At 43.4% G+C, this 143,167-nt stretch overlaps 7 protein-coding genes and 1 long non-coding RNA gene across 23 annotated transcripts; 4 read left to right on the top strand and 4 right to left on the bottom strand.

Moving 5' to 3' along the window:
- Positions 1-11,138: 11,138 nt before the first annotated feature.
- On the bottom strand, positions 11,139-13,217 carry kcna4 (potassium voltage-gated channel, shaker-related subfamily, member 4). 2 transcript variants are annotated; one of them, XM_034561276.1, is made up of 2 exons: positions 12,714-13,217; positions 11,139-12,674 (listed from the first exon to the last, which is right to left on the bottom strand). In XM_034561276.1, the coding sequence occupies exons 1-2, from the start codon at positions 13,215-13,217 to the stop codon at positions 11,139-11,141; spliced, it is 2,040 nt and encodes a 679-aa protein (XP_034417167.1). The 2 variants fall into 2 exon arrangements, with proteins under 2 accessions (XP_034417167.1, XP_034417176.1); XM_034561285.1 differs by having other exon boundaries at positions 11,139-12,677; positions 12,732-13,217.
- Positions 13,218-22,960: 9,743 nt separating this feature from the next.
- On the top strand, positions 22,961-27,647 carry LOC117725258 (gonadotropin subunit beta-1-like). Its single transcript, XM_034525323.1, has 3 exons — positions 22,961-23,055; positions 27,151-27,341; positions 27,441-27,647. The coding sequence occupies exons 2-3, from the start codon at positions 27,177-27,179 to the stop codon at positions 27,645-27,647; spliced, it is 372 nt and encodes a 123-aa protein (XP_034381214.1). The 5' UTR covers positions 22,961-23,055; positions 27,151-27,176.
- Positions 27,648-31,749: 4,102 nt separating this feature from the next.
- On the bottom strand, positions 31,750-37,494 carry arl14ep (ADP-ribosylation factor-like 14 effector protein). Its single transcript, XM_034556911.1, has 5 exons — positions 36,215-37,494; positions 35,013-35,208; positions 34,809-34,937; positions 33,896-33,936; positions 31,750-32,965 (listed from the first exon to the last, which is right to left on the bottom strand). The coding sequence occupies exons 1-5, from the start codon at positions 36,283-36,285 to the stop codon at positions 32,737-32,739; spliced, it is 666 nt and encodes a 221-aa protein (XP_034412802.1). The 5' UTR covers positions 36,286-37,494; the 3' UTR covers positions 31,750-32,736.
- Positions 37,495-37,857: 363 nt separating this feature from the next.
- nr1h3 (nuclear receptor subfamily 1, group H, member 3) lies at positions 37,858-50,397 on the top strand. Of its 7 annotated transcripts, none has more exons than XM_034556887.1 (12): positions 37,859-38,031; positions 39,674-39,703; positions 40,180-40,401; positions 41,629-41,712; positions 42,968-43,195; positions 44,526-44,792; positions 44,908-45,113; positions 46,084-46,263; positions 46,350-46,449; positions 46,679-46,792; positions 46,922-47,016; positions 47,225-50,397. In XM_034556887.1, the coding sequence occupies exons 4-12, from the start codon at positions 41,670-41,672 to the stop codon at positions 47,369-47,371; spliced, it is 1,380 nt and encodes a 459-aa protein (XP_034412778.1). In that variant the 5' UTR covers positions 37,859-38,031; positions 39,674-39,703; positions 40,180-40,401; positions 41,629-41,669; the 3' UTR covers positions 47,372-50,397. The 7 variants fall into 7 exon arrangements, with proteins under 7 accessions (XP_034412786.1, XP_034412778.1, XP_034412770.1 ...); XM_034556879.1 differs by having other exon boundaries at positions 39,674-39,877; XM_034556870.1 differs by having other exon boundaries at positions 37,859-38,109.
- An 843-nt stretch (positions 50,398-51,240) lies between these two features.
- On the top strand, positions 51,241-98,161 carry madd (MAP-kinase activating death domain). Of its 6 annotated transcripts, XM_034558270.1 has the most exons (35): positions 51,241-51,629; positions 58,182-58,370; positions 59,255-59,890; positions 62,434-62,737; positions 63,518-63,649; positions 65,303-65,416; positions 65,521-65,601; positions 65,998-66,006; positions 67,964-68,020; positions 68,804-68,976; positions 69,358-69,593; positions 69,670-69,826; positions 70,336-70,439; positions 70,529-70,722; positions 71,013-71,266; positions 71,521-71,660; positions 73,493-73,591; positions 81,083-81,191; positions 81,286-81,472; positions 82,074-82,224; positions 82,521-82,724; positions 85,611-85,732; positions 85,849-85,932; positions 87,103-87,261; positions 87,831-87,957; positions 89,687-89,807; positions 89,902-90,007; positions 90,093-90,203; positions 90,290-90,397; positions 90,476-90,640; positions 90,750-90,822; positions 91,188-91,294; positions 93,122-93,191; positions 94,912-94,958; positions 96,415-98,161. In XM_034558270.1, exons 2-35 carry the CDS (start codon positions 58,312-58,314, stop codon positions 96,526-96,528), a joined length of 4,914 nt encoding a protein of 1,637 aa, XP_034414161.1. In that variant the 5' UTR covers positions 51,241-51,629; positions 58,182-58,311; the 3' UTR covers positions 96,529-98,161. The 6 variants fall into 6 exon arrangements, with proteins under 6 accessions (XP_034414161.1, XP_034414171.1, XP_034414180.1 ...); XM_034558280.1 differs by lacking the exon at positions 65,998-66,006; XM_034558289.1 differs by lacking the exon at positions 67,964-68,020.
- LOC117748524 lies at positions 85,946-86,814 on the top strand. The gene is made up of 2 exons (XR_004611610.1): positions 85,946-86,440; positions 86,574-86,814. It is a non-coding gene; the product is annotated as an uncharacterized LOC117748524 (long non-coding RNA).
- Positions 98,162-98,259: 98 nt separating the features above from the next.
- bbox1 (butyrobetaine (gamma), 2-oxoglutarate dioxygenase (gamma-butyrobetaine hydroxylase) 1) lies at positions 98,260-112,195 on the bottom strand. Of its 4 annotated transcripts, none has more exons than XM_034558351.1 (8): positions 112,071-112,195; positions 110,687-111,132; positions 109,345-109,459; positions 101,550-101,748; positions 100,841-100,946; positions 100,514-100,710; positions 99,811-99,977; positions 98,260-99,456 (listed from the first exon to the last, which is right to left on the bottom strand). In XM_034558351.1, the coding sequence occupies exons 2-8, from the start codon at positions 111,089-111,091 to the stop codon at positions 99,296-99,298; spliced, it is 1,350 nt and encodes a 449-aa protein (XP_034414242.1). In that variant the 5' UTR covers positions 111,092-111,132; positions 112,071-112,195; the 3' UTR covers positions 98,260-99,295. The 4 variants fall into 4 exon arrangements, with proteins under 4 accessions (XP_034414242.1, XP_034414233.1, XP_034414224.1 ...); XM_034558342.1 differs by having other exon boundaries at positions 110,687-111,161; positions 111,998-112,166; XM_034558333.1 differs by having other exon boundaries at positions 111,998-112,166.
- Positions 112,196-113,905: 1,710 nt separating this feature from the next.
- Positions 113,906-116,316, bottom strand: fibinb (fin bud initiation factor b). The gene has a single exon (XM_034526813.1). It carries the CDS (start codon positions 115,919-115,921, stop codon positions 115,298-115,300), a length of 624 nt encoding a protein of 207 aa, XP_034382704.1. The 5' UTR covers positions 115,922-116,316; the 3' UTR covers positions 113,906-115,297.
- Positions 116,317-143,167: the final 26,851 nt, after the last annotated feature.

Here is a 143,167-nt window from a genome sequence, read left to right as displayed (position 1 = left end):
TCTCACTCTGCTCATTTCTGAGGGGATGTTTCGAACCTCGCATCCCTTTGAAGAGGCGAGGGAGAGATGTTGGTGTTTTTGAATCATGCTTGAACAAAGTCAAAGTCAAAAGAGTCAAAGCGGCGAAGCTTTGTATCTCCCAGCATGCACCTCAACATCCTCTCTATGATTTCTGCGTGGCGACACGTATCTCTTCCTCTTCTCCAAATTGAACACAATCCAGGCGTCAATCATCCGGAAGAACAAATAAAATAGTAAAGGGAAAAAGATAATGCGTGTATGAATTCATGATTTATGATTCACCCGCCGGCCAGCTGCTGCTTTGAATTACTTTTCCTTTTTTTAAAATATATATATATATAATAATAATGCTCTCCCTTCCCCTCGGCTCCTTATTTCTGTGTTACAGTAACAACACCCTAAAGGGATGAAGGACTTTTTTTTTATGGAGCTACTTTAACCGCCGCTAACCAGAGAACAATTTATCTTATTTAAGGACACATCTAAAGTAAATATTGTTGTGGGGGTTGTTTTACATTGAGAGATGTTTTGAGTTAATGATATCAGCGTTTTTCTTAATTCTGATACCGTCAATTACGTCGTCTAAATTGATCATAAAAAGCAACTTCGGACTCGGGTTTCTCGTAGAAATCCGAATTGTGTGAATGGAATTAACCCTAAAATCTTTTTCTTTACAGCGTGTGACTGTGTGCATGTTCATTTCAGCTGTTTTTATGATGAAGCGTGATGCGCGCGTGTACGTGCGAGCGTGTGTGTGCATGTGTGTGTGTGCGTGCGTGTGTGTGCGTGTGTGTGTGTGTGCGTGTGTGTGTGGGTGGAGGGGATCTCAGTCTTTGCAGACCACGAAACTGACTCATCTTCATGTAAGCGAGTCAAGGCCCCGGCATGCCGATTGGTTGCACACACACACACACACACACACACACACACACACACTCACACGCGCACGCACAAACGCACACACACGGAGATACACCCCGGGCCTCTTCAGAGCGAGAGCATTAGTCACTCCGATGCAGGAGAGCAGAGCGAGTGGGAGACGAGGGTTCTCTGCAGGGGTCTGGTCGCGGCAGCCATTTTTTATTTTGTCCCCCCCCCCCCCCACCGCTGCTGCACGTACAATCGATGCCCGGTCAGGAAAAAGCCTGAACGTCGGAGAGCCGGGCTCAAGTTTACATAACGGCAATCGATGCGGTGGAGGAGACGCGCCCCCCCCCCCCACCCCCTCTGATCCAGGGCTCATCTAGGATTTGTGTGTTCCACGTCCACGGCGGCCTCCACCGAGCACCGGGGTGAAAGTTGAGGTCGTCTGAGTCTAATACGGGTCGACTGCTCGCGCAGGGGGGGGGGGGGGGGGGGGGGGGGGGCGTTGCGTAACCGGATATTACCTATCGGCACTTAACGTTAACTGGAAAAAAATTGCGTGCGGTTGAATACGTAGCGGCGAATCGTTTTAACAGCACCGAGAGTCACGGCGGCGTCGTGTGAGATGTGATCATCGAGCTGCTGCTGCTGCTGCTGCTATCTTGACAGAGAGAGGAAGAAATGAGATAAAGAAAATAAATAAAAGGGTTTTGGAGCAGCAGCAACAACAACAACAACAACAACAACAAAAAGATAAGCAAGCAGAAGAGGGAGATTGTTGCTCTAGTTGTAGATAACAGCGACATGTGGCGGGCCATGGAGAGTCTGCAAAATATAAATATATATATTTATATTTTAAATATATATATATATATTTATATTTTATATAAATATATTTATATTTTATATATATATTTTATATATATATATATACAAATATAAATATATATAAAATATATATACATATATTTAAATTAAATAGAAAATGTAAATATATATATGTATATGTTGTATATATATATAAAAATATATATTTCTATATATATATATATATATAAAATATAAATATATTTATATAATATATATGTGTAGCCTGTGGATCCAAAACAATGACCGAGGCTGGAGAAGCTCTACAGAGATTCTGGTAATAATTGGTAATAATGATGTGAATCAAACATTCATTAAACGGACCTTTTAATTTGAGTTAGCAATGTTCCTCTTCATTAAATGTTACCGTGGAAGGTCCAGTAGAGTATGTTGTACCGTTGCTAAACGTTAAGGCTGCATGAGACGTACGTATTGCTGTGGCCTAATATAGAAGGGCCGCATTAATAATGTAACATGACTCATCATTAGTCAGGGCCTCTCTAAAGCCGACTCATGTTATTTGGGCTACATTATTCAGCAGTTGATTGAAAAAAAGAAAAGAAAAAAGATCCACGGTTATCGACCTACAAGATCTTTTTTTTTGTGAAATGCAAAAGCTGCCACATGGCAGATGGCGGCAATGGCGGCACATCAGCGTGACCCCCCCCCCCCCCCCCGTTGTCGTGAGGTCGTCCTCGACGAGTCCTTTGTGCTCTGGAGGAACAGGATCATTGTGTCTGTCGTCTAATCTCATCACCAGGTATTTTTAGACAAACTGTTTTAACGGCACACGGTGGACCGGACCCAAAGGTCTGATGGCCACCGAGAGATTATGGAAAACAAAAAATCTAATGAGTCGACGATTGGGTTGATTCTTTTTGACGGGCAAAGACGTCGGGCCCTAAATTAGATAAGTGCTAAACAAAAAGTCACAACACAAACATTTGCACATGTTGGGTTATTTTTTTACGCCGCAAACTAATTTCAGCTTTGACAAAAACCAACGGTATACGTCTCTCATCCCACGTCCCGGGAGCCAAAACCAACCGGAGGTGACCGCGTCACAAAAACGGAGAGTTTGTGAACCCACAAACGTCCACGTGGTGCTTTTCGGGGTCTTCGACTCGCTTCAAAATATGAGTGATGTGCTGCTGTGCGTAGATCAAATAAACCTCATGCTAATTTAGAAAGTTTTTTTTGGGGGGGGGGGGGGGACAATAAGAGATAACTCACATCCAGACGTTTCATTGTTTTCATCAACAGTTGCACAGTGTGCTTGTATGTGTCAAGGGCTTTTATTGTGAAAGGTAAGAACCTTTTATTGAGATTCAAAAGGAGGAATAAAGTTTGCTGCGTCTCGGATCGGAAACGACAGGGTGGACGCGACGCCATCACTTCTTCTTGTTTACGGGTCAAAATGATGAAATGCATGCTAATATATATATATATATTATATATATATACGGGGGGGGGGGGAGCTCTGCTCATCCTCACAGGGAGAGGGAATAAACTTATTTATTGTTCAGCAGCTGCTCCATTTAAATCAAATCTCAAGCTTGTTCATAAAAAAAATATATATATATATATATATATATATATATATATAAAAAAATGTTTTAAAAAGCCGCAGCCTGAACTTGATATGACAAATCTTTGAAACGCTTACCTTTCCCAACGCCGTGACACGTCTCTAATCCTCCGCTGCCCCAGATCGTCGGTGTGACGGCGAGAACTTAATCGACATTGTGACCTCGGAGTCGTGGACATTGATCTATATTTAATTTTACATATGCACTCTTTCAAACACGCAGCAACAGCCGCTGTTTTTATAGCGTGATGCATACAGGATGTTTTTTGTTTTTTTATCTCTGTGGGTGGAGAAACCCAACACACGTGTAATTAGCAATACAATATCTACACGTTCTGTAATGAAGGAACGTAGTAAAGCCCGTCAGGCGGAGGGGAGGGGGGGGGGAGGGGTTTAAACGTAACACAGAGGCTTTTTATCCCCGAGTGTGTTTTATTAACCATCCTTGAAAGCTCACGGGTCCCCAACGAGGAACTAGGAGTTTTCCTTGACTCGTCCTCCTAGGCCCTTGGTCCAGACTTGGTCTCTGGCTCATTCAAGTGAAAAAGGAAACATTTAGCCCCGTGTGATTTAATTGAGGGATATTCAAGCGTTCGTATCGGGAAATTAATTTCCCTTTCAAAAAGAAATGATCCGCTGGTTTAAAAGACGTCTCTTTCTCAATGTCTTTTTGGGCCCTAGTGGCACCAAGTTGTAATTACAAAGGTTTGACTACGACATCAAAGTCTGGCTCTCTTCCTCGAGGTTTGGTGAAAACTCTTTCAGTTAAAAAAAATAAATAAAAAATGGGAATCTTGAAAGAACCACCGTTCTGTAATTGCAGTGTAGAGATGTTTGGTCTGAGCGTCATGAGTACGTCATGAGTACGGCAACGTCCAAACGTGAGATGTGAGTTATTTAACTCTAACATGTTTGGGCTACTTACCTTACATATTTAGATATAATATATATATATATATTATTGTATTTTCCAGCAGGCTACGTTTTCCACATTTATTGAAATAGTAAAAGCAGAGAGAAGGTGACCGAAAAAAAAGATTTCTGAAAATAAAAGCGCCGGCTTTTTTACAGTTCTGCCGTCAATTGTCGTGAAAAAGTCAAATGTTATTATGTAGGAAAAAAAGTCTGTTTTTCTCACCCTGGTAAAGGTTGTACTGGGATGAACTGGGATGAACTGGGACGAACTATTGTGCAGGTAAAACTGGATTTGTTGCTAATTCATGTTTAAATGGATGTTTGAACTTAACGACTGGTCTAAAAGTAAAAAAAAAAAAAAGAAAGAAGAAACAACTGAGCAACATTTAATCTATAACATTGTACGGGAAAAAAATATATTGAGTGTAGTTTAAGAGCCATTTGAATATCGTTAATCGCATTTTTCATTAACAGAATCCTATTTAAATGCCAATGAATGTTTACACGTGAATTGTTTACACAAGGAAACAAACAGAGGTCTCCTGGGTGAAAGTCCTGTGTTTGTTTTGACGCATCTCCGATCAACGTCTGCTATTGTGACAGTTTCTGTCTTTTCTCTTAATAATTGTTTTCATTTGGTCTGTTTACTCGTGTCCTTCCAGATCCTGCTTCACACCTGATCACCTCTCAGCCCCGTCACCTGGGCACGTCCCACCTGCAGCCCGTCCCCTCGTTAGTCCCCTCGTTAGTCCCCTCGTTCGTCCCCTCGTTAGTCCCCTCGTTCGTCCCCTCGTTAGTCCCCTTGTTAGTCCCCTCGTTAGTCCCCTCGTTAGTCCCCTTGTTAGTCCCCTCGTTAGTCCCCTCGTTCGTCCCCTCGTTCGTCCCCTTGTTAGTCCCCTCGTTAGTCCCCTCGTTAGTCCCCTCGTTAGTCCCCTTGTTAGTCCCCTCGTTAGTCCCCTCGTTAGTCCCCTCATTAGTCCCCTCGTTAGTCCCCTCGTTAGTCCCCTTGTTAGTCCCCTCGTTAGTCCCTCACCAGATCGGCTTGTGTTCTCCAGCGTTTAGCGGTTTGTTTCTCAGGTTCCTGTATGTTCTGTCAAAGCCAAGTAAAGGATTATTACTTGCTACCTCTGTTTTTTGTCCCCGGTCTTCGCTCCGTGACAGTTATTTAACCGGTTGTTTAATTTATTCCCAACGTTCATGGTTTTGGAAAAAAAGCACCGATATCCAAACCCTCTAAATTTCCCACTTCAGGCCTATGATTGCTTGTTAAAGGTTGCTGAGCTGCGATTGGATAATCTTTTGGGGGTTTTTTTGGGTGGGGGGGAGGGGCGATCAATTATCGTAAACACTCACGATTGTGTGTGTGTGTGTGTGTCTGTGTGTGTGTGTGTGTGTGTGTGGGGAGCTGACAGGCCCTTTATCAGGCCTGATTAATGGATTAGCCCGACAGATGAATGGAGAGACGTTTCAGCCTCGTGGAATTCCACTCTGTTTTCTGTTGTTGTTTTCTTTTCCCCTCCGTTGCTCCGGTTACTTCCAAGGGAAAATATTTCATGATCAGTGAGGTATGACGGCTCATCCACGGATACATTATGTACAATGATCACTGGAAAACGGTTGCATTCTTTACTCAAAAACTAACGGTCGTTATTTTTTCACTTTTTTTATGAAAGAAAAAAATAAATAAATAAAATACTGGCTGCATCGGTGGGAAAAAGAAATAAGAGGAGGAAGAATGTGCAATGTGTGCCTACACACACACACACACACACACACACACACACACACACACACACCTCGGTGATTTCTCTTATCTGGACTGATTAAATCTGTCCTCGGGACTGTGTGAGGACATTCACGGTACACACAGTTTGATTGACATCTCTCTCTCTCTCGTAGGATGGCACAAGTTACACCTTTATAATACGGTTAAGAATTAAAGAAGACACACTGTGAATGTGCGTCCACACGGAAAACACACGTCCTCAAGCGTACTTAAAGGAACGGCGTCACGTTAATGTGTTTTAAATCGCCCTGAAAATAAACAAGTGTTGCTGTATTTTTCTTACTTGAGAATGAGCCGCTTATACATCTTCTTAAAGGAGCCGGACGACATGTTTTTTTTCTACGGTGGCCCAGAGGGGTCAAATCAGCATCAACAAAAGCCAGCGTCAGAGTCTGAAGGCTCAACACGGGACTTTCAACCAGGAGACCGGCGTTCGTGTTATGTTGTCGTTTTTTCTTCCAAAAGATAACACAAGTGGTTTTGTTTTTAATTCACAATGTAAATGACGAAAGCGTCCGTCATCTTAACCCCGAAAACCCGTCGACGCGCTCGGCTCGCTCGGCACGCCAGTGACACAATGCACATTCCTGGCCACGGTTTCGGGTTACACTATTCACGCTATTCACGCTAATCACGCTAATCACGCTATTCACGCTATTCACGCTAATCACGCTATTCACGCTATTCACGCTATTCACGCTAATCACGCTATTCACGCTAATCACGCTATTCACGCTATTCACGCTGATTGACGGGGGGGTTGATGTTGCTTGTTTTGTTTTTTTTCAAAAGGAAGAACATTTTTAATCTAATCAACCGTAATAACTGTACAAGAAATGTGTCAAATATGTTCCTTGTAAATATAGAAATATTAAATAATATGATAGGTTCCTTGTACATGTAGAAAATACATATTGTACTTTTAAGAATTCAAAATTGAGAAGTACAATATAAAAGATGATGCATTATTATTACAGCAACAACCTGCCAATTAATTTCACCGTCAATTCTCACATCTGGAAACAGAAAAGTACTTTCAACCACCTTAGACCCCCCCCCCCCCCCCACACACACACACACACACACACACACACACACACACACCCAATTATCAGTTAGAAGTCATGCAACAATATCTCACACAACGCCAATGCAGAATTGTATAGATTTGGGATATTTACTGTATGAATACAATGAGCTCGGATTGTTCAGTTATTTGCTGAATCTGCTTTAATGTTGGTTATTTCGGAGGCCTATTTGTGGTGCATTGTGTTATAATACTTACTGTGGCCTGCCTCAAATGATATAAATATAACTCTCAGACTAACACGACACATGTCAATCAGGTCCCTAATCAATTCCATCCTTCAAAATAAAGTTTATCCAAAATGATTACTGTTTTCCTTCAGCTTGAATTAAACCCGCTTTGCACCGTTGAGATCAATGACCAGCAGACATAATACAAAGAGAAACCGTATAACCTTCATGAAGGTTTGATTGATGATCTGAGGTTGATGTCATAGCCGTCGTCGTTATACTTCAAGGTCGCCATTTGTCGTCGAGTATCATCTCGAGTCACATTAATTGGAGACCTTTATTTCCCTCCAGGGGTGAAAAAGAGAGTAAAAACGTGTTTGTCCGTCTTTGCTTTTGGCTCCATAAAGAAACCGGAGAGCCCGGTGACGACTTCCAGCACGCCGCTGACCCCAGAGCGGCGTTCCGCAGCTGCAGAGAACTTGGCGGCAGGTAGGGAGTCGTTAGGGATGCTTTTTACCAAACAAAAGCGTAATTATTTAAAGTATAACAATTGTAATTGGCCCTTAGGGGCAAGTTGCCCATTTTCCCCGACTGGTAGTCCGGCTTCGGTTCTGTGTCGTACGAATGTGCCTCTGAACCCAAGAGTTCCCTGAATCTGTCGTTTGCGTCGTGTATAGTACGGAGTGTTGTAAACAACAACAGAAGCCTTCATGTCATATTGACTCAAACCGTTGATTGATTATCAAAAAAAGAACGTGCGACACTCTTTCCCCCGACTCCCTTGTGGCATTGTTACGCAACATTATGTACCGCACACTCCCGTTGTCTTTCCACCTCTCCTCTCCGTCCTCTGACGGGCGCGGAATACCTTTTAGAGAAACGACCATAAATAACCTCCAGCCCCCCCCCCCCCCCCCGTGTGCCGCTCGGCTCCGTCCGCCGGGCTCGAGGCCGACGATTTGCGGCTGTTTTTCACAGTCGGCTCAAAGCGACTACAGGCCTAAGAATACGCCTGACCCACGCACTTTGCTCGGGGGGGGGGGGGAGAGATCCACATGGCTCTCGCCATAAGCCACATTATGTAAGCGCTAAGTGTGAGGTATCCGGAGGAGCTGGCGCCTCGCCCACCGCCGCGGTGTTTGCGTTTGTGTGTGTGATTGGTTGTGTGGGCAGGTGTTGAAAATATCTTGGTGTGAAGAGTTCCTCTGAGTGTGTAAACACACACAGCGCAATGACTTATACGCTGATGCGGCGATAATATGCCGAGGAGCCCCGGCGGAGGGAACTACGAGTCTCTATTTACTGACGGAAGGATACAAAGTGTCTTTTTTGGTGCATTTCATCAAAAAACACTGCGGAGCAACATTTTGCAGATTGCGTGGCGGAAAAAAATGGCCTCCACGAATACAATGAGAGTACTAAAGAAGATATTATGGGGAAAATATGAAAGGTGACAAGAATCATCGCGTGTGAAAAAAAGATCCTTATCCCTATTATTTCTGCTTTGTTAGTGAGTGAAACCGAGAAGGGTTGTCCGAAGTAATGGGGTGGGAGCTTGGCTCCGTTGAGGGTCTATTTTTTGGGGGTTTCTTGTGTAAGTTTCATATCTTTTCGTGATCCCATCTGTACTTTAACATCCCTCCACACTTGTGTTAGGCCATAAAAATGCTCCGCTAGTCGACGATTTGTCTCTAATATAATTTTTCGGCACGCTGAAGGTCAGTTATCCCTAAAGGGACGTCTCCTCCTTCCTCCCTCGGAAATCGATCGTCTATAAGCGTGCACACGTTTTACAATTTCAAGAGTTGAATATATATTTCTCCTTCTATTCCAGGTACAAGTCCACTCCTCTGTGCTTTTGGCCACACGTGGACCGCGATTGGCTAAAAAAAAGAAAGAAAAGAAAACCATACACGTGACGTCACGAATCCAGCTCGCGTGCTGAGATTCAAATGTAAGCGCAGAAGAAGAAGAAGAAGAAGAAGAAGAAGACCCCCCCCCCCCCCCCCCCCCCCGTTTTAATCACACGCCTCACTCTTCAGGGTGAAGCGGGAACATCCAAGTCGAAGCGTTGGAATAGTTATTACATATGTTATGACATATGTTATGACATATGTTATTACATGTGTTATTACATAGGTTTTTACATATGTTATGACTTGCTTGGCCGCGTGACCATCGGGAGAACGACGTGTGAAAGTCACCGTGGCAACAGAGACAAAACAAGCCAATCATCTTCTGATCCGAGTGCATTAGAGACTGCCTTATCAATGAAGTGTGAACTCTGCAGCACAACAACAACAACAACAATGTCCTAATCTTCCAAAACCTTTTGGCATGGAGTCCTCTGCAGCAGGTTGACTCCTGATGTCTCTTTAGAATAACACCTATAAATATGAATGAGGATGTGTCAGTGATGAGACCCAGTGAAGCATAAACATTGACTCATCCTCGTCTATCACAGTATTTTACGCACGCGGCACCATTTTTTTCATCCGGGCTATAGGGAGAGGGGGGGGGGGGGCAACATAATGCGCTGGTTGCGCAGAGTGTGCACGCGAGGAGCGGTTACCCGCTGCCTCCCAGCTGTTCTCACCCTCACTGTCACACACACACACACACATGTCCCGGGCTACATACCTTGAAGAGGTCCGCGTCCCGGAGGTCCTCTGAGCTCGAAGGTAATTACATAAGTCCTCTTGAGTGGAAAAGAAAACAACAACAAAAACTTTGTGCACGAAGTCCAAGCGGACGGGAGAAGGAAGTGCCCCCCCCCCCCCCCCCTTCATCCAATGAGTTTCCACAACAGGCGTTTTTTGCTATAGCTTTCCATCCGCGTCCGTGTAAAGGGATACTGTCATTGTTGAGGTGGTTTAAATGAAGCAGGGGGGGGTGGAGGGGGCGGAGGGGGTACTCAAAGCTCCAAGCCTGTCCGTACAAAAAAAAAAAAATATCCAGCCATATATATATTTTTTTAAATAAAACTCTGATGTTTCCTGTGCTTATAGCTCTCATATTACTGGGTCATCCACACAAGGCGTTTGTGTGTGTGTGTGTGTGTGTGTGTGTGCTTGTGCGTGTGTGTGTTCGTGTGTGTGTGTGTGTGTGTGCGTGTGCTTGTGCGTGTGTGTGCGTAGAGGTCACATAAATAATTCTAGCCCTGCTTTTTATCTGATGTCTTTGTCAATGAGTTGGATCAGTTATCTGTCTCGGGCCTTTTTCTCCTTTATTGGAGTCCAAACGTCGCATTGGCAACGCATGAGAGAGGTTATTAATATCCTTAGTTTGCTCTCTGAGGAAGTTACTCTAACAGTCTTCCACTAAAACTCTAGAGGATAACTAAAGTATTGCCTACAGTTTCTGTCTCTGAAATAATAATAATAATAATAATAATAATAATAATACAAACCCAGCGCAAAACTCTACATTATAGTGCAAAACAAGTATTAGACTTTAACGTTATTGCATAACAGCAAAAACCAAACAACAAAAAACTAGACCATCCCTCTACTCCTCCCTGTGATTGACAGATGGAACTCATAAAGTGCGAATGCATGTCTTTTTGTCCGATAGTTAGTCGACTATAATCGATCAACCCGTCATGGCGATTATGGATCATAATTGTCGGAGGGAGAACATCATTCTGAGAGAATGAAACAAGCCAATCGGTGACCCCCGTGAGTGTGTGCGTTTGTGCGTGTGTGCGTAAAACGTGTGTTTTGGACCACCTGCTGTTGGGCATACGGTATCTTTATAGGGCGTTTTCTTTCTTTTTTTCTTTTTAAGAAAAAATAAATAAAAACAAAAAAAAAAAGGTGGGGACGAAACTGTACTTTGTAATCACACGTCAGTCTGAATGGATTTGGAGTTCGTGCTGTTTTTCCTGCCTATGTCTGTGCCGTTTCCTTTACTGGGGCTCTTGTCCAGCCCGCACAGCGACTCCGTCACCCCCTCCTCCATCTCCATGTACTCCGCCTTGTCGCCCATGGAGGAGCCCGAGGGCGAGCCTCTAAACTTCCGTAAAAAGTCGGGGAAATACGGGCACCCCGGCGGCATGCTCTCCACCGGCGCCGGCGCCGCCGCCTGGTCGTCGTTGTCGGTCTCCCGGTGGTAGAAGTAGTTGAAGTTGGACACGATGACCGGCACCGGGAGCGCGATGGTCAACACGCCGGCGATGGCGCACAGGGAGCCCACGATCTTCCCTCCGACGGTGATGGGCTTCATGTCCCCGTAGCCCACCGTGGTCATGGTCACCACGGCCCACCAGAAGGCGTCCGGGATGCTCGTGAACTGCGAGCTGGGCTCGTCCGCCTCGGCGAAGTACACCGCGCTGGAGAACAGGATGACGCCGATGACGAGGAAGAAGATGAGGAGGGCCAGCTCCCGCATGCTGGCGCGCAAGGTGTGACCCAGGATCTGCAGCCCCTTGGAGTGTCGCGACAGCTTGAAGATGCGGAACACGCGCACCAGGCGGATGATTCTCAGGATGGCGAAGCTCATCGCCTGCTGCCCGTTGTCTTGGTGCTCCGCCAGGTCCGTGCCCAGGGTTATGAAATAAGGCAAAATGGATACAACGTCTATTGAGTTCATAATGTTTTTAAAGAAAACCGTCTTGCTGGGACACGCGAAGAAGCGGACCACGAACTCGAAGGAGAACCAGATGATGCAGACCGTCTCCACGATGAAGAACGGGTCGTTGAACGGGGTGAACCCGTGGTCCGGCTCCGTGGAGTTGACCCGCGGCTGCAGGTACTCCTTCTCGTCCCTGAACTCCGGCAGCGTCTCCATGCAGAAGATGACGATGGAGATCACGATGACCAGCACGGACACCACCGCGATCCCCCTGGCGGGGCTCGAGCTCTCCGGGTACTCGAAGAGCAGCCAGATCTGGCGCTTGAACTCGTCCTCCGGCAGAGGCTTCTCCTCCTCCTTCACGAAGCCCTCGTCCTCCCGGAACTTGAGGATCGCCTCGTCCCCGAGCTCGTAGAACTTCACCTCCTCGGAGAAGATGTCGAACGGCACGTTGGCCGGTCTTTTCAACCGCCCGCCCGACTGGTAGTAGTAGAGTATGGCGTCGAAGCTCGGCCGGTTCCGGTCGAAGAAGTATTCGTTCCTCAGCGGGTCGAAGTACCTGATCCGCCGGTCCGGGTCCCCCAGGAGGGTGTCCGGGAACTGCGCGAGAGTCTTGAACTGAGTTTCAAACTTCAGACCCGACACGTTGATGACGACCCTCTCGCAGCAGCCGCACTCGCTGTACGCGTTCTCGTATCCGGAGTGCGGGCGCCTGTCCGTGAGCGAGACGGTCTCCTCCTCATCATCCATGTTACACAGAAAACTCGACCTCTTGCTTCCCCGGTCCTCCTCCTCCTCCTCCCCCTCCTCCGCCTCCTCCTCTTCCTCCTCCTCCTCTGCCGCCTCCTCCTCTTCCTCGGCTCCCTCGGCCTCCTCCTCTATCATCATGTCCTCCTCGGATCCGAGCAGCGCCAGCTCCGAGTGGCGCAGGTCCCCACCGAGAGTCGTGCGGCTGCGTCTCCAGCGTCCGACGCCGCGCTGCTTTTTCCGCTCTCTGAGAACTCTGTGCTGCTGCTGCTCGGGCTCCTGCTGGTGCTGCGAGGAGGAGGAGGAGGAGGAGGAGGAGGAGGAGGCGGTGCCGCTGCTGCTGCTGATGTTGGCGTTCGCGGAGGAGGAGGCGGCGGCGCGAGACTGATGCTGGCGGTTGTTAAGGAGATGAGCGCTCGAGGAGGTGCAGGTGGAAGCCGCTACACCGCCTCCGCCGCCTCCTTCCGCACCGGGCTCACCTTCGGCCGCCGCTCGCGACTGGGCGGCCTGGTGCTCCCTCTCCCGTGCGCGAGCTTGGGCATACCCGAAAGGCAGGTGGCTGTTGCACCCGCCGTCCGCACCCACGATGGCAAACTCCATTTTTATTTTAGGCAGTCAATGAGCGCGACGGGGAACTGGCGCGTGCACGCGCGGGGGTCCAGATGTTACAAGTTGCGGCGCGCAGAGGAGAGAAAATGAGGCATGAACCCGGTTCGACCAATCACGTGTGAATGCGAGGAAGTGTCAGAACAACAAACACGCGTCAATTAGGTCCACGCCGAGAGCGGTCCACGTGGCGACCTGCACGTGACATGGGAGAGACATCGATCAGCCTTTTGTCTCCCCCCCGTTTAGGCACGCGGGCCTCCCAATATTTCATGACGTCATTACCAAAAACAAAACACACACAGCAAAAAAAAAAAAAAAAACTTCCACTGCCGGTGGCATGTAGCCCGTTACGCAGGCGCGGTGTGCGAAAGGTGCAGCGCCTCCTTTCTATTTGTTGAGCGTCATAAATCATAAATCACTCCAAGTCAACAACACCGAGGACCGAGCCGGTCTGTGTGCTCGCGTGCTCCGGAGCCCATCAGGTGGTTCACCGCTTCGCCAACGGCCGCGGCGGATTGCGCCCGAATGCGTCTCTTGATCCTCCGTGGTCACTCCGTGGATGCCATTTTATGTCATGACATTTTTTTTAAAAGAAGAAGAAGAAAAATCCCACAACTGGATCCGTGCTGTTATATTATGGAGCTCCGATGAATCCAGAAATACTTTATTCCCGATGCCGCTCTTCTGCGAGAGAAAAGACAACAGCAGCATGTTGAGGCAGCAAAGAAAACACACACACACACACATATATATATATATATATATATATATATATATATATATATACATATTCATATTTATGTCCGAATGCGCATCTTTTGCAATACAATTAATTTGCATATTATTATTATTATTATTGAGTGAACGTGGGGGGTATAAAAGGCTCGGAAATCAAAACGCATGGCAGACATTTATGTTTAGAACATTAGACATTACGCATGAAATCCCCCCCCCCCCCCCTTCATTCTGACATTCATATACTTACATGTGAAAAGGGGCCAAACGGAATCGCCTCAGCCCCCCCTACAAACAAATCTGCTCCAGGAGGAGGAGGAGGAGGAGGGCAGCTAGGCTAGGTGAGGATGCAGTTCTTCGCTCCTGCCCAAATTCCCGTCTTGATTTCGGGGAGGGGTGTGTGTGTGTGTGTGTGTGTGTGTGAGAGGGGGGGGGGAGGTAATATCGCAAATCCCTTGTCGTATCCAACCAGCGGACACATCATCCACTATATCCATCCGTGCTCTGACGCACTCCCGAGAAGGACACTTTTTCTTCTTTTCTTTTTAATTTTTTTTTTTAAGGGGGCTGCGGTCTCGACGTCTCGCCTCCAATTCAACAGGATCTCTATCTCCACTTCGGCCCCCGCTCCTGCTGCATCGCTCCCGGTTCGCTGGCAGCAATTACCGTTGAAGAAGAAGAAGAAGAAGAAGAAGAAGAAGAAAAAGAAGAAGAAAAAGAAGAAGAAGAAGAAGAGGAAGCAGGTGTGCGAGCGGCGGGTCTACAGGGGCGACAACGACGCGGTCACGGCGAAGAGACGCGACGCGGCGGTAAAAGTTTCGCCTCACGCGGGCGAGGGGCATCGGCCCCGCGGTGGAGTCTGAGCATCGCGCATCCGTCTGTCCGCCTGTGTGTGTGCGCGCGTGGGCGTGCGCGGGTGTGTGTGTGTGTGATGGTGATGGTGGTGGTAGTGATGATGATGATGATGATGATGATGGAGAGCATCGGTGAGAAAGTCGTTCCGTGTACCGCAGCGCACGCAAGCGGTGCTCGGTCCTCCCCCAGTGGACGCAGCCGGTCACTGCGCGCACCGTGACTGCAGTCTCACACCCGAGCCCTGCCTCTGCCCTTCATCATCACTGCTGGGTGGCAACCGGTGTCCCGCCCCCCCCCCACCCCTGCGCCCCCCCCCCCCCCCCCCCCCCCCACACACACACACACACACACACTGCTGCACTTTTCAGTTGCAGTCTTTGTTTTACCTTTTAGAAATCATTCAAGAAGATGCCCGACATATTTATTGAGCACCTTTTTGGTCTCATCTGTGTAACCCACACAAACCAAACAACACAATTTCACCTGAAGCTGCCCCCCCCCCCCCCCCCCAAACAAATTACATGTTTAGTTGTGTGTTAAAGACATTCAAACATCTCCTCACATATGTAGGAAACATGGACCACTAGGCACAATGCGCGTCTTTTCTTTCTCTTTCTCTCTTGATGTTTGAACGAATAAACAGAGCACGTAAAATAAAACGTGTACGCCAACCATTTTATGAGGGAGTTCATTTATTCGTCTGTTATCTTTTTACTGCGTCCCAGAAGGGTTTAGTCAATGCAACCCATGAAGGAAAAAACCTGCTGCTCAGACACGTGTGATGAGCTCTTACACCAGTCTGCTACGTTATGAGGAGACCGAGCAACACGAACATTCAGGCTCCCTCTTGTGGCTTAAAGGTGTATTGCGGACTTAAAAACCGACAGATAAAAAGACAAAGAAACAGCAGCGCACTTTACTCCCTGAGCTCATTATCTTTCACTCAACGGAGGCCTGAACTAATTTGACTCTTTGAGAGTTTGAAGACAGTCAAACAAACAACTAATCAGTCAAACAATGCGCTACTATTGAAAAAGCAAAGATTTGTGCGTTACTGTCTGTGAGTAGTGAGACAAGTCACTGGATTGGATATCGTGGTGGTCATGGATGTGGCCACTTGTTTATGTTCGTTCCTCCGTCTCCTGGGAATAATGACACTTAACAAAAGTGAAGGTTGTTTTTACTGCATGCAATAAGCAGTATGATGATTACATTACATTACATTACATCACATGTCATTTAGCTGACGCTTCTATCCAAAGCGACTTAAAATAAGTGCATTAAACCATGAGTCCAAACTCAGAACAACAAGAATCAAGCAAGTACAATTTCTTCAATAGCGTCAAACTACAAAGTGCCATCAGTAAGAGACATTTAAGTGCTACTAAAGTGTTAAACTACAAAGTGCTATAAGTAAGAGACATTTAAGTGCTACTAAAGTGTTAAACTACAAAGTGCTATAAGTAAGAGACATTTAAGTGCTACTAAAGTGTTAAACTACAAAGTGCCATCAGTAAGAGACATTTAAGTGCTACTAAAGTGTTAAACTACAAAGTGCTATAAGTAAGAGACATTTAAGTGCTACTAAAGTGTTAAACTACAAAGTGCTATAAGTAAGAGACATTTAAGTGCTACTAAAGTGTTAAACTACAAAGTGCTATCAGTAAGAGACATTTAAGTGCTACTAAAGTGCTACTTGGCAAGCCAATCGGCTTGTGTTGAAGCAATCACAGACAAGTGAAGCAGAGATGTGCGGCAGTTTAAAACGGCAAAATATTACCATATATTGTCCTGTAATATGACATTTGCTTCATCGTTTTTCTTTTTTTTAAGCTTGAAAAGTAAAAGCAAGTATTCATGAAGGAGAAATGATGTGAACAGTGTTATTATAACAGAGAGGTAAGAGAAATATTCTCAGAACGCTGAATGACAGCATGGTGGAGTTAACTAGCCAGCATGGTGTAGTTAACTAGTCAGCGTGGGGGAGTTAACTAGTCAGCATGGTGGAGTTAACTAGTCAGCATGGTGGAGTTAACTAGTCAGCATGGTGGAGTTAACTAGCCAGCGTGGTGGAGTTAACTAGTCAGCGTGGTGGAGTTAACTAGTCAGCGTGGTGGAGTTAACTAGTCAGCGTGGTGGAGTTAACTAGTCAGCGTGGTGGAGTTAACTAGTCAGCGTGGTGGAGTTAACTAGTCAGCGTGGTGGAGTTAACTAGTCAGCGTGGTGGAGTTAACTAGCCAGCGTGGTGGAGTTAACTAGTCAGCGTGGGGGAGTTAACTAGCCAGCGTGGTGTAGTTAACTAGCCAGCGTGGTGGAGTTAACTAGTCAGCGTGGTGGAGTTCGCTAGCTAACTAGCCCGCCGTCTACTAGCTAGCTAGCTTGTTGATTCTACCACGCTGTCATGCTACGCTAAATGAGGGCGTTGCTACGCGGTGACGAGAGTGTGTGGATGGCGCATCAGGTTGTTAACCTCACCACACCTCAGTTGCTGTAAGTCGGTTTCGTGGCAGGAAGTGGCAGAAAATGGCCGCCACTCTGACCGCCACTCAGGACGGGAGCGTCGTTCCTCTGACCTGAATCTCTCTTGAGTTTGAACGTTTTTGCCAGAAAATGTTTCGGCTAATTCAGGAGCTCCTCTGAGAGCGCTCTTAAGATGGTTGTGAATACGCCTCCAGATGTTTGTGCTGCTGGTCTTTCCCTGAGCATCCATTTCTTTTAACTTACATTTACATTTCAGCACCTGGCGAGGTGACTGTCGGGTCACCGCTCTTTTGCCACCTCAGATTTATTTGGATTGCTTTTTCGCACCGCGGAACACTTAAACTCTTATTCATTGCGCCTTTTAAAACCACCCAGCTTTAATTTGACTGTGCAGATCATTGTTTTTTTTCTTCTTTTCTCTCTGCAGGTAATGCCAACGCGGGGCCGAGATACACACAGAGATCTGCAGCGAAGCCCAATTCAGTCCAAAAGCTCTAATTAGGACGAGAACAGCCTGCTACGCTGTCGCGGCGCAGATAGCTGATGCAACATCATCCCTCTAAGGAATCCTCATCGTTCCCTCCGGCGCATCGGAAGTCTCTCGTTGTGACATTCCTGTCGGGATATTTCTGGTTCGCCTGTGCAAAGTCTCCTCGTAGTCTGGACCACTGGGCTTCTTTTTCATAAACCTGTGAAATAAACAGCCTACTGCTGACAAGTGCAAGTAACACCCACTGATTTCTTTCTTTCTTTTTTAATTAAAGAGCACATCTTCTCTCTGTACTTTACAGTCAACGTTAGCGGAGCTCTTGTGTTTTTCCCCGTCACGCACGACATGCACACGTCACGCACGACATGCACACGTCACGCACGACATGCACACGTCACGTCACATGACATGCACACGTCACGCACGACACGCACACGTCACGCACGACATGCACACGTCACGTCACATGACATGCACACGTCACGCACGACACGCACACGTCACGCACGACATGCACACGTCGTGCGCCACTTGCACTTCACCGAGCACCAGGGGGAGCCGTGAGGTCGGTGCACGGTGAGAGGTGGCGGAGTGAGGACGGAGGGACGCACACAGGTTTGGATGCACTGTGAACTGATGCCAGAGCTGCAACACGTGCACGCAACAAATTAAAGAAGCGTATAGGGACATGCGTTTGTTTAGAATCAACTTTTAACCCCTCCCCCCCCCCACCCACCCAAACAAAAAAAGAGTGTTTTTCCTTTGTGTCCTTTGTACAAGATCGTCATTCAAAACGGATGAAGTAGAGAAACAAATATGACTTTTGACACTTAAATGCAAGAGGTGATGATGCAATCATGACCTTGTATCACAGTGTGATGGGAAGTCAAGTTGGACATGCGGGAACATTTTTTTAATTAGTCTCTTTGAGATTCCCGGCAATGAGTTGCGTAACACATGACAACAGTAATGTGTCCTCATACAACATGTGGGCAAATATAAAACCCACCCTCATTTAAAGACTCAAGTGTCTCACCTGGTTGGGGTGGTCTACAGGTGTACTCCAGGACACCGTGACGTCCATGTGGGGGGGGGGGGGGGGGGGGGGGGGGGGGGGCGTGGTCACACAACTCTGGTGCCTGAGAAATGACTAAACGGGCTTTCTTCATTACGTTTTGTAGGGACACGGTTGAAGGTTGCGGTTCTTAAACCACGTGGTTGTAAATTGAAAACAAATGAATCACAAAACTACTTGTTATGTTTTAGTAAAAAAGAAGGTTTTTAAATAAGTCGACTTTTCATTTTACACGGGACACAAACAGCGGTCGCCTGGGTGAGAGTCCTGTGTTTGAACTCATCCACCCGAAATTCAGATTTTATTAAGAAGTAACACATTTTAGTGGACGGGGTTGTGCTGTTCAAATCAGTACTTTGTTTTTAAATCCTGGCTACTGACACAGTTAAAAAGAGCATAGCAAAAAGGTAAAGAAAAAAAGAATAGTCCTTTGATTACTCACATTAAGACGATTATTGATTTTATTACCAATGTATGTTTACATATGCAAATTATGCATTATCTAATGGAGGAATTTAGGGGTAATCTACATGAATAAACACCCAAGTGTGTATTTTGGATGTTTTCTTGCAAAATAATCTCAAAATGCATCATTGCATGGTGAACAATGTGTTTGCCTGTATCTCCCTTTAAGGAGTCCTCACGGTCCACCTTCCACCAAACGTCCGCGCGGACGCATCCGGCGCGTCCTCGGAGGCTGTTTTGTTTACACCTGCTGGGAGGAGGGCGGGGCCTCGCGCTCAGGGCCGCGGAGGGCGCCTCCTTGCACAGGTGGAAGGGAGGCGGGGCCCTGCAGAGACGTGAGCGAGGTGTGACTGTGAGTGGGGGTTGTGGATGAGGTGCGCCCTGTTATTGCAGTGTGTACAGTGTGTGGAGAGGAAATCAAATTATATATAAAAAGCTCAAAATCAATGACCCCGTGACTCAAAATTGTACACGATGGACGCCTTTATGTGCGGCTTCACATAAAGCTTGTTTGAGCTCTTACGCCCAAATGAGGTTCTTTTCTTTTTACAGCAGAGCTTTAGAGTTATGAAGCAGAAAATGAGCCTTGGCACAGAGGCCTTCGCCTCGTCCATCACTCTTTACGTTGACTCCCAGTGGACATTAATGTGACCTCAACGCTCAGGACCAGCTCCTTCAATGCCTCCTTCCTGCTGCTAGATGCTGGATGCCGGATGCCGGATGCCGGATGCCGGATGCTAGATGCTAGATGCTGGATGCTGGATGCTGGATGCTGGATGCTGGATGCTGGATGCTGGATACCGGATGCTGGATGCCGGATGCTAGATGCTGGATGCTGGATGCTAGATGCCAGATGCTAGATGCTGGATGCTGGATGCTAGATGCTGGATGCCGGATGCTAGATGCTGGATGCTGGATGCTGGATGCTGGATGCCGGATGCTAGATGCCGGATGCTGGATGCCGAATGCTGGATGCCGGATACCGGATGCTGGATGCCGGATGCTAGATGCTGGATGCTGGATGCTGGATGCTGGATGCTGGATGCTGGATGCCGGATGCCGGATGCCGGATGCCGGATGCTAGATGCCGGATGCTAGATGCCGGATACCGGATGCTGGATGCCGGATGCTAGATGCTGGATGCTGGATGCTGGATGCTGGATGCTGGATGCCGGATGCTAGATGCCGGATGCCGGATGCTAGATGCTAGATGCTGGATGCTGGATGCTGGATGCTGGATGCTGGATGCTGGATGCTGGATGTTGGATGCTAAATGCCAGATGCCGGATGCTGGATGCTCGATGCTGGATGTCAGATGCTGGATGCTGGATGTTGGATGCTAGATGCCAGATGCCGGATGCTGGATGCTGGATGCCGGATGCCGGATGCTAGATGCTGGATGCTGGATGCCGGATGCCGGATGCTGGATGCTGGATGCCGGATGCCGGATGCTAGATGCCGGATACCGGATGCTGGATGCTGGATGCCGGATGCCGGATGCTGGATGCTGGATGCCGGATGCCGGATGCTGGATGCTGGATGCCGGATGCCGGATGCTAGATGCCGGATACCGGATGCTGGATGCCGGATGCTAGATGCTGGATGCTGGATACTGGATGCCGGATGCTAGATGCTAGATGCTGGATGCCGGATGCCGGATGCTGGATGCTGGATGCTGGATGCCGGATGCTAGATGCTGGATGCTGGATGCCGGATGCTGGATGCTGGATGCCGGATGCTAGATGCTAGATGCTGGATGCCGGATGCCGGATGCTGGATGCTGGATGCTGGATGCCGGATGCTAGATGCTGGATGCTGGATGCCGGATGCCGGATGCTGGATGCTGGATGCCGGATGCTAGATGCTGGATGCTGGATGCTGGATGCCGGATGCTAGATGCTGGATGCTGGATGCCGGATGCTGGATGCTGGATGCTGGATGCCGGATGCTAGATGCTGGATGCTGGATGCCGGATGCTGGATGCTGGATGCTGGATGCCGGATGCTAGATGCTAGATGCTGGATGCCGGATGCCGGATGCCGGATGCCGGATGCTGGAGGCTGGAGGCTGGAGGCTGGAGGCTGGAGGCTGGAGGCTGGATGCTGGATGCTGGATGCTGGATGCCAGATGCTGGATGCCCGATGCTGGATGCTGGATGCCGGATGCTAGATGCTTGATGCCGGATGGCGGATGCCGGACGCTGGATGCCGTGCCGGAGGCCGGATGCTGGATGCTAGATGCTGGATGCTGGACGCTGGATGCTGGACGCTGGATGCTGGACGCTGGGTGCCGGATGCTGGGGAGAGTCCCCGGTGGCCAAAAAGGGCAGAAGGAGCGGCAGTCGGATGAACCGTGGCCGCCGCCCAAGTCCTTCCATTGTCCTGTCGCCGCAGAGCGTCCAGCTCGTGGTGCAGAGCTTAACTCTTCACTGAATGCAGCAGAGTACAGAAATCCCCAGTCGATAGCCGGTTTGGAGGCTGATTCAGCAGTTTTGAAACACACAAAAAAATAAGTGCATTGACTCCACGACTGCACTTGTACACACAGTACTTGTACTTTAACAGTACTTGTACTTTACTGGAGTAGCTCTATTTGTACAGTACTTTATATATTATATTATATTTAAAATATTTTCGGTTAAACTGCCCGACAGTATCGACCTACACTTCAACCAACATTAAAATGCATTAGTGATAATGATCCGGTGAAGTATATGACAATATAATACTCTATAAGGTACTTCAATCCTTTAAGTACACTTTTGCTGATTACTTGTACTTTAATGCAGAGCTTTAACTAAATGTTAATAATGATTCAGCACAGAATTGCTACTTTTTCGTAAATGTTATTCATATCCACCACTGGATCATCGATCATCGATAACAAAGTTTTGGGGACATTTTAGAAGTTGTAGATTTAATATAGATTGAGAGTGCCGAAAAAAATCTTAAAGCCACTGCGGGGAACTTCTTTTAAGCTTTCGCGTTCTATATACACTGTATACACTTTCATTTTCATTTATTTATTTATTTCCTTTATTATTTAATATGTTATTATTTAATACCTGCTATTTTATTTTATTAGTTTTATTGTATTGTATATATTGTAAACATGTTTGCTTTCCCTCCTGGGGATGAATAAAGACACATATCTCATCTAATCTCATCTATAGTGATGGGACAAGCAAAAAGCAATGACAGAATGATTTGAAACCATTGATTGAATATCGTATTTAGGTGCTTTGAGGAATAAAAGTCCCTTCATCCTCAAAGGCCGTCAACACGGTGGACATTGTGAAGATGGAGCGAGTGACTCACTGACGCTGCTTATCGGTGTTTTTCCATCTCACCGTGGGGGCAGATTTATTTTAGATATATATATTTTTTTTCCTGCAGTCCATCTAATCCTTTCACTCGTGTAATCCAAACAAGATGTCTGCAGATAGCGACTCACGCCCTCCATTGCGTGGAATGGAAAAGGCCTTGGGAACTGTTGGGGTGTGGGGGCGGGGGGGGGGGGGGGGGGGGGATGCGCGCTTAAGTCCGAACAGGTGGGCGAAAGAGCACCGAGCCCAAGGTCGGATAGATTAAAGGGATTTATGAGCGGCGCTATTTAAGAGGCGGAGAGGACGGCCACGTTGACAGCTGCTACAGATGTGGAGAGAGTAGAAGAAGCAGGACAAGGTACGAAGCAACAACGGAGCTCTACAGGTACGACTAGCTCTACAGGTACGTCTAGCTCTACAGGTACGACTAGCTCTACAGGTGCATCTAACTCTACAGGTACTAGCTCTACAGGTGCGTCTAGCTCTACAGGTACGTCTAGCTCTACAGGTACTAGCTCTACAGGTGCGTCTAACTCTACAGGTACTAGCTCTACAGGTACGTCTAGCTCTACAAGTACTAGCGCTACAGGTACTAGCTCTACAGGTACGTCTAGCTCTACAGGTACTAGCTCTACAGGTACTAGCTCTACAGGTACGTCTAGCTCTACAGGTACGTCTAGCTAGCTCTACAGGTACTAGCTCTACAGGTATGTCTAGCTCTACAGGTACGTCTAGCTCTACAGGTACTAGCTCTACAGGTACTAGCGCTACAGGTACTAGCTCTACAGGTACTAGCTCTACAGGTACTAGCTCTACAGGTACTAGCGCTACAGGTACTAGCTCTACAGGTACGTCTAGCTCTACAGGTACTAGCTCTACAGGTACTAGCTCTACAGGTACGTCTAGCTCTACAGGTACTAGCTCTACAGGTACTTCTAGCTCTACAAGTACTAGCGCTACAGGTACTTAGCTCTACAGGTACGTCTAGCTCTACAAGTATTAGCTCTACAGGTACTAGCTCTACAGGTACGTCTAGCTCTACAGGTACTAGCTCTACAGGTACGTCTAGCTAGCTCTACAGGTACTAGCTCTACAGGTGCGTCTAGCTCTACAGGTACGTCTAGCTCTACAGTTGCGTCTAGCTCTACAGGTGCGTCTAGCTCTACAGGTGCGTCTAGCTCTACAGGTACGTCTAGCTCTACAGGTGCGTCTAGCTCTACAGGTACGTCTAGCTCTACAGGTACGTCTACATTACATTACATTACATGTCATTTAGCTGACGCTTTTATCCAAAGCGACTTACAATAAGTGCATAAAACCATGAGTCCAAACTCAGAACAACAAGTATCAAGCAAGTACAATTTCTTCAATAACGTTAAACTACAAAGTGCTATCAGTAAGAGACATTTAAGTGCTACTAAAGTGTTAAACTACAAAGTGCTATCAGTAAGAGACATTTAAGTGCTACTACGGCTCTACCTTCCCTATTCAAGGTATAGTCGAAAAAAATGTGTTTTTAGTTTGCGACGGAAGATGTAGAGACTTTCTGCTGTCCTGATGTCAATGGGGAGCTCGTTCCACCAATGAGGAGCCAGCACAGCAAACAGTCGTGATTTTGTTGAGTGTTTAGCTCGAAGTGACGGAGCTACAAGCCGATTGGCAGAAGCCGAGCGAAGTGAACGGGCTGGGGTGTACGGTTAGACCATGTCCTGGATGTAGACCGGACCCGATCTGTTCGCAGCACGGTATGCAAGTACCAATGTTTTGAAGCAGATGCGGGCGGCCACCGGTAACTAGTGAAGGTCGCGGAGTAGTGTGGGTACATTTCAGGAGGTTGAAGACCAGTCGAGCAGCTGCATTCTGGATGAGCTGTAGAGGTCGAATGGCATTAGCAGGTAGACCTGCCAGGAGGGAGTTGCAATAGTCTAGCCGTGAGATGACCAGAGCCTGGACCAGAACTTGTGCCGCCTTCTGAGAGAGAAGAGGTCGTATTCTCCTGATGTTGTACAGCATGTACCTACAGGAGCGTGTTATTGCAGTAATGTTGGCAGTCAGGGAGAGTTGACTGTCGAGCGTCACACCGAGGTTCCTGGCAGTCGGAGTCGGGGACAGCACTGAGTTGTTGAAGGTAATAGTCAGGTCGTGGGTGGGAGAGCCTTTTCCTGGAAGGAGGAGAAGTTCAGTCTTGTCCGGGTTAATTTTCCACTGAGAGATGTCGGTCAGACAGGCAGAGATTCGTGCTGCTACCCGTGTTTCAGATTGTGGAAACGAGAGGATCAGTTGGGTGTCGCCAGCATAGCTGTGGTAGGTGAAGCCATGCGAGCGAATGACAGAGCCGAGAGAGTTGGTGTACAGAGAGAAGAGAAGAGGACCAAGGACTGAGCCCTGAGGGACCCCAGTAGTCAGAGGACAAGGCTCAGACACAGATCCTCTCCAGGTTACCCGGTAAGAGCGGTCGGTGAGGTAGGATGAGAAGAGTGAGAGCGCGGTGCCTGAGATACCCAGGTCCTGGAGGGAGGACATGAGGATCTGGAGGTTCACTGTGTCAAAGGCAGCGGAAAGGTCTAGAAGGATGAGGACAAAGGAGAGAGAGGCTGCTCTAGCAGTGTGAAGCTGCTCAGAGACAGCAAGGAGGGCAGTCTCTGTTGAGCCTGCCTTGAATCCAGACTGGTGGGTCATAAGAGGACAGAGAGAATCAAGAGAGGAAGACAGAGTAGAGAGGAGAGTGTCAGTGGCAAAGTTAGGCTGCATGAGTGAGAAGGAGTCAGTTGGAGGGAACAGAACAGACGAGGCCAGAGAGGAGGGTGAGAGGGTGAGAGGGTGCAGATATTGCGACGGACATGTGCAGAGTCCGTTGTGGGAGGGTACGTCTAGCTCTACAGGTACTAGCTCTACAGGTGCGTCTAGCTCTACAGGTACGTCTAGCTCTACAGGTACGTTTAGCTCTACAGGTATTAGCTCTACAGGTACGTCTAGCTCTACAGGTGCGTCTAGCTCTACAGGTACGTCTAGCTCTACAGGTACGTCTAGCTCTACAGGTGCGTCTAGCTCTACAGGTACGTCTAGCTCTACAGGTACGTCTAGCTCTACACGTACGTCTAGCTCTACAGGTACGTCTAGCTCTACAGGTATTAGCTCTACAGGTACGTCTAGCTCTACAGGTACTAGCTCTACAGGTACGTCTAGCTCTACAGGTACTAGCTCTACAGGTACTAGCTCTACAGGTACGTCTAGCTCTACAGGTACTATCTCTACAGGTATGTCTAGCTCTACAGGTATTAGCTCTACAGGTACGTCTAGCTCTACAGGTACTAGCTCTACAGGTACTAGCTCTACAGGTACTAGTTCTACAGGTACGTCTAGCTCTACAGGTACTAGCTCTGCAGGTACGTCTAGCTCTACAGGTACTAGCTCTACAGGTACTAGTTCTACAGGTACGTCTAGCTCTACAGGTACGTCCAGCTCTATAGGTACGTCTAGCTCTACAGGTACGTGTAGCTCTACAGGTACATCGTTCTGTGGAGGTTTCGTGCAGGTTACGTGCAGACTGGTCTCGTTCTCTCTCGTTTTTGTATTATAATGAGTTTTGAAACAGATTTTGAAGTTTTAATAGACTTTGAGCTTTTGCTTTCAGCACCAAATCAGTATTGGGTTAGTATCAGATATTTATTATTATTTATTATTTAATCACCTTCACAAATGAAAGCAGATGTATCTATATATATATATATATATATATATCAATATATATATATATATATATATATGTGTGTGTATACATGTATATGTGTCTATACGTATTATATGTATGTGTATATATTTCTATATATGTGTATATTTATGTGTATATGTCTATATGTATATATATTTGTAAATCTATGCGTATTTATGTACGCATTTATGGTATGTGTATTTCTATATGTGTGTATGTATATATATATATATATATATATATATATATGTATTTCTATATATCTATTTGCATTTATGTATGTATATATGTAGTTATATATTTATATGTATTTATATATGTACTGTATGTGTATATATGTATATATATATGTACTGTGTATATATATGTGTATATATGTCTATATGTATACATATTTGTATATATAAGCGTATTTATGTATGCATACTGTGTGTGTGTATATATATATATATATATGTATTTCTATATGAACATATGTGTTTCTATATTTCTATGTATTTATGTATGTGTATTTATATATGTATCTATATATATGTATATATATATATATATATATATATATATATATATATATATATATATATATATATATATATATATATATATATATATATATATATATATGTATGTATGTATGTACTGTATGTGTATCTATTATTATATATATTTACAAACAGTTTTAAACAATGATTTTAAAAGCCTAGCTGTTCCACATGGTGTTGGATATTAACCAGAGATGATGTCCGAGCGTCCTTGTGACTGCGGCCCGTTCACCTCCTCCGGCAGGCGTCTGCGTTGCAAACCGGCAGAGGATGCAGCTGGTTGTCATGGCAGCGGTACTGGCGCTGGCGGGGGCGGGGGCGGGGCAGGGCTGCTGCTTCGAATGTGGCCTGACCTACGTCAACCTCACCGTGGAGAGCTGTGGCCGAACCGGGTCCATCCTCACCACCATATGTGCAGGGCAGTGTGAAAACAAGGTATTTAATTTAAAAGGTTTTTTTTCTTCTTTTAATTGTTTTTTTAAAAAGAAGCTAAATCACGTGTGTTTTGAAAACCCCCCTCTGCTGTCGTGACAGGACTCGGTCTACATCAGCGACGTCCAAACGTACGAACAGGAAACGTGCCTCGGGGTCTGGGTCTACGAGGTGAAACACATCGACGGGTGTCCGGAGGGCGTCACCTACCCCGTGGCCAAAAACTGCACTTGCGGAGTGTGCGACCCGAATAAAAACACGGACTGCACGAGGTTCACCGGAGACGCGTCCAGCTGCCTCTCCATTTAAAAGAAACCATGTCGTCTGTCCTGCTTTGTTTTGACTTCTTTGCGACTTAAATAAACAGGTGTCGCTTTCTGGGGTGTTTTTTAGTTTTTTGTTTCCATCTGCTCCGTCCCGCAGCCGTTAACACCTCCAAAAACTGTTTGCCGACGGGGGAGGAAATGTCACGACGGTCGGTGCAGAATACATTGTCTGTAGATGTGGCCGGCGAGATAGCAAGAGGGCCTTTAAGGTCGTGGAGGCCGATTGAGAGATTAAATGTCCCTCTGACCCCTAAAATTCAATAGTCCCGTTTGTCCTCTCGTTAAAAAAACAGCTTAGTCGGCAAAATCCTACACATTTGTATCTACACATTATTGCAACAGGTCCTTTTTGTGTGATGTTGCTGCCACTTTTTAGTTTAAAGGAAGTGTTTATCCGATTTGTACAGCCTAATGTCAGATGATAGGATCTATATGCGAAGGATACGAGATCGGGAGCATTTTTTTTTTAATTGCCTCTCAACGGCTCTCAACATGGCGGCTCGCTGACGTCGCAAAACGGTGCTGACACAAAGAGGGAAAAGCACCTTCGTTACTCCACGCTAACCTTCCATGGACAATCGTTGTTTGCTGCTGTATTAATGCTCTGAATCCCTTACGTTGCACCTTTAAATATTAAGCTACAGCCAGGTAATGGTTAGCGTAGCTTAGCGTAAAGGCTTGAAACGGGGAAACAGCTGTAGTTCACCTCGTGACCCTTTACAACCGCTTTCGAGGCGCAGTTAGTTTTGACCTTTTAGTAAGGCTAGCTGTTTCCAGTCTTTATGCTAAGCTACGCTAGGCTAGGCTAAGGGCCCCCGAGCTGTAGGTTCATCTTTCGTACATTACGTGTCTTTTCACACGATGTTACCTCCATACTTTCGTTCCTCATTAGCAGTTTTTTTCCATAATTATGTATGATTGGCCCCCGTGACACAGGCCGTAAACAACAGGGCCTACTAGCAGCCTTTATTGTGTGCTTTGGCTTGAAGAAGAAGACGCCATACAAGTACTCAACAATTATATTGTTGCAAAAATAATTAAACATACACAGAAAATGTCAAAATAGTTCAATAAAAGCATGCAGTGCAAAATAAAACCGGCAAACAAACACAAATAAAGCTCAGGAAACTGAGGAGTTTACAGGAAAATACAGGAAACTAAAATCCCAAAAAAAGATCTTTGCAGATATATGAGAATAATAATATGTCAGCTCGCCCAGCCGGCAGACTGCCACAGTGTCCGTGACACGGTCTGGAAAATAATCTAATTCAGGTGTAATGTGGTGTCAGCATGAGTGGGTTTAAAGGAACTTCTATGAGAAAATAATCGTGTTGTGATTTACCCTCAGTGTTTTGTTACCAGGCGTAAAAGTGACTACCGGGTAGTTGTTTCTTTTCTATATGAAAAGTACGAGAGAGAGAGAAAAAAAAAAGCAACGCGTGCTTGTTTTATTTGCTTTTAAAAATAAGAATATTAAAGCTACAATATGGGGATGAAAGGGAGAGAAGCTTGAAACCACACATACATGTGGGATTGTACGTCTGTGATAGCGACAGCCACCTGTCAATCACAGTAAGCCCCGCCCTAAAGCATACACTGCTTTATGGTCTGTTTGACTCTAAATGACCATAATTTACTAAATGAACATCACGCTGTATTGAAGAAGACTTGAAACTCATGTTTACAATGTTTACTGAGGGAATAAATCAAAAGAAGTAGAGTCATTTATATAGACTTCTATACAACCAGAGGAGTCGCCCCCTGGTGGTCAGGAGAGAATGCAGCTTTAACACATGAAGCATAGACTTCTATACAACCAGAGGAGTCGCCCCCTGGTGGTCAGGAGAGAATGCAGTTTTAACACATGAAGCATAGACTTCTATACAACCAGAGGAGTCGCCCCCTGGTGGTCAGGAGAGAGAATGCAGTTTTAACACATGAAGCATAGACTTCTATACAACCAGAGGAGTCGCCCCCTGGTGGTCAGGAGAGAGAATGCAGCTTTAACACATGAAGCATAGACTTCTATACAACCAGAGGAGTCGCCCCCTGGTGGTCAGGAGAGAGAATGCAGCTTTAACACATTAAGCATAGACTTCTATACAACCAGAGGAGTCGCCCCCTGGTGGTCAGGAGAGAGAATGCAGCTTTAACACATTAAGCATAGACTTCTATACAACCAGAGTGATTTTGAATGTGTACAACCGGAGAAAAACTCGTATTTAAAGGGTGTCGACATTTCAGCCTGCCAGTCGTGCAAGGGGTCAAAGCCAAAGTGAGACAATCAATGAAATGATTAATGACGGAACATGAAGGAACAGAGCGATCAACGGCAGAACATGAAAGAGGTTGTGAAAGAAACACGATGCGAGTAGATTACTGAGTATTGTTCTGCTTTCATAAGACAGCAGCGTACTGAACACGAGGTCAGAGAAATAAAATGTAGCTGAACTGTCTCTAAGACGGCCACGTTTTCAGATTTCTGTTTGGAGGCGAAGCGGCCGAGTCTTAGCAACACATCCATATTATATTTTATTTATTTAATTTCACAAGCACCCTGAGGTGCCCAGCCAGCAGAGGGGGTGCACGACAGATGAAGCGGTACAGTTCCTCTCCAGAAACACCGGCAAATAAAAAGGGGACGAGGAGAGCAGAAATACATCCACCGGTAATCAATAATTATCCCCAAAGACATAATTTAAAGCTTTGGTGAAATTAAATTAATAGATCAGGATAAATTCAAATTTGTTCTTAACTTAATTTATTTAAATTAGGAGATCAGATTTGACTGACAGTCCAAAACCCAAAGATATTAGTTGAACAATGATATTTAAACAAAAAGATTTAATAATATTTGACATTTTTAGCTCTTGGCTGTGTTGATTTGTTTGTCCACAACGTTTGGTTCCAAACTGAAATACCTCGACAACTATGGGATGGATTGGCGTGACATTTTGGACAGATATTCACGTCCCCCTACAGAATTAATTTTAATAAACTTTTTAATGCAGAGCCATTGTCAGGTCAAAATGGAAAGTTGACGTTTATGAATATAAGATAAGATAAGATAAGATAATCCTTTATTAGTCCCTCAGTGGGGAAATTACAGGATTACAGCAGCATTGCTCACAGTAATAAGTAAAACAAGTAGTATAACAGAATTAAGATAAAAGAGTAAAAAAACAAGAAGAATATTATATATATAGACGGAGTAGAAATAGAATAAAGTGGATAAAGTGTATAAAATATATATATATATATTTTTTAAATGTATTATATTTTGATAATACATAAATAATATATGTATAATTATTTTATATATATATATAGAAAAGAAAATAATTATATATATAGAAAAGAAAAGAATTATATAAATATTAATATTTAAATATATATATATATTTATAATTATATATATACAAAATAAATATATATTTATGTACACACATATGATGAAGTCTTCCTCGAGTTGAATTTCATAAAAACTCAGAACATAGTTTATTTTTGAGGAGGTCACACACAGGGCTTCAGTATAGTTGTTTCTTTATGTTTTCAATGTGTTTTTTCTGCTGTTTTCTGGTTTGGCAGCTTGAATTTAATTATGACATTATCAAGACATTTTTTTGGCGAAAATGTTACAATAAACTTTGGTGAATAGAAAACATCACGAAAGGGGTTAAAGTTGTGAGAAACAAAAACATAAGACAGCTCCCGGACTGGATAACGTCGTGGTAGCGACCTGTCAATCACAGTAAGCCCCGCCCAAAAATATACCCTGCATTATGTTCTATTCATCTCTAAATGGACCATAAAAATGGTTTATTAATAATGTTAAGTCTGCATGACACTTGACCTACAGCTGAGCTCAAGGACAGAAGGGTGTGTATGAACGAGACATTACGTGATGAACCGCTGTGTCTACTGCCTTCGGCCAGTGTGTGTGTGTGTGTGTGTGTGTGTGTGTGTGTGTGTGTATGTGAGGGAGTAAGGTCCTCCTGTGTGTCCAGTCTGTGATAAACGGGCAAAAGATAATGACCCGATGGAAGTAGAAATGAATTATTCTTTTAAAAAGGATGACCGTACCGTCCCTTTAATTAAGGTCTTTATTAAAAGGTGGTGCTTTATTATGACACACATAATGGGATGAAGGGTACACTGCATTTAGATCTAATTAATCTCGTTAACCAATCAGGGGCCTGAAGGACCGCCCTCATCCAAGTGTACTTTAACTGGCGATCCCTCACAAGCAGAACAATGCGTTCCTAAAGCCATTTTCCTTTTCTTGGATGAAGATGGTAGCCGTCTATTAACGTTCCCTGCTGCGCCCCCATGTGGTCGGCCGTGGTACTGGAGAATTCGTATGCTAATTGTGACAATTTTCCAAAAAAAAGGATCAGATGATGAAGTGAGGACATTTGGGAGAGACGTTCAAGTGCGATTCTAGTTTTAAACTAAATAAATAAAATTCGTATTTACTCCACAAGTCACATGTGCAGATGTGTTGTATTGATATCGAAGCTTGAACGCTACAAATATGTTTAAAAAAAACATTGAGGATTTAATGAATTTTTCAGTTATTGTTTTAAACGAAATGATACATTGAACATATGCCTCCTTTCCTAATTCATAAATGTCACATGAGTAAAGCAACAGAACTACAGATTACATAGTTTTGTGAACCTCTTTCGGGGTCCAGATTTCATAATTATTCAAATAAAAAAAGAAATAAAAAATCTTCTGGTGATAATTAAAAAGTAGAAAAGAAAACAATTAAAGAACACAAAACAATTCAGGGACTCGGCGAGTGAATCACCCTCTTATGATAATATAATATGAATAAAATAGCATATAGACTGGTAAATGGAGACAGATGTTCTGCAACATGTTTTACCTGGAAAAAAATAAATAATAATAATAAAAAAATACCCCCCAAACTTTTTTTAAAAAAAGGAAAGAGAAACATTTATTTACATTCAGCAGAACACTGACATCGTTTTCTACCACAGGTAGTAAAAATCACAGTTTTTAAAATGGTAGCTGAAAGAGAAGCCCCGCCCCCGCCCCCGCCCCCCCTAAACGGCAAACTTGTTCCGGATGATCTCTCCGCCCTCCACCTCCACCTGCTCGTAGAGCCACTTCCTGTCGCAGCGGCACTCCACGCCGCACTTGCGCGAGCCGCACTCGAGGCACGGGTAGAAGCAGCCCATGCAGTCCACGTCCAGGCAGTCGCACATGTCCTTGTTGTTGGAGAGCAGGCGGCCCTTGTTGTCGTACACTCGGCTCTTGGCCCCCGGGGCCGGTCTGCAGGGGGAGGGGGAGGGGGGGGGGGGGGGGGGGGGGCACAAGACCAAACACACCTCCGTTAACTCTCACTACTCAGAAAGTAGGACACACACTCATTTCCTTGGGAGACGACGGAGGTCCGACTATACAGTCTAACTCGACGTCTTCTCTACTGCGCCCCCTGAGGCCGGATGTGGTACTGAACAGACAAGCAGGAAGGGCCAGAGGAGTTTTTACAACGTAGAAGTCAATCATTACCTGCTGCTGCTTACGCAATTCATTCAAGATTGACACTCTTTAGGAGACAAGAGAGTAGAAGCTGTGTATTAAAAAAAATAAACAAGTGGTTTTAATGTTTCTGTTTGACTTCTTTCTGCCGTCTGAGTTCATTCTCGGTGCGTCGAAGCCGCAAAACGGCAAAAAAAAAAACTCACGCTGAGAATCAAACGCGCGGCTGCATTTTAGAAGCGGACGCAACTGTGGATTTTTAAATTGGTCGCCGCCGACCTTCGGCGACTCCATTCTTCCACCTCGTACACGAGCTGAAAAAACGTCTCCCCGCGTCAGAAAGAAAGGGACGTGAACGACTTTTCTTTTTCTGCGTTTTTCAAAAGAAAGTCGAGCGTCGGCCACGTTTACAAAGAAGAAGAAGAAGAAGCACATTCACCACTTGTGCTCAATAATCAAGGACACGCATTCACTGAATAGCAGAGAAGGAATGCTTCTATCGTACAATTCAGTAGAGTTAGAACGAAGACACACACACACACACACACACACACACACACACACACACACACACACACACACACACACACACACACACACACACACACACACACACACACACACACACACACACACACACACACACACACACACACACACACACACACACACACACACACACACACACACACACACACACACACACACACACACACACACCTGTCGGTCGGTTGTTTTCCTCCGCGGCCTCCTCGTCCACCCTGTGACAGAACAAACGAAAAGTACATTTTTAGAACCAACGCAAATTATCCCAAAACAATAGTTTCTGCGTTTTTTTATCGTAGAAGAAGAACACAATTAAAATGCAGATTGTGTTTTAATGCCGGCGAGACATTTAATGATCCAGTTCAACCAGTGGATGCTGGTGTGTGTGACTGACTCCAGTGATGCCTCTGGCAATGAAATGTTTTATATGTGCCTATTAAATTATTACAAATTAGGCTCCACCTAATAATCACTGCATCTATACATTTATATTTTACTCTTATATCAAAAATAATATACCCATGTTATAATATATATATATATATATATATATATATATATATATATATATATATATATATACACACACACACAAGTCTATGTGCGACGTATATTGAGCTATTCACATTTGTACAACCTCTGCTTACAGCCTCTCCTCTCTCCTTTCCTCTCCTCTCTCTTCTCCTTTCCTCTCCTCTCCTCTCTCCTCCTCTCTCCTCTCTCTCTCCTCTCTCTCCTTTCCTCTCTCTCTCTCCTTTCCTCTCTCCTCTCTCCTTTCCTCTCCTCTCATCTCTCCTTTCCTCTCTTTGTGTGAAAATATCACAATATTAAGCTTAGTTTCGGCTGCTTTCTCTCTCTCAAGGACCCTCGGAAAGACAGAAATATGACAATTAATCGAATGAGCACGAGTTTTCACAGCTTCTGGCTGCAATGAACGTGCAGTTTTGGCGATTGTTTAAAAGAAAACATGCTTTTTCGACCCCCCCGTGGCGTGTTTTTTGGGGTTCAGAGAATGAAAAAACATTTGTATGTAACGCAAGGCAGAAAACAACTCGTCCCGATACTGTAAAAAAAAGGTAAAACTCACCCTCATCCCTCCTCTTTTTTCTCTGCGCAGGTTGACGGCCTCTCTCGCTCGGTCTTTGTCCGCCTGTGTTCCGATTGGACTCACGGCGACCGCCTCCTTCGGTATCACGCCTCTTTTACGGAGTTCAATCTGGGGAACGTTCAGATATCGGAGTCACTTGAGAACCCAACCAGCTGTTAGAAAAAGGAGCCGTTCATGTCACACCTTGGATGAATCCTGCCCCTGGTTGAATATGGTGGGCACCGCGTCCTCCCTCAGAAACTGTTTGCCGTTGTAGTCCCTGAAGCAGTCGGCCCGGAAGTGCTCCGAGCAGAGGCAGGTGTTGGCGGTCGGGACGAAGTCCTTCATCCCCAGGCTGTTCACCCATTTGCCGGCGAGTTGAGGCTTGCTGAGCGGGAACCTGGTGCACAGACGAGAAGAGGTGGAGGCGGGTTTCTAACCGGGCGGCGGGGAGGCGGGACTTCAAATCCACGTCACCCGTCAACATGGCGGCGAAACAGCCCGACGGGAAACCGTCCGCCAAAGAAGACGATAGATATTACATCATGAACGCTGCGTCAAGAGACGGCCGCGGGAACCGCGTTTTATCATATATATACGGACGCTGCGTTTACAAGGAATGTGGCTTGGTGATTAGTGCGTGACAGTAAACACAGTGCACATCATTTAAAAATAGAAAATATGAAAATTTTACAATAAACAAACCAATTAAGAGTATATTCAAACAAGTATATACACACACACGTTTATACATATATATATATATATATATATATATATATATATATATATATGTATGTATATATATGTATAAACATGTGTGTATACATACATATAAATATATATATATATAAACACACATACATATACATATATATATATATATATATATATATATATATATATATATATATATATATATATATATATATGTGTGTGTTCTGGTCTTCCTGTGTGTTTTTCTGAAGCACATCGTTTTTCATCTTTTTGGCTAAATTGAGCCTGAATGCAACGTTTAGTTATAATATTCCTATGCAAATATATATATATATATATATATATATATATATATATATATACACACACACACATATATATATATAAAAGAGGTAATTAATTGCACGACGTGGTATTGTGTAGTAATAGACGGTAATACCGTATATATATATATATATATATATATATATATATTATAGGAACCTTACCAGGACTAGCTTCTACGCACGTGCTTCAAGTTAAACAACCGAGGGGCGACTTGTTTTAACGTTGCCTTAAAGAGGAGATTCCGTATCTTAAAGTAAACGTAAACACAGAGTAAATAAGATCGGTTTCTCCCTTGTACTTTTTACGTGAAGCTCACGGTTGTAAACCGGTTGGTTCCTCCCGTTGAACCGGTGAAAACGTACCTGTAAAATCGGATTTCCGACCCTTTGATGAACTTGTTGTTGCAGCCTATCGCCGCGCAGATGACGGGCATGGCGTCGGTCACCTAGCGGTTTATTTATTTATTTTAAAACAACAATGCAGGAAAAAATGAACAGACTGCAGGCGGCTTGTTATTGTTTTTTTTTTTCTTCTCCAACTTCTTCCTCCTTTCATTTAAAAAAAGAAAGAAAAAGGAAGTAGATCCGCTTCAACTTCCGGTGCTGTACAGGAAGCGTCTGCCCTCTAGCGGCGGCTGAAGATATAGAGGTGCGGCTGTGAGGAACTGAGCTTTTTATTCCAGGTCCTACATGCAAAACATTAGATAATTTATATGTTTGATACATCAGATGTACAGATGATAATAATCCAATAATATAATATGTAAGAATAATGGAAGGGACCATTCTTTTATTAGAAATATTACTTTTTTTGAGTGCATTTTGATGATAATATCATAGGTAACACACTTTGGGATCAATAAAGGATACATTATTATTATTTATTGTATTTTAACGGTTCCATAAGGGGCATTGCTGCATTTACATGTATAATTTGATGATACCAATGTGTGTGTATTTGCTCCATCATTTGTCAGATAGATGTGTCTCACAGATCAAATAGGGAGTTTTAATGTGTTCCCCTTAATTGAGTCCCACAGCAGATTTCCAATGTTCGGCACTGGGTTTTGGATAGATGTATACAAACATTTAAAAAAGAAGTTATTCAGGCGTTACATTCAACAGCTAAATCTCAGCAAATAGACTTTTATAAAAATGTGATCCTATTTAAACTCACCATAGTGCTACTCCGGGACTTTTCCCCCGAGTCAGACCTGTAAGGAGCTCTATAATAGTACTATAATTCCTTCTCTGTGAAGAGTGTCCCATGTCAACATTTAGCCTGTATTATTTTAGTATATATTGTGCTCATATGGGGAACATTCTTAAATAAATCCCCACAACTGACACACATTGAACCTGGGGCCTGGTAACAGTATGTAACCATTGGAGTACTTTTAGTTGGAGGTCAACACGGACCCAACAGCATTTATCTTTTGTGTCTTGTTTTGTTTTTTGTAATTTTTTGTCAGATCATATTACCTACATTTTCTTTTACTTATACATGAACATTACCACTTGATTGGGGCAGTTTGCTGGTACTTTTACACACTCCAGCCTACACACTAGACCTTTATGTTATAGTAGAATTATACTTGCATAAAAGTTACTTAAAGTAGAAAAAGTAACAGTACTAATTATGTAAAGTGGCCCATTTCAGAATAATATATATATCATTTCAATCAATTATTGTGTACATCACTTACATGTTGCAGAAGTTGATTTGAATTACTTATATATATATATATAGATAGGTGAAAAGCTTAAATCTTTTGTTTTAAAAGCTGTCTGAAACACGAAGCCTCCAATATAAAGAGGAGTAGAAGTATAAAGTACCATGAAATAAAAAACAATAGTCCAGTAGTAGTAGTAGTAGTAGTAGTAGTAGTACAGGTACCTCAAAATTGCACTTAAGTATAATAAAGTTAATTCCTCCACTGCCAGCTGCCTGCGAGACCAAACACTGGGCCTCTTAACCCTCTGAATATTGTAATCCGCTTCCTGCTGCGCGCGCCGCTTTCTTCGGAGCCGCCGAATCACATGACATAACTACGCTGGTTTGGCTCGCGAGCTAACATGCTAGCTCTCCGGTCAGAGCCGCTGTCAACAGCCGAAAACGGACGGAGCAGCGTCCCCCCCGACTAACAAGCAGGGCCGGTTGCAAACTCGCCAAGTCTCCGGTAAAAGTGAACCGATTCCCCCCCCTTCCTCTTGTTTAACCGTGTTTCGCCGTGAAGCCGTTATGTGACGTTAGCTCGGTGAGTTGAGCCTGTTTTAAAAGGGTGTTTGCTGTCGAGTTGCGGAGGTGTTTTTAAAAGCGACCGATATTATTGGCCTCGTTTCGGGATTTGACTTTGAAGCTAATCTCCACGTTCAACCGCCACCTGTACGGGGTCGGTTGAAGGAGGGGCCGAGCGAGCCAACGTTCACGGTGCGTTTGAACGGTCGTTTTCGTCGGTTAACTGTCGGGTCGGCTAACGGTAGCACCGAGTCTGTGGCCTAAACGAGAGGCGAACATCGGCGATGCGAAACTTGCCAAGTTGCGACATGTCGCTTATGGTTGTTTTTAAACGCAACGCGATTACGCAATAAACGGTCGTTTGGCCTGTCACGGCCGCGTTTTAACATGTCCACATCCGCGTTTTTTGTTGTTGTCTAAAGTAGTCCTCTCTACTTGGGGGTGTAACTTACCCACGTGACATTTTTTAAATGTATTTATTTAGTTGTGCGGTTACTTCCCCAGCAGAGCTCCCCCCCCCCCCCCCCCCCCCCCCCCCCCCCAGCATTAAACCGGAGTGTCCAGTCAGGAGAAGTGAAATCATCTGGGTGGGCCCTGAAGAACGAGTCCACTTCTTCTTCCTCCTCCATCACTGTTTGTGTGGGAACCTTTGACTCGTTCCCAGAACCCTGTGACTCCTGAAAGCACCGACTCTTTGCTTTCACGCCCAAGTTGTCGCTGAGTAAGGGAGTCCACTCTTGTGACATCCCGTGGCCCCCTTTTTTGAGGACAATTGAAAAGGGACGTCAGTCACACTGATGCTTGTGGTTTTTTTAAAAATTATTATTATTTTCGGTGTTTATGAACTGCAACCTGTCAACGTGGCCGCTGACATTGCTGCAATTTATTCGGGCTTTTTGGACGATGGACTCGGCAAAGTGTCGGTAGAACTGCAGGATAGTTTCTTGGGTTTTTTTGGTCAGGAAATTGGGGGGGGGGGGGGGGAATGGCCTGTGTGATATCTCAGCGTCAACATGTTAAAGTTGCTTATTTATTTAGATCCGGAGTCCCAAAACTCAAAGGTGATTGGTGAAAACTCCTAGAAGACTTGGGTTTAGAAAACCTTCAAGCCTTCTCATTCGGGGAGCTAAAACCATTTTTTTTTTAAAATGACTAATCGTGTAATTGGTTGTCTAACTTGTGCCAATTCATTTGCTGTGAATTGAGTAATCGTTTCAGCCATGGTTGCTAAATAATCTGAAATCCGTCATCATATTTACCTTTTTTTTCTTGTGCGATACGTTATCTATTTTTTTGGGGGGGCGTCAGCAAGATACGGCAGCAAGATACGGTGGTGGCACATAAATGTAGTTGGATTCTAAAAAGCGATTGAGCCAAACTTAAGGTTTGGCTCGATGCTAAAAAAAAAAAAAACCCGTAATATTGACTGTAAAAGATTATCATGACTAAACCTGTTTTCTGTAACGTACTGTGAGAGTAGAACCGTCTACTGTACAGAACAAGAAGAAGGACAAAAAAAAAAAAAAGACACTTTCGCTGTCATTCAGTGCTTTATTGATCCGGTTGGTTCGTTTCATTTGCAGCTCTACAGGAAAACACGCTCATGGACAAAGGTGACTGGCTGATAAGATGCAGAGGGGGGACATTGGACTTGTGCAGAGAGATCAGCGTGAGGATGACGTCAGAGTAGAAACCGCTTCAATTGGTCCAATACGACCCGTTGTGTCTGTAAGACGGACTGCAGAGCTCGCTTGGACTTAACTCGCTATGCCGACATGACATTTGACGTATGGATTTGTGGTTTTCTCAATGTCTAGCTGAATGTTATATATCGTTTTATTACGTAAAAGAGGGCTCCGAATGGATTCTGGGATTTAATTTTTGAAGCGACCGGAGCGAAGATGGGGGGGTCATCCCGAGGAGGCTGTTTGAGTAAAATGGGCTGCTAAAATGTTCAAAGGGGGGGGAAAGAAAGTGTGGCGCACCACAGCCCTGTGGGGAATTAAGAGCACCGCAAATGACCAATAGTAACCTCTTGTGTTCCCTCTCCCTCCCCTCTCTGTTTTCCCCTCCCATTGGGCTTTTGCAGAAAGGGACTCGTCCTCTTCCCCGGCTCACTGTCTTCAAGATATCGAGCCGTTGCTCTTCCGCCCGATAAGTCACAGGTTTTTTTTTTTTTTTTTTTGGCATCCTCCTCCGGGGGGGGGGGGAAGCAAGTCCCTCCGTCAGCGCCGGGGTGCATCGACAGGCGCAGGTCGTGGACTCTCCTGGGCGGGATGGACGGACGGTGAATAAGACATCCGCTTCAGAGGTCAGCACATTCGTTTTGAGCTTTAATGAGGCTCGGTATCAACATGTTGTTCCTAGTTTGTATGGTTTCCAGGGCAACGAGGCTCGTAAAACAGACTTGTTGTTTTAAAAGACGAACACGGTTAGCGATGCACTGATTTGCCTCCTTTTTTAATCCTGATGCCTTTTGGTATTGGCCAATAAGAGCATCGATCCGATACCAGTGTTTTAATCAATAAGCTGTTTGCCTCCCTGTGGAAGGCAACATTGGGCTGGACGTGTTCCTCACTTTGTAAAACAAATACTAAATCTTATGCCAGAAACTTGGATAAAAATAAGAAATTGCGTTCCAAGTTTAAACCAACATTTTTTTTTATTCAGCAACAAATTATAATTCCAATATTTAATATATGAATATACACAATCATATACTAATATATATGGGTGCATTGATGAACATAGTTTTATTACATGTGTGAAAGCTTTTATCTTGGACAAGCACTTTATTGTTGTTTTTAGGTGTCACCTCAATCATGGCTTATTTATGAGTTTAGTTTTTATTGCAGGTAATAGAGACAGTTCTATGTAATCAGTTATTTTATTTCCTTTTATCTGTCTAGTGTTGAGCTCGACCTTCATTCACGTTGTTTGTTGTTGTTGTTGTTGTTGTTGTTGGTGTCTGACCCGAGTAAACTCATCGGCAACTTTTTGATCCAATACTTTAACTTTCATTACTTTTATTATACCTGTGTTTCAAATTCATGAGCAGCACTGTTTTATGGTAATAGTGTAGGATATTTATACCAATGCATCACCTTTTTAATTTGTCGGGTATTTCGCAAACGTATGCGTGTGAGAAACACTCCGAAATTTAACGTAACATCGTTCAAAAGCATCTCCAACTTCTGCCCAAAATTGGAATCTGAACACCTGTTTTCAGTTGACGTGACACGATAAACTGGCAGTTGTCTGTCTGTCTGTCTGTCTGTCTGTCTGTCTGTCTGTCTGTCTGTCTGTCTGTCTGTCTGAAATGCCCCCGTACGTTGCACATGACACACTTCCATTTCTGCTTTTGCAGCCAGTCGGTCGTTCTCACTCATTTTCATGTCCTGTGATCGTGGTGCGTTTCAAGCCGGCGTCACAGGGATCTTCCGCCCACTGAAGTGATCTAAGCACGCGGCGGTTCGGTTCTGGACTCGTGACCGAGTACGAGTGTTTCATTTTATATATTTTTTTGTGTGTCGCGCAGGTGCACGTTGATTTTCGTAATGACAAGCTGCTGTGCAGAAGATGTCCACGCTGTCTGTGACTGATATCCCAGATGTTGGTCATGGTAAGTCCAGTATGAGGTCGAACCAGATGTGTTGAGTCCGCTCAGTCACGCTTGGTTCTTTTCCTGTTGTACGCTCCAGAGCTCTGGTTCTCAACCTTTCTGTAGTACCCTGAAGTACCCCCTAACCAGCGCAAAGCATTTTGTGTGTCGAAAAGAATATGTAACACTCTTTATCATACATCGAATATATTCAATTCTGTTTATGAACTTATATTTATTAAAAAATAATTCTTAAATTTATTTTCTATTTATGCTAATTTTAAATATATATATATATATATATATATATATATATATATATATATATATATATATTATATTTCACGTACCCCCTGGAGTGCCTTCACGTACCCCGATTTCTAGCGAAGGCATTACAACCTGGTCTTTTTTCTTCTTTCATCTATTATGTTGTCCATATCAAATATTTAAAATACAATCAACACTATGCACCGGTTTTCTAAATCCACATGTTTGAAGATATTCTTCCCTTTTTTCCCTATTTAAGGTTTTTTTTGTTTCTATAACTACTGTACTCCATCTTAGAGGTAGATATTGTACTTCTAAGATGTAGTACAGTAGTTAGTACAATATGTACCTCTGAGATGTCAGGTAAAAGGTACATATTGTACTTTATACTGTCCATCTCAGAGGTACATTATGTACTTTATACTGTACTACGTCTCAGAGGTACATATAATACTTTATACTGTCCATCTCAGAGGTACATTATGTACTTTATACTGTCCATCTCAGAGGTACATTATGTACTTTATACTGTCCATCTCAGAGGTACATTATGTACTTTATACTGTACTACGTCTCAGAGGTACATATATACTTTATACTGTACTACATCTCAGAGGTACATTATGTACTTTATACTGTACTACGTCTCAGAGGTACATATATACTTTATACTGTACTACATCTCAGAGGTACATATATACTTTATACTGTACTACATCTCAGAGGTACATATTGTACTTTATACTGTCCATCTCAGAGGTACATTATGTACTTTATACTGTACTACGTCTCAGAGGTACATATAATACTTTTTACTGTACTAATCTCTGAGGTACATATTGTACTAACTACTGTACTGCATCTTCGAGGTACATCGATGTACTTTTCATCCCGTGAGTACTACATTATGTGTACCAGCTTCCTCTCTCGTTAAAGACGAGGCGGCCGGCGGTTTGTTTCTGCGTTTGTTTGTTTGAGTTTGTTTGTTGTGTTTTCTGTCCTCCGTCAGATGAGAGGAAGGTGTTTGTCGGGGCCTCTGAGCTGCAGCTGGACTGCATGGTTGAGGAGCGCGGCGGAAGCACCGCAATGAAGCACGAAGGCCTGCTGTCGCTGGCTGACCTCTCCCAGCCAGATGACCTCCCCGCCCCCTCCCACAACGGCCTGCCGCCGGCCGACATGAGAAGAAGGAGCCCCCTGCTGGTGGAGCCGAGCGACATCAAGCCGGATCCGTCTGCAGGTGAGAGAACGGCTCCACGACCGACGTTATATGTGGAATATTTAATAAACTGAATAACCACAGCGTATATGTTAACCCGCTGAACCCCTTTAACCCGCCGGCCGGATTGAAAAGCATGTTTTTCTTCAGGCGATCACCCAAAACAAAACAAAAAACACGTCATTTTCGTCAGAGTTTCATCTTTTACGACAGTCCTTGAACGCATCACGTTTGACAAACGCTTCCATCAGAAAAAGCAAGCCAAACTGAATTTAAAAAATTTGATATTTTCATCAATAACCTTTTTTAATTCTACATAAATGATCCGAATAAACCGTTTGAAGTCACGTGACAAACATTCAGTAATATTTGCAAAAAATGTGAGTAGCTGTATATACATAACGCATGGAGCCGCCATGTCTTTTCCAACGTTGGCAACGCGTGTAGACTCTTACCAAAATGTTCTATAGATTCCAGCGCTTTCCAATTTTTGTCAAATGAATTTGCAAAGAAATTAAACTGTGTCACGCAACACAAAAGACATGTTTGAGTTCTCACACTCCACCGTTTCCATAGCGACGCAGTGAAAATCAAGGCCACGGAGAGAGGAAAAAAAATGTGATGGGAGCAGGGGAAAGAGAAAAAAAAACGCCCCGAAACTGCGTTTATGGGGTGTGGAGGGTCAACTAAAATAGCGCACATCCTTTTTTTTGGTGGGAGTTTCCAGTTTCATATCTGGAAAAAAAACCGGTAGTCGCCACCAATAATCATAATTTAAGGACAGCTGGACATCTCTGGGTGTGTCATCGTTCTGAAAGTGAAAACTTGAGGAGACATTTGAGTCCTAAATATTGGTTTGAATGGTGAGCAGAACATTTTATTGGCGTGTGTTTTTCAGCACATTTGATATCTTCAGGCTCTGGTGTGTTTCTGCCAGAGTGTAATTGTAACTTCCACAGACCAGAAGAACCGGTATTATTTACCTTTTTTGTCTCTTAATCTCAGACATGACTTGCCCATATATATTTTATTTTTTTGTAACGCTACACGTCATTTTCCATTTAATTACATTTCTTTTTAAATCTCTTTTCAAAGAATCTTTATTAGACGTATACATTAATTTAACATCGTTTTAATCAATCAGTTAAAGATTTTATCCGACGCACCTTTTTTCTTTAAGTAGATTAGAATCAGATTGTCGGAGAGAGTCGAATACATTTGTAGCTCAAGTTTCATGAAATAATTTGGATACTATGAACTCTGGAACGCTATTTATTTTAATTGAGAAACTAAATGGCTTATTTGAATGTGTCAATCTGTCATTACGCAACATTTCTCTTAACGCGTCTAGATGGTCAGCCGGTGAAGAGGAAGAAGGGCCCCGCCCCCAAGATGCTGGGCAACGAGGTGTGCAGCGTGTGCGGCGACAAGGCCTCCGGTTTCCACTACAACGTGCTGAGCTGCGAGGGCTGCAAGGGCTTCTTCCGCCGCAGCGTCATCAAAAGCGCCCAGTACAACTGCAAGAACAATGGCCGCTGCGAGATGGACATGTACATGCGGCGCAAGTGCCAGCAGTGCCGCCTGCGCAAGTGTCGGGAGGCGGGCATGCTGGAGCAGTGTGAGTGTCCGGAAAAAATAAGCCAAAGACGGAGAATATTTAAGTCGACATCCGGATGAGGTTGAGCTGAGCGCCGTCTTCCTCATTTTACTCTTTTCTTTTTTTGACCCCGCAGGCGTGCTCTCCGAGGAACAAATCCGGCTGAAGAAGATGAAGAAGCAGCACGAGGACGAGTCGTCCCGCGCGTCCGCCGTGGTCACGCCCACGCCGCCGCAGGAGATGGCCTCGCTGGACCCGCAGCAGCAGGACATGATCGAGAAGCTGGTGGCCATGCAGAAGCAGTGCAACAAGAGGTCGTTCCTGGACCGGCCCAAAGTCACCGTGAGTGAACGTCTGACGTGGCCAAAGACGTCAAACATGGGGTGGGGAAACCTCCAAAATGAAGGTTGCAGCCTGAAAGTCGACGAGTTGGATCATCCGCGGTCGACTTGACATTCATTAAGTCTGCCAATATCTTTTCTAGAGTTGGTAATCTTGAGAAACTAGCAAGAGCACGCTGGATTTTAAATATCATCTGACGGGAACGCCCAGTGTTGCTAACTCTTGTCTAACCAGATCGGCTCGTAGCTTCAGCTCTAAAAGTTGCTAAATGTAGCATGAAAGTTGCCGAATCGGCATAACTGGCAGATAACTGGCAGATAACTGGCTTTTAACTCTAATTTAATTTAATCATAAACGGTTAAGTTGTGTAGATGTGATTATGAACGGCAACGACGCGGCCCAAAAAAAAACAGGACGAGTGTGTTTCAAGGCGGGTTCGTGTTTGTGGTGGCTGGGTGTGGTTAGGCTCAGCTGCAGAGGGGAGTGGGGGGAGTACGCTCAGGGAACGGTACCAGGTGGAGGCCTAACTGGCCTCACCTGGGTCTAATGATGATTGCTCCCATTATAAGTGTGCAGGTGGACAAAGGAGCGCGGTGCTGGGATTCGGCAGAACGCCGGACCTACGCTGCTGTCCACAGGAGCAGATCAGCGGAACGCACTACGGAGACCGCGTCCGCCTGCAATTAATAAAAACACCGAACTAGTGCCGGTCTCTATTGTCTCTGCGCTTGTTACAGTGTTCAATAAAATGATCTGACAAGCTGCTTTTTTTAAAGCTGTTTGTGTAAAGGGAAAATAAAGCTGCTATTGAGACACAATGCTGTTACTGTGTGACTGCTACTTCCCTAATCAATACTCTTTTATTGGTTCGGACGGAGCAGACTAGAAGGCCAACAGACGTATTGATAAAGTATCTTTTACTTTGAGGTTTTGGGCCTCCTGTTTATTTATTTGTTGTGACTCCCAACAGCCGTGGCCACAGAGTCAGGACCTCCAGAACCGGGAAGTGCGTCAGCAGCGCTTCGCCCACTTCACCGAGCTCGCCATCATGTCGGTCCAGGAGATCGTGGACTTCGCCAAGCAGCTTCCTGGTTTCCTGGAGCTCACGAGGGAGGACCAGATAGCTCTCCTGAAGACGTCCACCATCGAGGTTCGTCCACGCCACCCGGGACCATTTACATATCCGTTTTGTCTCATTTAGTCCGTGTATTAATATTCCATGTTCGTCTTCCTCAGATCATGCTGCTGGAGACGTCTCGGAGGTACAACCCGACTATAGATAGCATCACGTTCCTGAAGGACTTCAGCTATAACAAGGAGGATTTCGCCAAAGCAGGTGCATTTAGTCTGATGTTTGTTTGAATATGATAACCTGGCATCACTTGATTGCCTGTTTTTCACCTGTCTTGCCTGCTGTGTGAGCAGAGGCAGCCACCATCAGATATAAAATACAACATATAGGTGTAGTTTTGACCATAATATATGTTTAATCTAGAAAAAGAAACTCATGTTCTTCTTTTTAAAGTGTCTTTCCCCCCCCCCTCATGTCCCTCTCGCCTCCTCAGGGCTTCAGCTGGAGTTCATCAACCCCATCTTTGAGTTCTCCAAAGGAATGAACGACCTGCATCTGGACGAGGAGGAATACGCTCTGCTCATCGCCATCAACATCTTTTCTGCAGGTCAGAAATTCCCTAAATGTCCATAAACTACAATGCAGTGACTCCTCAAAGTGAGAATGAGGCTGCTGTGTTCACCGCTTGACCCAAAACGTAATAAAGTATGTGTGTGTGTGTTCAAACTGTGTCCAGATCGGCCAAACGTGCAGGACCACGATCTGGTGGAGCGGCTGCAGCAACCCTACGTGGACGCGCTGCGCTCCTACATCATGATAAAGAGACCCAATGTGAGTTTACGTGACCCTCTTGCGTAAGGGGAGGGGGCGGGGCTTGAAGTGTTAAGACATTACCAGTTTTTTTTGGATAAACGGATCTATTGTAATGCAGTGTTACTTTTGCACACTACACCGAAAACAGAGCTGCAGGGCAGGAAGTCTCCTCTGCTGGAAGTATTGTTTATTCATTCAACATGGTTTCCATGGTTTCCCCCCTCAGGATCACCTGATGTTTCCCCGCATGCTGATGAAGCTGGTGAGCCTCCGTACGCTCAGCAGCGTCCACTCGGAGCAGGTCTTTGCCCTCCGCCTCCAGGACAAGAAGCTTCCCCCGCTGCTCTCCGAAATCTGGGACGTCAACGAGTGACGGCGCACCGCGACGTCTTTTTGGAGCCGCGGCCAGCAGGAACACTGACTCCTCTCTGCCCCGTGTGGTCGGATCGGATATAGCAATGAGATTGATTTTTTTTTTTTGGGCGGGTGGGCGGGGGAGAGGAAGAGGAAGAGGAGGAGAGCATCGTCGCCCCTTTGCTCTCAAACGGACTGCGAACAAGACCCATGAACACTCGGTTGTCTTTGAGCCCTTTTTTTTTGTTGTCTTTACGTTTTTGTTGTAGTTGCCGACGTGATTATGGGGATTATTAAATACCAGCGTAACAATTACTCCGTAGCCAGTTTTCTGTTCGATTTGGTATTTGTTGATTTCTAGTGCAGTTCTATACACACACAGTCTAACAATTATAATCTGAGTGGGTCTCGGCTAGTCGGGATCACGTTCAGTTGAAATAGCGATATCTCTTTTTGTTTGTTTGTTTGCAGTCGTGCAATAGTTGAGCACACAGACGCGCGCACACGGTGCGGTTCACTTTATTGACGTCGGGTTAATAGTGGGAGGCCGACCGGTTGGCATTGTGGGTCGTGATCAGGCAACAAGTAGTCCCCGTCGGAGTAAGTGCAGGAATCACAAGCGGCCGGTGTCGTCGCTCAGGTAACGTAATGTGAAGTAGGCCTCCTTTTGGTTCCCGGGAGAAGACTTTTGGTTTCCTTTCCGAGTGCATAAAAGGGCCCTTTTTGGTCATCCGTAGACGCCCATTGACTTTCATGTAAATTGTATATTTATTTTCACAAGGAAAAAAAAAAAAGCTCACACACACACATACAGATTGTACAATCGCATACTTGACGCACAACAAAGTACAACTCATTAAGAGGAAGCTAAGTCTTTTATTTTACACAGCGCTGGAGGTACTGACGAGTCTTCGAAATTCCATGTAAAGATTTCAAAGAAACTAAACAGGAAGTCGAGCTGCCGTCTCTTGTGACCCTCCGTCCAAATAAATGAGAGAACCATCTGGACAAAGATGCGTTTTTATAAATCAAAAGTAGAAGGAATCAAATTCACCTATTTACCTGTATGCGGGATGTACTTTTTAATTCATTAAATTACAAAGCAGTTTATATTTTAGATGTTTTGTTGTTGTTTTTAAGCGGTGTGAGAAATGTGTAAGCGACATTCATGTAGCTCGAACGGGACGTAGAGGATGTGACGGCCTTTTTATTTTTGATAATATTACTGTGTGAATGACGCCCGAGGGCGAATGTACCGCTGGATGTCAGGTGGTGGAACTTCTCTCCATCTACAGCAGCTTTTAAAACTGGTCAGATTTAGGAAAAGAACCGCATTGTACCAAAATCTCTTATTAATAAAGTGGAGCCGGAGAACCGTCGAGTGGAAACGCGACACTTTTGAGTTCTAATAAACTTCATAGCTACAGAGAACGAGGTGTCTGTGCTCGTGCTGTGTTTCCGATGCTTCCCTCCTGCGCAGGTGTGAACTTTGAAATGCAAAGTTTTATTTTATTTTTAGGGTTTGAAAACCAGAGTGTGTGTGTGTGTGTGTGCGTGTGCGTGTGTGTGTGTGTGGTCGTTAGAGCTGCTTCACCATTTTAAAGTGTCCGAACACCGCGAGTTTAACTTTAAAATTGAGTGTTGTACTGGATTATTTTTATTATTTTTTGTAGCTACAATTTATTTTTTAATATAAATATAAGCACGACTCCCCCAGCAACGGGCTACCAGTGATGTCCTTCTCAATTACACAGCCGGGCCTCGTTTTTGATTTGATCCAAATTAATTGTGTGTTTTGATCATTTTGAATCTCTCTCTTTCTCTTTCTCTCTCTCTCTCTCTCTCTCTCTCTCTCTCTCTCTCTCTCTCTCTCTCTCTCTCTCTCTCTCTCTCTCTCCATCCAAGAATGTCTCTATTAAAACATCATTTTTGTTTTTTTATTTACCTTTTTTGCGGTCAATATTTTATTGCCTTCATTTTTCCACAGCAGACATTTTAAACGTCTTTAACGGATCGTGGGAATAAATTGTCGAGTCAGCAGTAACTGCCCTGGTTGCGGTTTGCAACAATATATGAAATATAGATTTGTGACTTTTCTTTAATTCTTGCTCCTTCCGTTCTGCATCAAAGTCTCTGTTCTCTGGCAAAACGCGGTGAGCGCCACCTGTTGGTTGGTTGGTTGGTTGAACACAAACAAGTGGGTGTTGCTCTTCCTCATTCTTTGTTTTAATAACAGTGATCACAGAAACAGTTAAACTTCCTGTTTCTCAACAACAAAAATGCTTTACAAAAGGATTTTTTTTTGGGGTTTCTTCCTGCTTCCCAACTGGAAGGGATTTTATTTTTTTAAGGGGCAACATGAGGAAATTGAAAGTCAAACTTGATACTGGTAATCTAAAAATATTATGCTGAATAGTTTCCCCAGTCTGGACGGACTAAAAGACGTTTTCTGACCATGTTTTGTATCGAGACACTTTTTTGCTTAGAGATGTCTTTTTTTTGTCTTCTTCTTGACGCTCAATAAATGATTTCTTATTGATATTCTTAAATCCCTCAAACCCTTGAATGATGTATTTGTTGTTTTTTCTTTTTTGACGGGTCAATCAATATCAAAGAAGCAGAATAATCGGTGTGCATAATTTTCAGATGCTACTTTTTTTTTTTTATGAAATGCGTTTGGTTTTTTTCCGCTTGCAGTTTATCTCTAACCATTAAAATGTAAAAAGTAGGTTCTGTATTTGGGGGAATTTTCCAACGAGCCCCGTCTGAATCCCAGGTCTCGCAGTCATCAAACAAGCAAAAACACCACTTTTTTTTTTCTTTCTCGAGTGTACATGTCATGTTAAAGCTGTCGGTATCAAAGGTTAATTGTTCTGTATATACTGTAACGGTCGTCTCAGATCTCATTTGCTTCCCGTCTTCAAAGGGTGACACTGTAAAACATTGATGTATAGAAATGCAAAAACCTATTTTAATACTCGTAACTCATGAAGACCTTTTCTTGTTTTGTATGTACAGTATAAATTAAAGCGATGCTGTAGTGCTGATGTGTTTGGAATCGCAATATCTCGACATTTTACATCAGTGACTGGCCACAGATACACAGATTTATTTGGTATTTAAATGGGACACCACTCTGTTTTTCTTTCTTTCTTATTTTATTTGGCCATAATTTAAGAATTGATATGCTAATTTGAGATTGTGATGTCGCTAGATGACATTTGGGGTTATAGGGGCCCTATTTTAATATAATTATTTGGAATTATAATGTATTTTTTGTGGATGCTGTACAAAATGAGTGTACCAGTGTCTCAAAAACTAGTACTAGTATAACTGTAGCTAGCAAAAAAAAAAAGTAATTATCTCCAAATATTGTCAACAGCTCAGGGCCCCAAAAAAGGCTTCTGTTTGTCTGGATTATTGAGGAAAAACAGACATATTAGTCCCCATAGTCTGCATTTAATTTGGGGTTAGGTTTGTTTTCTTCTTCACCAAAACATTACCATAGTTCCCATTTTAGGGTTTTGTGCTACTATAGAAAGAATTGGGAGAGAAATGTTGATGTATTTTAGGATCACGAAAACATTTGTATGGTCCCTTTTCCAGATGAATGTACCACTTTTAAATTTATACAGATTAAACCATATTGGCATTGCACATTATAAATACAAGTGGAAGATGCAGTTTAGCATCAAACCAGAAGTGCAATATTAGTGGTAATATAAATAACATTAAGGGGACATAGTAGTATGAAAAAAGTTGTATTAATTTAGTTATTAATTATAGTTTGTGGGGGTGGCTCTTTTAGGGCACCAATAAGGGCTTCACCCGGCCCTGCGAGGCGACCAAACCCCGTAAAACACGACTGTCCAGACGGACCATTCAGTGAACCACCGCCGCCGCCACACGACGCTTCGTCCCCGCGGACAGAGCGCTTTACGTGGGTTTCGTCGGGCTTGTTGTTCGCTTCCGTTAGGTCTCGATATGCGGAACTCCCTGCGGAGCGACGATGATGATGAGGAGGAGGATGTTGTGAAGGCTAGGTCTGTGGCTGACTGAGCGGAGAGAGAGGCGGACACACTCTGACACCTTTTTTTTTTTCCGCATCATCGAAACGTATTTATGCAACGAGCCCGTTAAGAGGAAGTCGCCACCTCGTTTCAACCGACACATTTCCAACGTTACGCCGATGGTACAGAGAGAAGAGGAGGCTGCACGGACATCTCTTTGACCGCAGGAGGGGTTCCCATCCCACCCGGGCCTGACTTGAGTAGGAGGTAGGGCTGTTCTCGCTCTACGTCTCTGCTATTTAGACACATTTAATGCATATGTGGCCACTGCTTTCTGATACCACTGTTGTTGTTGTTGTTGGTTGTTGTTTTTACATTTGACAGGCATTTATTTTACGAGATAAGTCGCTCGAGCTACTGTTAGCAGCTAACGCCAGTTAGTTGGTTACCGTTAGTTGACGTTAGCTAGCTAGCTAACCAACTAGCTAGCTACTAATAGTAGCTCGAGCGACTTATCTAGTCAGTTGACGCTAATTGGTTACCGTCCGTTGGCGTTAGCTAGTTTGACGTTAGCTGCTAACCAGTAGCTCGAGCGACACATCTAGGTAACGTTAGTTAACGTTGCCTCAGTAACCAACTGACGTTAGCTGCTAACAGTAGCTCGAGCGACTTATCTAGTTAGTTAGTTAGTCAGTTGACGCTAATTGGTTACCGTCCGTTGGCGTTAGCTAGTTTGACGTTAGCTGCTAACCAGTAGCTCGAGCGACACATCTAGGTAACGTTAGTTAACGTTGCCTCAGTAACTAACTGACGTTAGCTGCTAACAGTAGCTCGAGCGACTTATCTAGTTAGTTAGTTAGTCAGTTGACGCTAATTGGTTACCGTCCGTTGGCGTTAGCTAGTTTGACGTTAGCTGTTAACCAGTAGCTCGAGCGACACATCTAGGTAACGTTAGTTAACGTTGCCTCAGTAACCAACTGACGTTAGCTGCTAACAGTAGCTCGAGCGATTTAGCTATAGATAAATCGTGACGTAGAACACCGTTAAGCTAGCTAGCCGAGTGAGAGGAAGCATCTTTTTAGGGGTGAACGTGTAGGACGAGCTGAGGGGGCCCCGGCAGCTTGTCATGAACACAAGCTAGCTCTCCTGGAGCGACCAGGGGAGGCGTTGACATCACGTTATCTCTGTTATCTCCATTCCCGTCTTACATCTCCCCCCTAATCTCCACACCTAACAGCTAGTTGGGTTGTAAAACACACACGCCTCGTAGCCGACGTGTAGCTGTAACTGACACCCTTTGCCGTGTCGAAAACCGTGTCGCTCTGCAGCTATGTTGTTTTTCACGATGTCACATACATATATTTATTCATTTTATTCTGTATTTTAACAGGTAACTGGTCGCCTAACTAAATGAGTGGGACCTGTGTAAAAAAATATATAATGCAAAGTGAAATATAATGTAACTCCTTTTTTTTCTATATGTATGCTGCGTAGTATTTGTGTGAACAAGAGGCACAACATATATATATATATATATATATATATATATATATATATATATATATATATATATATATATATATATATATATATATATATATATATATATATATATATATATATATATATATATATATATATATATATATATATGGTGCACTGGTGGGTGACAAATGTGTCCTCTGTGATTTACATATTGAGTCAAGAGACCTTCAGGTTTTGGGAGAAGCATGCAAACGCAATATCACAACAATCAAGCCACATCATAAGCAAAACCTTCCTTGTGCATTCTGAATGTTAACATGCATTCAGGTCAAAGATATGAGAGGTCTATTTTTAGTACCAAAGACTCGGTTTAAGCAGCCATAGATGTTGGATACTAGCTTTTATATTTGTTGACTTGAGACAAGATAATATCTGCTTCATTGATCCTGATGTAACATTTGACAACAAAAACAACTTGGTTCATTCGGAATGATGCAATAAAAAGTAGGAAAGGGTGCAACATATAGAGTGCAAATAAAACGCAATACAAACCATTAAAATGATTTAGAAACGTGCAAAAAACAAATGTACACTATGCTAGAAATGTAAACGTGTTTTTAAAACGGGTTAACAGTAAGGTGAAATAAAAAAAATATGAATGCGCCAAAAAGTCAGCAGACAATAGACTGGATTGACAATAAAACAATGACAAATACAACATCTCTAACAATCAGATTAAGTCGTGGGAAGACACCACGTTTTGGTGTATTACCAATACTGAAAAAGTGAAAGCTTGCCATCCTCACTTTCATGTGACAGCCTGCACGATAGCACACAACTTAAATATGAACACGTACTATTGTTTACCTACGTGCTTCAGGTTTTGGGATGAAAAATGGGGTTCACAAACCAGACAAAAGTTGAAAAACGTCCTTTTTATGCATTTTCTTTTTAGAAATTGATGTGTAAATAAGAGAGCCGAGTATGCTACTTTAGTCAGAGGGCCTGGAGAGATCCAGACTCATTTTGTGCTCACCAGTTTTATTGACCAGATGGTTCTCCTCTCTGTTCAATCAGCTGTGGAACATTCTACGATTGGATCAATAAGGAAAGCATTGTAATCTAAAAGGCAGAACGAAGAGGATCAATACTTTTCTTAATCCACACTTCATCTCTCCCTCGTTTGCGTGTCCTCTCCATCTCTCCATACTGCCCATTTAAGTGCGCCCGTTGATGCTCAAGGCCCGTGAATCATATCTATTTCCTCTCTGAGCTTACATAAGCAGCGATGCCTCCCGCGGACCACATTCATCTGTCGTGTTCAACAACATCGTTATCTTTCCTTTTTTTGAAGATCACGTTTTTTAAATTTTTTTATTAGAAGGGAGAAACGAAGGTTGAATACCGAGCTCGTTCGGTGGAGTGGCGTAGTCCATCCACCCTCGTCTTAAAAAAAAAAAATAATGCTGCGGTGCTGGATGAGTCTGCTTCCTGCTCGGCTGCCTCATAAAATAACCATTTTGGCTTTTGACCAGGACGCGTTTGTGTTGCCAGACCCGCACGTTGATTCATTGTCCTGATGGGTTTTTGAAAGATGAAGAGGATTAGATCTGTATTCTGCACAGGCCTGGCCCTCACTTTCTATATCTAGATAGATGGATTGATGTATATCTCTAACTAAAAGAAATTGTGCGTTTTCCTACGAAATCCAGCAACACTCGTCAATTTCCACTCGTTACATGCATTGCCGTCTTTTCCTAATAATAAACATCTGTTCTTCAGATATCTTCCTCACATTTAAGCAACAAAGCTACTTTAGGTTAGGTAGAGGAACATATTGTGAAATTCTTAGTTGGTTTTAGGCAACAGAACCACTGAAGATCTGGGGGAAATATCGTCGTTTAGAGTGTTAACAATTCAGTAAATTCACATTTATTTCTTCTATTCTTGTTGTGCGTTAGGAGACGCATTGTTTAAGTGACGCCCGGTGTTTCCTTACACCTAAAAGGATGATCCCACAGTGAGGCGAACGGCTTATCAATTAAACACTGGCGTCTGATCGGTGTCGGCCGACACCTAAAGCCCGGGTTCCTGTATCAGGACTTGGAAAAAGTTGTCGCGGTGCGTCGCTGCTCTCCAACAGGCTCAAGATAAACAGATGGAACAAGTGTCTCAGTCTCTCTGAGCAGCTCTACTCATTCATGTCAAGTTTACTTTGGTCGTCGTGTTCGTTTACATGCTAATTGCAGAAGGCGTCACGTGAATATTTATACTAAATGTGACGCGAGCTGACATTAAGCTGACTTACTGGGACATATTTTCTGCTCTCCAAGTTGTCTTTTTAACTAATGTGTTGGTGGTGACGATGGCGCAAGCGATGGCTTATTTTTTTCTGGGATCTATTAAGTAATTAAGTAACATTTTGACAATGTTACCTTCGTGCTCCATTGGGAGTCCAGTTCACGTCTGTATTGTGTCCCTCTATGAATGGCTCTCCTACTGAAGGGGAGCTATTAGACATAATTAGACCAATAATGCATCTGGGGCCCTGTGTTATAAAGTCATTCCTAATGGACACAGCTGCGTCACACGCTGGCTGCCGGGGTTAATGACGAGGACAGAGGACACGTGTCCAACTTATTCCGTACATAATAAAATATATATATATATATATGTGTGTGTGTATATTATATTGTTTAATATTATACTATCAATAGGCCTATTTATCTTTATGTATTTGTTATTCAAATTTCTTTTTTTTTATAAATAAAGGTGAACAATTGCATAAAACAAATTTAAATCTATTTTATAACGTATAGACGAACCAGTGGGTGTTCATGAGGCTTTCTAGTTTTAGTTGTAAATTATCTCCGAAAGACATCAGGCTCTCTATTGAGGGAAAAATATATATTAACAAGTCAGTAACGCACACAAGTTACCCTTCTTTTTTTGTTTTATTCCATAAGTATGAACCCTTAAGTCTTCCTAGTAATTTGAATGAATTCTCAAATAAGTAAACAAAATGATGCTTGCAGGGCAGTCATTTTTCTTCTTGGGTTTTAAATGGCAAAGTGTATGAACCGCTGGTTAAATTATGCATCCATTCTCTTATCAGTGCGGGGACGACGACCTTTTAAGAGACGGGGAAAAGCGGCTCCGGGGACGGTGTTTGCATTTCAGGGTGGAGCTTTCTGAACGTGGTCGTTTGTTGGCGTTGGATGAAAGTGGTATCCTGTCACTCATCGCACATGTGGGCGTATCCCTGCTGTCAGGTTACGTTTCGACACTCCCATTGTCCCCGCTTCATAACGTGATAATGAACATACACTTTTTTTCTTTTTTTTTTCTTCTTTTCACCAGATTTTGGTGCTCGTCCCTCAGAGTGACGGAGCGAGGGCTTTTCTTTTTGTAGAGAGCCGCCATTTTAAAGTTTAACAATCACACCGGGAGAGACGGACTGACGGGAGTCTCAATAAGCCCGACTTCACCGCACACACAAAGTGGGTTCTATTGTCATGAAAATGCACATTGTTCTGCTCTTTCGATGCTGTGGATGCAAACCACATTGGTAGTTAACGACTTATGTGTAAATGAAGCGGTTTGATCCTGGCCTCCTCGTTTAGGGGGAGGGGGGGCGTGGCAACTACCTTCTGCATTTTTTTTTTTTTAGTAAGGCGTCAACATCATTGCAACCGATAACATTGCATGGAAAAAGTGTTTCTGTAAATAGTTTTAGTAACCGGTCTGGAGCCGAGCATATCCTTTGTGCTTTCTCATCACGCACATTCGGAGCGCTGAGCCGATCAAAGCACCAGAGGAGTCGGCCGTGACTTTGTTTGACTAAAGCACAGCTGTGATCATGCGCCGTCAACGAAGCGCCAACAATGTTGTTGTTCGTTGGCGTTGTACCGTTGGCAGAGGAACCTGTTTTTTTTGTTGTTTTTAAAGGTCACGCACTTTAAAAAAACATACATGTAGAAAAATTACATGAAACTCAATTCCCTTTTTTTTTAATATATATATATTTTTTAAAATAAAATCCAATCGTCTTGTCTTCCTGTAAATTAAAATGTCCGCTAGCACCGACCAGTTTCAACAAAGATGTCATGTGCGGTGTTTCTCCTCGCGGCAAACCGGCGTTCTCAAAAGTTCTTCAAGGTTTGCCAGGTTCTCCGCCCCCGTCCTCGTCGGTAATCATTTTTTGCCTGTCTCTGAAACAATTAATTTAAGTTTCATGCACCTGACAAACTGAATTGTTTGTACATAGTCCAATCCGGCTGACTTAACCTGTGACCCCCCCCCCCCCCCCAGAAAAAAAAACCCATCCAGTGGACTGAAAATTAATTTGTATTTGCAATATCGATTGTTACATCACAAAAGATCAATATATATATATACAATATTGTTATCCTATGCTGCGTCGTGGTCCCCCTCCTACTCCTAGTAGAGATGCTCTAACTTCTGTTTCACTGAGACTCAAATGTTAAACTCTTAATGTCGTAAACTTTCCGTCCTGTTTCTACCAATGTGAGGATTAGTTTCTTGTGACGGTGGACTGTTGCTCCACGGTGGTGAGTAGCCATCTGTTGAGGTGCCGGTGATACAGGGATTTAAGAGCCGTAATTCAAGCTCTGGAGGGGGATTATTCCACCAAGGCCCCTCGGCTGCTTATCAAGTCACTGAGCCTCGATTTAAAAAAAAGTCCTCATCCTCTGACAAAAAAAACCCCAACGGCTTCATAAAAAAAACCTTGCTATAAAACACCTGCAACACCTATCAACGTCTTCATAGGAAAGTACCTTCTATTCCGCTCTGTTTTTAGGGACGCTTTAAGAGCCTTTTTATTATCTTCGGTTATCATCTTTTTGTGCATCTCTGCCGTGTGCAGATGATCCCCCTGTAGAAGGACAATGCATCTTCCAATATCAGGCAGGCTTTTTATTCCGAGACTGAAGGAGTTTTGATGGGATTTGTGTTTTAGTTCCTTCACGGGCAGAAGCCTCAATCAACCAGAATGCAATGTAGTTACATTTTGCGTCTTCTTACGATCCGTCATCGGTAGTTTTGGTAGACGTGAACCCACTCCCCTTTCGTTTTGAACAACTGGAGACGGCACAACAAAACACCGCTCTCGTGTTTTATGACTGATTTAAAATAAAAACGTCTATATCATTTATCTGGGAAAGGCGTCATCAGTCCTCTGGAGACGTACCTGCATTTAAACCATCAACCGTCATTTGGAGTTGGAAAGTAGTATTAGTACAGGGAAAGTAGAATGATAAGGGACACTACTTCTTTTATAGTCCTTGATGTAGTCTTTTTCTTGTGTTACAGGTTTCTCACAATGATGATCAAGGAGCTGCATTTCAACTTTACACCTGAACTCTCCCAGTTGTGATGGGAAGGCACCACTGACCTCAAGAGGGACCGTAAATCCTGGATGCCGTGACGTGGTCAGTCCAAGATGGAGAAAAAGAAACCGTGCCCTCGCCTTCTGGACTACCTGGTGGTGGTCGGCGCAAGGTAGGAACCTACTCCATAGTCTAGGAGGGTTTAAAGGACACACAATCGCATAAATACCGTGTGCGAAAGAAAGCTTGAACCTTGGCTTTGTGCCAGTAAACTGTTTACCTTTTTTATAAGTATCGAGACGGAGCAGGAGATTACGGTTTCCCCACGATTAACTGCCCAGAGTCGTACAAACCAGGTTCACAGGATTTGTAACCCGCTTTGTGGCGTCTTAGCGTACGCTAAGCAGACAAACTGGACTTCCTGGTAGTTAAATCATCTCCTACCTGCAGGAGCTCATTAACATTTCATACCTTTTGTGCATTGTTTTGTGGCAAATGTTTTGTGGAAAACACCAGTTTAATCTAACTTCTGTCAATTGACCAAATTCTTTGGTTCCTCTCCTTATTAAATGCTTAATGACCATGACATGAGGGGTAATGGATTGGCAGATGCATTGGCCAATCGTAGCGCGGCATTAGCCAGCTCTGACCAGGGTCTCGCAACTATCCGTCCGTGCTCCATAGACTCTCATCAATAGTTTCATATTTTCTTAATTTTCTGGCTGGTTTAGGAGCTCGACATGATAACATTATGTAATAGTGATACTCTGAGATATATACGTTTCAAAGGACCTAAACATAGTAAGCTACGCTAGCTAATGAAGCTATACTAGACAGGATCTATTGTTTTCTAATTATGCTAATGGTCGAGGTCACTGAAATGGCTTTTTTTTGTTTTGTTTCATTAGAGAGTGCAGTTAGTGACCGTGTGGGCTCCACTGTTGCTTTGACAGCTTGAGTGGCAGCGAGGGGCGGAGCTTAGCGTAGGGTCAATTAGCCCACATGACGCTAATGACGGGTGCAGTGCTAACAAATGTTTCTCTTTCTCCCCTCCAGGCAACCGAGTAGTGACAATGTGGCCCAGACGCCTCAGCTCCTCCGCCGCTACCCGCTGGAGGACCACCACGACTTCCCGCTGCCGCCAGACGTGGTGTTTTTCTGCCAACCCGAGGGCTGCCTGAGTATACGCCAGCGGCGGGTCAGCCTCCGCGACGACTCCTCATTCGTTTTCACGCTGACGGACAAGGACTCGGGAATCACCCGCTACGGAATCTGCGTCAACTTCTACCGCTCTTTCCAGCGGGGGCACCACCGCGCTCGCGGGGACAAAAGCGGCCACGCGGCGGCGCAGGCGGCGGAGACCGCCAGCGACGGGTCCGACGGCAGCGGGGGAGGCCCCGCCTCCGCGTTATCGCCGCCTGACAACGCCGACTCGGAGACGGCGCCCGCCTCCGGAGAGGAGAGCGGACAGCCGGGTGGCGGGCCGAACGCCGGCAAGTCCCCACAGCGGAAGCGGAGCGCCGCCAGAATGGCGGCCAGGAACCGCAACAGCACGCTCACCTCGCTGTGCATAATCAGCCACTACCCCTTCTTCTCCACCTTTAGGGAATGCTTGTACATCCTTAAGAGGCTTGTGGACTGCTGCAGTCAGAGGCTAACGCAACGAGCCGGGCTCCCTCGCACCACCCAGAGGTGAGGCTTGAGACGGCATCGCCTCTCCTACATGCTTTGTGGTTTATTGGGGTGTACCATTTCACCTTTTGGTGCACATTAAAACATACATGTATTTATGTATTTTAGATGCCCCTGCTTACAGATATTTTGGTTCTAGCAAAAAAAGTAGCAAAATCTGATCAAACACTGACCACATTAATGCTTGTCAGCGTGTTGCTTTTGTCACTCCAAATGTCAACTCATTATTGGACAGATTGCCACATTACCGAGGGCATTTAATGAAACTATGGCATTTACTTTCTCACCGACGGTTTAGTTGAATTTGACTCCTCGACCGTACGTGTTGTGGACTGTAATTAACTTTACAGCCTTGAGCGGGCTTGCTCAAAGAAATGTAGCCCTGAATCTGTGCATGTATGCTCATCTTTACATAAAAAAAAAAAAGAATAATTAGCATGCTTAAAAACGTTTTTTAAAAAAAAGCAGGTAAATGCGGCTCATGCGTGATGATCTGTCTTCATCTGTACGATGTTGAATCGTCGCGTCATTGCGTTCGTGCTGACGTGGCATCACATGCCAATAATTGACTTAATCCGGTCACTCCAAATCACTTTTCACCGTTTCAAAGCTAGAAACCTTCTCCAAAAGATTTGTTGCTTCTACAGTGATCCCGCTGATGTTTACACCCCCCCCCCCCCCCCCCCCCCCTCATTGTCCACCTGTTAGCTGTATGTTTGTGTTGCACAATTAATACCAGGACTTTTTGTCTGTGGCTTCATGCAGTTCTGCCGGCCATCTGCAGCTCGTGTCGTGTTTTCACAGTACGCTTCTATGCCATCACACTCCACCTCCACGATGAATACGTGTGCACGGTGCATTTTGAAAGGTTTTATATTCCAGACAATAATATTTCATCCAGTGCTGAGCCACGGAGACAGTTTCTAAGAATAAACTTTTAGCTCAGCTTGATATACAGAATTTCTGTTGATACTTGAGCTGCTTTTTTTTTTAGTGGTGTATCCATTCTATAAAAAGGGGATGAGTTAAAATAAAGAGAAAGCTGATGTTTTGTGCCACTTTAGAGGAAGAAACAGCATTCAGCAGTGTTTTGCTTATTAGACTGGAGAACCCAATAGTTTCCTTAATTAAACGGCGGTGTTGATTTGATTCTTATTTGGTTCGTGCTGCAGAAAACTCCCACAGCCGTACACTGTGTGTGGTTGTGATGGGATGGCGCGCTCTTGGTTATCCAGGGTGACGCAATGTTGGAGTGACAACGTGTTAATTAGGCTGTCACTTCACCCTGGCTCAGGCCCAGTGTGATGGTTGGTCACCCAGAGTGTTTTCCCCACAGCCCTCTTATTTATTTATTTAGAGCTGTATAACTAGCTAATTTCATACCTTGTCTTTTTTTTTTCTTTTGTCTTTCCTCTGATAAAAATGCTGCAGCCGATTTATCATTAATATCGTATTTCTCTGACGGCCTCGAAAAGAAAAAAAAGGCTATTAAAGCCGCAGGCCGAAGTGGTTGGTTGAAAAGTGTCGTGGCGATGACGGACAAGCAGGAGCGCCGCGTTGCATAATGGCTGCGAGCGCGTTCTGCTCTGACAGATCGAGGTCTCTGGCTGCCTTCGGGGAGCAGCTGCAGTTGGTGGGAGGGCTCCGAAGGACTAATGATTTAACACACACACACACACACACACACACACACACACACACACACACACACACACACAGTGTCATTAAACCCTCTAGAGTGTATATTCTCTCTGTGTGTAGACTGGAGGGTCTAGTGCACATCAATATTTCGCTGATTGCTTAAGAGCCTCTCGTGTTTAAAATCTCATTTGCTCATTTTAGGAGTGATTTCGATTTAGTTTGCTGCAGTTTTTAAATGAGCAAATCGTTTAGTTTGATCTATTTTTAATAAAAAATCTGTCCACAATACAATTGTTATTTGTTAAGCTTAACATATTTATTAGCATGTTGGTGAAATTATTTTGATTAGGCTGTGTATTGGCATTAATTTGGCAATATGATGCGTGTCAAACAGGGGTTTGGATTTAATATGTTGCAATACTGTTGGCAGGGGATTTTTTTATAATATATATATATATATATATATATATATAGTACACTAGATTCAAATAATATCGCAATACTCGCTTGTATTGATATCGTTCCCATACCGGTTCAAACTGCCACTATAATAGAGCCAGATTATGTTTCTAACCACTTTCAAGCTATTTCTTAAAACATTAGTCCTAAAGTTCATCAAACAAATAAACGCCATAGGTTATTATTCTAGCTTCTCGGATGTGATGATATTTTACTTCTCTCTGTTTTATGTCATTATACATTTAATATCTTCTTGTTTTGGATTGGCGGTCTGACAAAGCGAGACTCTTGAAGGTGTCATGTGGTCACATGATTCCTTTTTTGAATTGCTTGAATTCCAATTTGAATTCCATAAATTGGGATTAGGATACTTGTTCGAATCGTAAATAACATGAATGCAAAGGCATCCCTCTGAATCAACGCTGTGTCTTCAACTTTCCCAGAGACACCATGTGGCGGGTGTTCACCGGGGTGCTGTCGGTGGAAGAGAAAGGCAGCCAGCTGCTGGCGGACCTGCGGGAGATCGAATCCTGGGTGTACAGGTTGCTCCGCTCGCCGGTGCCGGTGGCCGGTCAGAGGCGCGTGGACGTGGAGGTCCTGCCCCACGAACTCAAACGGGCGCTCACCTTCGCCCTGCCGGACAACTCTCGCTTCTCCATGGTCGACTTCCCCTTGCACCTGCCCTTGGAGCTGCTGGGCGTGGACGCCTGTCTTCAGGTCCTCAGCTGTGTCCTGCTAGAGCACAAGGTAAGGGACAGCGAGGGATGCTGCAGCCAACACACCTGTGGGACTTTATTAGAGACTGACCCGATTGGTTCAAGGAGAAAGGGCGCGCAAAGCTATATTTAGTGTGTTGTGATTGGTCACTGGTTTCTTTTCGAGAGCAGCATCGTGTCCACAATTACACTTGTTCAGCATTAGCAGTGTCGTGTTCTGTTGTTGATTTACTGTGACATTGATGCAACTATTCCAACTCTAAACCTAAAGCGTTGCAGCTTCAGTCACCGATTTTTAAAAGACCAAACTGACGGTTCAATCCTGGACAATTTCTTCCTTTTCTTTGTCAGTGTTTCTCAAATACAGAATGTATCTGGGCCACCTACCTAAAATAAACGTTCCTAAAATTCAGATTGATCGAAATCGTCTTTCCTGAATGGGGTCGACCACCGTGAATACGTTCTCCAGCCGTATGAAACGCTGCCATCTTGTATTCATCCATTCAGGCTTTTTTTTTTTTTTTCTTTTAAGGTGATTTCAATGCATTCATTAAATACAGTCGGGCTGAACTAAAGTGCTGCCTGGAAGCTTTTAGAGTGAATTCCTTTTCAAGTACTTTGTGCTGCCAAATTAATTTTTCATAAAAGCTCAGTTTATGTGAATTCAAGGCAAAATTGGCATTATTTTTTTATTTTTTTTTAAGCGTACAGATCAAAAGAGGAAATATAGATATATCTCCGGAGAAATAAGACGACAAGGTAGCTGCTTGTCTGTTTTTTTAAATACGTGTTTTCTCTTTTACTTCCTCAGGTCATCCTTCAGTCCAGAGATTACAACGCTTTGTCCATGAGCGTCATGGCCTTCGTCGCCATGATCTACCCTCTGGAATACATGTTCCCCGTCATCCCCTTACTACCAACCTGCATGGCCTCTGCCGAGCAGGTACAGCTTATGAGCTACGTCACCATGGAGCCCATACGGTCACTAACTGCACTTCCTGTATACATATTATCACATTTTCTGATAACATTTTAAAAAGCGTTTTAAGACTGAAATGGAAAAAAGATATGCGTTTGAAGGAAATACCCAGGATGTTAAACTGAGTTATCAGTGATAAAGGTACAAGCTAACGTGTTAAAGTGAACTACAACATGTGGAGTATGTCTAGATTCAGTATAACTTCTGTAGTGAGCATAGCATCGAGGTGATTCAGTATAACTTCTGTAGTGAGCATAGCATCGAGGTGATTCAGTATAACTTCTGTAGTGAGCATAGCATCGAGGTGATTCAGTATACCTTCTGTAGTGAGCATAGCATAGAGGTGATTCAGTGTACCTTCTGTAGTGAGCATAGCATAGAGGTGATTCAGTATACCTTCTGTAGCTAGCATAGCATCGAGGTGATTCAATATACCTTCTGTAGCTAGCAAAGCATAGAGGTGATTCAGTATACCTTCTGTAGTTAGCATAACATAGAGGTGATTCAATATACCTTCTGTAGCTTGCAAAGCATAGAGGTGATTCAGTATACCTTCTGTAGTTAGCATAACATAGAGGTGATTCAATATACCTTCTGTAGCTTGCAAAGCATAGAGGTGATTCAGTATACCTTCTGTAGCTAACATAACATAGAAGTGATTCAGTATACCTTCTGTAGCTAGCATAGCATAGATGCGATTCAGTGTACCTTCTGTAGCTAGCATGGCATCGAGGTGATTCAGTATACCTTCTGTAGCTAGCATAGCATTGAGGTGATTCAGTGTACCTTCTGTAGCTAGCATAGAGGTGACTCAGTATACCTTCTGTAGCTAGCATAGCATTGAGGTGATTCAGTGTACCTTCTGTAGCTAGCATAGCATAGAGGTGATTCAGTGTACCTTCTGTAGCTAGCATAACTGAGGCGATTCAGTGTACCTTCTGTAGCTAGCATAGCATAGAGGTGATTCAGTGTACCTTCTGTAGCTAGCATAACAGAGGCGATTCAGTGTACCTTCTATAGCTAGCATAGCATAGAGGTGATTCAGTGTACCTTCTGTAGCTAGCATAACAGAGGCGATTCAGTGTACCTTCTGTAGCTAGCATAACAGAGGCGATTCAGTGTACCTTCTGTAGCTAGCATAACTGAGGCGATTCAGTGTACCTTCTGTAGCTAGCATGGCATTGAGGTGATTCTGTATACCTTCTGTAGCTAGCATAACAGAGGTGATTCAGTATACCTTCTGTAGCTAGCATAACAGAGGTGATTCAGTGTACCTTCTGTAGCTAGCATGGCATCGAGGTGATTCTGTATACCTTCTGTAGCTAGCATAGCATATAGGTGCTAATGTTAGTTAATGTTGTGTTACGAGTATCACTATTAAACAACCTTTAACCATTACGACCTCTGAATCCACTAAACCAGCCTGAACATAAAGAACTTCTTGAAACCATAAAACTAGCCGACTGGTTGTCAGAACCTCGGTCCGAGCTGATGCTAAGCTATGTTTGGCCAGTCTGCGTTCGGGGGCCAGGACTTGGGAGAAGGGTCAATTGCAAAAAATGCTCTCGGGCGCGGTGACATCACGCTGTGACGGACCGCTGTGTTTTCTCCCCACAGCTGCTTCTCGCCCCCACTCCCTACATCATAGGCGTACCCGCCAGCTTCTTCCTCTACAAAGCCGATTTCAAAATGCCCGACGATCTGTGGCTGGTCGACCTCGATAGCAGCAAGGTCGGTGCATCGACACATCTTGTTGTGTCCTTTTTTTTTTTTTTTATGCTTTTTTGTTGTTTTGTTTTACAACTTTGTTTATTTTGTATTTCTTTCCTCTCCAGGTTATCGCGCCAACCAATGCAGAGATTCTACCACCTCTTCCAGAGCCTGAAGCAGGCGAGCTTAAGAAACATCTGAAGCAGGTACCGCGTGGCATTTGTGTCCGTCCTCTTGAATTGCTATATATATATATATATATATATATATATATATATATATATATATATATATATATATATATATTGATTCTGCTGCTCTGTGGCACACAACCAGTGTGTCTACTTGCACACGAGCAACCCCACGAACCCAGGTGCTGCCCTGGAGCCCACCTTTTCAATGCTGTTAACTGATTGCTTGTGTAAATGTAACACTTCTCTTTTCAGCAGTGTGAAGAGTAGGGGGCTTCCTTCTTCACCACAGTTGTATGTATTGTAGATGAGTGTGAGAGCATTTTAAATTGGGACTTGTGGTGCACTAACATAAACAAATGTTTTTCTTTTCTTTTTTTTCTTTTTTCCCGTTTTCTTTGCATGCTCTAGCTCTTGGAGGTAAATGATCAGATCCTAGGACCCTGCTACTACCCGAGCTAAACCTTTTTAGTAATGCTGCTAGTAACTAACTTACCCCTCTGACCCGATAATCTAACACATCAGAACCTGGATCTGATTCATGGGAACACCTCACAACACGCACAACAACGCAAGTATTAAAACCACTGACACGACGAGTCGGTCCAAGAACAGCCATTAAAAACCTGGATGTATAAGAAGTTAATTCCCGTTACTTGTAGTTTTCCAGCTATGTAAAACATGTTGATTTGATTATCAAGGACGGAAAGATGGAACACAAACCTTAAACCTTAATAGTTCAGTTTTAAATTCATGACGAATTTAATGGATTCTCAACTGCCGCACTAATTTGCCTTCTGCGGTTTCCTGTTCAGATCATAGTGACTCCAGTTGGTGTCGTCATCCAGAAATAAATGAATAAAAACGCGCATGACCTTCGGTGGATAACATAATAAATTTCTTAAAACTTCACATTTTTTTTAATCATATTTAAATTACACCGGGACAAAACTATTTTTTTATTTTTTATTGAGTGGTTGCAAGTTTTTTTTGTAATTTTATTTAATTAAATTTTTGTAGGCAACCGAGCTCAAAGCTTCACGAGCTACAAAGTGAATATGAACTCTGAAGCTGTTGAAGGGACACATGTTTTTTGTATGATGCAGTTTGTATAAACGGTTCTCCTCAAAGACACAAGACTCCATTGACGGAAACATTAAAGTTACATCGCAGAACGCTGGAGCTGCTGGTGCACTTAGTCGCTTGGTTTGTTTGTGTTTTTTATTGTGTGAATTTGGGGATGCCAAACTAATTCTGTTAAAACTCTGGACTGTTGATCACGTAAAAAAACAAACTGTTTTTTATTTGACACCTTCAGTGAATACAACCAACGTGGTCCTTTCCTCAACCATCCTCACACACACACACATTTAGATTTATACGCCTTGAATCAGAGCCGGTTCGTTAGCGCTGTGTGTGTCTGTCTGTCTGTCTGTCTGTCTGTGTGAGATTAGCAGCTCTTTCTCCCATGTGTGCGGATGTGTGACAGAGAAGCTGGTGTGTGTGTGTGTGTGTGTGTGTGTGTGTGTAGGAGTGTGCAAAGCCTCAGTTTAGCAGTTGTACGGTATATTTGGAAACGAGAAGCATACTACAACAACAACAACAACAACGATAATATCTGCGATTGGAGAAAATGTCTCTGAAGATTGTTTAAGTGCTTATCGGAAGACCTTGATGCCAAAAGCAGAATGTTGCTTGTGTGAGAGTCACTAAAAAAAAAAAATACTTGCACTAAACACTAAAATAAATTGGTCCTGAACGAGGCGACTAATTTATTTTTTACTTTGACAAAAAATAGTGGTTGTGTTATTTCAACTTTTTTGAATTTTTTTTAATTTATTTTGCAAACGGTGCTTTATCGTGCAAGTATTTTATATTTGTTTCTGAAAAGATCTGCTGTTGTCGTATCTGTCATCACCACTTCCATCGTGACCACTGGCTCGTCCCAGCTGGTCACCATGGACGGCCTCATGCGTCTTCTCCTTCTGGAGGTGAAGGCGTCTGGTTGTTGGTCACATGTGTGCTTGTCTGTGTTCCTCACCGACTTTCATGTTAAGCATTTAAAAACTAAAACAAACCATCTCCTCCTCTTTCTCTCGGTCTTCCTCTTTTATCTCTTCACTCGCACTCAAATGTATCTTTTCTTATCTCCTTTCTTCAGTAAATTGTCAAATATGAAATGAATAAAAAAAAAAATATATATATATATATATTGTTTCAAATTGGGGGCTGCTGAAAGGAGACTTAAGAAAAGAAAGAGAACAGGCCGTGGTTGTGACCCTTCCGTCATGTGCTGTTCCAGTGTCAGTTCCAAGTCGTCATCTCAGGCCTTTCATGTGACTCTCCTCGCATCTCTCTTATCCCCCCCTGTTCCTAGTGTCTGGTTAGGTTGACCGTGATCACCCAAAAGCAGATCTTCTCCTCTGAAAATAAGGTTACTCATTTCTCCTCCTGTGGAATGTGTAATGCCCCTGCACGGAAACCTCTCTCTCTCTCTCTCTCTCTCTCTCTCTCTCTCTCTCGCTCTCCCCCTCTCTCACACACACATTGTTTTGCTTGCGACTACAACTCGTCTCCCGCCTCTCGTGAGATTTGGATAAACTGCATAATCACAGGAATGTTGCGGGACCGGTTTTATATATATTTTAACACACTGCTTTAGCTCTGGCTTGAGCATGACCTGAATGTGCGTGCATCTATCTTGGCATCAGTGAGTGTTCTTCGTGGAAAAAAAAAAAAAACCAACTAAACAAGATATGATGAAGCTAACCACATAGTTTTTTTTAACATTCATCCAGACCCGGCAACTAAATGTTCCATAATGCTAAGCTAAACATTTGACTCTTGAGTCTGCAGCAGTTTCCCCTGTTTAAAGCAAACCATGCATATTGACTCCCTTCCTCTCAGAAGTGACACACCCACCAGAGGCATCAACATGCACAACAAGATGCGGTTTGTAACGAGGGTAAAAATTGTGAAAAGAATAAGGGGAGTGGGGGGGGTACTATTTCATTGGGTCATCCCATAAACCAGATTTTCCATGTTAATTTCTCATCACTCACTCAAAAGCGAGGGGAAATATTTATATTCTGTCCCCTTGATATTTTAACTAAAATGTTGATGCCAATCGTGGGAGTGGTCAATCACCGCGATGTGTTTTTAAAAAAAAAATTTCCACTGCTGTTTTTTTAACGGGTGTCCATGTCACCCGTTCTAGGCCTTGGCCAGTATGAGTCTGAACACCCAACCCATCCTGAACCTGGAGAAGTTCCAGGAAGGTCACGAGATGCCTCTGATCCCGCCGGGACGAGATAAAGCCTCGCCGTCCTCCACGGAGTTCAACCCGCTGATCTACGGCAACGACGTGGACTCCGTGGACGTGGCCACCAGGCAAGATATGAACGTTTCCATCGGTCACGGTTCTCTCTCTGTCCGTTTAAGGTGGAGGGTCACTAACTTATTATATTTATGGATGCACCGATATGGAATTTCAGTGCCTTGTTTGTATAAACTGTCTATTACTGTTTTTTACATTTAGCCTAATTACGTGTTCAGTCGCTGTCATGGATGCAGACGTCATCCTACAGTTTAATTCGGGCTCCGCATTATGGGACGTAATAATCGGCTTATGTTCTATTATCGTAAACAATAATTATCGTATTTTCTTACTTATCAGTCAGTATATCGTGCGATCCTAATTTATATATATTTTTTTCAATTTTACGATGACAATGAAATAAGGTATTAAGCCAAATGAACTTTCTTTTACAGGGTCGCCATGGTTCGCTTCTTCAACTCCCCAAATGTTCTCCAGGGGTTCCAGATGCACACTCGCACCTTGCGCCTCTTCCCTCGGCCCGTGGTGGCCTTCCAGTGCACCTCGTTTCTGGCGTCTCGGCCGCGGCGCTCCTGCTTCGCGGATAAACTGTCTCACACCCAGGCGGTGGAGTTCTACGGCGAGTGGGCTCTGAACCCCTCCAACCTGGCCTTCCAGAGGATACACAACAGTAAGGCTCATCCCTGACGATGGAGGTCTGTACCTTGTTCAATTAAAGCTTCATACGCTCCTCGCTTCCGTTTCAGATGTGTTCGACCCCTCCTTAATCGGAGACAAGCCCAAGTGGTACGCGCACCAGTTGCAGCCGGTGGTCTACAGAGTGTACGATGGAAGCTCCCAGCTGGTGGAAGCCATGGCCGGTCCCTTGGAGGATGAGGGCAACGAGTCCGACCCCACGGACAGGTAAAGGACCATAATGCAACAGGGGGTGTTTAAACAGAATGTACAAACCTCCACAATGTTGATATTTATGGACTATTTTATGGCCTTTTTTTATACTAGCACCAAAGTAGTCGAGCATTAAATGCATCATAAAGAGACAAATGGTTGAATGTCCTTCACGCAATATTGTTTTCCTGCAAAAATATTTACTCGATTTTTAAGACCATTAGGAAACAAATTGGCCTTCTTTGTAAAAATCCTCCAACATGTAAATATTGCTTCTTTTTTTTTTTTTATTATCAGTAAACGATTTATGAATCACGTCTGAAAAAAGGTTCACGGCCAAGTAGCTCAACGACTTGCAGAGTCTGTGCGTCGGCCGAGTGTGAGCTACCCTGAAGAAACCGCCAGATGCTTTCTAATGAAAACATGTTGATCTGTTTAGTTGAGTTAATTATTCGCTGTATTTTCAGTGGGGCAGCTGGTATATTTTAAGATGGAGATTATAGATGCATTTTTATGTGTTGCAGCGGCAGCGACAGCGAGGGGTACGACGACTCCAGCTCGTCCTATTCCTCACTCGGAGACCTTGTGAGTGAGATGATTCAAGGCGACATCCAGGGAGACACGCCGAGTGAGTTGTTGTTTTGGCTCAAGTGTACGACTTAAACGTTGTCGTGCCTTTTTAAAAAAAAATAAAAATGTTTGACCTTGATGTCTCAGGCTTGGACCCGCCTACCCACGCTGCACTGGGAGACGCTAGTGAGGTCGAGTTTCAAGACCTCCACGAATTCAGGGACGGCCAGGGCTCCGAGGGTCCCCCGAGCGGGGAGGCACCGGCTGAACAACCTCTTCGCTCCAGCTCAACCACAACCACAAGCTCCAGTCCCAGCATGGTCATCCAGGGAGTCAACAGAGTGGGTGATCCGTCCAATATATATATTTTTTAATAAATATATATATTTTTTATTATAATATATATATATATATATATATATATATATATATATATATATATATTCATATTCATATTCATTCATTCATTCGGAAAGGGCTTTATTTATTTTAAAAAGAGCTGTACATGTTACAAGAGTGGATATGACCAAACTAGAGGAATGCAGAGTTGATCTTACGTGTATTAAAATGCAGGTGAGCCATGTATTAAATTGTCCATAATTGACATTAATATGTGCGTGTTCTTTTCCAGGAGCAAAAGGAAGTACCTGAAATTGAGGCATCAGCAGGTGCCGCTTTACAGAACCCAGTCTCCGGACTGGCCGCTCCGCCGTTCCTCAAAACCCCGGTCGATGCCGGCCTGGCGGACTCCGCCAACAGAAAGCAAGAGTACGACAACCCGTACTTTGAGCCTCAGTATGGCTTCCCCTCAGAGGATGACCCTGATGCAGAGGAGCAAGTGGAGTCATACACCCCTCGATTCAACCAGAACCTCAATGGCAACAAGTGTGTTAAGCTTGTTCATCACTTGAATGAATGCACTATCATCATTCAAATGGGCTCTCTGACCGACCATGCAATGTTCTCCTATCGGAACCTCGGCATGTCAAAACTACGTCCTCCATTCATGGTGGTCTTTGAATCTGTGGCGGTGTGGTGTGTGTGTGTGTGAATGCTTGAGACTTTCCCCATAACGTGTGCTTTTCTGAGCGTCCCGGTGTTCTTTGGCATGCGGTAACGTCTTTCGGTTGTTCCTCCAGGGCTCAGCGTCCTCTGCGTCCCTGTAGCCTGAGGCTGCCGGGAGAGTCCGACGGGGAGGGAGACTCCCGCAACAGCTCGCCGAACTCCACCATCTCCAACAGCAGCAATGACGGCTTTGGAGGACTCATGTCGTTTGCCAGTAAGAACGTTTGAAATCTAATGTTTTCTTTTCTTTTTCAGCCAAGTATCAGCTGGGGACACCTGGAAGGGGCGGTTGGGGGAGGGAGGGGTCTGATTTCTGCGGGCGGTGATGAAATTGAGCGGCCGAACCGATTGCACCCATCAGACCCAGTTTCTTAAAGTCCAAGTGTGACGCATTTCACGGTGAAACCGAACGATTGAGTGGCGTACGGCTCAGAGTTTAGTGCGACACAGAAGACCGGCTACTCACCTGTTGTTGCATCAGGAAGAGGAAGAGGACGTTCGTGTGTGTGCGGCAATGTTTCCCTTAAACAAATTATATCTCAGCCACATTGATTTGGAAATGAAAACCCACATCTTGCCCACATCTCTTCCTGTCTCCCTCCATGTTGCTCTGTTTTCATAAAGAGCGGTGGGGCTGGTTAGTCGTCCAAAGTCTCGCAGGACGAGTCCTCAAACATGTGAAAAATAAGATTTCTCATACAACAGGAGATAAATAAACGAAGCGCAGGCACACGGGATTAAAAACTGTGAACATATATTTTTCATTTCACTGAGTCTTTAAAGATCAAACACCGAGCTTGAGCTTGAACTAGTTTATCAATACAGCGAAGTTTATCAAATTTGGCACAATCGTCCACTTTAAGGATGAACCAATTAGAATGCGGAGGTCAAAGCTCATTGTGACCTCACAAAACACTTTAATCCATAACTCAAGAATTTATAATCCAATTATGACAATGTCACACAAACGTCTAATAGGATGAAGTGATGACCTTTAGGTAAGACTTGGAGGACCTTTAGGAAAGACTTGGATGACCTTTAGGTAAGACTTGGAGGACCTTTAGGAAAGACATGGATGACCTTTAGGAAAGACTTGGAGGACCTTTAGGAAAGACATGGATGACCTTTAGGTAAGACTTGGAGGACCTTTAGGAAAGACATGGATGACCTTTAGGAAAGACTTGGAGGACCTTTAGGAAAGACTTGGAGGACCTTTAGGAAAGACATGGATGACCTTTAGGAAAGACTTGGAGGACCTTTAGGTAAGACTTGGAGGACCTTTAGGAAAGACATGGAGGACCTTTAGGAAAGACATGGATGACCTTTAGGAAAGACTTGGAGGACCTTTAGGAAAGACTTGAATGACCTTTAGGAAAGACATGGATGACCTTTAGGAAAGTCTTGGAGGACCTTTAGGAAAGTCTTGGAGGACCTTTAGGAAAGACATGGATGACCTTTAGGAAAGACTTGTAGGACCTTTAGGAAAGACATGGATGACCTTTAGGAAAGACTTGGATGACCTTTAGGAAAGACTTGGATGACCTTTAGGAAAGACTTGTAGGACCTTTAGGAAAGTCTTGGAGGACCTTTAGGAAAGACTTGGATGACCTTTAGGAAAGACTTGGATGACCTTTAGGAAAGACTTGTAGGACCTTTAGGAAAGTCTTGGAGGACCTTTAGGAAAGACTTGGATGACCTTTAGGAAAGACATGGATGACCTTTAGGAAAGACATGGAGGACCTTTAGGAAAGACTTGGAGGACCTTTAGGAAAGACTTGGAGGACCTTTAGGAAAGACTTGGAGGACCTTTAGGAAAGACTTGGATGACCTTTAGGAAAGACATGGCTGTGAACAGACTGGTTGGTTGAGGTATAGAATCGTCATTCATAGTGTGTTTATAGATCTGTGCATTTAAATATTTACTCTTTATGCCGAAAATCAGGGTGAACGAATTCTCTGTGAAGAGTAAATAATGTCGATTCTAATCCTTTTGGCATTGCGGTCCTCTTTTCTCACACTATTTTTCTTTTAACTCTCCCTCTCCAGGCAATCTGTACAAGAACCACGGCACCAGCTTCAGTCTGTCCAATCTGGCTCTTCCCAACAAGGCCGCCAGGGAGAAAACGCCGTTCCCCAGTTTAAAAGGTAGGAGAACACGGAGAACACGGGGAACCCGACCGCTTTGACATCTGTGCAAGATCCTCTTCTTATTCAGTGTGATCTTTAAAAAGAAAACCTCATGTTTGCAGTCATTTACCTATTAATGTTTACCTATTTTTAACCATTGAAACTTTTTCAGTATTTTTCAATTAAATTCTTAACTTTAAGTATTTATATTTAATTAATTAATTTATTGTCTGTCCTTCTGTCTTTTTTGTTTTCAATTGTTTTTCTGAATTGCTTTTGTTGGGTAAAAGAATATTTCAGTTTTGATATTGAGGAGGAAATGGACCAAGCAGGTTTGTAGCTCTGTTTTTTATTTTATTTTTTTAATAGCTTGACTTCCTTCCCGCTGGATTGCCAAACGGATATGGCGCTATTTTAAAAAGGAGAATATTGACGACGTATCAAACTACGTTTTTCTCTCAAGATTAATGTGGAAAATCCACTCGAAAGCAGACTTGACGTTTTGTTCTCGATTTGAAGACATGAACAACTATTTCTCATGTGCAGTTTTGTCTCATCAATTTGACGTTTTTAAATTTTTTTTTCTTTCTCCTTCACCGTTAGCTGAGAGTGTAGAATGTGTTCACGCTTCGGTACCATTGGAAGCGAACTGGCACTCAGATGTTGACAGTTATGCATGAACATAACAAAATATATCCAATTGCGGTCGCGGCCTTTTTCTCAAATGGAGAAATCGGTCACGCTTTGCTAAAAGTTAGAGGGGACTGAAAATTGCACTTGGGAACAGAGTAATTTAACTTGTTAATATATATGATTTTTATTTTTTGGGGGTGATGCTAATAGAAATTCTGTTCAGGCTGGATTTTCCCTTTTTTTTTTTTTTTTTTTTTTTTTTAAATGAGAGAGAAACCAGGTGAAGCATGGCAATCTGACTCAATAGCTCCACTCCAAGTGGAATAGCTGCCATAGAAAATGTTCTGCCTCCCTTTTTTTTTGATTATGATGTGTTTTGTCTTTGTCGTTCAGATGACCCTGAAAGCCCGGGTACGTCATGTCTGGTGTGATATGTATATTTTAGCCCCCTGACTAGGCATCTCTTGACCCTTGAAGTGACCTCTACCTATCTTACACCCTGTTTCTCAGCATAGGACTAAGATAGAAGACCTTTTCATGTCTTCCCCTTCCGTTCCCATTCTGCTCCGTGTGACTGTGGGAGTCTTTTTGATGCACACGCACACACCGTCAACAGACATAGCGGCGTGTTACCTGCACATCCTTACTACTACAAGAAGGATGCTCAGTCCATTTTTAACTGCATTAACCTAATTAATGTTTCTGTAGTGTCGGTTGTGACCTTCACACATTGGACTCGTGTGTTTTACCTCGCTTGCTTGAGTGTTTCCTCCCCCCCTTTTTTGAGATCACGCACTAATTTCACAAAAAAACTGATCTCAGAATATCTCGGGTTTTCTAATCTGTGTATCATGATTTTTATCTTGTGTTTTTATGCTTAAAAACAAGATTCCTGCCTGGCAACATGCACACATTTGACTTCCATTGCTCTAGATGTACATGTTCGATGAGCATTATTCACACGGTTCAGGCCACTGAGCTACACACGGCTCTTACTTGCTGTAAATGTTGAATGTGTTGCCCATAAACATAGAATAAGGAGAACGGATATTTAATTGTTTTCTGTGGTCATTTTGATTCGTAAAAAAAGAACATTATTAGTTTTCATGGTGACAACACACGTCGGTTTAATAAAGTGTTATTGCAGCACCGGTTTGAAACTTTGAAGCTACACCGGTTTGAAACTTTGAAGCTACACCGGTTTGAAACTTTGAAGCTACACCGGTTTGAAGCTCCACCGGTTTGAAACTTTGAAGCTACACCGGTTTGAAGCGGTTAAGTTTATACGGAGGTTAGCCCGCGACAACAGTCTTAATAGTAACGGTGCACATAAAAATGGCCGCCACTCTGTCCTGCTACGTTGATTTGAACACATTATTCATCTTATCAAACACGTTCAGGGTTGATACCATCATCAGCATATATTGATACCATCATCAGCACATATTGATACCATCATCAGCACATATTGATACCATCATCATATTGATACCATCATCAGCACATATTGATACCATCATCATATTGATACCATCATCATATTGATACCATCATCAGTACATATTGATACCATCATCAGCACATATTGATACCATCATCATATTGATACCATCATCAGCACATATTGATACCATCATCAGTACATATTGATACCATCATCATATTGATACCATCATCAGTACATATTGATACCATCATCAGCACATATTGATACCATCATCATATTGATACCATCATCATATTGATACCATCATCATATTGATACCATCATCAGTACATATTGATACCATCATCATATTGATACCATCATCAGCACATATTGATACCATCATCATATTGATACCATCATCATATTGATACCATCATCATATTGATACCATCATCAGCACATATTGATACCATCATCATATTGATACCATCATCAGCACATATTGATACCATCATCATATTGATACCATCATCAGTACATATTGATACCATCATCATATTGATACCATCATCAGCACATATTGATACCATCATCATATTGATACCATCATCAGTACATATTGATACCATCATCATATTGATACCATCATCATATTGATACCATCATCAGTACATATTGATACCATCATCATATTGATACCATCATCATATTGATACCATCATCAGTACATATTGATACCATCATCATATTGATACCATCATCATATTGATACCATCATCAGCACATATTGATACCATCATCATATTGATGCCATCATCAGCACATATTGATACCATCATCATATTGATGCCATCATCAGCACATATTGATACCATCATCATATTGATACCATCATCAGCACATATTGATACCATCATCATATTGATGCCATCATCAGCACATATTGTCGTTTTTCTCTTTTCTATCCCTTCGAGTTTTATTTGTTTTCGTTGTCTTGGCGCCATGTTGCGTGTGCACGTCTGTTGTGTTATGGGTTGTTCAGGCTGGTTGGGTCTGGGCCCGGTGTCCCTTTTCTCTGTCCACCTTTTTTTCATTCTTTCGTGGCACTAATTCTGGATTTTGTGTGCAGTATTTGGGCTAAATTCTCTAATGGAGATAATTACAGAGGCTGGCCCGGGGAGCGGAGAAGGTGGGTTCTGCCCTTTTTCATGGAGTGAGCTGCATGCTACTCCAAGCCAGTCAACTACATCTCCCAGCATCCCCCTCTGTCCACCCCCATTCATGTCATATAAGATCCAGCGTAGCTTCATGTCTGTTGTGTTATCACGCCGCCATTCATCGTGAAGTGTTTTTCCACTCGACCATACGTTAGTTTATTTATTGAACTCGTGTTATCACGAGAACTTTTTCAAAGGACTTATAAATACCCCAAAATATACTTGGATACAACATCAGTGTTCACGGGAAGAAGTACGACAATACTTCAAGCAGCAGATAACCACAGGGAGGCAAATGAAGACACGAGGCGGCGGACAGGATGCTGGAGCTGCAGAAAAAGAAGAAGACAATGAGCTAAAATAATGTACCAGCATGCTTTTGTTCTCTCGTCCTTTATGCTCCCACATAGAAGAAAGGGGGTTGGGCCCAATCATGCTGCCATTGTGCTTTACACAATGAGCAGTGACGACAGGAAGAGGAAAAAAAAAGAAGCAAATTCTAAACCCAACTAGTGGAAAATTGTTATTAGTGCGCTTTCTTCAGGCGTTTGCCCGGCAGAACACCGGTTATGATACTCCAACCTGGTACATGAGTTATGGCAGAGGCAGTGTAATATTTCAAAGATGGATCGAACACGGTTCCTAATTGAAGTAAATTAACTATTTTGACATTTCCAGTGTTTCTCTATTTCTAAAACATTACTAAAACGTCCCTCCTCTTGCACTCTGGGGTTTGTCCCTGGAAGTTAATTATGTCTTTGGCGTCATATTCATGAGGCAGTCGTAATGTTGTTGTTTTCTTACCCTACTGGTAAAGAGATGACTTTAATAATGCACAGAACCCGTCGGACGGCTCGCCGCAGCAGACGGCAATTAAAGACAACAACAACAATAGACACACACAGTGAAACGGGAATGAGTCTGCGTTTTTTTTTTAACTTCCGGTTCCCTCGTCTCGAAAAAAACCCCTCTGAGGAAGGTCGAAGATTTTACGTGTCTTTAAAAAAGAGACCACTAGTACACCTTTTTTATTTCTTCTGCAATAAGGCAAATAAACAATCCGTCGTCCCCGCAGCGCTCCGTTTGAAGAGGACGTCGGAGCTCAGGAGGCCGACTAACCACTAGATATGAAAACAGGAAATGAAAACAACCAGTCGATAAATAAAAAGCAAGCGATGCACCTGAACACGAGATCAGAGAGTCTGATATTAAACCTCAAAGTTTAGTCTAAATCATCCAATCGAGCATCTTGACTTCCTAAACTGTGGAGCTACACATCACAAACAAACAAACAAACAACAACACTAGTTATCCGGTCCTCATCTGTGCTCTTCCGCCGCTTCTGGCCGTCTGTTGCCTTTTTTTTAAATGAGTTATGATGATCCCATCGGAACATCTCCAATCAATTCGTGACGTAGGCCGTCACCAGATAGAAAAAGCTCATATTATAATTGTCTCCCCGAAGGCGTTTCATGTTTTTCTTTTCTGTTTCAATCTAAATGGATTTCCTCTCCATCGAGCCGACCACAAAATCTGCCCCCACAGAATGTGGGCGGAGCTGATGCCACTTCGACAAGTGTGTGCTTTCAGTCCAGAAGATGGTTTAAAATGCTCCGTGAAGTAGTCGATAATTGACGAGTGATATCTCTCGTATTTCACGTCTTTTTTCTTTGTGAATGTGAACGGCACTTAAGTGACCGACTGGCTGAAGGATTATCCATTTCCCATCTGGCCGGGTCAAAGCAGGCCGAGCATCCTGCTGATGAGTGGTCCAGACTTGGGGAGTCAGAGCCGCTTCCCTACGACCTCTGCCTCGTTCCTCAGGTCGACAAAGCGTCATTTTAAAGAGCTGCAGCCTCAACTCGTCCTCCATTAATAAACCAACCGGGCTGCAGGCTGAGACGTCTCTTTGTTACCAACAAACTTGTTCATTCATCCTGAGTTATGCCCGGTGTGTGTGTGTGTGTGTCTTACACTTACGTTTGTGTAGCTCGGCCAACTGGATTTCTGTGGAATAATGGTGTGATGATGGCACGCGTACTTGTTGTATTCTTTTACATGAACTTTGACCTTGACCCAAGCCCACGTCAGCCTGTGACCTCCATCCTGGTCGACTCTTAATTGCCTTGAGTTGAGTTTTATTTCCTCGTGTCAACAAGTGCAAAGAGACTCGGGTCAGACGCTGCGGCTGCATTCCTCACCGAGTCATTCTAAGGGGGATTATTAATTCCTTTAACGATCAACAGTCTGTAATATTCCAAACTGAACTTTTCTGCAGAACAGTCCCCATATTGTTTCATGTTTGTCTTGTTTTTAAATGTTTTTTTTTATTCTCACGCTCTGGTTTATATTGGACATTAAAACAAACTGAATGCTGCCTTTCTCTCCCGTTAGTCAACATCGTTGTGGTCGTCTCATTTTATACGGACAAACCGCGGATCTGTGTTCACGCGATGGACCGCATGTGAGAAGCGGACGGAGTCGCCTCGGCTTGTGGAACCGCTGTTTTTAGATGTTTTGAACGTCGCCATCTTGGTTTTTCTCAACCAGAGAGGGTGGAGCTAAATATACAAGTGAATGTTGAACAAGACATTTTCTGGCCACCAAAATTCTTAAAGGGTTAAAAAGCTGTTTGCTGTCAATCACAAGGTAGCCCCGCCCTAAACTATACCCAGCTTTATGGTCTATTTGACTCAGAATGAACCATCACTTACAAAATGCTGTATTAAAGATTTGAAACTAGAGATTGAGACCATAAACTCATGTTTACAATGTTTACTGAGGGAATAACTCAAGAGAAGTAGAGTCATTTATATAGACTTCTATACAACCAGAGGAGTCGCCCCCCTGGTGGTCAGGAGAGAGAATGTAGCTTTAACACATGAAGCATAGACTTCTATACAACCAGAGGAGTCGACCCCTGGTGATCAGTAGAGATAATGCAGCTTTAACACATGAAGCATAGACTTCTATACAACCAGGAGTGTCCCCCTGGTGGCCATTAGAGAGAATGCAGCTTTAACACATGAAGCATAGACTTCTATACAACCAGAGGAGTCGCCCCCTGGTGATCAGTAGAGAGAATGCTGCTTTAACACATGAAGCATAGACTTCTATACAACCAGAGGAGTCGCCCCCTGGTGATCAGTAGAGATAATGCAGCTTTAACACATGAAGCATAGACTTCTATACAACCAGGAGTGTCCCCCTGGTGGCCATTAGAGAGAATGCAGCTTTAACACATGAAGCATAGACTTCTATACAACCAGAGGAGACCACCAGGGGGCGCCCTGGTGGTCATTAGAGAGAATGCAGCTTTAACACATGAAGCATAGACTTCTATACAACCAGAGGAGTCGCCCCCTGGTGGCCAGGAGAGAGAATGCAGACTTTTATTTTTAAGACACCGCCTGGTTTATGCGCATTGTGAAAGTTGCAGCTTCTTGCCATGAAGAAAATGATATAAACAATCACATCAGGGGAATTTATTTTGTCTCTAGAAGCTCAAACGACTTTAATAGTATTATGAAAAATCTACGGTGCCTCTAAAAAATATGAAAAAAAACAAGTCTTCTGCAACAAGAGGTGATGCTCCATTAATGAGCCGCTTCATTAAATGCTGCCGCGGTTTGGACTCAAGTCTGGGCTCAAGTCCCTCGTGTGTTTTTATTTGGGCCAATTGAGTGAGTAGAAATAAATGTTTAGAGCCTCTTTAATCATGATATTATAGTATAATACCAAAAGCATTGACCCGGTCCTCCTCGGATGCAGAGCATCGTATTTTAAAGCGAGCGACGTGCAGCTCGTTTTTCTTCGCCATCCTCTCGCCTCCTTTTTATTTTCTTTCATGCATGACATCACCGATGTGGTTTCTGTACACACTCTCCTCCGTGTGACCTCACATCTCTCTGCTGCTACTGTGTGATGCCAACACCGAGAGCACCATTTAGACGTGTGTGTGTGTGTGTGTGTGCCATGTCCTTCACCTCCTTTGTTGTAATAATAGACTCCAGCAGCTCCCGTAATGTGTCTGCCCTGCAGTAGATAACCTTCAGTAGAGTCCTGAAAGTTGATTCCTGTCCTGGTTTACAGTTCCTTTTGTGTGTGTGTGTGTGTGTGTGTGTGTGTGTCCAGTTCTCTTCTACTGTGTGATCTTCTGTCTAGTGACCGTGTGTGTCATCTTGCCCTGTGGCCTTCAGGGACCTCACTGTTGTCGGTTCTCTATTCCAGGCGCTCGTGCCCCTCGAGCACTCGTGGACCAGAAGTCTTCTGTAATCAAGCACAGTCCCACAGTGAAGAGGGAGTCGCCCTCTCCCCAGGGCCGAGTCAACAACACGAGGTAAAGACTCCAACGTTGCGTATTTTAAATCTTCATCCCGCGCACGTCTGTTAAAACGCGACCGCCGTCGTCGTGAATTTATTATTTTTTTCAGTGAGAACCAGCAGTTCCTGAAGGAAGTGGTGCAGAGCGTTCTGGACGGTCAGGGGGTCGGCTGGCTCAACATGAAAAAAGTGCGCCGCCTGCTGGAGAACGAGCAGCTTCGCGTCTTTGTGCTGAGCAAGCTGAACCGAGCCATCCAGTCGGAGGAGGACGCCAGACAGGAGGTCATACGCGACGTGGTGAGACAAACTTATTTATTTATTGAAATGTGTGTGTGTGTGTGTGTGTGTGTGTGTGTGTGTGTGTGTGTGTGTGTGCGTGCGCCTATTAAATTCTCACAAATTAGGCTCCATCTAATAATCACTGCATCTATACATTTATATTTTACTCTTATATCAAAAATAATATACCCATATATATATATATATATATATATAATTTAAAAAAGAAATGTATATATATTTGTGTGTTAGATTTAAATTAAAACATTTTATATCGGAGCTGCAACTAACTTATTTTCATTGTTGATTATTCTGCTGATTTTAATGCCGCTTCATTTATTTTTGGCTATAAAATGTCAGAAAAATAAATTACAATATCCCAAAGCTCAAGATGATGCATTAAAGTTGCTTTTTTTTTAAATGTAGTAATGGCCAAAGATATTCAGTTTAATGTCACATGAGACGAAAAGAAAGCGTCTGAAAATGTAAACAAAGGGGACAAAAAGCGTGTAGTTCATTCTGAATGTGCACAAAGTGATGTTTTGCAGCTGTCGGTTGCTTGACTATCAATATTAACAACACTCTGTTGGTCACGGTCAACTGAACTTTTCGTTTCAAGGAGGTGAGCAGAAAGGTGTACAAAGGCATGCTGGACATCTTGAAGTGCACGGTTTCCAGTCTGGAGCACTCTTACACCAACGCAGGCCTCGGAGGAATGGCCAGCGTCTTCAGCTTACTGGAAATAGCACGCACGCATTATCAAACCAAAGGTGCGTCACACACACACACACACACACAGGTTCACACACTTTTCTCGCTGCATTGTGTCATTTGTAGAGAACTAAAAGCCTGTTTTGTTTTAATGCTTGTCCATGTCTTCGCTTTGTCTTAAGCTTCACTAAAACATTAACTGTGTTTACAATTCATTTTGCTTCTTTGTCTAACACGATTAACCCTCTCCCAGTTTAAACCTCCTCACATTTTTCTTTTTTTCTTCAACGCCGATGAACTCTTGTCTCTGGCCCCTCCCCCCTCCCCACACACTTCGCTTTGGTAAAATCGGTAGACCCGGAAAAACGCAAGCGAAGCCCCACAGACAGCGCCGGCAGCCCGGGGAGCAAAGAGAGTCCTTCTGGGTCCGCGGAGACCGCCAGACCTCAGGGCCTCCTGAACGTCCCCCACCTGCAGCTGCCGCACCACGCCGTGGGCAGAGGGGCGCGCCACTTTGACACGCGGAGTCTGAACGAGGAGAACTTTATCGCCTCGATCGGTGTGTACGCCACTCCGGGCCCCGGTTGCATGTGCACTGTGAGACCCCCCCTTCTCCCCCCTATAAGCTCATCAACCTTAATACTAGTCTCTCTCCTCGACAGATTCTTACAGGATATTCCACACACTTTGACCTGAAATACTAGAAATAATCACTAGAGTTGGCTTTGTTAAAAGAATATGAACACACACATGTTACCCTGTGTATGGTAACAATAAAAACAACCACATTGAAAATGATATTTCAGAATTTGGCCCTGGCTGAAGTCTTAAAGTGTGTTGAATAGTTCCCTGTCCCCCCCCCCCCCCCCCCCCTCCTCCCTCGAACATCTGTGCCCCCGTTTGCCTCTCCGGACCCCTGTTGTCCTGTCGTCAGCCTCTTAGCACCGTGAATGCATGTCTCTCTTTTTTGTGTTTTTGTTTTGGTCTTCCAATACCTAAAACAAAAAAATTTTAAAAAAATCTGCAGTAGCGGACGAAAGGGAAAAAAACCGGAGGTATGTGCATCGATAAAAATCGGTCCCCTGTCTTGTGCCTTTACTGCAGGTTTCTGTGAGGCGTGCTGTATGGAAAAAAAAAAACATGGCCGCTCTCTTCGCTCTCAGCATGGAGGGTGGAAGCAACACTCCCCAGTAAACAGTCCCAGTTTTCTATTTAGTCGAACCAACTGACTTAGAAAGTCTAAAATAATCTCTCTTGCCACATAATCTCCTGAGGCTGATTCTGGGTCTGTATACGGGGGACACTTTTGAGTCAACCACCCGCACCCCCCCTCCCCCCCTCTCTTCCCGTTTAGAAAAAAGTTGCACCTTTCAATTCTACGGTTTTGCTGTGAGACTTGCATCCCAGGCTTCTGCGACTGCTTCATTTCACCCGCCGGCCAGTCGGCCTCTCAAACACCACCACCACCACCACCACCCCCTCCCTCATCCCACGCTCTTTTCCCAACATGTCCCGCCCCCTTTTTGGCCTCCGGAGAGCCAGACGAATGCAGTCGACGGGCCTGCGATCAGAGCTCGTCCCGGCGTCGGTGTGGCTCTCCGGCGCCGCGGGGCCGGGAGCTCCGGGCGTGTTGTGATGTTACCGTGGCAGCTGTTTGCACATTGTAGATCCGACTCGACGGCGAAAAAACAAAACAACCCAGATTGAAGCGCAGCTGCATGCGAACATTACAAAACGCCTCCATTCATTCAACAAAGTGACGGATCCTCAGTGCTTACTTTTTAGTTTGTTTTTGTTTTTGATTTCAATGCTCACCCCCCTCATACATGTCTTTTTTTCAAAACCAGCTCTCTGACTCTCTCTCTATGTCTTTCTCTCCTTGCTTGCAATGCATCTTGGGTAGAATTGTGGAGCAAGCACCAGGATAAGCAAAAAGCTATGGAAAAACCACAGAGTAAGAGACTTTTCACACACGAAAAAAAAAAAACGAGGAAAAAGATTGGGGTGATGACCTGTTGACCTTTCTGCACCCCCGTTCTCTCCCACCTTTTCAAGCTCTTTATACAATAATACATAAAAAGGCTCCTAATAAGAAAGTGTGACTGGATAACGGATAAAACGCAGGCATGGATTCCTTATGTTCCAACGATAAGATGTGGTATTATAGTTGGTAACCTCTAGTTTTACATTTGCTGTATTTTAATTGAGGGTCGCTTCATTTCTCACAGATTTATTATTGCTGTGAGAAATTAAACCCTTGTTATAGCTCACGTTGTGTCTTGGTACGTTTTGAAGGTTCTTCCAGAAGGAATTATAACAATGTGCTTGTTTTACGATAATACACATTTTAATATCTCAGCTTTTAATATATGCATCTCACCAACACATGTGGTAATGACCTACGATATACTGTAATATTTATTTATTAATTAATTAATATTTGTTTTTGTCATTGTCAACCGTTTTTAAGTTTGCGTTATTTGATTCTATATCATTTTAAATATACTTTTAAATGATGTGTATATCTGTCTCAGGGTCTTAGGGCTGAACAATTAATTAAAATATTATATATACGACACCTAAGAACAAATCTTTGTTTGGTACGGATCCCCGCAAAAATCCAATATGAATTTGAATATGAATTTTTAAAGGACATGATGTAATAATGATCATTCCCTCCTAATACCGCAAATCGTATTGAAATTAAATATGTCGCAACAATCGCAAACAAAATGTTCATTTTTTTGTGCTTTTGTTATTTTAACCACATGCTTCAAGATGTGCAGAAATAAATAAACACCTGCTGCTCTTTTCCCCCAGTTCCAAGTGGCTCTATTTACAGCTAATACTTCACAGTTGTTACCACACTTATTTTATTTAATAAATGGTAAACCGTCACCAAAAAACAACAACAACAACAAGGCAGCGTGCGTATCTCCCCGTCGCTCAGGCAGAGCGTCTCCTTTTCCGCCCTCCGGGTCGTCTGCATGCCTAACTGCTTGTGTCTGATGGTTGTCTGCGTTGTAACTTGAAGCCACATTTGCAGCACTGACTTGAGAATTAATGTCGCGCTCTTGCAGTTTTTTGTTTTTGTTTTGTAATTATTTTCTCTCTGCTTGTAACTTCCCCTCTTTTTAAACCCTCACCTGTTGATGCTCAGTTGTATACAGAAAGTTGTGATGGCACTCTTAATAAAACATGTCTAGATGAGATGTATTATAGTCACTGTGTTGTAGCTAGAGGCAGCTTAAGGCTCTAAAACCAGTTCCTGCTTCGCTGTGTGACGCCGTGTTTTAAATGGAGGCTTTGGCGCTTTGAGGTGGACGTGGCGTCGCTGTGCTGTGTTGGGCTTTTGAGAGCGAGGGGGACTCCCGGTAAGGCAAGAAGATGATGTCGTTCCCCCGTTCACGGTAAACGCGCTCACCGCCGCGGTTCTGTCCTTCAGGGTCCGACGGAACCAAGCAGCAGCAGCAGCAGCAGCAGCAGCGCCCCCAGGTGGCCGATGCCGAGGAGAAGAAATCCCAGATCAGCGCCGACAGCGGCCTCGGTGTCACGTCTGGATCTCAGGTCTGTCCGTTGGGTATTTTAAGTGTGATTTTACTGTTGTTACACTAAAGTATACCAATGTTCCCCCCCCCCCACCACCTTTTTTTGTTTCCCATCCTCCCTTTTTGGTTTTGCAGAAGAGTGACACCGAGTCGGTGACGAGCTCGGAGCCGCCGATCCTGACGAGAAGCACCAGCCAGGACTCCGAGGCCAGCACAGTGGTAGGGCGCGGCCAACCCGCATGATGCACTGTGTGATGCTCTGTCTATTCACAGCTAGAGGTCACTGTGTGAGCTAGAGGTCACTGTGTGAGCTAGAGGTCACTGTATGAACTGGAGGTCACAGTATGAGCTGGAGGTCACAGTATGAGCTGGAGGTCACTGTATGAGCTGGATGTCACTGTATGAGCTGGAGGTCACTGTATGAGCTGGAGGTCACTGTATGAGCTGGAGGTCACTGTATGAGCTGGAGGTCACAGTATGAACTGGAGGTCACAGTATGAGCTGGAGGTCACTGGAGGTCACAGTATGAGCTGGAGGTCACTGTATGAGCTGGAGGTCACAGTATGAGCTGGAGGTCACAGTATGAGCTGGAGGTCACAGTATGAGCTGGAGGTCACTGGAGGTCACTGTATGAACTGGAGGTCACTGTATGAACTGGAGGTCACTGTATGAGCTGGAGGTCACTGGAGGTCACTGTATGAACTGGAGGTCACAGTATGAACTGGAGGTCACAGTATGAACTGGAGGTCACAGTATGAACTGGAGGTCACTGTATGAACTGGAGGTCACTGTATGAACTGGAGGTCACAGTATGAACTGGAGGTCACAGTATGAGCTGGAGGTCACAGTATGAACTGGAGGTCACTGGACGGCAGTTTGGTTCCATGAATAAATAATCGATTTGTAGGTTTTAGATTATTGCGTATAAAGCATATGAAATGCTTAAACCCTTAAACTTGACTGACCAGCTAGTAGTAGTAATGATGATAATAATAATCATGACATGATTGACTAATTTGTGCTAAAGTTTGAAAAGTGCTATATAAATAAAACTCTTATTAGTTTGGATTTTGAGGGAATTGTACACCAAAAAAAAGGATTCACACACATGTCGCACCTTTTTTATCGATGACTCGATTAATGGTTCAGACCTTCATCAGGTAAAGATCAAGACAAACGGAAGACATGATGGGATAGTTTAACCATTTTAATACAATATTTCACATAAATACATACGTTCAGTTTCAGGAGATCCAGATAGAAAATACTATGTATTACTATCTATCTGGATACATTTCAAATTAAAAGCTTCTGCACTTGCAACATCGCTCGTGTATTGTTCTTACATCTGTTTTGAATTATTATTATTATTTCTTTATATATATTTAGATAAGCAACAGCTCTGGAGAGACTCTCGGTGCCGACAGCGACCTGAGCAGCACCGCTGGAGACGGCCTCGGGGGGAGGATGGCGGCCCACCTCACCCAGTCCAGAGGGACTCTGTCTGACAGCGAGATCGAGACCAATCCAGCCACCAGCACGGTGTTCGTACGTATAGGTTATACTTTTAAATACGAGGCACTTTTTAATTATGAATTGCATTCAAGTTGAGCTTTTGAAATGGAGTCTGGAGTCGACGGGATTTTGGGGGTTCCCACGCACACTAGAGGAAAAACACGAGGGTTGAATATGAATAAGAGCGGAGAGTCTTTGAACCTCGGCCTCAGGAAACCCCACAGAAATAACATTTCTTTTTACTATTTGAAATGGTGAAGTACAAAACGTGAACCATACTTTGGAGTTTCATTTTTACCTCTTTAATTAAAATGTAATTATACAAAATGTACCAAAACACAAGATCTTAGGGGTAGATAATGACAAGAATAATTAAGAAAGAAATGTAAATCATATACCCTCTAAAACTTAGGGTTAGGCAATCTGGTTTGAATTGTCATCAAACACTACTGCGGCTTGTTTACATCCATAAAGTGCATCTTGCAGTGAAATGCTGTTGACCCTTTCAGCACAAAGGATTCATAAACAGTTACGTGGGGTGGAAACGCATGCGTTCACACTCAGAATACATGAGGCCGTATTGTTTTTGTTTGTTTCCACAGGGAAAGCCCCACACTCTGAAACCGAGCGCGAAGGATCAGGCGCTCGCCGCGGCGAAGGGGCCGCCGGCACCGGCGCCGCCCGCGGAGGACCTCAGCATGAGGATCTACCTCTGTGAAGGCCTGCTGGGTACGTAGAACCACGACCTCAGCATGAGGTTCTACCTCTGTGAAGGCCTGCTGGGTACGTAGAACCACGACCTCACAGGGCGAGCAGCGGACGCTCAAAACGTTTACTTCCTGTGTCCCTAAAAGCACTTCATTGGTTCTTCCACTCTTCATTGGTTCTTCCACTCTTCATTGGTTCTTCCACTCCACTCTTCATTGGTTCTTCCACTCTTCATTGGTACTTCATTGGTTCTTCACGTGATGAACCAGAAGTGGTGAAAAGTTAAATCTTTATTTTGAAACAACAAAGCTCGGTTCATTGTCGAGTTCGGTACACATACTGAGTGGTTGGAGACATCATTTAGAAATGTACAATACAATATTATCAACAAAGAAAACAAAGTGACAGGTGTGTATTTAACAAGGTGTGTAACTGTTGTCTGCCATTAGACACCCGGCAGATCTGCACAAAACAAGAATGCATTAGTTAAATTACACTTTTTAACTAATATTAAAGTTAAGTCAGTGTTTCTACATATTTAAAAAATATATAATATAAATAAACAAATGTATTAGTTAAATTAGTATTAAGTTAAATTACACTTTTTAACTAATATTAAAGTTAAGTCAGTGTTTCTACATATTTAAAAAATATATAATATAAATAAACAAATGTATTAGTTAAATTAGTATTAAGTTAAATTACACTTTTTAACTAATATTAAAGTTAGGTCAGTGTTTCTATATATTTAAAAATATATAATATATAACAAGAATGTATTAGTTGAATTAGCATTAAGTTAAATTACACTTTTTAACTAATATTAAAGTTAGGTCAGTATTTCTATATATTTAAAAATATATAATATATAACAAGAATGTATTAGTTGAATTAGCATTAAGTTAAATGACACTTTTTAACTAATATTGACGTTAAGTCAATGTTTCTACATATTAAAAAATATATAATATAAATAAACAAATGTATTAGTTAAATTAGTATTACGTTAAATTACACTTTTTAACTAATATTGACGTTAAGTCAGTGTTTCTACATATTAAAAAATATATAATAAAAATAAACCAGAATGTATTAGTTGCTCGTTCCTGTTGCTCGTCCTCGTGTCCGTTCGGTGGTTCTCGGCTCTCTGATCTTGTTTTTTGCCTTTTTTAACCCACTCGCCTCTCGGCCTAACCCCCTCCTGCTGTCGCTGCTTCTCCTCCCTCCTGCTGCTCCTCCTGGGAAACTCTTCCAGGCCGCGATAAGAGCTCCGTTTGGGATCAACTCGAGGATGCTGCCATGGAAACCTTTTCGCTAAGTAGGGCTAATCTCTTGCCTCTCGCCCCTTTCTTCTACTTCCTGTGTGTTTGGGTGTGTAGACCGGCTCGGTGTTTTTAATCTTTTGATGTGATATCATTCGCCTCTCCCTCGGTTATTCTTTTCTTCGCATGAGATATATATATATATATTTATTTATTTTAAAAAAACAGCCCAGAAGAATTTGGTCGCAGCATTCCCTCCGAGAGGAGATCAAAAGAAAGATTTCCATTTAGCTTTTTTACGTTAACGTTTAACATGCATTTAAAAAAAAAATGTCACCCAGTTTTCTGACTTAAAAAGCTTCACATTTCATGTGTTCTTTTGTTGTGCTTTTTGTTCACGACGCACTTGAACCCCGCATGTATTTTATAGCAAAAGAAGATGCGCTTGTGGCCGCGTCATGTCGTTCTGCCTGCGTGTGTTTTCAAAGGTAAGGAGCGCTCAACGCTGTGGGACCAGCTGCAGTTCTGGGAGGACGCCTACTTGGACGCCGTGATGCTGGAGCGCGAGGGCATGGGCATGGACCAGGGGCCGCAGGAGATGATCGAACGGTCAGACGCTAACGGACACGAGATCACCTTCGTCGTGATTTACATTTGAAAACCCTGGACACGGCTTTTTGTTTTGTTGTTGTTGTTGACACAGATACCTGTCTCTCGGCGATCACGACCGCAAGCGCCTGGAGGACGATGAGGACCGACTCCTGGCCACGCTGCTGCACAATATGATCGCCTTCATGCTCATGTTGAAGGTACGGAGGAGGCCTGTTTTATCATAACTTTACTTACCTTCGCATAGCACAAGTTTTTTTAATGCTTTTTTGTTGTTTTTATTAGTTGAACAAAAACGACATCAAGAAGAAAGTGAGACGCTTGATGGGGAAGTCCCACATCGGCCTCTCGTACAGCCAAGAGATCAACGAGCTGCTGGACAAGCTGGCCGACCTGGTGAATATCTGCCCCCCCCCGACTGCAGCGCGCCCTATTTCCACTGAACTATACTTATATAAATATATATATACGTGTGTTTTTAGAACGGCCGCGAGCTGTCCATCAGGCCCAGTGGAAGCCGACACATCAAGAAGCAAACCTTCGTCGTACACGCCGGCACCGACACCACAGGAGACATCTTCTTCATGGAGGTAAATTCCTAATCACAATAAAGTCCTCCTCAAACGTCTTCATCTTTCTCATCTTACTGAATCATTACCCGTCTTCAGGTGTGTGACGACTGCATCGTCCTGCGCAGCAACATCGGCACGGTGTACGAGCGCTGGTGGTACGAGAAGCTCATCAACATGACCTACTGCCCCAAGACCAAGGTGCTGTGTCTCTGGAGACGCAACGGCCAGGAGACGCAGCTCAACAAGTTCTACACCAAAAAGGTCAGAATGGGGCTTCTCGCCGCATCCTGCAGTTTGTTTGTTTTGTTTTTTTACTTCAAGAAGAGCGTCTGTCGGAGTTAAAATAGCGTTCCCCTCTTTGCGTTTCTAGTGTCGTGAACTCTACTACTGCGTTAAAGACAGCATGGAAAGAGCTGCAGCGAGGCAGCAAAGCATTAAACCAGGTGAGTCTCGTTCTGTCTTTAACATTTAAATAGACAGTAATAGTGATTATAGTTGTAATTTTTGTTCACTTGTCAAGCGAGGCATCTGTTATGATTCAGTTGTTGACTTTGAAATTGTGTAAAATTGAAATGTTCCACTTTAAAGATGTTTTTCTCTAGTAAATTTACGATGGAAATCTATTTAATTTTCGTCTTTCTCTCTGAATATTGTTTTTACTTGCATCACCGTGCTGTTACGCCATAAAGATTTTGTCTTTTGGAGTCTGTTTAAGACGTGACGTTATGTTTTCAGCTGAGGTTCAACGATGTATTTATTATCTTCACGAGCTCTAAACTATTTCTCTTCTTTTTTTTCTTTCGCTCAGGTCCCGAACTGGGCGGAGAGTTCCCCGTCCAGGACATGAAGACGGGGGAAGGTGGACTGCTGCAAGTCACGCTGGAAGGAATCAACCTGAAGTTCATGCACAGCCAGGTAGGAGGCTGCTGCCACAGCAGAGAGACGGGCGGCTTCTCATCCCACACAAAAGAAAACCGTCACTCACGACGGCTCCGAGCTCATCCCGTCCTTCTGTTTGCTCATTTCCTTTCCTCTCGGGACGTCTTCCTCTATTGTTGGGGAAAAGGGGAAAAAAAAAAGTCAAAATGACTGACGATATGTTTGATTGGCGTTTACTCCGCCCTCTTTTTCCCTTTTTTAGAGGAAGAATTCCTGTCTGTGCTTTTTTGCTTTTTTCGGATTTGCTTTTTATTCAGTTTTGTGTGTGTTTTTTTTTTTTAATGCATTCGTTTGCATGCGTCCGTCCCCCCCCCCCCCAAAAAAAACTATATTAACACATTCCTGCACACAAGTTTCTATTTTTGACATCCGTGGTGCTCAAACCTCATTGTTCATTTACTGTGTGGGAGGAGACGAAGTGTTAACGTGTGTGTGTGTGTGTGTGTGTGTGTGCGTCTGTGTCGTGCATCAGCGGTAAGACGGGTGACCTTGAGCAAAGACTTTTCATTAATAATTGGCTATTTTTAAATAGCAACTTTTCACATTTTAAGTTTGGACCCTTGATCATCGCCGCGTGTTGTCTTCACTCCCGCTCAGGTAGTCGTGTGTGTGTGTGTGTGTGTGTGTTATATTTAATTTATTTATATATATATATATATATATATATATATATATATATATATATATATATATATATTTAATTGATATATTTAATTGATATATATATTTTATATATATATATTTAATTGATATATATAATTTATATATATATATATATATATATATATATATATATATATATATATATAATTTATATATTTAATTTAAATAAATAAAAAATAAATATGAGTGAGCACTGGGTCGGGGTCCGGGATTGGCCCTCATTGGCCTGTGGTGTTGGTGCCAGCCCTTGTTGCTGGAGGAGGAGGCATGGAGGGCTCTGGGGGACTGAGATGTTTAAATCCAGGAAAACAAAGGTGAATCCAGCTCTCGATACCTTAGTCAAACCTCTAGTCCTATTTTTATTTTATCGTTTTTACCCCTCCCCCCCCTCCCCTTAGTTTTTCGGGGCTGAATCCTCTTGTGACGTTTTTTTTTTTTCTGTTGTTGTTTTCACATTGGCTCCGGTAACTTCTTAGCTAACGATTGGTTTGCGGGGCTCCGGTGGATGAGCGCCCCGTCGGAGCGTCGTGGAGTGTTTGTGCTCTTCTGTCCGATAATAATCCAAACCCTTTCTCTCCCATGCTCTCTCCCCCTGCAAGGAGCGGAAGGTACACAACCTCTGCTGTGTTTGCTTATTAGCAGTTACATCTTATTGGGTTCCTTTTTGTTTGTTTGTTTGTTTGTTTTTCTTCTACCTCCTTTTTTTATTTTTTAGCTGTGTGGCAAATCTAATTTTGTGTCCTTGTCTACATTTTTTTTATATAGAACTACCATGTATGTCCATATTGCATCCCTGAGCATAACAACATGTTTTTATTATTATTATTATTATTATTTTAAACTCCCTTTACTGTTTACACCCAAATATAAATCTAAATGTGTGGGTTATGAAGTCATGTTGAGTTCGACGCATCTCATTTAACCGTCGTCCACGTGTGCGTTTGATCAAACTTCTCACATCGTGCCTGCTTTGTTTTAATTTCACCTTTCACACTGAATTTAAAAAAAAATCATTTAACATGATTAATTTATCTTTTTGGTTTGAACCTGAAAGTGTTGACTTTTCATCCAGTGTTGTTTTAATAATGTTCTGTCTTTGTTTTTGTTTGTGTGTTGTGTGTTTTTTTTTTTTTTTTTTAGGTTTTCATAGAGCTGAGTCACATTAAAAAGTGCAATACAGTGAAGGGAGTCTTTGTCCTGGAGGAATTTGGTAATTACACCATCTATTGATTCTAGGCCCGTACTCGGCACGGCAGTAACTCAGCGTCACGGCAACAAATGTATTGACGAGGGCTAATAGGGGGGAGGGGGGGGGGGGGGGGGCTAAATTGGATACTCGCTCAACCTCGAGGAACAACGAGACTTTCGATGTCCGCAGGTGAACTTCGTGAGCGATGAATTCTTTAGACCGTGCGGTGAAAAGTTTTTAGTTTTTTTTTTTTGTTTGCTTGATGAAAATCGTGAGCGAGAAATGAAAAGTGTGTGTGTGTGCAGCGTAAAGAAGTGTTAGACGTTTTATATTTTACAATTTAAAAAGAGAAGAAAAAGCTTCCGTAAGAATAAAGTAATGGCAGATGTGTACTTTTAAATGTATAATTAAATTAATAGTCCACAAATAACCACGAGAATATCAGGTTTGTATTAATCCTCGGCTGAAAATAGTCCCAATTAAAGTTGTACTTTTAGCAATTAAACACTTTTGTTTCCCTTGAATATGGAAAAACAACGGATTAATCTAAATTTGCAGTAAAAAAAAATATATATATAATGTTTAGGTGTAAAGTCAACAAAGGGCAAAAAAAAACATGTTTAATAAATCTAATTATTTAAAGCAAACAGAATTTAGAGCCCACAACATGACAACTTTATTTAAAAAAACAAAACAAACATGAGCCTGATGGAGAGGAGCAACAACACGTGTTGTCCAGTAGTTCATGTTATTAAATAGTCGGTCCACGGGTTACATTAATAGGTCATAAAGATAATATGGATAAAGAGTGCCGGTCTGGGTTACTGTCGTGTCTCTGTGCTGCTTTTGTAATGTTGCCCTCATCTTTGCCACTATGAAAACCTTCATTCTCCAGCAGGTAAAGTGTCCTCACCTTTCTCCTTTCTTACCCAGACTGAACTCTGTGCTGAATATTTTACTCTCTCCGATCCTTTTCCTTGATTTTTCTTTCTGTATTATGAGTTGTTCCCCTCTTTCTGCTTCCCTCATCGCTCGCTGCTCCTTTGGGAGATCACCTGACCCCCCCCCCCCCAGACCCCCATCACTCATATCCTTCCGATAGTCCGCCTCTGAATCTCACGAGTGGAGATCTTTTGGTGGGACGGTTTCTTTTGGTCTGGGGGTTCCCTTCTCCCCCCCCTCTCCCACCCCCGGCCCCCGTCACATGTCCAGACCTTCTCATCTCTGCAATGGGTTCACAGTTACTAATGAAAAGTCCATCTGTCCTGTGGGCTGTGATGCAGTCCAGGCTCAAAGGGGTCAAAGGGGTCAGTCCTCTCTGGGGGGAGGAGGGAGTGTTTGGTGGAGGAGGTTGTCCTTTTTTTTCTTCTTCTTCTTCTTCTTTTTCTTTTTTTTTTCTCCACATTTTAAACTTTTACAATCTTTTTTTTCCGTCTCTTGTTTATAAGACATTTTGTGTGTTTTTAAAAAAAAAAATTTTGACCATTTTTGTGGGCCATGAACGTCTCGCCGAAACAGTCACGAGTTCAAATGTAACACGTCCCCTGATCAGAAAGTCGGATCAATACGCCAGACGAGCGTGTACCGTCGCGGTGGACTCTTCTTGGCCCACATCCCATCTCACACCTTGTTGGAAGTCCCCCCACCCCCCACCCCCCACCCTGTAACCCCCCCCAAAATCTCTCAAGCATGACCTCATTAAGGTTCCTGCTGCCTTTGAATTCTCTGTTTTGTCTCATAGTTCCTGAAACTAAAGAAGTGGTGATCCACAAGTACAAGACCCCCATGGTGAGTCCTCCCTCCTTCTGTCGGTGTGCATGTGGAGCGCCGGTCACCTGACCTGCAGAAATGTGCCTTTTTTCTTTTAATCGGTAAACATTCCTGACTCCCCTTTGGGAACGCTAACACGAATTTAAGTGTGCAAACCGCAGCTGTAATCTCAGAGGAACCACTTAACGCTTTATAACGTGTGAACTTAATCACCGAGTGCAGCAACGCAACTCCCTCCGGTGATTTAGAGGATTAAAGCACCGTGTGAGCGTTTGGCCCCGTGTTCACCTCACTCGGTGTTATGACTCCTCTTTCAGGATGTTCAGACCCAACGTGGCTCGGATTAGAAAAGATGAGCTTCACACGGCAGATATTTATTATTTATTTAGTTATGTTGAATGTGCTACTTGATTTAGCATTAGGTAGAAGTATGTTTAGGGAGTAGGTTCTAGTGGATTAAGGACTCTTACCCAAGAGACCGCGCTCTGGTTTACTCAACACCACTACTTTGTTAGGCCAAAAAACTACTTATGTTAGGTTTGGGCAACAATGCTACTTATGTTAGGTTTGGGCAACAATGCTACTTATGTTAGGTTTGGGCAACAATGCTACTTATGTTAGGTTTGGGCAATAATGCTACTTATGTTAGGTTTGGGCAACAATGCTACTTATGTTAGGTTTGGGCAATAATGCTACTTATGTTAGGTTTGGGTAACAATGCTACTTATGTTAGGTTTGGGCAATAATGCTACTTATGTTAGGTTTGGGCAACAATGCTACTTATGTTAGGTTTGGGCAACAATGCTACTTATGTTAGGTTTGGGCAACAATGCTACTTATGTTAGGTTTGGGCAACACTGCTACTTATGTTAGGTTTGGGCAACAATGCTACTTATGTTAGGTTTGGCCAATAATGCTACTTATGTTAGCTTTGGGCAACAATGCTACTTATGTTAGGTTTGGGCAACAATGCTACTTATGTTAGGTTTGGGCACTACTGCTACTTATGTTAGGTTTGGGCAACAATGCTACTGAGGTTAGGTTTGGGCAATAATGCTACTTATGTTAGGTTTGGGCAATAATGCTACTTATGTTAGGTTTGGGCAATAATGCTACTTATGTTAGCTTTGGGCAACAATGCTACTTATGTTAGGTTTGGGCAATAATGCTACTTATGTTAGCTTTGGGCAATAATGCTACTTATGTTAGGTTTGGCCAATAATGCTACTTATGTTAGCTTTGGGCAATAATGCTACTGAGGTTAGGTTTGGGCAATAATGCTACTTATGTTAGGTTTGGGCAATAATGCTACTGAGGTTAGGTTTGGGCAATAATGCTACTTATGTTAGGTTTGGCCAACAATGCTAATTATGTTAGCTTTGGGCAATAATGCTACTTGGGTTAGGGGGTTGGGGGTTAGGGTTAACTTCTCTCCTGGGTCCTCCTCCTCCTCATCATTTCTTTCCTTCCTCAGGCACATCAGATCTGTTACTCCGTCCTCTGCCTTTTCTCCTACGTGGCGGCAGTGAAGGGGAAGGAGACGGATGGAAAACCCAAGATTCTGTCACCGAGACCCCTTCCTAGCTAGTCTACCTCCCCCTCACCCCCCAAGCTCCTCCCCCACCACCTCCACCCGTCCTCGTTGCCTCTCTTACTTGAAACGGCATCTCGGCTCTGAAACCCAGAGACGTTCTGACAATCCCCGACTCTTATTTAAAGCACACCTCCCTCTCGTGTACATACGGGCCCCGGACCCCGGACCCCAGACTCCTTTCTAGACCCCCGTACGTGTCGCCGTGTTTAGTCCGTGATGTTGTGTAAATACTTCCACCGCCGTCCAACCAGCTCGCTAAATGTTTGCCTGTGACTCCTTCTATTGTCCCCGCCGCCATGACCCCAACCTTACCGTTGGGAGGGGGTGGGGCCGTGAGGGGTCGGCCCGAGGTACAGAGTGCATGCTGGTCCCGTGCACAGCCTCGACATTCACTACAGAGTAGCCCCGCCCCCTCCCGTCTCCATAGGAGTTATTCTGTGATTATGTGGTTACTGTAAAGTAACCCCCCCCCCCCTCCCAATACCGTCCTGGAGCGCCGCTTCCTCAAAGTGTTTGAACCCCAACGTTCTGCGTGTTCTCCGATGTGTAGGTCGGCCCGCCGGGTTGAAATTACTGTTCTAGTTCTCCTGTGAAACTTCTCGTCTGTGGTCTGCTGTTATCAATTGCATGTTACTAATGGGATGACAAATAAATATTATATATATATATATTTCTATATATAGTATTTATTTAATATATACATATATTGACTGTACATTTCTCTGAAAGAAAGGAAAAGAAAAAAAAAGTCCCGACCTGTTGATTTGCTAGATGTGCAATACTTAACGAGTAGTTGGCCATGTTTCCTTCCTGGCTCCCACGGGGTGAAGAATGTACGAGAGTTGTTGTTGTTGTTTGTTTCTTTTGCTAAACGTACTTATTGGTCCAAGTGAATATGACGAGTTTGACTGTTTTTAAAGTTTTTTTTTTTTTTTTTTTAAATGTTCCATCGACGAGTCGCATGGAAAAGAAAACTGCTGCTGTCTGTGGCGCAAAAGAAACAACTTTAAATTCTTTAAATGCGTCTTTAAAATGATGTCGTGTACCAACTGACGACTCCGCCCATCGAGACCAAACCCACAGCCAGGGGGCGCTGTTGGTCATTATATTAATCCATCCTTTTTTAATTTCAGTGTAAATGATCATTTTGTGTGGAATAATAAATATGAAATCATCATGAACACAATGCAACAAAATGTATAAACACACAAAGTAGAGATGTTACTTAAATAAATACTTAACTTCCCCTAAAACAATGCGGCGTAACTCCATAAGCATTCAAATAAAAATAAGTGTTTTTAAACATCGCAGACTGGAGGAGTTTAGACTCCTCAGCAGCAGTTTTCATCGTCTTATTGTTGTTTATGTTCCGTGATCGTAAACAACGGCTGAATCTGGTCCGTTAACCTTCACTGTGTGTGTGTGTGCGTTTGTGTGTGTGCGTGTGTACAGTTTCTCCAGATCAGCAATATATGGGTACAGTCATATCACTGGAAGATGTTTCTTTTTGATTCTGACCTGCTTGTATTTTTAGTGATTTAACTGTGCAAAAAGGAAAATAATCAGAAGGTTCCGTTCCACTGATGAATATATTATGAATAAATAATATACGTAGGAGACCAAACTCTCTACAACTCCTTCTGAATGCGTTTTCTTTAATCTGGAAGTATTCATCTGTCGTTGCTACGGTAACGAGTGAATAGAGGAGCCCCGGCGTAAGTGTTCCATTGTACAAACAGGACATTTATAGAATATGTACAGCTTTGGCAACATAATAAAGTTATCGTAAATAAAGCTCATGGTCTCTTCATGAAGGTGAAACAAGGTGAGTCGTCATCGAACACCTGCGCAAGTATTTACTAAACAACATGTTTCAAGACATTCAGCATAACTTTAATTACATCATAACGGTTTCATCAGGGATCAGTTTCACATTTGATCACTTAGTGCAGACGGTTCTGTATCTTGGATCCTCAGAGAACCCGTCAGGATGGAAGCAGGAGGTTCTCTATCTTGGATCCTCAGAGAACCCGTCAGGATGGAAGCAGGAGGTTCTGCATCTTGGATCCTCAGAGAACCCGTCAGGATGGAAGCAGGAGGTTCTGCATCTTGGATCCTCAGAGAACCCGTCAGGATGGAAGCAGGAGGTTCTGCATCTTGGATCTTTTTTTTTCATCAAAAGAAACAAATGTGTTTTAAAGTTTTCGTCTTAAAAACATTAAGATTAATACCTACAAAAATAAAACAAATGTTCCCAGAAACCCACGAAGGTCGATTACAAAGTACACGTCTTTATTATCTTTACTTTAATATAAACTACACGTTTCTGAAGGCGACCTTTAAATTTGTTTAGGCACAAGATTGAACAGGAGAGAGGAAGCGAGAACACTCCTCCATCCTAAAGCGCTCCCTCGCTCCCTACCTCCCTACCTCCTAGATGCCGTAACAGACCCAGTGAACGAAAAGCCCAAAAAGGTCAGACGGTGATTTATTGTGTGTAGTTATTTCAAGGCCGCCAGGTGTTCTTCAGAGAACTGGGAATGATTTTCTTTTAAAAATAAATATATTTATAAAATCGCACAATATCACAATAATTGGCTGCATCAAAACAATTTATGAAACCTTAGTTTCTCTTTGCACTATTTAAAAAAAATTAAAATTTAAAGCATCCTCGCTCTTCAATCAATGCATCCAACGTGTTGCCTTCAAGAGCGTCGGTCCGTTTGAGTCTTTTAAACGTTCGGTTTAAAGCCGTTCAACTTCAGACGTTCCCGTGGACGGAGCGGCGGAGGATCCGGAGGCGGGACATGACCTCGTCCCAGTCCAGGTAGGCGCCCTCCAGGTGCCGCGGCCGGTCGGGCCGGCTCCGGTAGGACCGCCGGCTGTGCAGCAGACGCCAGTTATCGAAGGTCAGCATGTTGCCTGCGATGCAACAACAACAACAACAACAACACATCAGTCACCAGGAAATAAGAGGTGGATTTCATTTAATTTGATTAAATTTAATAGTTCATGAGGGAAAAAAATGCTTCTTGGCCTCAGAAGTAAATCAGTTACTCGACGTGCCAACGTTTGTATCTGATGAAGCACTCAAATCATTTCCTACACTTTGTTTACAAAGAAGGTTAAAAGAAGAACCGCTACACTGTGATTTAGAGAGGGCGACGCCCCACTCGAGGTCACTCAAGGTCATTTGATCAGACGATACACTCCCTGTTTCCTCTGTCTGGTCACGTTGCATCGGAGGGGGGACAGTTTAGGGAGGCGCACACTGACCCGGCGTCAGCCCGTAGGTGACCATGTTCTCTGGCCGGCTCAAGATGTCCACGAAGGCCCTCAGGGCCCGGTAGAAGGGCTGGACCTGGTGCACCGGGAGGTCCAGCACCGAGTCCCTGGTGGCGTTGTTGAAGTTTATCCTCACGACGCGGCCATCGGCGTCCACTCTGCTCAGCGAGGAAGAAGAAGAAGAAGAAGGTCAAAATAGATGAAACTAATTATTGATTAAATATCGATTAATCTGGTGCATCAAATTGAAGAACATATTTAAAAACATCTCATGGTTTTTAACTTGAGACCCAACGTCTCAAGGAGTCATCAATTAAACAAGACGACAATCAATGGAGACAATCAATTATGAAAATAGTTTTTTGTTCCATTTCTTTCACCCAGAAAGGATTTGAAGGCGTCTTTTTATTTACTGGACACATTAATTAAATATCAAACCGATCTCGTCGTTTATATTTTTAATGCTTAAGTTCCACTACAAATGGTTGTGAGAACTAAATATATTATTATTATTATTACTACTTCTGACCAGCAGATGGCAGCGTCCCATTCCAAATCACACACACAAAAACTCCTCTGCATCCATTTCTTTCTTTCTTTAAACATCTTTTAGATCCTTGCACGGAGAGCGTAAATGTGTCCGCGTGAGGTATATAATATATATATATATAATATATATATAGATGCGTCTTACTCGATGACGCTCTTCTTGGACTGCAGCATGAAGTCGCAGTAGTCCGTCCCCGTGTCGGTGAAGTCCACCAGGGCCGAGGTGAGCGTCCCGAAGGCCTCCGGGTCTTCTCTCTGCAGCAGCTCGGCCGCGTGGAAGCCGTCCACCATCTCGCTCTCTCCGCCTTCCTCGGCGTCGCTGATGCAATGCAGCAACTGCACCTGCACAACACACACACACACACACACGCACGCACGCACACACAGGCTTGTTTCTACACCTCTGAGGACATAAAAGCCAGGCGGCACCACATGAAGGCGTGAGTGACCTCATAGGTTTAGTTTGACTCACTCCAGGTGCGAAGTGCAGTGCCGGGTAGTCCGTGTGGAGGCTGAGCTTTCCTGAAGTGTAGGCCACGTTGTTGGCCATGAACTTGTCCTGGACCTGCCACGTGTGCCTGAAGACAAAGACAACATTCAGTCACACACACACACTTCTGGTTCATTACTTTATTTTGGCTTTAGGAGGACAAAAAAATAAAGACGAGATGACGTAGAAAACTTCTTGGGGACGCAGTCGAGCGCTAACGAGGTGAGGTTCTCTCCCCGTGTTCTGTTTGGTTGCTCGACTCGGAGAACCGGTCTGGTTTCTTGGCTTCCAGCCGCATGAGCTCATGCGGCTGGCGGCTTCACGCTCCAAACCTCAAGTTCTGACTGAGTGCACCAGGTAATTCCTCTGGCTTAAAAGAAAAGAAAAAGAAGAAGAAGAAGAAGAAGAAGAATGGAATGCTCTGCGGTTGTTTTCGCTGCTCTCCGTCAAAGTGATGAGCTCTGGTGTGATGACAGACGCTCTAACCTTCACCATGGAAACCAAATTCATTTTAAGCTTACAGATAACTCACCAGTGGGGACTTTTTTCCCTTAAAACGTGAGAATCTGAGAACTGAGGGATGTAAATAAGAAGTTTTTTTTTTTATAACTAATAACCCTCTCCGGGCTCATCGCCAGCTGAAACGTGAGCCGTGGAAACTACGACCCGCTCGGGCTTTCCGGCTTCTCACCCGTAGAACGTGAGCCGGAGGTAGCCGATCCTCTCGGCGAGCCTCGCCACGGCGCCCCGCTCCGCCGGCGCCCCCTTCAGGTGGACGACGCCCACGCGACGCAGGGCCGAGAGCCAGTCCAGCGCCGCCTTGTCGTCGCGCAGGACGTCCCGGTAGTCGGCCGCGGGGACGCGCAGCTCGGAGTCCCAGTGGTAGCGCTCTGGAAGGAGAGGGGGGGGGGGGGGGGGGGGAGTATTGCATCATCATAAACAAACGCACACAAATTAATTAAAAGCCACACACACATCTTGAATCACAAAGGTGTGCAGCAGGAGTGAGCGACAGTGGAGCCCAAAACCTTTTCCACACGTCACTACTTTTAGAGCACACATTGCTCCCCCCCCCTCCCCCCATCCCCCCATCCCCCCATCCCTCCCTCCCTCCCTCCCAAGATGATGGAAAGAAAGTTGAATAATGTGCGGTAGGAGCTGTCTGCTGAGGGGCTGAGGGCAAAATAAATCACACACACACACACACACAACCCCATAAAACATATCATGAATGTGTGCAAAACATTTTTTCCAGCTTGAAAAAAAGAAAAAAAAAAGAAAGAAAGAAAGATATTTGAAGCTAATGGAGCGAGCCGCAAAAAAAAAAAAAGAAGCAAACAAATTTATGTAGAACTTAATTGTTGCTCCCCAGTCTCCATTGGCAACGGTTCAAATTAAAGTCTGCTCACTTCAAGATGAATAGCTCGCTGGGAAAAATAAAAATATAAATACAGGTTCAGCCCGTCTGTGAAAAAAAAGAAAAAGAGAAACCCTCCCACTGCTCTCCGCCCAGCTGGCTCGACTCCTCTTTTTTTCCGTCTCCGATGACTTCCACAGAAACAGCTGCTAAGTGCATCGCAGGAGGAGGAAGACGGGTTCAGGTGAGGAGCTCGTGGACCAAACCCTCAGTCCGCTACCTTCTCGTGGACCAAACCCTCAGTCCGCTACCTTCTCGTGGACCAAACCCTCAGTCCGCTACCTGCTCGTGGACCAAACCCTCAGTCCGCTACCTTCTCGTGGACCAAACCCTCAGTCCGCTACCTTCTCGTGGACCAAACCCTCAGTCTGCTACCTTCTCGTGGACCAAACCCTCAGTCCGCTACCTGCTTGCTTCACTACAATCAAGTACTTCACTATACAGATTTTGGGGTACTTTATACTTCTATTGTACCGTTTACGCCACTACAGTTACATCCATTAAAACAATAATCTTATTAAAAACGACGCATTGGACAGTCCCATATTTAAACTGCAACGTTTCCCAGTAATCCAAATGTATAATGCACACTTTTACTTTTGATACTTTAACACTAACGTGTATTAAAGTACACAACTGTTTCAACGCAGGAATTTTACCTGAAATAGGATTCTCATCACGCAGTCTTTTTACTTTTTATTTAAGTAAAAGCTCCGCCCACTTCTCCCACCACTAAGTAAAGCCTCTTCTGACTGAATTTCTCCTTAAACTCATTTTCACCGTTTCACCTCATTGAGAGCAACTAAAATGACTTTAAAGACATTTGGTAACGTTATTTATATCCATTAAAAAAGACATATTCCCCATTAACAGCTCAAATCTGCATATGGCATTTCATTTGAGACTAAATGTTAAATGTATATTGTTTTTGTGTTTGATGGCCTTTAAAGAGGTTTTAAATTGTGAGAAGTTTCAAAAATAATTAAAAAATGTTCTTTTAAACAGATATTTATTTCCAGACATTTGAAAAAGAAACGCCGATTTATATTCCAGTCAACAACTAGCGTACGAGTTAGTGTGTGTGTGTGTGTGTACATGCAATGCAGCTGCAAGAGAACTCCCCCCAGCCGTTTCAATAAACACACCTTTATCTGTGGAACATACCTGGATCTCTCACACACACACACACACACACACACACACACACACACACACACACACACACACACACACACACACACACACACACACACACACACACACACACACACACACACACACACACACACACACACACACACACACACACACACACACACACACACACACACACACACACACACACACACACACACACACACACCAAGCGGGGAGGTCTGACTTCACCATGATGACTGACAGTGAATCCAATCATCATCATCATCATCATCATCAGCGAGCTTTCCGTGCAGTCGGATGTAAAAAAAATAATCTCAAAAGAGACGACAAAGAGAGGATTTAACCCAAATATAGTCGATCCGTGAAGGAATTACAGTTCTACACTGAAGGAAGAAACGTGCGCTTTGCGGGTGAAAAAAAAAGAAACTAGGGAAATGTGTTGAAAGGAGTCCTAATTTCTGTGTAGAGAGACATCTGACATGTGGAAGCTTTAGCTGGCCGACGGTGTGTTTGACAGATCTGAATCTAAAAGCTGCTTTCAGACATCATGAACATTACAGTTTGGATTCCTCTCGTGTGTGTGTGTGTGTGTGTGTGTGTGTGTGTGTGTGTGTGTGTGCGTGTGTGTGGATGAACCGGTTAAGCCGAAGTTGTAAATGATGTGTGAACCGGACGGACCTCCTTCGTTTCCAGGGAGCTTTTTTTTTTTTTTTTTTTTTTTTTTCCCCAACAAGTGACAAGAGGGTTAAATTCAGACCAGATGGCCAAAAAAAAAGGAGAGGAGACGCCATCTACCTGCACAGGTGAGGGCTTTGTGGATGACTGGCACCTTTATGGAAGCAGTGAAATTATGGGAGAGATTATTGTGAAGCCGAACGCAGAACTTAATATGTAAAAAAAGACATTAACGAGGGATCTGAGATCTTAAAGGTTTCCGACATCATTTAAAGATCCCACAATGCACCATTTCCTGTTTCCCTGACAGACGGTCCTTTTGGGGGGGTTGAAGGGGGGGGGCATTACGAGCGACTCAAAGCGTCAATGACAGACGACACTTCCTTTCACGACGTGAGCCGGCGAGAGAAAGTGTGCGAGAAACTCGCTGCGAGTGTTCGGGCATGTTTCTACAAAGTCTAGCAAATCCATTTCACCTGTTTCACATCCCAGTCGCATGAAATTAGTCGTGATTCCCTCCCGGACTAAATAAACATGACAAGCGCAAAATTACCCCCCCGAGAAGATGACATGGTTCAAATATGAAAAGCATCTGGCAGGAGTTTGCCTAAATCACTGGCAGACTCACAGCTGAGCTGTCGATCAGGTCGTCAGGGACACGACGCAGCGCCGAAAACCCGGAGAGGCCAAAACTAATATTTTTAAAGAAATACGACAGGCTGTTGGAAAATTATTGATACATGCGTCATTTTCTAAGCAATATTTCACGGCCGCGGCAACTTCTTCGTTCTTAAAAGCTGCATTCTCTCTCCTGACCACCAGGGGGCGACTCCTCTGGTTGTATAGAAGTCTATGCTTCATGTGTTAAAGCTGCATTCTCTCTCCTGACCACCAGGGGGCGACTCCTCTGGTTGTATAGAAGTCTACGCTTCATGTGTTAAAGCTGCATTCTCTCTCCTGACCACCAGGGGGCGACTCCTCTGGTTGTATAGAAGTCTACGCTCCACGTGTTAAAGCTGCATTCTCTCTCCTGACCACCAGGGGGCGACTCCTCTGGTTGTATAGAAGTCTACGCTCCATGTGTTAAAGCTGCATTCTCTCTCCTGACCACCAGGGGGCGACTCCTCTGGTTGTATAGAAGTCTACGCTTCATGTGTTAAAGCTGCATTCTCTCTCCTGACCACCAGGGGGCGACTCCTCTGGTTGTATAGAAGTCTACGCTTCATGTGTTAAAGCTGCCTTCTCTCTCCTGACCACCAGGGGGTGACTCCTCTGGTTGTATAGAAGTCTATATAAATGACTCTACTTCTCTTGATTTATTCCCTCAGTAAACATTGTAAACATTAGTTTTTGGTCTCAATCTCTAGTTTCAAGTCTTCTTCAATACAGCGTGATGTTCATTTAGTAAATTATGGTCATTTAGAGTCAAACAGACCATAAAGCAGGGGATGCTTCAAGAATGTGTTCATTAGGAAAACTGTGGGGGGGGGGGGGAACACAAAAAATAAGCGTAATCCGGGTTGACCGTCAGCTGTGCTGTGAACCAATGGAGCCAACGGGGGTTCCAGTCAAGGGAGGTAAAAGGTTGATCTCAACCAATCGTGTGTCCAAACAATGCCAACTGTACATTTGGGATATTAAGAGACTCGAGGAGACGTCTGTGAGAGCTCCTCCAGGAAGTTCGAGGTTAAATTCCAGGCTCTCAGGGATTTGTTCGCTCCCGAGGAAGGAGACACTGACAACGGTGAGCTTGTGTTTGGTAAGAACATGCAGACCCGTTCTTGACCCTCACTCTCGAATCAGTTTTCCATATGGCAGAGGGGGGGGGGGGGGGGGGGGGGGGCGTCTAAATGAGACTCCCATTTATACAGATGTCCAGAAGCGCCGCTGAGTTACGCCGTTTCCACATGCAGACACATGTGCGAGGGCGATAAACTAGAGATGTTACCGAACCGCGTTTAAGTTAAATGGAGAAAAACTGACTGGACAGTTGAGTTACGGTGCAGGTAAAGTCGTTAAAATCTGCCCTCCTAAAAAACGATGGAAAACACGTTCTATATTTGGGAGCGTGTTGAAAACAGATTTGAAAGTCTTCAATATCGTGAGATATAAGTGTCCTCGTCCGACTATTTCCATGTCCCACCGCTCAGATTAATAGCTGCCGCTGAACTACATGCCGCGGTCTTCGAGTTGCACGAAGAGAAAACATTAGTCGGACATAAAGAGCGCGGGAGGTATATAATATGCCCAGAGCTCCAATTTTCATATTGACCTCTCAGTGTCCCTCGTGCACTTCACTTTTCACTGCGGCGAGAGCGCTTTAACAGGCAGCGCTCGGGCCATTAAAATGTAGCTGCGCCGCATTGAGAGAAGAAAGAAAGAGAGAGAGAGAGAGAGAGAGAGAGAGAGAGAGAGAGAGAGAGAGAGAGAGAGAGAAGTTCAAACCGTGGCCTGCGCTCCAGCGAGTGAACGTCACGGAGAAGTTAAGGAGCGAGAAAGCGGAGCCAGCTTCCTCCGAAGCGAGCGGTGTTCATCCTCCATCTTTGAAAAAAGTAGACCCCTTCCCTCCCTCCTCGGTAGTCAGGAGGATATAATTAAACCCAGACAGAGAGTGTGTGTGTGCGTGTGTGTGAAAAAAAGAATCTCCTCTATATAATGAGTATCTGTCTGTAAATTCTTATGGGGGGGGGGGGGGGATCTGTTTACACTTCAACATGAATGGAGTAGTTATGCAACACACACACACACACACACACACACACACACACACACACACAGTCTGGACCAGAGCAGGAGCCTCTCAGCCCTGTGGTTCCTTCAGGACCGTGTGTGTGTGTGTGTGTGTGTGTGTGTGTGTGTGTGTGTGTGTGTGTGTGTGTGTGTGTGTCTGTGTGTGTGTACATGTTCTGTAAGATGAGTTCTCTTTCCAGTCTTTAGAAGAAGAAAAAACAACGGTTGTGGCAAAGAGAAAGAAAATGTGTTGAAATAAGAGTTTCAATCTTTTTAGGTTGAAATTCATTAAAATACTTTTACAAAAAAAATAAAAAATAGGGATTAAACAGCAGAGGATCACACGTCCAAACAGGAAGCGGTATAATTGGATATCTGTGATACAGCTGAAGTGGAAACTCTGCCTTTCAAATAATTATGAAAAATGAAAGTGCAAAAGGTCAAATTTCACAATGAACTTCTTAATGTGGTTCCAGTGGAAAGAAAATATGAAAATATGAAAATATGATCTGCTTGTATTTTTGCAACGCATTACAGATAATGTGTTTGTTCCCATATTGCTGTTCTGGGAATCTAAATTGATGACACTGATTACTTCAACATGTTTCTGCGGTGAAATCTGTCAGGACACTGTGCATCACAATTAACTTTCATGGACTAAAAACAACACTGTGAAAGGGTTAAATATGTAAGACAAAAACATCGACAACTCCCAGACCGGACGACTACGTGGTAGAGACCCGTCAATCACAAGGTAGCCCCGCCCTAAAGCATATTTGACTCAAGGACCACCAGTGGAGTCGCCCCCTGGTGGTCAGGAGAGAGAATGCAGCTTTAACACATGAAGCGTAGACTTCTATACAACCAGAGGAGTCGCCCCCCCTGGTGGTCAGGAGAGAGAATGCAGCTTTAACACATGAAGCGTAGACTTCTATACAACCAGAGGAGTCGCCCCCCTGGTGGTCAGGAGAGAGAATGCAGCTTTAACACATGAAGCGTAGACTTCTATACAACCAGAGGAGTCGCCCCCCTGGTGGTCAGGAGAGAGAATGCAGCTTTAACACATGAAGCGTAGACTTCTATACAACCAGAGGAGTCACCCCCTGGTGGTCAGGAGAGAGAATGCAGCTTTAACACATGAAGCGTAGACTTCTATACAACCAGAGGAGTCGCCCCCCTGGTGGTCAGGAGAGAGAATGCAGCTTTAACACATGAAGCGTAGACTTCTATACAACCAAAGGAGTCGCCCCCTGGTGGTCAGGAGAGAGAATGCAGCTTTAACACAAGAAGCGTAGACTTCTATACAACCAGAGGAGTCGCCCCCTGGTGGTCAGGAGAGAGAATGCAGCTTTAACACACGAAGCATAGACTTCTATACAACCAGAGGAGTCGCCCCCCTGGTGGTCAGGAGAGAGAATGCAGCTTTAACACATGAAGCGTAGACTTCTATACAACCAGAGGAGTCGCCCCCTGGTGGTCAGGAGAGAGAATGCAGCTTTAACACATGAAGCGTAGACTTCTATACAACCAGAGGAGTCGCCCCCCTGGTGGTCAGGAGAGAGAATGCAGCTTTAACACATGAAGCGTAGACTTCTATACAACCAAAGGAGTCGCCCCCTGGTGGTCAGGAGAGAGAATGCAGCTTTAACACAAGAAGCGTAGACTTCTATACAACCAGAGGAGTCGCCCCCTGGTGGTCAGGAGAGAGAATGCAGCTTTAACACACGAAGCATAGACTTCTATACAACCAGAGGAGTCGCCCCCTGGTGGCCAGGAGAGAGAATGCAGCTTTAACACACGAAGCGTAGACTTCTATACAACCAGAGGAGTCGCCCCCTGGTGGCCAGGAGAGAGAATGCAGCTTTAACACACGAAGCGTAGACTTCTATACAACCAGAGGAGTCGCCCCCTGGTGGCCAGGAGAGAGAATGCAGCTTTAACACATGAAGCGTAGACTTCTATACAACCAGAGGAGTCGCCCCCTGGTGGCCATTGGCTTCACTTTTGACAAAGGCGTGTCTCCAGAGTGAAATATGAGGCAGTATGGAAAGTTTAAATCAGGTATCACTCGCTGCTTGCCAGGAGGAAACATTCCTGTTCTTCAGATACTTCACTGTGAGAAGCGCAGTAAATCATGACGGTGCGCGTTCATCCCGTTAATTCTTCTAAGACAGCTGCGTTGTGATTTATGGCCTTGTATAAAAAAGATAAAAATAAAAGCCCATCTCTTTGATCAACGGGGTAATCAATTAGAAAGCATTCATTAGTTTCAGACCAGTGCAGTCCAATCAGCGCGGGCCCTTTTGTCAGCAGTCTGAATGCATTATGTGTATTCATTTTTAATGTATTAGCATAGCACCAATTACATACACATTATAAATACATTTGGGAGGAGATGAGCACATTGTGATTTTCAGTCCGCAGCAGCCTCCTCAAATCAGTTCCGTTACACGAAATTTGTGAAATGCAGACTTATTCCTTAAAATTGGACGACATTAAAACTCACCGTTGAGGAAAAGCTCTTCTTTCAACGCTCGCCTGGCCGCAGCAGAGAAGCAGCGTTTCTTCAGCCACTCCGCGTCAAACACGCTGGCGTGCCGGTCGGGCCACGAGACGGACACCTGTCGAGAGAGACATGAACGCTCACTGATCCCGATTGACCCTTCGCTAAGCCCCGCCCCCTCGCTGTCACCAACCGCACAAAGTGTTTGTATTATTTTAGAGAGAAGCTGACAGAAGGGTGTCATATATGTGTTTGAAGGACATATTCAGGATGTCTGACTAAACAGCAAAAACAGATTAATTACACGGTTTGTTCAGTGAAAACTAGTATTTGGCTAAAGAGGTAATTTATAACGTTATGACGCGTTTACGTGCCATCTCGTAAAATGTAGTGTTGGTGAGAAAGTTGAATAAATCCAGTTGTTTGAATGAGATGTTTTCACAACGAGACATAAATAGATAGAGATTAATTATGAGCCGTTTACACTAAGCAGCTTATAAAACATCATTAAAACTACCAATGACAAGATTTGTTTTAATCCATAAAGATACAATCTTTTATTTCCTAATAATTTTAATTGGGTGTTTTATGAAGTATAAAAACACTATAACTTGGTTATAGTCATTTAAAAAGGATAACATTTAGAAGTTTGTTCTTGTTTACACTGTCTTCAGAGCGATTTAAATGATTTATGAATAGTCTGGAAGACCAGCTGACTAATCAAACTAATGGATCTGCCGACATGGATCATCAATGATCGGTGGCAGGGAAAAAAAAAAAAAATCATGTGAAACAACAAATGCATTAAAAGAAATAATCTAAAATAATCTAAAATATTGGATCTGTATGTGCACCATCTTTTTGTTTGTTTTGGCTCATGCAGCCACCTAAATCGTGCTGGTGGATTTTTTATTAGAGTAATGGTGGAATGTTTGCTTTTAGTTGTGATTAAATCGATCTCTATTAAGTGTTTGGTCTGCAAAACATCAGAGAAGAATTCCCTACAGATGCTATTAAATGTCTGAAATTACACAATTATGAAATATGCAAGCCCCGCCCCCCCCACCCCATCACAGCTAACCCTGAATGGGCCCCTTTACTGCAGAGTAGGCAAACATTTTACCATCTTCCATTTTGAGGCTGTACTTTATGAGCGTGTCCAGATGGGATGCCACACAAATCACACGTCGCTCCGAAAGAAGATAGTTTCTTTTCAAAAATTAAAGCTATATTTACATAGTTTGATTTATTGTTCACGGCAACATTTCACATATATTTCGTACGTTAACGCAACTAAAATGTATATTATTATCATAGTTAAAAATGACTGATAAATGGCCCCTACCTTGTTGTCATTGGTGACCTCCACGGCGTTGACTCCTACGTGGACGTCGAGATCCAACATCAGCAGCTTCCGGGCCTGAGCGGAGTCCAGGGTGCACAGCGGACACGGGCAGTTGTCTCTCAGCCAGGTGAACGGGTACAGACTGTGGCCTCCGTCCTCCCACTCCACCTCCATCATCCGCTCCTCGTGCAGAGCGCGGACGTTCCTCACCGAGTGTCGAGCCAGAGGGAGGGGGGCGGACCCCAGGGTGTGCTGCCCGCGAAGCGGCATCCAAGTCAGGCGAGAGGGTGGCGGACTCGCAGCCCGTCCTGGTCCACGCCAAGCCCTCAGAGGCCGGCAGACCATCGCAGAGGTGCTCCTCTGCAGGGCGGGCAGGGCGCGACGCGAAAATGTACACATCCACATTTCAGCCAACGACGTGTCCGGATTAGAAAGGGCCACCGACTCTGTAGTTAATGAGAAAGGGAAGCAAATACTTTTTTTTTTTTTAAAGGGTGTGTAATAAATATAATTAGGAGAGAGCTATTAAAGCTTAATTTACTCATGTCAGCAAATACATTTTCTGTATGGCATCAAATTAAATTGCGCAAATGGGGGGAAAAAGGTAAAATAATGCAGCAACTTGATATTTAAATTCCGACGCCCCATTTGAGAAGCAACGTTTTGGTCCTCCATTCAAAGAGTGCAGTGATTAATGATCATCAAATATCTAATACAGGTAATAATTTGTCTTTAAAAAAAGAATTAAAAAGGCGCACCTCGGGGCATCAACCGCTTGACATTAACTACTTTCCATCACTTTTGTTGTCATCTGATCTTTCTTTGTATAAATTACCGATGTACTGCACAATATACATCCTAGTCCTCGACTGCACTTTATTTATTTATTTATTATTCTGTTTGTACTATTTTAACTGTTTATTTCACGTCATGTTTTGCACGTTTGTATTTATTAAATGTTGTCCTTTCTGTGGACCCCAGGAAGATTAGCGGCCGCTAAGGCTTCAGCTAATGGGGATCCAGTTAATAAACTAAATAAAACTAAACTAAACTAAAATGTCATCAAATGTCTTGTTTTGTCTGACCAACAGTCAGAAAAAAAACATATTCAACTCATTATGTTGAGACAAGGAACAGCAGCAATGTTTAAAAAAGGTACATTACAATGTAAAACAATCAATCAGTAAATATGCTAATTATTGAATTAATCAAGTGTAGCAGCCTCTACAGAATGATATATCTTTATATCTTTATATAGAGATATATATAAATATATAGAGCTTATATCACACTTTTAGTTTCAAAGCTTACCTTCCTTCACATCCGGGTTTCACCGGGTTTGCTTGAATTAAAGTGACATTAAAATAAAAGTGCTTAAAGTTACCCGTTAGTAACTGGAAAGTTCTTCTTCCCCACGAGCGTCGCCTCCGTCAACAACATGGAAGTGAGCGCGCGCGCGCCCGCGCGCGTGTGTGTGTGAGAGGGCGGAAGTAGGTGAAAGGTTGATCCTCCGGGGATGACGTAACCACCGCGAGGGCGCGACCGTTGCTCACTCGACGCGTCACTCAACGCGGACGCGTCGACAAAGAACTACTAAAGATGGCGTCGCGGTGTAGTTTTAAGCTCGTCGAAGGGAGATGACGTCACCGTCGTTTGACTTTTTAACGTGTTAAAAAATGGCTGAAACAGAAGGAACAACGTAGTTAACAATAAACCCTTAATAATAGATATTTCACCCACCCCAAAAAAATCCATCCAATGGTTTGTTGACATATTTTAGTCATGGACAAAAAAAAACTGACATTAATCCTGAATTTATTTAAAATCTAAATTATATATCAGCGTCCCCAGGGGACTTTGCAGTCTTGTCCACAGCCGAGTGAACATATTAAAGTTTACGTTTAAAGTATATATTTTTTTAATATTCTAGATTCATTCTTTGTTATTGTTATTTTCTGGCATCGCATTCGCTGGCATGAGGAGGAATGTGAGGATTTTCCTCTTTAGTTCGTGGTAAACGACGGTGAGCTGAACATATTTGGGGTTTTGGACTGATTGTTGAACAAAACAAGGAATTCAAGGACACCACCTTGGCCTCTGGGGAAATTGTTTTGTTGTCTTCTCACATTGCTAAATAAAAATAAAAGAAACCCCATCTCCACATTAACGCAAGTGAAAGTTTTGGGGTGTTTTGTTTCTTTTTCGGACGTACCTCTTTCAGTTTTCCTCCACAGGTGCCTGTAAAAGTAGAGTAGGTCCAACCAATGGAGGTGTGTTTTCCAAGTGACGGTCAACATCCCAGTGGAGGTTTTAACAGCTTCGTTTTGCAATTATTAACCCGAGTTACAACGGGAGTCTCAAAGGGTCTTCCAACTCAGTCACTTTCTGCAACACATTGACTAACAACAACAACAACAACAACAACACTAACCCTGATCAAGCATGCGCTCCACTTTCATGTACACGTAGAGAGATATTACAACATAAATTAATGCAAACATCTTTGAGTATTTTAGGACTCACGTATTTTCTCTTTTATTTATTTTTTTGTAGCAGAATAAATCCAGCGTCCATGACCTCCATCATGGATCCATCACAGTGTTCCGTCAACCTGTGAATGATAACCTCGATCACCAATTCATATATAATATAACAAAGGTTAACCGTTGTTGTTTTAGGTGTTAGGAGGACGCTGCGCCGCAAATTGATACCACAGAGATTAAAATCGGTGTTGCGTAAATGCTGTTAACAATAATAAGAATGTGTTAATCCAAACAAGACAGTTGGCATTCCCCTCTCGTGGAAACACACGATGTGGGCGAAAAGTTTTTCCTTTCAAAAGTCGAAAACAACCACCGCGTGACGCCTTTTACATCGGTAAAAGGACGCAAGGTCAAAGGGTGACCAAAACAAAACAAATAAATCATGTTTTGAAAGGCCTCCTCACATTTCCGCTCCTCGTAAATACCAACAACTTGCCTCGGGCCTTTCAAAGCGGCGTCCGTATAATCTGCAGCCGGTCTCAAAGCCTCGTGGACGGGCACTTTGTAATCACGGAGCGCGTGCACGCCCGGTGGTCACGGTCACGGTCACAGGGATTCAAAATAAGGAATGTTTATCGGGCAATATCTCGTAATATTGTAAACAACAAAAACAAACGTGCAGCGACACTTCAAACACAAACTGTTTATTTATGAAAAACACAAAAGTGTTCGACGTGGAAGTCCTCGAGTGCTGCCTGCAGTCTTATCCGTCAATGTTTTTACAATCTCACCTAGTTACAAAGAATATATATATACATATATATATATATAGATATGTATGCGGCTCGGTTTTAAAATGTTATATAAACGATGAAAACATAATATTGGTGGGGTTTTATTTTGGTTTGTAATAAAGATATTGGCACTCACAGTATTTCTACTTACTTATTATAACACACTGTACATTTAGAGTATACAGCCTGTGCAGAGCAGCACTCTCAAGAAAATAATGGTGCTGCCGGCCTTATAAAAGCAGAAAGAATATTACAAAAGATAAAAATAAAAAAATACAACGCAGGTGGTCCGACATGTGTAAACATTCTCTGATCTTCTCAGAAACATTCATACGACTACACAAAGTCCAGGCCGGCTTTAAGTGCGACGTGACTGTAATGATCTGCTGACTCACTGTTCAAAGCCGTTGTTTCACACACACACACACACACACATTTACACACACACCCCAGGTGAACTCTGTGCACTTACCAAAAAAAATGAGCGTACACCATTGTGTGTTTGCGTGGTGCGTACGTTTACCTTTGGCACGGTGTCTCGGAGCGGGCGGTCAGATTAATATTCTGGAGATATTGCACAAAAAAAAATAGTTTGAGGTGTCATCCCAAAAAAATAATAATTGTTTTTTTTATCATTTAAGAGTTTTCTCCAGAAATCACCATATTATCAAATAAAAATGTAATTTTTTGTCTGTTCGGAAAAAGTAAAATGTCATTAAAAAAACTACAACAACACATTTTCTTTCTTACTTCCTACCAGTTGTTGTTGTTTTTTTACATCACCCCTTCACAGAGATGCATGGCATTAATGCAATGGAGCACAATATCAACTAAAAATAATAAAAGGGCTTCTGATACATCAGATTACAAAAACACAATATGTATATGCAGTGAATATGGGGGGGGGGGGGGCTTTTTGGGTGCAGAAGCCTTCTTCTTTCCCCTTTTGGTAATGAAGCTTTGGAGAAATGTCACATGACCTGGACGTATACATTCCTCCACACCCTTAAAAGTGAAGCAGTGTCCCTGCAACACCATCATCACTACGAGTTATGCGCATTGAACATTTTTGCATTACATTTTAAGTATTTTTTTTGTTTTCTTCTTTCCTATTAAAAGTCAAATGTAAGATATTTAGGCTAAATATGTTTTTTTTGTAATGCAAGTGAACTGGCCCTGTTTTGTTTTTTTTATCCCTGATATAACTACACTTTTTTGTTGTTGTATTTGTTGTCATCCCTGTCTCACACATTCATCCATAAAAAAAAAAATACAAATAAGAAATAAGAAAAAGTCGCTACTGCAAAGTGCAGGGGGGGGGGGACTACTTTCTCTCAGAACTTCATGTATTCGTTCTTCAGCCTGCTCAGCCTCGTGCCGTGGCTGCGGATGATCAGCGACAGGAGCTCGTGCTTGTCCTTCAGTCCCACGGAAATGTCCACCGTGTCCTTCAGGACGTCCCGCGTGTGCACCACCATGCTCAGAAAGTCGTCGTTGAGCCGGTGCTCCTCCTTCAGCTCGCTCTCCTGGCTCTGCTTGAACTTCACCTCCAGCTCCAGCAGCGACTTCTCCGAGCTCGTGAACGCCTCGCCGATCTGAGCCGTCTCCCTCCGCAGGTACCTCCCGTAGTTGTCCTCCCCGTCCAGGTCGAAGGAGATGCTCTTCCCGATCCCTTCCAGGACCCGGGCCGAGTCTTCGATCTGCCTCTTGATGATGGTGAAGTCGTCCCGTATCACGGAGTCCTGGTCCTCGTCGAGACCGCACTTGCGCTCGTCCGTCATCTTGAAGAGCATCTGGCACTTCTCCGGGTCGTCGTTGTCCTCGTAGTCTCCGTCCGGCACGAAGTAGTGATGAAACGTGCCGTTGGACATCTCCGGCTGTAACGGTCCGCGGAAGAAGGCTCCGCACGTCGGCAGCGATAACATCCCGGCACACAGGAGCCAGTGAAGGGCAGCCATTGTGCACACTTTGTCCCCCACACACGCACAAAAAAAAAAAAAAACACTCACGAATAACAAATTAGCTATTTGATGTTTTGTTTTTTTAAACGTTATCTCAGCGGAAAAAAAAGTGCCTTGACGGACTATTTAATCCGCAGCGGAGACATTTCAATCAGGTTGAAAACGTCCAAACTGCGCAGTGAAATTGAGGCTTCAATATCCAAACTGATTAAAACGATTTAAAAAAAAAGTATATATATATATATTTATATTTTACAGCCTCACTCCTTCTTCTTCGTCTTCTTCTTCTTCTTCTTCTGTTAACCGAGCCTGCCAGCGTCCATCGCTACCGGTGAAATAAATGTATGAACGTTTCGTGGAAAAAAACAGCCGGAGCTCAGACCTCCCGACTTCGCTCGGTGCCGCGAACGCAACATCTGGACGTCTGGAGCGTCGCGCTCCGGGGTCTTTTTTTTTTTGTGTGGGGCTAATAATACCTCTCTGCTTCTCTCAAATTACAGCCTCTTCCGTCCCTTTAAAAAAAAAAAGAAAGCCTTTAAAAGCCTTCGCAGAGACCCCGGTGTTATGAAAAGTTATGAGAAGTAAACAAAAAGTGTGGCCACGTGGACGCAACCAGCTCTGTAATTTACAGCGCTTTGATTTCCTGATACTACATCCATAGTTAAATATAACTAAATAATATTTAACTTTCCTGTAACTTTAACTCCACTGTAATTTTATCATAGCATAATAACATCATTTAAACATATGATGCACCGTTACAGACGAAACTGCTCCATGGTAGTTACACATTTTGTACGCAGAATGTGGTATTGCCATATTTATTCACATAAAACATCTGAATACATTCTTCCTCCGCTGCCTGTAAAAAAAAAAAAAGTAGGCAACATCAGTTATTTATTGTAAGAAATATTGACTCCACTTTATCCCCTCCAAACGAGTCGAAACGCATCAAAGAGTACAATTTGGATTTAAAGGTTTTAATTGCTTTTATTTTATTCGTCTTAATCTGCAGTTGATCTCGGTTTTATATTTTCCAATATAAAAGCGTTTGCGTGGCCTGTAGCTCACACAGACTCCATGAGCCGAATGCAGAGGACATGAAAGCGCGTTCCCCAGAGCCTCCTTTTTAAACACACGGTTGACCACCTGTTCTCCGGGCCGCCCCGCCGTGCCTTCCAATTACAGGTCCGGTTTACTTGAAAGGAAATAGAAAATCCACGTGACGGTACGGCCTTTTTGTTTCCTATACCTATACTTTGTCCAGATTCTATACCTTTTTTTCTTTGTTGTTGCTGCGCTGATTATAGTTTCACCTTCTTGGGAAAACACAAAGAAAAAAGACCTAAGAGTGATCTAATTTGCTTTAAACAACAACAAACAAAAAGACACAATTCCACTCAACGTGCACATGCAAAATGTTTCCAGTGGAAACGGCAAAGACGTTACAGCATCACCTTCCTCCTCCTCCTCCTCCTCCTCCTCCTCCCCCTCCTCCTCTCATTTTTCCACTGAGTGAGCTGCGACCTGCGTGAATGAAAAAATCTTGAGCGGACCAGAACGAATTTTAAGTGGTTAACTTGTTAAAAATAAATACATAAAATGAATAGGGGTTAGAGCTAATAAGACAAATAAGGTACGACTAATCCGGGGGGGGGGGGGGGGGGGGGGAATAAATCGGTTTGATTCTGGTAATAATAATAAAACAGACTGTGTTACATAAGTCTTACGTAAACCAGGGTCTGCCATGTGCATCAGTCTCACCGCTCATTTAATCTCTGCATCTAAACCTCAAGAATAATATCAACGAAAAGAGCGTCGCTTTCCATCTTTTTCCGAGCGGTTCCACGAGCACTCGTTTTTCACGTTCTCCACTCCAACGCGACTCCACTTTTATCAGGAACCGTCAGTGCCGACTGCACAGAGAGAATGTGCTGTCAGAGATCAGAGTGGCGGCTCGGCGCGGCGCACCGTGACAGTCTTCTTCTTCTGCAGAAAGAATGTCAACGTGGTGTCAGACGGAATAAAATATGTTTAAATGAAGTCGTGTTGGTTTCAGAGCGTGTCGCTCTTTAGTAAATGTTTGGCATTATATCATTTTAAAGACACAGGACATCTCAATTGATTTAAATTCTTATAATTTTTTTAAATATTATTTTTTTTGCATTAAAAGCTAAAACATTTAAAAAAAAACAGCACGCAGAGATCGTCCCGTTCGCCTCCGAGTCCTCTGAAGCGTTCCCTCGGTTCGGATATTGGATCACGTTCATATGTGTGCAATGCGTATGCTTTTAACGACTTCATTTGTGATGAAGCTAAATTGACCGAGCTGAGGGGTTTGGCAAAGCTGCGCTTCCCAAATCTGAGCTTGACTCAAAGTGAATTAAACTCAAATATGGAACAAATAATAAGAGTTTATGTGACTTTCCTTTTGGGACCAACAGAGGCCGTCTTCTGTTATTGTTCTTGAAAACCTTGTCCACGCATATTGGAACAGAGTGCTCATCAATGTCTCCGTTGTGGGAGGTCTGTGTGTCAAAAAAGCAGAACGGAGAGGCAGAGAACTCGGGTATTCACATATAAGGCGACGTATAACTGGGGGTTCAAGTCATTATTTGAGATAATAGGTCATTTTTATTGAGACTCAAAGTCCTTATTTTAAGACGCTACGTCATTTCTTTAGATACCAAGTCATTATTTCGAGATAATAAGTCCTTATTTTGAGATACTTACACATTATTTGGAGGTAGTAAACAATATATCCAGAAAGTGTTCTTTATTTTAGTTACAAAGTCATTATTATGAGATACTTACACATTATTTGGAGGTATTAAATCAATATAGCCGGAAAGTTTGTCATTATTTTTCAAAAAATAAGTCATTATTTGAGGTTTAGTTCTAGCTACACATGCTGGATGAGACCATCCAGACCTCAATCCAACATTAACTAAGAGATGATTGTTATTATTTATTGAGCCAGTGTCATATTTCATCATCATTATCACGACACTGGCCAAAACCGACCGACTGAACGCCCCACATTCTGCCCCAGAGAGGAGAGGGAGGAGCTGAGGCTTCTCCACTACCCAGCATGCTCCTGGCCGTCTGATGTTCAGTCAAAAGACAATAAGACTGAATTATCTGCCCAGATAATTGTTTTCGTCGCTGCGGTTTCGTACCCCCTCCCAAAAAAAAACGGCAATAAAATACAAAAAATGCTTTTCAGGAATGTTCTTCTGTTTCTGTTTCGTTTTATTTGATTATTTCATGTTTCATTTCATTGTTGTGCTGCAAATGGGCTACAACTGAATTTTGTTGTGCATCCCCCGTGTTGCATAATGACGATAAATGATCCTCGAAATCCTCGAATGTTGACTTATGCAATAATAGTATTGAGTAATTTACTCACGAATGGCAATATTATTAGTTCTGCAACGCTCAGTTTCAACCAATTTAACGTGATAAAAAAATCTCCCAATGAAAATATATATTTATCTCTTTTTTAGCCCTTTGTGTCACAGTTCGAATAACATATTTCCAGACACAATACTTTGCAAACGCTCTTACCTAAAACCCTCTGGCACTCTGCTCCAACCCCCCCGACCCCCCCCCCCCCCCCCCCCCCCCCCCCCCCCCCCCCCCCCCCCCACCCCAAAAAGAGAAAACGATGACCCAGCGAACCCAGTGACAGCGACATCATAAATCACGCGGAGTCCGTTTGTTCAGCAACTCCGACTGTGAACATGTGACACGAAGAGAACGTCCCGTATATTCATTCTCATCCTCGGTCGGTGTGTGTTTTCCGCCCTCGTCAGCGAATCCTTTTGTGTTCCCCGGGACAGATCGAGGGCCGAGGAGGACTCGAGGTGGTCCAGCGATGCTGAAGATGCAACGCTCTCGTCTATGCAGAGCCTCAAACTATGAATCTGCAGAGTCGACTCTCCTGTCACTCAAAAGTGTAAAAGTGTTCTCCAATGAAAGAAGTCTATATGAAATGACTCCACTTCTCTCTACTGACCACCAGGGGGCGACTCCTCTGGTTGTATAGAAGTCTATGCTTCATGTGTTAAAGCTGTGTTCTTTCTCCTGACCACCAGGGGGCGACTCCTCTGGTTGTATAGAAGTCTATGCTTCATGTGTTAAAGCTGTGTTCTTTCTCCTGACCACCAGGGGGCGACTCCTCTGGTTGTATAGAAGTCTATGCTTCATGTGTTAAAGCTGCGTTCTCTCTCCTGACCACCAGGGGGCGACTCCTCTGGTTGTATAGAAGTCTATGCTTCATGTGTTAAAGCTGCATTCTCTCTCCTGACCACCAGGGGGCGACTCCTCTGGTTGTATAGAAGTCTATATAAATGACTCTACTTCTCTTGATTTATTCCCTCAGTAAACATTGTAAACATTAGTTTTTGGTCTCAATCTCTAGTTTCAAGTCTTCTTTAAAACAGCGTGATGTTCATTTAGTAAATTATGGTTTATTTAGAGTCAAACAGAGCATAAAGCAGGGTGTGCTTTAGGGGCGGGGCTACAAGGTGATTGACAGGTCGCTACAGTTGCCACAGAGTCACGACTCCGCCTTCCAAATATAGTCACTTCCGTTCATTTGTTCATAACACAAGATGGCGACGGGCCGCCAGCTTTCTGTGTGCTGTCAGTCATCTTTTCATCCCTCTATTGTTGCAGTTTTTCTCCATATTTTTCTTTGCCAATCTCCCACATAAACCCCGTATAAAAGAGCGACGTCGTATATGTATCGTCTTAAAGCTTATCTCTCAGTCAAACCAGGCCGGACACAATTTAACCTTTGACCTCTAACGCCGCAATAGGCAAACATATGCAAATAGGGAGAGATTCTGAATGCACACAAAGAGCTTTTAAAATGATGTATGACATGAATACATCATTAATTGGCACAAGGGACACACTTTGAGGGGCTGGCTAATGGAGGACTACAGAAAATTGTTTTTAAAAAACAATATACCTTAGTAGTTCTATCTATATATCTATAACAAAAAAAATGTATTTCCACTTTTTGATTGCCGAATATCTTCCGTCCACATTTCTCCTGCTCCATCTTCTCCTCCTCCATCTTCTCCTGCTCCATTTTCTCCTCCATCTTCTCCTGCTCCATCTTCTCCTCCTCCATCTTCTCCTGCTCCATTTTCTCCTCCATCTTCTCCTGCTCCATCTTCTCCTCCTCCATCTTCTCCTGCTCCATCTTCTCCTCATCCATCTTCTCCTCCTCCATTTTCTCCTCCTCCATTTTCTCCTCCATCTTCTCATGCTCCATCTTCTACTCCTCCATCTTCTCCTCATCCATCTTCTCCTCCTCCATCTTCTCCTGCTCCATCTTCTCCTCCTCCATCTTCTCCTGCTCCATCATCTTCTCCTCCTCCATCTTCTCCTGCTCCATCTTCTCCTCCTCCATCTTTTCCTGCTCCATCATCTCCTCCATCTTCTCCTCCTCCATCTTTTCCTGCTCCATCTTCTACTTCATCTTCTCCTCCTCCATCTTCTCCTCCTCCATCTTCTCCTGCTCCATCTTCTCCTCCTCCATCTTCTCCTGCTCCATCTTCTCCTGCTCCATTTTCTCCTCCTCCATCTTCTCCTCATCCATCTTCTCCTGCTCCATCTTCTCCTCCTCCATCTTTTCCTGCTCCATCATCTCCTCCATCTTCTCCTCCTCCATCTTTTCCTGCTCCATCTTCTACTTCATCTTCTCCTCCTCCATCTTCTCCTGCTCCATCTTCTCCTCCTCCATCTTCTCCTGCTCCATCTTCTCCTCCTCCATTTTCTCCTCCTCCATATTCTCCTCCCCCATCTTCTCCTGCTCCATCTTCTCCTCCTCCATCTTTTCCTGCTCCATCATCTCCTCCATCTTCTCCTCCTCCATCTTTTCCTGCTCCATCTTCTACTTCATCTTCTCCTCCTCCATTTTCTCCTCCTCCATCTTCTCCTGCTCCATCTCCTCCTCCTCCATCTTCTCCTCATCCATCTTCTCCTCCTCCATCTTCTCCTCCATCTTCTCCTGCTCCATCTTCTCCTCCTCCATCATCTTCTCCTGCTCCATCTTCTACTCCTCCATCTTCTCCTCCTCCAGCTTCTCCTCCTCCATTTTCTCCTCCTCCATCTTCTCCTCCTCCATCTTCTCCTGCTCCATCTTCTCCTCCTCCATCTTCTCCTGCTCGATCTTCTCCTGCTCCATTTTCTCCTCCTCCATCTTCTCCTCATCCATCTTCTCCTGCTCCATCTTCTCCTCCTCCATCTTCTCCTCCTCCATCTTCTCCTGCTCCATCATCTCCTCCATCTTTTCCTGCTCCATCTTCTACTTCATCTTCTCCTCCTCCATTTTCTCCTCCTCCATTTTCTCCTCCATCTTCTCATGCTCCATCTTCTACTCCTCCATCTTCTCCTCATCCATCTTCTCCTCCTCCATCTTCTCCTGCTCCATCTTCTCCTCCTCCATCTTCTCCTCCTCCATCTTCTCCTGCTCCATCTTCTCCTCCTCCATCTTTTCCTGCTCCATCATCTCCTCCATCTTCTCCTCCTCCATCTTTTCCTGCTCCATCTTCTACTTCATCTTCTCCTCCTCCATCTTCTCCTGCTCCATCTTCTCCTCCTCCATCTTCTCCTGCTCCATCTTCTCCTGCTCCATTTTCTCCTCCTCCATCTTCTCCTCATCCATCTTCTCCTGCTCCATCTTCTCCTCCTCCATCTTCTCCTGCTCCATCTTCTCCTGCTCCATTTTCTCCTCCTCCATCTTCTCCTCATCCATCTTCTCCTGCTCCATCTTCTCCTCCTCCATCTTTTCCTGCTCCATCATCTCCTCCATCTTCTCCTCCTCCATCTTTTCCTGCTCCATCTTCTACTTCATCTTCTCCTCCTCCATCTTCTCCTCCTCCATCTTCTCCTGCTCCATCTTCTCCTCCTCCATTTTCTCCTCCATCTTCTCCTCCTCCATCTTCTCCTGCTCCATCTTCTCCTCCTCCATCTTTTCCTGCTCCATCATCTCCTCCATCTTCTCCTCCTCCATCTTTTCCTGCTCCATCTTCTACTTCATCTTCTCCTCCTCCATCTTCTCCTCCTCCATCTTCTACTCCTCCATTTTCTCCTCATCCATCTTCTCCTGCTCCATCTTCTCCTCCTCCATCTTCTCCTGCTCCATCTTCTCCTCCTCCATCTTCTCCTCCTCCATCTTCTACTCCTCCATTTTCTCCTCATCCATCTTCTCCTCCTCCATCTTCTCCTCATCCATCTTCTCCTGCTCCAGTAACCCGGCTAATGAAGTTATTTCTTCTAATGGAAGAACAGATCCATTCGTCTGCCTGCTCGACGTCATTACCAAAGACAGTTGGGAGTGGTCCGTAATTCAGTTTTACTTTGGGACATTTTCTAATAGACGTGTTCTTCTTCTGTGGTTCTACGCCTCGGGTCAACCTCCGACGTGGATCCACTCTGGATCTCTTCTTCTTCTTCACTTCCACTTTACTGCAAGATTCATTTTAGCAAGTCTGTTTATTTTTCTAAAGTTATTACCGTCCCCGAGAGACGTGGGAGTTTTTTAAAATTAGATCTTTGTCGGTATGTCATTTTGTTTTCGGTGTAAACGTGCAGTTAAACGTGTTTTTTTTAAAGCTGTAAACTAAATTATGTGACTGTGCTGCGATGAAACACTCAATCCTGCTGTTAATATTGATTTTTTTAACTTTCTTTAAAATGTGAGGAAATCTGACTTTAATTGCCGAAAATTGTTTTAAATCAGCCCAAATCTTGCAAGATTAGACTGTATGGGACAAATGTACTTTATGAAATATAGAACTGTAACGCCCTCCGGTCAGACCTCCTCTCCTCCCCCAACGCCGTGTTACTAAATGTTACAGAAGTGTTGTCTTTCCTTAAATTAACGCACATGAGACATCCATCACCAACCACAAAGGTTTTACATCGACAACAATAGTTAACGCTCATAATGCGATGACACAAACTTTCAAATCCGTTTTCATTTATTTGACGTTTCCAAGTTTCCGGATCAACTGAAATGTTTACCGTCCCTCAAGATGTCAACACCAAAGACATCTGTATTAATAATCAAAACATGAAAAGAGTTTGTTTCACATTCACAGACATTCTTCTCGACGACGTCAGATATCTGGATTTCCTTAAAAAAAAAATTTTTTTAAAAGTTAAAGTCTGCGACTGCCGTCGAGTGCCTGAAGGTTTCCAAGTCCTCGTCTGTTTCGGATCACGGGTCTCCTCTCCCGCGGCCGCTGGCGGGCTCCAGCTGTTGCTTCTCAGGTCTCCTGACTCACCGCGTAAAGCAAAGACAAGTTCTGACTAACAAGACGGCGAAGCACGCAGACGAGAACCGGCACATGTGTGGAGGCCCCCACCGGTTTGATCTCCGGGAAAAAACAGGGAACGCTTCCCCCCGAGGTGAACCCCCGTCTCTCCACGCCAGGAAAAGAACTAGGATTTAGGAGGCGGGGGTGTTTTTACGTCTTTTGTTATTCATGCGAAGACCGATGGAGAAATTAAATGTGTTCAGATTTCTGAGAAACATTAAGTTTTGTTCCTGTTTCGTGGCACGATCTTTTTCCAAAGTGCCAAATTCAAGTCAAATTCAACATAAAACATAAAATATTACTCTCTCTCTCTCGGGCACATGTGCACATTTTGTTCTCTAGATCAATTTTAGTAGCGATAACTCAGCAAACGTCGGACAATGACGGGAAGTGTGACGGAGAACTCCATGAAAACACCGACGCCCACCCTCATTTGTATTTATTCATTTAACGGTTTATTTAGGAGGGACGATGCTCAGAATGTCGTAGAACATTGAGCTGGAAAGATGATTTTCCATCTGTGGTGCCAGGCCGTAAGGTTACTGTTGTGGAAATATATCTTGTATCGCTTTAACTGAACGGTGTGTGCTCGCAGACGGCGCCGTCCCAACTCAAATAACAACTATCTTACGCCCCGACGCGCTGTAATCTCACCCTGACCTCACAAACTCACCCTTTTGCTATGAAAACAGCGGCCGGGAAAGAGATAACGTGCAGCTGTAAAGCATAAAATACTCTGTTAAAAAAAACTTTTGACGTGTTCCGTCCGAGCTCTTTCCACTCAATCATTCCAAGTGTCCGTTCAATGAAATACTTCATTATTCGAGAGCTTTCTCATCCCGTTTAGATTCTCACGAGCACATTTATAAGATTAATTTCCCTTACATCTGCTGCATGACGATCTCTACCAGATGCACGAGCCAGACTCCACCTGCAAGTGGATCACAGACTTCCTGTCAGACAGGAAGTAGTGTGTGAAGCTGGTTGCAAGACCATCAGCACCAGCCCCCCCCCCCCCCCAAAAGGCTGCGTTCCCTCCCACGTTCTTCATGGTTATCTTTAGAGCCGGTTCCCCCTCTTTCCAGTCTTCGTGCTAAGCTAAGCTAAGCTAATCCACCGATATGAGTGGCATCGATTCTCATCTAAATCTAACGAGCGTATTTCCCAAACTATTTTCACACAAGCCATAAAGGCCTCAATGGGCCAGTTACACGTTAATGTACGCGTACAACACAAAAATGCATAATATTTGATTGAATATTCCATATTTGTTTGAAGAGCAGGCAGGAATTAATTGAGTTTGACAAGATTGCAATAAAAGACGCAGTTATTTAACAACCATTTAAATCCTAATCATATGCTAAAAAGGTTAATAATTTGAGATACACCACTCATACTCTGAGTGCAAGAATAAAACCACTTTAAAGCCACTTTACCAGGCATAGCACAGAACCTATACCGCATCTCCAGTTACATTATGCATTATCATTACAAAATTATCAATTTAATTAGCATTTTTCACTGCATCCCAATCCCCACAACAAGAGAAAAACTGATTGGGAAGCGGATGCGTGTTAATAGCTTCAGTTGTGCTCAGCGGAGTGCACGATAAATAAAAAAAAAAAGGCTTTTTTTTTTTTTTTGCAAAGACAAATCTATCCAATTAACGGAGCTGCGGGAAGAAATATCCGCCATCCAAGAGCCAAGAAACCATCACAGGCCTCTTCATCAGGAGGCGCCACTCGTCTTCCTCCGAGCGATCGCAGACATAACTCGGTTTGTGTACTTTTACACAATTACTGACATCAAATACCACAACAATGACTCTACTGGCTTTAACTTTTTATTGAAGGAACCTTTAAAAAAAAAAAAAAAAAGGTAAATCGGTGAGCAGCTTTGAGATCAAATCCCGTGTGGCGAAAAAAAAAAAAAAAAAGGATGTCTTAATTTAAAAGCGTACCATCCTCTGGTACTCCAATGATTCTTGTTATTCTTAAGGGAAGCCGCTGAATAATGTGCATTGGAATTCTTATTGGAAACATAACTCAGATGTGTAGGAACACAAATATGCAAATTTGTTTTCCCGAGAAGAAAAAAAAAGGCAGTTTACACTCTAAAGGGAGTAAAGAAATAAATCATTAACGATACGAGCTTCTTCTTAAGGCATCGCGGGGACCTGAGACGTGACCTCTTTGCATCGCAGACCCCGTAAACAAATCTGGAGAACAATAATCACTAAATGATGATGCTTTTCCTACGCAGCCGGGGCGTCATCTCGTTCAGCCGATAATGACTTCGGGGGACCTTTTTTTGTGGCGTGGCATACATAACTTCATTCACACAGCACAGGAAAATGTGGAGAAAGAAATAAAACATACACAGCAGCAGCCCCCAGTTCATTCTGCGCTACACGACGACTCTTTATGATGCAGTTCTGATTAAAAAAAAATTTAAAAAAAACGTTAGCAAGCGAGTCTCGCGAGCCAAAATGTAGTTGATTTTTGCGGTTTTCGCGCAAGAGTCTTCTTGACTTTCCCGGGGCGACTTGTTGAAGTTTGATTAGTTTGCCTTTTATTTGTTATAGTTCTGTATGAGTAACCACGTCTCGGATGTCCTATGAAGAGCCGCCAGAGCATCTCAGCGTAGACCTGATGGTGAAAGTTCATGTCACGACATTCGGGTTGCAGTTAAAGTACAAAGACGGATGCTATGCTCATGCTGCCGCCGGTGTGGTGGACCTTCTTGGTTCTCGCTATTATCACGTCTTTTTGTTTGAGTTGGCCGCCTTCCTCTGAGATCTCTCACCCCGGATTCTGCCAGGTGGCAGCGCACTAAAAGCACATTAGCAGAGATGCTTTTTGTACAGTTGTGCTGACATTACAGGTAAATAATTATCTTTGAGGTGCTTGACCGCAATGCTTTCATTTCACAGACACAACTTTTTTTTTTTTTTTTAATGAAACTCTTTCCAATCTTTGGAGATTCGGAACAAAATACTTTCGATGATGTTTCCTACATAAAAAAAAAAGAAAAAGTCTGCTCTGATACATAGTTTATGTAAACAGACAGCGCAGCACCAAAAGATAAATCATCAAAGGAATCACTACAACCAAAAATGAACCGCTCACCCAAACCTCCTCTTTCATATATATATATATATATATAAATAAATATATATAAATAAATATATGGATAAATTTATATATATATATATGTATATATATAAATAAATATATATAAATAAATATATGGATATATTTATATATATATATATATATATATACATATATATGCGTATGTGTACAGATTGTAATGCCCTCTGACGCAAATTTGTAATGATAATTTGATATTGGGCTATACAAAATAAACTGAATTGAATATAAATATATATATAAATAAATATATTTATATAAAATATATATATATGGGTATATATATATATTTAGATATATATAAATAAATATATACATATATTTATTTATATTTATTTATATATACATATAAATCAAAGAGGTGGTGCCTGGTGGCAGCCGGCGGCCACCTCTTTATATATAAATCTAAAAATATTTAGATTTATATATATATATATTTACATATACCTATGTAAATATATATATATAAATAAATATATATATAAAAATCTAAATATTTTAGTTCACACAACCCGAGGAAGCCATAAGGGTGCGTTTGAGGACTTCACAAGCAGAGGAACAATTACAGTGTTTAGTAAAGTCCACTGTACTTACCTAAGCGCCTCCCCCCTGACACACATGTTCCCACTTCCTTATCTGTCGTCCCCCTAATTAACTGGATCCCCCTGGGGCCTCATTAGCGAAGCTTCCTCCGTCTGAAATCCCATTTCATCCTCGGTTTAGAACGAGATGAATTATTACAGAGACATATTTTCTAACTGCGTTTAAGAAGAAGAAGAAGAAAAAATCCCATCTTATCATTTTGCTGTTACAGAACGAGCACAGAGCGAGTCCCAGCTGCACAATAACTGGCACGACAATGAAGATGGGGGAAACATCACGATCACCAAAATATAACGGATTGAAAGGCAACTTAAACACGTTGGATGGTGGTTTTATGACAATACACATTATTTGTATTTAAAAGTGGGGTTTCCCTTCCTCCAACTTCCTATAGTTCTGATTCTTTAGATTAAGATAGGAGGTCTGAGATGGGGATAGGCCATTTTATCTTTCTTTGGAAACTTTCGTTAAGATCGGACGAGCCGTTCGGCTATTTATTTATTTAATTTCTACAGAAAGATGTATGAAAGGTCCACTGACTTTGCTCAAAAAGCCACAGCGACGTCCACAATGTCTCCCGGTGAACTCAAGACGTTTAGTTCTGTCACGCCGGCTGATCACAGAGTTTTGAGGGCTCTCTCTCAGACCTTTTTGAGCCCTTTATGAACACTTTCCCCTGAGGAGATTACCCACAATTCATAGCAATGTGACGTTAAACACGAGGTTACCAGTGAAAAGAAGAAAGCCTGGCATGTTACATTCACAGGGAAACATAAAGGATTAAAGACGATACCTGAACACACATTAAAGCAGAGGAACGCAAACAGAGACCACGTTTATTCATCAAACGTTTCATTTCGCCGTCGTTCGACAGTTACCTCTCGTCTCATGAGGTGAGAGCCTGGAAGATGCTCACATCGCGGAGGAAAAAGTATAAAATAAATACCCATAATTGTATAAATCATGTTGTGACAGCCGCCTTCTCCCAGTTAACAGGTGTCGCCAGTTAAATCCCAGTGGGTTCAAGGTTTAGCACTTCAGTGGGGCCACAGAGGACATGTCTCAATGAACGATTGGAGGTGCGTTCAAGGTCACGATTTAATTCTGCACTAGCTGAATGAGATTAGCTTTAAAGTGCAGTTCATGATTGTTGTTTGGCCAAAAGAAACTCTCCGCGTTCGACCTGGTGTACGAGTCCGGTTAATCTTCGCGGTGATTAATCCCAGTGAAGTCGTGACGCCCTCTGGCCCCCGGGGAGGTCAGCAGGTGGAATGGAAAAATCGAATCTTTGAACCAACTCATTTGTTTCAAGCGCTGCTAAAAAGGGGGCAGCATAACCAACCAACCAGACGAAGTGGGCCACCATCCCCCCCCCCCAGGGCCTCAGACCCTCGGCAGGCTCTTGAGGACACCGGGTTCACTGTGTGTCAATTGGTTTGTGGTAATATCATGAATTGCAAATGTGTTCTGTAATATATACACACACCATCAGTGTACAGTGTACCCCCCCCCCCCCCCCCCCCCCTTAAGGGCCTTGAGGGTGGTTCTTGCATAATTACCCAAAGCTGAGCAACACTTTTAATGCTACGATAATTTAACCAACACATTGCGAATAATTTGGGGCCAGAAAAAAAACTGTGCAAGTAGGTATTTGAAGGCTATTCGTTGGAAAACATCCAGATTGCCTCTTCGTTGCTCTCTCCGAGTGAGCAAGGACAAGAGAAAAAGAAGCAGAGAGAAAGCACGGAAAGAGAAAAGTGCCCAACTTAATGCAGCCGTGAGGAAGCCCGAGTTGTTTTATCCACCGTGGCCGGCGCTGAGTGGGAGTTAGCGGCAGCAAAGACCGCAGTGCTTTTTTTTTTCCCCCTCCCAAATTGGGAAAAAAGAAATGGGTGAAAACGCAAGACGACCACATGTGGCAGCGTTTTCTCATCTTTTTGAAACAATCGCAAAGCTTGGACTACCGCGTTCAAGATGTTTGGCCGACGACACACTACATTATGTGCGGAAAAACAAACAAAGCCCAGTAGGTATGACGTATATATATAAAAGATGACAAACACAAGACACAGAGCATGCTATTCGGAGGGAACCACATTTGGACCCACACACACACACACTCATTAGTATCAAAGATACTGAATACGTATTGGGTGAAGAACGCCGCAAAGACAATAATGCAATCAGAATAGGTTTAACTGAGAGATGATTCATTTCACCACAGTGGAATCAGGCTGGCAGTGTGTTGGGGTGGGGGGAACGAACATGAACTATAGAATCGCTTGGACAAAGACAAAAAAAATGACTCAAGCACCACATCGCATGGAGGGGAATGTGTGTGAATCCCCAAAAGCTAACGCGACGTCGCCGAGTCCGCCCGATGCGACGGAAGAATCGAGCCGTGGCCTCTCCGGGTGCAGGAGGACACATCTGTATTCCTCATCTCGCCTGCAGCGCTCTTGTTTTGGTCTTATTTATTAGCATACTGTGCACACACTCAGCCTGTCACCACAGCAACCATTGCAGATAGGTTCATGACGCCTGAGTCCAGGTTCATGATGCCTCAACGGGACAGTCACGTTCAGAGAACAGCTTAAAATCAGATTTTAGAGCCATCTGAACATGTGTTGAGCAACGAGTGTGCGGGCAATAAAAAGAGTTTAAAACAAAAACACAAGGGCCTCATTTATCCTTCGTCTAAACTGACTACCTGGTGGCATTAAAGGAATTGTTTTGATATGCATGTATTTGATTTCTTACCAATAATTATTTGAAAATATAGATTGAAGTATGAAGCTGGACTTGATGTCATTTGCTGCTGTGATTTAAGTCTGTTAAATATATTTTTTTTGAATGTTTTGTTGCATTTTCTGTCTATTTGTGTGTTTTTGTTGCGCTTGTGTAAAAACCTTTACGCTGCCATCTCGGCCAGGACCCCTCCCTTTGTAAATGGAGTTGGCTAAATTAAGGTCACATGGAAAACATTCATTTCCAGCACAAAGGTCCAATAACAACGCTCCAGATCAATCCGATTGTGCCCCCTCGGAGCACACTCCCAATTTCCCCATCATCACCCCAAGGCTCCGCGGTAGAGAACAGTTCACCTGGCGAATGAGAAAACGAGTGGCAGGATTAAATTCAGCCGGTACTCCGTGTTTCTTTTCCCCTCAGAGAGGTTATTATTTTCCACGCTCCAACTCGCTCTACTCCAGACGGGGCGGGGGGGGGGTGTTGACCTCCTCACTTCAGGTGGCGACCTCGCGATGCAGCGTCCTCCATTCAGCTTCAACGGGCCATGCGGGGCCGACTGCAACGCCCGGCTCTCTGGAGCTGACCGCCGGGCCGTTATTCTGTGCACAGTTAATAACACTCAATAGTTGTATTGTTGACCTTGGAAACGGTTCCCGAGTGTACTTCCTGTCGGCTACCAGCGTGAACAAATATTGCAACAGGAAACGCAGAGGGGCCCCATTTAGTTTTGTTAGTTTGCGGCTTAAAAGCGCCGGCGCGAGGCACGTAGAGACTCTTGACTAACTGGCGAGGACGGGAGTGGAAAGGAGTCGAGTAAATATCTGCGAGGCTGATGAGGAAAGTGGGAACAGGTGTGTGTATTGTGTGCGCCGCAGTCAGGTGACAGGGGGGGGGGGGGGGGAGGCCGTCTGGTGGATGGATGGAAAGATTGTCAACGGAGGGGGGCTTTTTGGGAATAAAGAATGTGGCAGGAGAGGAGAAATTCTCGGAAAACTACATCTGCTGATGAAGATTACGGGATATGATCGAAAGCCCTGGAACAGTTATTAAAATGGACCTCCGAGATTGTTTTTTTTACATTTTTTAAAACGCTGAGGTCGTCAATAGGACGCCTATTTAAAATTGTGCCAACCTTAATCCTAGTTGAGGCAACATAGAATAACTAGTTGAACCGGCAATCTTGTATTGATTTATGGAGTTGTAAAAGCACCTTGTTGAAAATCAATTCACACACTTTAGTTATGCAAACACATTAATAAAAGTTGGCTCAATTTAGCATCTTGTTGAATTAACTTATCTTAGGTGTAACTCTTTCAGGAATAGCTCATCTAACCCTAACCCTTAGTTACAATGTTAAATTAATGAAGAATAATGTAACTGCGTAATTTGCCCGCACAACTCAAGCTTGTATTTTCTAAAATTACGGCATAAAAAAAATACATACAGTGGCCTTTTTGTTATGTTTTGGGTACTGTTAAAAAGGGACAAAATGTAGGGTTCGAGAGTTCTTGGATTACTGCTCCTCAGACTATTTTAATATTTCCGTCTGTAGGTAACTCTGAGGAAAGGTGCCTACAATGCCCCCTCTTGACTAATGACGAGTTACGCCTCAAAGTCAGGCGATGGCGTGCAAATCTGGACGGGACGGCGTGAGCCAAGTCAGCGCTGAAAGTCCTTAAAGGAGGAGAAGCCGCGGCTGCCCTTTAATGAAAGCACGAGGTTTTATAGCCCCGGCGAAGGGCGTCTGAGACGTGCAATTACTCAAGAACACTTATCAGCCTCGGGAGGAAGGAAAAAAAAGGTCACAGACGGATGGGAGTCGGTGCGAAGAGCTTAAACTCGAGTGCGACACTTAACTTCTTTTACCTGAGAGATGACTCACTGACTTACACCCCAAACATCTCTTTGAAGATGTGAGTCGGCGGAAACAAAAGAGAAGGTTGTTTAAGAACCGCTAACATTTGTTTCTCCCCACTGATTAGTTGCTGCTTGACTGATTTGCCTCTTTACAGCTTGAGCATGACGGCATTAAAAATGGGTCCCGAATCTTTAAGACAAATGGTTATGCACCGAAATGGAAAAGGAATAACTGTAGAGCGACTAATACAGCACTTTGATCAGAGTTGTTTATGCTGTGTGTGTGTGTGTGTGTGTGTGTGTGTGTGTGTGTGTGTATGTGTGCAACACTGCCACTCAAACAGCACAGTGGGGCTTGTTGAGTGCCTCTTGAAACTCCGCCACACGGCCACTTATTTAAGCTCGCTGCGCGCGCATGCTTTCCACACGCTGTAAGCAATTTGTGTGGAAGTTGGCAGCGCCGCTGAGGCCGGTGCGGTAATCTTTGGATCGTGCTGCTACATGAATGGCGGCCGGGGCCCTCTGCGTAGCATCCTGACTGGGCTCGCCTGGGCGCCAGGCCGCAGGAATGAGCCCATCCTCGCCCCGCCGTCTGCTGCTGCCTGGGAACGACACCCTCAATGCCCACGTTGTACTCGACGGAGACGAGGAAGGCTCGACTTTCTCTCAATTTTGTTTCTCGCTTTAAGGATGATGGACTCTTATGTGCCATTGTTTCTGATGGACCGTCACCATTTCAGGTCCCCCTGGGCTATTGCGTTGCAATATATTTAAGCCAGTTAAAGCTACGCTAGGCCCAGATGTCTGTTTCCAACCTGACGAGCTCCTTCTGTTCTTCTGACACATTATGCAGTTTTACGACGATGAACTGGCACACTTACCATCAAAAAGCTTAATAAATAAGTATGTTTTTTTTGCTGACTGAAATGATAATTATTGCTCGGGGATTTTATATCTAGACAGCTAAATTATGCTCAAAATGTTTGCCTCACGAGTTGGCTAAAGACGCCGCCCCCTTGCTGACTTTTTAAAGCTTTCAGCTGACTTGTAACGGCCGACAAAAGGAGACTTTTGCACGTCTAGAATTTGCCGGCTGAAATGACAATTATTGCTTGGTGACTTTTATCTGTCCAGCGAGATAATTAAGCTAACATTTCGCTCCATAAGTTGGCTGAAAACGGCGCCTCCTGCTTTCGGCCGACTTGCTATAAAATCACAATCTTGCAAAAGAGCTTTTTAATACGCACTTGATAGCTGTACACATGCAAGACTAAAATGCAAGCCCCCAGATAAAAAGCCTCAAGCATTAACACGTTTTTATTTTTCTTTTGCAGCGTAGAGCTAGTTAGCATAATAAAGTAAAATGTAAAATAGAACTGTCTGCTTGTGTTTTAATGCTACTAGAGAAAGAGCTTTTTTTATGTCGAGAATTAAATTATGTGTTTGGCAAACGTAACGTCACGTCTATTAACATTGGCTCGAGTTTCTGCAGCGTAAACTAAAATACAACACGGTGAATGTGATCGTCGTGAATGGCTTTTTCTTTTTCAATAGCGCGGAAACCCCACAAACTAATGTGGTGTTTATGATGTGTTCTCGATCGGTCACCAACCGGTTTGCCGGACACGCCCACGAGTTTATTTTAGAGCGGATAAACACAGCGTCTGATGCGTCTCTTTATTGTCGTTGGTTGTCAAAGTCAACTTAACTACCGTGCGCACACGTCTTCCAACGTGTGGAGGAATCCAAGCTTCCCAGACTTTGCCGTGTCTGTAAATTGGACCATCGCTCGTTCAAGGGTGAAGGTCGAGCAAATGGCCAACGAAGCATTTACTACATTTCACTCCCGTAGTTACATAAGATCTGTGTGAGGAAAGAAAAGCAAAGAAAAAGAAGCTGCCCTTGAACAGCTGTGACCGCACGCTACCAAATCTCTGGGGATTCAGCTCCATCTGGACATTAAATGTTAAACACCGACTTTAACATCTGTGTTGCAGCTCTCGAGACTTCTCGGAGCACACTTTAAAATGTGCCTTTTATAAACTCTTTTATTGAACAGTAAGTCTGTAATTTTATTTAAAGCATTGAACCTCAATACTTACGTTGAGTTTGTTGTATCATATTTTTGCTTTATTTATTGAGGTTTTGTGGGTTTTTTTTATTTAAGGAGGTCATTTCCCCCATTATCATAAAGAACTCGAGAACAAATACCCATTAAACCTTAGTTGTAAACACTCCTTTTAGTCATTTTAGTAAAACACTGTTCAATTTAATGACTACGCTTTCCAAGTTAACCATAAAAAAGGGGCATGTGAAGTTAAACGTTGTGGTTTTTTCCCCCAATTCGGTTCCCCCACAAAGAAAGAGGTGCTGACGAAGCAACACTTTCCATTTGTCACCGAACGACTCCCTCAAAGGAAATCGAGCCTCTGAGACATTTCCGGGACACGTTACGTCGTAGCTGGACGTGTCAAAAAGCACATTTTTGGACAATGATATAATCATTGGGCTGATATTCCTCGAAGTGAACATTGAGGTATTGTAGAGGAAGATTAAAGATTACGGTTAACCTGTCGCCTTTTTGTTCCACGTTGCTGTAAATCTAACAAAAACTGGCAATAACTTCAATCCTGCCGGGCTTCTTATACCTATTAAATTATTAAATACTAATATGGGCTCAAACTTCATGATGTTCTCTAGAGTTGCTGGAGGGAGGTGATGGATTTTTGCCCGATACTCAAAGCAGTACGTTTTCACCGGGAACATGCTAAACCACAGAGTGCCTTTACTATGTTATCACAGTATTATCGAGTTATTTGAATAAACATAGTAAAGGACTAGCTCTATATAAATACCAGCTAAAGCATTTAGTTTTGTTATCCCGTCTTGAGTAGTATCAAAGGTGTTGCTTTTTTGGTCCAACGGGTTTGTTATTTTAATAATTTCTTAAGGTCTATGGATCGTAAGCGCATTTCTTGGAGGAAATTGTGCATTATTTGAGAAGAAAAAAAAATCTTGAATGGTGGCTTTTACATGTGTGTGTGTTTGGCCTATTCCGGTCGTTTCTGGATATTATTCTATACTTATTACCATTTTTTTAAGACGCTGAACCTCGTTTTGTTCTCCTCAAACACTATTTTGAGCTTGTACATATGCCGGTTGAGGCACATGTACAAAGCCACTTGCAGAAAATTCTAAAATAAATACAATTTACTTTTTAAGTTTGTCCAGAGCCGAGTTTTCTTTTCATTCCGACATTTGCTTTGCATCACAGAAAGTCGATCAGACGCTGATTGCATTTGGCACGGTGCCCTCTGTCAACATTCGCAGGAGCCGCCGATCCCACCGACCCCGAAATGTGCTGCAACAGAACATTGCGTCAACCTTTTCCTTTTTTTTCTCCTTCATTTAGCAAACCAAACAAATGTTACAGCCATAGAAATAGAACAAGAGTAGAATGTACACTCCCATTTCAAATTAAGAGTAGCAGGGTGGTCAGAGCGGTGGCCATTTTCACGCATGCAACCGTTGCGGCGCGGTAACTTCCGCTACAAACAAAACAGATTTGCGGTAAGTCGCGGACTCACTGAGGGGAGGTTTTTCAGTGAAATAAGTAGTAATGTTAAGTAGCTTAAAGAGAGAGAGAGTAAATAATCCTCTTATCCTAGCGTACATCGCTAACGCCAGATGAGTGACAACTTTAATGTCTCATTTTCTGGAACCACTGTAGCATAAAAGCATGGTGGAATTAGCGAGCTCGCTATAGCTAGCCAGATGTATGCTAGTTAGCCTCAGCGGGATGGTGGCGGAGCAGCATAGCCGGGTCCAACTCTCCGTCCGCCTCACTCTCCACCATCCGGAGGACAAGCTAACAAGCTAACCAGCCGGCCGTCCACGTGTGTTGTCACCTTAACAACTGGCAACAAGCTCCATTTTCTTTTGTGCCCCGTCGAACGACCACCAAAGACAAAACAGCTCCATGTCCGTTCTACTCCTGTTCTATATTTCTATGGCTTTTCAAGAAGCAGGTTCTGAGTATAGCCAAAATAAACAGAGAAAAAATGTCTGCACACTGATAAAAAAAAAAAGAAAGAGGATCTTGTGTCTTCAGCAGCACAATTTACTGACATCGTAATTGTATTAAATATTAATTTTAAAAAAAAACAGACGGGAGAGCAGTCAAGAAATGCAACATGATCTTCAGCTACCAGATTATTTACTGAAGGGAGAAACCGGTTCATTCTAAACGTTTTCTTGCACAAAGAGAAAACCAGAAAACATCCTGTTAAATCAAATGAATCCCTTTGTGCATCTTTCCAGATATTTTCTCATAGGTCGGATGATCCGTGTGTGAGTGTGTGAGTGTGTGTGTGTGTGTGTGTGTGATGTTTTTTTGTGTCGGCAGAGGTTTCAGCTCATGACTGGATGGTGATGTCATCCCTGTGGAAGGAATCCGTTTTCCTGTGGAAATTCACTTTCTTTTTCTTCGTCTCGGTGTATTCAGTTTCAGTTTTGCAAAGTAATTATCGATATTAACATCACTGTGGAGCAAGGTTTATATAATATGCATAACTGGGAAACTATGCCATATATACCTTCTTTTTTTTATTCGTTGACAAAATTATTTTGGAAAAATATCTGTGTTTTTTATCATTAAAAATCTTTCTTTTTGCTTGTGATTCTGATCACCTCCCCGTGTCTCAAGGATTTACACCGTTTTTTTTTTTTTTACCTCACGGCAACATCCAGTTCCACTTTATGTCACATACGTGTTTTACGGGGTCGGGATCCTGGACTTGTGCAGGGTCATCGGAAATACACGACACACACACACACACACACACACACACACACACACACACGCCATGACACCTTTACAACTGTTAGGTTACCAGAAGGGGGCTTCCTACATCACATAACACTGGGGCTTGTTTTGACCATTATTCCATTTCTCATTTCACATGTTTTTGGTTGTTTTTCTTTTTCTCCGTGCAACGACGTATCCAGCTGTGCTCGCGTTAATCTCACCGAGGTGGAACTAAACGCCAAAAGGTGAGCATTTTAAGGGTTAAACGGAGGCAAACCAATTATCTTTTTAACGACCCCGCTGTTGTGAAAACAAGGGGGAGATTGTGACGTAGCCACGAGAGATATTGCACGGCGCCCTAACTCAAGGCAATCATCGCACACAGACATGCATACGGACTAAATATTTCACGTCGGCGCTACTTTATCATTCATTCATGCGTGCCTCTTGTTTTGCCACCAGCGGTTCAGTCGCAGCCGCTGTTAACAGAGTATCACATTAGCATTTACAACGTTACCCTCGTTGTTGGATAAATATGGCCGAGCGTGCTGAAGCGGTCTGATGCTATAATATGTTTCTTCGGAGATATTTTGCTTTTTCTTTAGCCCGTACTCTCGTGCCACGTACATGTTTACTGGAATAATTGCAGTGAAGTAATAACCATGGTAACCAAGTAGTACCCTGCCAAGGTGTTCGCGACAGCTTTCAACAATTGTGCGAGATGCAGCGCTTCAGAGTGGAGGTTGAGCTTGAAGAGGAGCTCCACGCGTGACATTGACATTTAAAATGATTATTATTATTATTACTTACAGGCACGTTTTAGCCCACCTGATCCAAAAAGAGGGGTGACAAGTGTCCTTTGGAGCTTAAAAGCGGAATTCATTATGACATTTGGTCAACTCTCTCGTTTTAATCCGACGCCGTTGTCACGGTGACTGCAAAAGTCAGTGCAGCACGGTGAGGGGGCAGAGGAGCTACGTTTCTCAGGGGAATATGTACGCCCCAAAATAAAAAAAATATATTTTATTCACACACAGAACCCTCTGGCGGTGTTGTATATTTCAGCCCCGCTGCCTGCAGGTCTGGGCTGCGTGTCGTAACCCCGTCTGTCATTCCGTGTTTCCAGCGCTCTGCACTTCTTTGTATTCAGTGAATTCTGCTCCCCTGGACGTTGTAACCGGACCACAAACGTCTGACCTCGGGGAACCGACCGTCCCGTCTCTTGAGCGCTCTCGTCCTAAAGGTTTTTCGTCCTGTTTATTTATTCTCGGGTGTCCATAGTTCACGCCAAAGGTCAGGTCTATCGTTGTCGAGCATCAAACAGGCCGTGATCTCAGGTGGAGGCGCTGGCCGATGCTGACATCTAGTGGCGGACGACGCATCAGCATCATCTTCTTGCCCCCCCCCCCCCCCCCCCCCCCCTCCCCCCGCTGGAAGGGCAACAAACAAAGAGTGGAAGGTGAATAAATAAGTCAATCAAATACACACGGGTGAATAAAAACGCACGTGACGCCGCGACACGCACGCTGTGGTTTTCCTACTCCCCTTGAACTGGTCGTTCAGTCTCTTGGAATTCTCTTCAAAAATGCTGCCACCTTTGTTTATCCCTCGAGGTGCAAAAAGGCGACCGCTTTGCATTATTCATAGGTCATTTAGTTACCGTGACAGTTCATCAAGGAAACGCTTCATATTTTATTTGACGTTTGCGTGCCTCCCACTCCCAATGGGAGACCCACTGACGGCTTAATTAACTCATTGTTTAAAAATGGGATTACGTATCAAAAGTAAAACAATGAACGCAATTAAAATCTTGTATTTTACAAGTTTACATTTCCGTTGACCTTCAGCAGACATTATATTTGATTATGCAAATACAAAATGTAGCGGCGACACGCTGATGTGTTTGATGTTTTGCATTTCAAAACAGAAAAAAAGTGTCAGACTCTCATTCGTGACATTCAAATATTCAAGCGAAATGCTGATGAGAGAAAACAAAACATGTTTACACAGAACAAAAAAATAATGTATAATAATAAATAAACATACATTTCTATAATAATATATACATGTTTTTACAGTACACTTGTGATTGGACACCTGAGAAATATGTTTTCTTCAGGATTTTCTGGCAAATTTTCTATTTACACATTATTAATATTGTCAATGAAAAAGAGATCACATTACTCCTGTATTAGCTGTTCTGCACTGGCTCCCTGTAAAATCAAGAATCACATTTAAAATTCTTATCCTCACCTACAAAGCCTTGATTGGTGATGCACCATCATATCTTAAGGAGCTTGTAGTACCATATTGCCCCACTAGAGAGCTGCGCTCACTAAATGCGGGGCTACTCGTGGTTCCTAGAGTCCTAAAAAGTAGGATGGGAGCAAGAGCCTTCAGTTATCAAGCTCCTCTTTTATGGAACCAGCTTCCACTTTCAGTCCGGGAGGCAGACACAGTCACCTCATTCAAGAATAGACTTAAGACTTTCCTCTTTAATAGTGCTTATAGTTAGGGCTGAATCAGGTTTGCCCTGGTCCAGCCCCTTGATATGCTGCTATAGGCTTATAGGCTGCTGGGGGATGTTTTAGGATACACTGAGCACCTATCTCCTCTTCTCTCTCTCCTTATGGATGAATTTACATCTCTCCATTGCACTTTATTTACTCTGCTTCCTCGCCGGAGTCGTTGTGACTTCACGTCTCATAGGGTCCATTGGACCTGGCTCCTTGGTCCTGGCTCCTTGGTCCTGGCTCCTTGCCCCTGCTTCCTGCATCCAGCCCCTGGCTTCGTCTGAACTGAAAAAAAACAACCTGAAAGCTGCTCGTTCCTGCGATACGTCGATTATACGTCCGGATACTTCCGTCAAAACCAGAAACCACTCTCAGTTCTTCGCTTCTGGAAGTCTTCTGGATGGTGACAACTCGATAACCTCTTCAAACCGTCCTGGATGTCTTTCTTAAATGATTTTTATTTTTGAATTATGGTCAAGAAAGTGTTTTTTTTCCGCCGTCAGTCAGAAGAAAAAGAAACAGAGTCTGTTTGGGACGTAAGTCCAGATTTATGGACTGGTTGGCACAATCATTCACATCCATTAAGTTTGCTGTTGCCTGTTTTGGCCCAAAGGAAAATAAAAGAGAAACCAACACCACATAGTTGTAGAGATGTGTCAGCCATGTCACTCGGAGCCGGAGATGACTCGTGACACAAATATCAGCTCAAGGCGTGTCCTGGTTGTAAGACGCTGTTTAGTCATAGATATGGAACGGGTTTTTAATATTTCACATGCCGATACTTGTCGACAATGATCACATCAGCGCTGTCGTCATCCACAACAGCAACACAAGACTTCTTTGCATCGAAGTCCACTTCCTTATTGTTATTAGTTTTATTATTATTAATAATAAATATGTATATATATATACACATATACAAATAAAAAATAAATACACAAATACATAAAATAGTAAATAAATAAATAAAATAGTAAAGAGATAAATAAATAAAATAGTAAATAAATAAATAAAATAGTAAATACATAAGTGAAAGTGCAGGGAGTACTATGCGGCCCTCTGAGTCTGAAGAAATGGCACAACTAAGTTTTACGACAAAGGATGAATAGGAATTTGACTAAAAATAAATGTAATAGTTTTTATTCTGTGTTGGTTGCAATGTTCACCAAGGCTTACAATAACGTATTCAAATGACAAAAGTCTTGCTCAATAATGCTATGTGTGATTTAAATAAATATCTACAATATCCATGTTTTGTTTTTGGTCATGTATACATGGATGTGACATATTCTGACAGTCTGTAATGGGAATAAAACAACCTGTGCTTTAAAGTGTTGAGGTTCTACATCTATTATTAATAAAGGATAACAGAGACAGACTAAAAATAGGAAACAATGTCTCGCACATGAGAGGAATGAACTCGCCACCGAATGACGGACAGCTGGTGGGGAACGTCCACTACGGAGGGATTTATTTTAGAGGAGCTGGTGGAGACCAAAACAGAGCAAAAAGGAGAATAACCCGAGAGACCAAAACACAAATAAATGCGCAGGCCTTTAAAAAGGTAAAATAATAAAAGTGTTTTCAGCTCGTTGTGGAGTTCTTCTGCTTCCTGGTGGGCAACCAACTGACAAACAAACAAACAAACAAACAACGAAGGCAGCCGTGACGATGAACATGTGAACCATTACACAATTAGGCTGCAGGTGTTAACGCAGCCATTTATGTTGTGTTATTATTAGCTTGAATAATTAAAGGTCACACAGACTTGTCCTCTGGCTCCACGCTCAGGATGACCTTTCTATTGGCCGCAGTCCAGCGCTGTTTACATGCACCGTCGAGTTTTTCGCCGTCCGTTAATGAACCAGATTATTCTTGTGCCGACCTCGGTGTGCATCTGGCCGCACGCACAAACACACACCACACACACACACACACACACACACACACACCTCACCAGTAAAAAAACAAGAGAAAAGGCATTCAGTCATCAGATTTGGTAATTTGAAGAAATGCTTATCTTGTCCAAGAAGGCCTTTGGGCTGAAATCCCCCCCAAAAATGTGCTTTTGATGCCATAAAATATTTTTGCACACATGATGGAAAATTAATTTTGAAAGGGAAAAGATGCTTCGATTTCACAGCGTCTCAGTTTGCATCACAGCGATTTAAACATTGAGTCAGTTTTCTCAAGTCTGGGTAAATAAATGTGATCAGCCTTTTATTGCTGATGACACAAAGTTCCTTTTTTTATATATTCTTTTATATATTTTTGCACATGTTAATACTCTTCTGCTTCACCACTTTCCACTGTCACTGTTACAACAAATATATTCTTGGAAATCTTGTGAGCTGCTTTACTGATGTTAAAGATAGTCTCGAGCAAAAAGAGATCCAGGAAACTCTAAAACGGGCTCATATTATATTTTTAAATATATATATAAATATATATTTTTAAATATATATATATATATTTTAATATATATATAAATATATATTTAAAAAAAATATATATATATATAAATATATATATAAATATATATATTTAATATATATATAATATATATAAAATATTTATATATAAAAATATATATAAATTATATATTTGGAGCCTGCGTCCCTTTATGGAGGCTATGACGCTGATATGAATATAGCAAAGTGAATGGAAAACAAGGCTTTTCAAACTATGTTAGATTGCATTTAAAACCCCTTAAAGCTCACATCAGGATAATAGTTGTAGCATCAACATTGCTTCACACGGAGACTTCAAAAAGAGCAATTAAAATGCATGAAACAACATCAACAGAAGCAGAGTCTGTTGGTTAAAGTCCAGATTTCAGATTACATTCAAAAGCCTCGGCGACTTTGTATGGGAACCGGTTACACCGTGACACCATGATACTGGTCTTCAAAGCACCATTTGGTTTTGGAGGGCTGCCACAAAACAATGTTCAAAACCCCAAAAAAAGAGCTCGATGAGAAAGCATCTCCAGCAAAACCCAAATGAAAACACGCCTCTAATATTTATATATCTTTTGAAAGCTCCAGTGCGTATGAAATGTTTCCCATGTGGCAAAACGCGTGTTGGAGGAGAAAACTGTGGAAAAATGGCGTCCAGCTCCGTACGAACGAACGACTCATTCTAAGGCAACGAAAACACTACGATTCTTATTTACATACTTATTAATATTATAATTATTCCGATACAATTTTGGCCAACAG

Source organism: Cyclopterus lumpus, chromosome 3 (assembly GCF_009769545.1).
Source record: "Cyclopterus lumpus isolate fCycLum1 chromosome 3, fCycLum1.pri, whole genome shotgun sequence".
NCBI classification, from domain to species: Eukaryota; Metazoa; Chordata; class Actinopteri; order Perciformes; family Cyclopteridae; genus Cyclopterus; species Cyclopterus lumpus.
Note: the sequence above shows the minus strand (reverse complement) of the source record. Positions and strands in the feature narration are given on the sequence as shown.

Coding starts and splice junctions, on each gene's coding strand:
- nr1h3 (XM_034556843.1), top strand. CDS start 41,670: ATGTCCACGCTGTCTGTGACTGATATCCCAGATGTTGGTCATG. Junction 46,264..46,349: donor TGAAGACGTCCACCATCGAG/GTTCGTCCACGC, acceptor CGTCTTCCTCAG/ATCATGCTGCTGGAGACGTC. Junction 46,450..46,678: donor GGAGGATTTCGCCAAAGCAG/GTGCATTTAGTC, acceptor TCGCCTCCTCAG/GGCTTCAGCTGGAGTTCATC.
- madd (XM_034558270.1), top strand. CDS start 58,312: ATGGAGAAAAAGAAACCGTGCCCTCGCCTTCTGGACTACCTGGTGGTG. Junction 73,592..81,082: donor GCCGTTCCCCAGTTTAAAAG/GTAGGAGAACAC, acceptor TCTCTATTCCAG/GCGCTCGTGCCCCTCGAGCA. Junction 91,295..93,121: donor TGAAGTTCATGCACAGCCAG/GTAGGAGGCTGC, acceptor TTTTTTTTTTAG/GTTTTCATAGAGCTGAGTCA.
- kcna4 (XM_034561276.1), bottom strand. CDS start 13,217: ATGGAGTTTGCCATCGTGGGTGCGGACGGCGGGTGCAACAGCCACCTG. Junction 12,675..12,713: donor GAGCCGAGGAAGAGGAGGAG/GCGGCAGAGGAG, acceptor GAGGCGGAGGAG/GGGGAGGAGGAGGAGGAGGA.
- fibinb (XM_034526813.1), bottom strand. CDS start 115,921: ATGGCTGCCCTTCACTGGCTCCTGTGTGCCGGGATGTTATCGCTGCCG.
- arl14ep (XM_034556911.1), bottom strand. CDS start 36,285: ATGCCCGTCATCTGCGCGGCGATAGGCTGCAACAACAAGTTCATCAAA. Junction 33,937..34,808: donor AAAAAAGAGGAGGGATGAGG/GTGAGTTTTACC, acceptor GTTCTGTCACAG/GGTGGACGAGGAGGCCGCGG. Junction 32,966..33,895: donor GGAAAACAACCGACCGACAG/GTGTGTGTGTGT, acceptor CTCCCCCTGCAG/ACCGGCCCCGGGGGCCAAGA.
- LOC117725258 (XM_034525323.1), top strand. CDS start 27,177: ATGCAGCTGGTTGTCATGGCAGCGGTACTGGCGCTGGCGGGGGCGGGG. Junction 27,342..27,440: donor CAGGGCAGTGTGAAAACAAG/GTATTTAATTTA, acceptor CTGTCGTGACAG/GACTCGGTCTACATCAGCGA.
- bbox1 (XM_034558325.1), bottom strand. CDS start 112,126: ATGTTGTTGACGGAGGCGACGCTCGTGGGGAAGAAGAACTTTCCAGTT. Junction 109,460..110,686: donor AGGTCACCAATGACAACAAG/GTAGGGGCCATT, acceptor CTCTCTCGACAG/GTGTCCGTCTCGTGGCCCGA. Junction 100,711..100,840: donor CACTGCACTTCGCACCTGGA/GTGAGTCAAACT, acceptor TGTGTTGTGCAG/GTGCAGTTGCTGCATTGCAT.